General features: G+C 39.0%; 1 protein-coding gene across 5 annotated transcripts; it reads left to right on the forward strand.

The window, feature by feature from the left end:
- Positions 1–10,428: 10,428 nt before the first annotated feature.
- On the forward strand, positions 10,429–100,370 carry col18a1a (collagen type XVIII alpha 1 chain a). 5 transcript variants are annotated; one of them, XM_042002512.1, is made up of 43 exons: positions 10,429–10,655; positions 10,741–10,814; positions 62,687–63,228; positions 66,667–66,750; positions 71,073–71,144; positions 75,083–75,170; positions 79,566–79,595; positions 80,063–80,178; positions 82,183–82,209; positions 82,374–82,571; positions 82,685–82,711; positions 83,133–83,195; positions 83,313–83,381; positions 83,467–83,517; positions 83,635–83,766; positions 83,914–83,976; positions 85,287–85,331; positions 86,008–86,139; positions 87,212–87,283; positions 88,224–88,250; positions 88,534–88,632; positions 89,376–89,411; positions 89,487–89,576; positions 89,688–89,720; positions 90,625–90,660; positions 91,546–91,605; positions 91,701–91,778; positions 91,876–91,911; positions 91,994–92,047; positions 92,204–92,275; positions 93,070–93,144; positions 93,279–93,309; positions 93,484–93,537; positions 93,638–93,672; positions 93,751–93,882; positions 93,960–94,119; positions 96,430–96,494; positions 96,673–96,801; positions 96,959–96,991; positions 97,071–97,379; positions 98,529–98,726; positions 98,848–98,963; positions 99,050–100,370. In XM_042002512.1, exons 1-43 carry the CDS (start codon positions 10,651–10,653, stop codon positions 99,261–99,263), a joined length of 4,062 nt encoding a protein of 1,353 aa, XP_041858446.1. In that variant the 5' UTR covers positions 10,429–10,650; the 3' UTR covers positions 99,264–100,370. The 5 variants fall into 5 exon arrangements, with proteins under 5 accessions (XP_041858446.1, XP_041858447.1, XP_041858443.1 ...); XM_042002513.1 differs by having other exon boundaries at positions 62,690–63,228; XM_042002509.1 differs by lacking the exons at positions 10,429–10,655; positions 10,741–10,814 and adding an exon at positions 49,731–50,231.
- Positions 100,371–113,956: the final 13,586 nt, after the last annotated feature.

Consider the following 113,956-nt stretch of genomic DNA (forward strand, 5'->3'; position numbering starts at 1 on the left):
CTCTAAATCTTATTAATTTGATTGTTTATTGGATGTGAACATTTACAGCTGAGACGTGTTTGTATGATTACTGAAGTTGTGGTTGTAGCCTCCAGAGACCAGAGCTTTAGTTTGACTTACGTTGGAGATTTCTTCTATTAGAGCCAGCCAATAAATAGAATTTAATAATTTCTGATTATACGTATTTTATTATACATGATGTAGATATTAACCTCTTAAGGCCCAAGCAGTTTTTTACTTGCATTTTTTATTTCTCTTTGCTATTCGGGCTTGTTTTAACCAGATTAGAATAAAAACCAAGCGTCATATATTGATGTTATGTACTTTTAGAGGAAAAATTATGTCCATGTATGTGGACTAATGTTCTGAATTTCCATAAAGTGCTGTCCACGCATGTGGCCGCTAAGCCCTATAATTTTAAATTGAAAAACAAATTTTCTTATGACAACACCAAATGGCAGTGTAAGTATTAAACAGGTTCCAGTTACACAAAATTAGCACTATGGTGCAGACAACCAAATATGTGATATCCTTGTATGAGAACGCTGGGTCTCAGGAGTTTAAGTTTACTACAGTTAAGATTAAGGTCTGCATAATTGTGTGGTAGCTTAGTTACATCAAGTTAAATGGTTAAGAAAAGTAACTGAAAGTTAACTTTAACTTAAAATGGAGTCAAGAATCCTAAAATTTAATTTACACAGATCCAAAACTTACATGAGGTCTGACTACCAAGCAGATGTTTATGTTTCGTTCAAATAACGCATTGAAATCTACTTGAAGGGGAAGTGAGAACAAAACAAAAAGAACAAGAAACTCATCATTTTATCCTCCACTACCACCAAATTTCACTAACTATAGTACCTTCCTGGAGTTTGTAGAGGCTGTCAGAGGTATGTCCATGATACTAATGGCAGACACAATCATTTTAATTAAGATTTTAAAGTAGAAGCATCAAGTTTAGACCAAGACTTACATGAACACTGTTTTTTTAAGGACGAAAAGAGCGTGCCCCCTGATGCAGGAGGTGGATGGGCGTGTGGCTGGATGAATGGAAACAGTTATTCAAAGTCAGGAGCCAGCAAGGTGGAGGAGGGTTGCTGATGTGGGAGCTAGTTGCATCCTTTCAGGAGAAAGGACTAAAATCAGCTGCTGAATGTGAAGACTGAAATCTGCAGCCATACATCACATTAACCTCAGAGCTCAGTTGCTTGGCTGAAGGTAAATCCTGTTGTAAACATATTGACTCCTCTCAAATATGAGATTTATAGTTAGTGATAGCAACACAACAGCATTAGGGGGACTGTATGAGCAGATCAAGAGGCTTACAGACTTTCTGAATGATCGGTCACTGAGATTTTTAGGAATTAAAATTTTTTTATGGGCGTATATGTTACAGACTGAAAATTAGTGGTAGACAAGTGAGGTTTTAAAAAGTTTCTCTTTTTATTTATTTGTCTACACATCCTTATTCCCCTGAGAAGTTTAAAGTATGTCATTTGCTTGACAGTTGTACACACAAGGTATTTTCTGTTATGAAAGAATCTGTTTTTCTCATTTTAAATATTTACATTTAATGTGTTGCTCAAAAACTTGAGTTGACATTGCAAGGTATGTCATTACACAGTTTGGACATTGCACTTTAAGCATCTTCAATAGTCCCTCTGGAGGTTTGAAAAGAGGAGATTAACCCCTGTGTTTACTTGTCTGATTTAATTGGAATGACCCCTGCTCCTTGTGAAGCCATGCACCCCTCGCATGCCCTACCTCGCTTCAGTCGCCAGGAACGATCATCAACATACATTCCGCGCTTGCAATCGCAGTCCGAGTTAAGGAGCAATGCCACCCGTTTCCTGAAGGCTCAGCAGTGTCCCAAGTTGACTTCACATTCAAACACATGCTACCCTCAAAGCTCCAAAGATCCTCTCCAATCCATCCTCGCAGACTTTTTCTCCAGCAAGAAGGGATGGAAAACAACACCTAGACGTCCACACCAGCTTCCTGTTGAACAACCTCAGAGCGGTCCCCCAAACTCTGTGTTGTTCAGGCCTCAGACACCCCAAGTGTCATTGTTCATGGAATACTGTTAAATGCTTTTGCAGCTGCTGCTGTCCCCTAAAAATACTGTCTGCCTTGATGACAGCAGTGAGGATAAGTCAGGCACTTCCATTCACTTGCCAGCAGGGGCTAAAGATAGTTCAGGTGGCCAGTACAGAGCAGACCACTTAGCTTACTTGAAGCTTTGCAATAAAAATCTTAGAGGAGTCATCTTTTGGCCTCTACATATTTCATAGCTCATCTTTTTAAACTGCCTACATTTATTTGACTCTAATCTTTCACTTTAGACTGGCAGGCTGCTTATTTTAAGAGTCCAGATTATTAAAATCGGTCTTCTTTGCTATTATTGTTGCATTTACAGATACAGTTTTAGCAGTCATCTGTTTTTGTTAACATGCCTGGTTTTTTTCTCATTGTAATCAGCAGCTTCATTCATGCGTCACTGGCATCTTGGCTGCCATGTGACACGTTTTGTGTTGACACAGTCACCATGTTTGCTGCTGCTTACTCCAAACCTTCTCATATTCATGGTATTTAAAATTTCCTTTAACTTTCAGTGTTTGGCTTAGCTGGGGATAGAAAATTTGCCTCTCTTAGCAGAGGTTTAATTAGTTTCATGCTCCTGCTCACAGATAAGTACTGCTGTGCTGTGTGAAGTGGGAACTGTACAGAACTTTGTTTTTATTGTAAAGGCTGCTTTGTGATTGTGAGACACGTCCTCAACCCTGACTGCAGGGTCCCTTCAGCTGTTTAGTGGCCCCACACTCGACACTCCCACCTCCCACAGATTTCAGCTGTTGGAGGTAATGTGATACACCTCAGACCCCCTCTGGCTGGTTAGCAAACGTTTTGTGCCCAAGACCGAGTAATGGCTTAAAGAGTTGTTTTTTTTTTTTAATATAAGGTACATTACATAAAAATGCATTTGCAAAACTTTTGTATGTTCTGATACATTTTATTCTTTTGAAATAACTCTTGTATTTATGTTTTCTTTTAAAGCTGTTTGCAGTCCAAACATTTTATCATCAAGTAATTATCATGTAACCCTTTAAGTGCCTATTCTTTAGCCTTCTGCTCTAAAATTGCATACCCAAAAAAAAACTTGAGTTTGCTATAGTATATATAAGTTTTAGTTCAGACAGTTCAGGTAAAGTCTCAAAAATCGCCATTGTGCCATGGTTTGGCTATTTGTTCTCAAGGTCCCGCAGTTAGGGGACCTCAGGCTTTGCACGTTTTAAAAATTATAATCATGGAAAAAAATTTAATTATGATGAAAGATAAACTTGGTCAAATTGTGATCTGTCTGAAACGGAAGCTTAGAAATAGTTGAGAAGCTTATATTACAAATACAAATATTAAATTGTTTCCAAATCATTGTTTCTGTTAAATATGGCTCAACCTTTTATAGCTAATCCAAGATTCAGAAAGTGAGTGACTAAAACATATCTCTATTTATTACATATTTATAAGGAGCCCATCTGGTGACATTGATAGAAAAAAATAACCTTGTGACCACTTGTTACTAATGTGTGTAATTAGTGTTGTGTATGCTGTAACCATGCATTATTAAGTCATAGCCATGGATTACTATTGTGTGGGAACGAGATAATCAAGTCATGGCCACACAAGAGTAATCCATCAACAACTTACCCAATGTAAACATATACTTTTCGTTTCATACTTTTTGTGTTCAGCAAGTGTCCTGTTGTAAATTTATATTGTGATCTGTGATATCATGGTTACAAAACTTGTCTTAATGGTGAAATGAAAATAGAATGAAACTGTATAATGGCCTATTCATAGGCATGCACTTAATTAACAGTGGCCACAAATTAACTATCTTGTTTCCTTGTGATAATAATCTGTGACAATGACTCAATAATATCGTGGCCACAGAATAACATCTTGTGGTAACTCATTAGTAAGCCGTGGCCACGTGTTAACTTAGTCCTGTCTTCAAGCCTTCTCAAACTGAGGGTCCCGACCCCCATGGGGGTCCCAAGATAATTTCAGGGGATTGCCAGATCACTGTAAAAAATTTTACATTCATCAAATAAATTAGAGATTTCCACTAGGACTGTCAAATTTATCAAAAACATTAACGCATAAATAATAAAGTTATAACTTGTGCCAAATTTAAAATCTGAATTGGACATAACTTTGGCGAAACAAGCTGATTTATGGCACATAAGTGCTTTGTCACAGCAATGAACCGAATCCACCAAAACTCACGTTTTCCTGGATGACCCATTTGATACAGCACACAATTAACCACGCATATGGGACCGCATTGGCACAGGTGGAAGAGTCGTCCAGTGCCCTGAAGGTTGGCGGTTTGATTCCCACTCCCCCTGGGCAAGACACTTAACCCTCCTTGCCTCCAGTGTTGGCATCGCTAGTGTATGAATGTGGATGAATGTTTGGTGATGGTCGGAGAGGTTGTTGGTGCGGATCAGCTGCCACATTTCCGTCAGCTTGCCCCAGGGCAGCTGTGGCTACGTAAGTAGCTTACCATCACCAGGTATGAGGGAGGAGTGGATGAATAATAAATACACAAGGTAAAGCGCCTTGGGTGCCTTGAAAAGCATTATATACACTACCGTTCAAAAGTTTGGGGTCACTTCCCTATTGAATCCGATGGCAAAGTGACCCCAAACTTTTGAATGGTATAAATCTAATCCATTATTATTATTATTATTATTATTATTATTATTATTATTATTATTATTATTATTATTATTATTATTATTATTATTATTATTATTATTATTTGACATTCTGGTCCACACTTCTTACCGAAGGCAGTAATGCACCAAATCGATGTGTGCCAGCCAGCAAGAACATAAGAAGAAGAAAGAGTTGTTCTATCTAAATAACTGCTAATTGTGACCAGAGCAGGATGGAAGAATCTGAAATGAAAAACCTGTTGGCCCTTTAGACAGAAAATTTGAGAATGAAAGAACAAAGATGTAACAATCAATGAGAACGCCGTCATTTGCTGAAATAAGTTTTAGTTTAGTTTTTCTATCTATGTGACCAGAAAGCACTTTACATTTACAGGTGTAAAGCATGATGCTGTGTTCAGAAAGCATTGTATTTCCAGGGTTTTATTTTGAAAGGCGAGAGCAAACGTCTTGCAGAAGGTTATGGCTGCCCATGGACGAGGCTGGAGTGGAAAATAAAGACGGCATGTCGTGCCAGTTGAGCTGTACCACGTTGTGCCATTATTTTGTATATAAGTATAGGTGCACAAAACAAACACTCGGCTACACAAGTTTTAATCAAAGATGATGAAGTGAATGTGTCATGAGGATTTTTATTAGAATAGTTTGTCTCTGAGCCGTGTAGAGGATGGTCAGCAGAACTGTGGATAAAACATTCTCTTACTTTTAACACTTGTTCCAAGCATGATGCCTGTTTACTTGCTGACATCCTGCAAGACTGTGGACTGGGTAACATAACAAGGCATCTGTGTGTAAGCCAGTGGCTCCCGAACTGGGGGGCGGGCCACCCAAGGGGGGGAAAGAGTTATGACAGGGGCATGGGGGGACAGGCACAGCACGGCTAAATAAAACTCATAGTTTTTGCACTGCTAGCAAAACATGAACAAATCTGTGAAAACAACAATGGGAATGAATCAACATGATGAATCAATTTTAACTTGCAAAAAGAAAAAAAAAAAAAAACAAAAGACAAGAAAATATGATGAGGCATGTCTTGTCCTAGGCCTGACCAGGTAATGGTCAATGGTGGTAATGAAGACAGACCACAGTGTGTCTCAAAATGTCTCTAAATGTCCGCATCTAACAGTATGAAGCAAAGCAAGTTATACCGCTACTTGGGGACTTCTCATCCTGAATATAAAGAAAAGTTGACAAAGAGTTGTTTTACTAAAGCAGCATCCGTCTCGTTGAAAGCTCAATTCCTTCTGCCACTGACATTGTTTTAACTATAACTGAGGAAGAAGCCACTAATAAACTAAAGACTGCTTTGTGGCACATTTCTTCGTATGCTTCTTTGTAAGCATTGGGGTGCATATGGCAGCGGGATCGAGGTGGGGGTGGGGGGACTGCAGAAATAAAAAGGAGGCCCAAAAATGTTTGGAAATCACTGGTGTATGCCAAGATGAATTCTTGGAAAGATTGATGCATAACATCTTTCAGAATCTTGGAGTCCAGTTTCCAATAGGACTTTTTTTGACACATTGACACATTGGTGATCAGCTAACCTTCTAAATACCAAACCACCCTGAGTTCCAAGGATTATTTCACACTATCATTTACCTGCAAAACAACATACCTTGTTACCACATTTACATTTTAAAACAGATACTGAATCTGTTATGTTATGTCCATTTCCATAAATAATGTTTTAATTTAGCTTTTCATTCCCTGTGCTCATGCAGGAAGCCATCCATTGTTTCTACCAGCACTAAAAACAAAGCTACTGTAGCACAAGTGTGACGCATTGCTCCTGTGAAGTGATTAGTGAAGTTATGTTCTTGTTAGAGACGCCATGTGCACTATATGAGTCTTTGCTGAAAGAGGTGCTGCCTGCTCAGGGTAAGATTATACTGCAACGTTTAACAGACCGTTTGGTCTTTCTTTTCCCTGACGCTGGAATGTGAGGAGACGTCCACAGAGCTGCAGGCATGTTTAGACAGACCCTGGAGGCTAGGGAGGCTAATGCAGCAGACTCTAATTAACACAGGGAGACGACTGAACACTTTTACTTGTCATATTATTAATAACAATATGAAGAAGGCAAATAAAGTTACACAGATTCACGTTTTTTTTTTTTTATTATTATAAACCTGCAAAGTCACAACTGACAGAAATAACCCTGCATCTGTTAATGTTGGTGCTTCTGCATTAAAACACAAAACAATATGAGGTGTCTTTTGTGACAGTGAGTAACAATACACAGACATGTCTAAAGAGACTCATGAAAGCAGGGGGAAAAAAACGAATATCTAACATAGACATTATAAGCTGTGAATGAACCAGAGGGATCAAGTGTTCCTCTGCAGGTCTTTAAAAAGAAAACCAACTCTGTCCTCTGCTGGGCTTCTTGTGCAAGTGCAGTTTTTAACAACTGGTTACAGAAAAATTACAACACGTGTGCATGGTCAATATTGCTGAAACTTTACTTTACACTTAGCTAATAAAAGGCTCTTCATCCTTTGATAACGAAACATTTATCTAAGTTCATGCAGAGGGGATGTATCCACAATTACACCTGGGAGTCAGGAGATAAAGTGTGATGTAAAAATATGAATTGTCATCTAAATATTCAAAAGACTTTTTCATTTCCAGTACTGAAACTGCAAAAACTTTTTAACACAATCTCTAGAATATGACTTTAAGTGAAATTAAAATAAATAAAAAATACTTTATTAATTCCAGAGAGAAATTTCAGTGAATAAATTATCAAATAAATGATGTAACATCTAATGTTTTCACAAATTTTGCACATTTTAACATCACTTTCCATATAATTCAGGTTCTTAAAATTCAGCTTCAGGCATTTTTTAAGTGAAACAAAAGTAAAAAGTTAGTATCAGTATATATTTGAGGCCAACATTAGCCAATTTGGTTGATAAATACTAAAGTCTTATGATGCAAACATCAGGTTTTTAAACATTTCTTTTTCTGTAGAAATCAAATTGAACTTTGCCCCTAAAACTTTCATCTTTCTCCGAAAGGCCCCATTCTGTTCCAACTTCTAAGTTACATAAAATAAAATCAAGTCAAGTGAATTTAATCTGTAAAACACATTTTAAAAACAACCTCAGTTGACCAAAGTGCTATACAACAAAATAAATAAAATCCCCAAGTCAACAATAAAATAAAATAAATATATCCTTTAAAAGAAAATACAAGAGTAAAACAGCATTATAAAAAATATATATTACATTCAAATAATATAAGAACATAAACACATTAAAAGCCACATAAAAATGCTCAAGCTGGAGGAAAAGCAGGTTAGAAAAGGTATAATTACTAATGACTGAAAATGAGCAGTGCTCTGGACGGATCTGATCTTAAAACTTAAGTGAAGAGGCCTTCCTCAGAGCTGGATATGGGGTCATTACCATGTCAAGTCTGTTCTTGTGAGCCCACCATTGCTGAGGAGGCAGTGACTACATATTTTCCAGTAGAAATCTTAAGTTTACACAGCTCATGTTTTGGCTTATTTAGTGCAGCTCATGCCGTGACAGCCTTGGGGTCTACAGGTATGCTACTTCAGCTGTGTTTACACACTCAAGTGTGTTAATGCTCACTAAAAGTTACAAGATCCAAAACATCCAATTAATCCAAAAAAACTCTTTTTACATGTGAAAAATCACAACTCACTTTTAACTCTTTAAACAAATGATTGCACCAGAAAGAACTAGAGTTCTAGTAGGACTTTCTAACTAAAATAGGGCCAGAAAACATCAATGAACACTGTGATGTGTAAATGTGTTAGATTTTAGTCGTTGGCTAATTTCCATCTGTTGTCCCTCAGCAGGTGGATGTCAGCTACAACCAGTGCACTCAGTGGAGTGATGGGCATTATCTTGTCATTAAAAAAGAAAAGAAAAAAAAAAGTTAAGGAGATGGTGCTGCACCTTGCACAGTGGGGGACCAAACTGTCCATTCATAATGAAGTCATTTAAATCTTACAGGTACCTTTATATTTGCATTGATCACCTTTTCAGCTGGAATGACCACATGCTCATTTGTGTTCTTTTTTACGTAGTCTGTGTTTGGTGTGAATCAGAAAATGCTTCTGTTTTATCGGGCTGTGCTGTAGAGCATTTTGTCAGCATGGTTCAGCAATCGCTCAGCACAAGCAAAAGCTGAGCTGCTGCGTCCCATTGCACATCATCTTGAAATAGTTATTACCTTCTGGTAGAAGTTATTGAGTTCCATAAAGCAGACTGAAGCATTTAAAAAAATATTTGTCTCCATTTCTTTCCAAATTTGAAATAATTCTAAACATTGTATTTCATGGCCACGCAATCTCTCTTTTGGGGCTGTTGCAGTTGCGCAATAGCATCATGTTTTATTCTTTTTTATTTTTGACATCTTCCTGTTTTTTTTTCTTTCTATTTCATCCCTAATGAGTATAATATATTTGGGTGGTTGGGTGGTGATATGTAGATTACAGTGGCTTATCATCGGGTTGTGTGGTGTATTGTTATTGTCAAGGCAGCTATTGTAACAGCACTTTGAGTCTAATTGGGGACAATAAAGTGTTAATGCATGCTAAAGTGCAAGTGAATGCAGCATGTAATGTACTTCTTGTTCTGTATGATGTTCTGTATCAACACTAGCATGCACTGGATCGTAATGCAGCATTCATACAGCAAATGCCTACATGGGTTATAATCTTTGTCCAAGCTGTTTACATTTTAGAAAGTGGATGTAAAAGTCATAAAACCACCACGACTGTGCAAATTTAAACTTAAAGAAAAACAAGTAAAATTTGTGGTTTGCATAAAATTGACTTTTTCTTGTTATTAATTAATTATAAACTTGTGCAGCAGTAATTAAGCCCTATAAACAAAAATAAATGAAATATTATACCAAAAAGAAAAAGACAGGAATAAATAAAATCCAATTAAACATAAAAAATAAAAAACAATAAATAAATTAAAATATGTAATAAAAATAACAAATAGTATGAAAATAAATGCATAAACAATGTTAAATAAATTAATGAATAAATAAATATTAGATTACATCAGATTAGATTAATGTAAAAAGTCCAAAAGCAGCTTGTAGAAAATTAGCTGCAGTTAAAACAATTCAGGATAAAATAAGCTAATTTTTGTTGAGTAAAAAATTATAACTGGCTGTGTATCTTAATTTTGCTTTACTTTCATTAAATATCCACTTTTATTGTAAAAAAAGTTTTAATTTACCTGTGCCCCGCATTTCTTGGTGGGTGCACCTGCCTGACCCACCCCGCTCCCCCCTTATCAAAAACTTTGGAGATCCCCATCCAGGTATGACACCATGAACACACACTGAGTCTTAAAGAGAGAGCTATCCTGTTCATTGATAAGAATAAACTTATGCAAAAGACAAGACAAGAAAAACGAACCCCAATCCTCACCGACACAACTGTAAAAAATATCAAAAGGTTTGAACCACATCCTCAGACCTGATTGAGACATTTTTACTTTGTTTGGATGAAAAATCTGATTGAAAGTGGCTCAAGTAAACACAGCTGTTGTAACCAAATTCTTCTTCTTCTTCTAATTATTATTATTGTTGTTGTTGTTGTTGTTGTTGTTGTTTGGAGGAGGCATTTAAACCAGCTTACAGACTTTATAGTTCCCTTTCAGGACCTGGCGGAAGTCCTTGCTGTGAAGCCACACAGGTCACTTCTCCTCTCCTCCACTCTTCTTCTTTGCTTCCAGCAGAGCGCGCGTCCTCATCAGCTGTTCCGGCCGCGTGCAGCAGCAGCAGCAGCAGCAGCGGTGTAGGACCAAGAAATCTGGAATCACTACTCGCGCGCCCTTTCTCTCCTCTTCCCCCTCCACAAAATACAAAAAATCCCATGTAGCTTTCCCGCTCGATTGCACTGAAACAACAGAAGAAGATGAGGTAGCGCTTCACTGACAACTTTTTTGTAGTTTGTGTAGTTTTGCGTTTAGGCTGTGAATGTGATCGCGTGCTGTTACCTCCGCAGGTGTTCTTCATGGCTAGAGCGCCTTGTCTGCTGGATCTCCGTTCTTGCCATCCCAGTTGCGCTGCAATGGCCAGGTAAGAAAGATGCTGGGAAGTTGGTATGCAGGGCACTGATAGCATCCTTATATCTATCAAAAGAATGGATCTTGCAGCTTTCGTCATTCTGAAGAAATATAGTTATATATTTAAAATTTCCTTTTACGAAATGCCCTGAATATTATTTACCTACACTGACAAGTATACTCACTGTAAGTCCACTAACTGACGAAAACTTGCAGGAACAGTTGGATTTGTTGAGCAACCTTTTACAGAAAGGGATTTCGTTCTTAAGTGGATCCAGTTATGCAATAATTCACCAGTTATTAAGCAGCAGGATGGCCTCTGCACATCTGTGATGCTTCAGCATGTGGAGCATGTTTGCTTACTTTTGTCTGCTTTCCCTTGGTGGCATGCTGAGTGCTGTGTTAACAAGCCAACAAGCTACGTGTCTGACTACTCTGCTGCAAACCTGTGCTGACACATTGTTAAAATGGTGATAAAATGCAGATCTTTGTTCAAAGACTGCAACTTTTCCAAATGTCCATTGCCTGCTGCGCATTCTCAGCACACTTACATTCCTCCTGTGTTTGTCTTGCTCTGCATCTGAGCACAAACTCTTGCTGTAGCTCGAAGTGGCTAAAAACTTGTTTTAATTTAATGAAACTTGAAGAAATGGTGATGGAGACTCATACAGGTGGAAAGATCCGTCCTCTGCTCTCTGTGTCTGATTAATTTATCTGTGAAGCACACTGATGTACATTTAATTTAGTAAACGTTCAGTTGGAGTAAAGCTGTCAGATGAGATGGAGGCGAAACTGAGATGATGATGATTAATATTTTATTGACCATGATCACTAATGACTAGATACTTAGCATTTAGTGGTACTGAGAAGGGGGGAGGGGGGGAGGGGGGTTTAGCATGTGTTTTGAAAATAATGCAACTCCTCCAATTCATGAAGCAGACTTTAACAAACACTGTCTATATTAACACACGAGATCTGGGGCTGATGAATGAATCAGGTAAGATGGGTAAAATCTGAATGTAAAACAGGAATGCTGAGCTTTCTGTGTGCGGCTGCAGCCTGAAAAGAGCTGCCAGTCTGTCTCAAGAGCAAAGTTTGGGCCGCCTGCGACATGCTTGAATTAGGTCTGATTCATTCCCACTCCCTAGCTGGGTCAAGAATCCCTATTGTCATGTGATCTTTGACATGCACCCAGCGTGGTTTTGCCTCAGGGGAGCAGGACGCTGTCGGGGGAGGGGAACGGCTGTAAGGGAACCCCCCCTCCAGTCCCTCCCCACATTGCCCCCACTGTGCCATTTAATGGTTGAATTAGATCCAACATTAAAAACACAGCTGGCTTGCTGTTCTCAGCTCTCTAGTGTAAAGTGTTGATGGTCAGAGGGAAAAAGGTATTTTAAAAAAAATGCTAAATGAACAGAAAAGAAGACCCAGGTTTTCTGTGCGGAACATGGAGCCTTTCTGTGGTGAGTGGCTGCTTGGTAGTGGCCTTGGTTGGAATCATTGTAACCCTTAAATGAAATAAATGGGCCGTCTGTGCAAAGATTCTGTTGACTCACTGAACCTTGTGATGTCTAATCCTTGGATTTTCTAGTCAGCAAACCTGCTTACACATAATCAACATCCATGGAGGTGTCTCAAGTTCCATCTAGCATTTGACTTGCTATGTTGAGTCAGCCGCCACCATTTAGAAAGTTAATTAGACTTTTGCTAAGCAGACGGTTTATGTCTGGTTGTGGAGTTTGTTTGGGTTTGACTTGGTTTAAGCATCTCTTTGTGTGTGAGGTTGTTGGTGGGAGTCTCTGAGTGAAATGAGGATGTGGAAATCCTTTTGCTTCCTAAATTATTCTTAATTTTCAAACACTTTCAGTGGGGGATTTCAACTCTTAAGGGTGCAGTAAATGTTGGTGCGTGGGTCAGTAGACAGTCGGTAGAGGGGACCTTAATTCCAGGTTTAGTTTATATAAGTACTTTCCGAGGCAGGAGGGGGTGATGGTGGAGTGGCAGAATCTTGAGCATTTTTTTATTTAGTTACTTTTATGTTAAATTTTTCCAGTTTTTTGTGGATATATTTAGTTTTTTCTTGTTTGTTTGGTTGGATTTATATCAAACAAAATGCTTGCACCTATCTACGTATGCAAGCAAAATTATTATTCAAAATCACTGAGAATAATTCTTCAAATACCAGCCTCCCACCACCACCAACCCAACCCCCCTGCAGGTGTTTGGTGGTGGCTAACACCATAATGCTAGCATTGTCATGTACACCTGCTGTTACTTTTTCATTTAGTCCCCAGTGTTCAGTAGGCATGCAAAGCACTTTTGTGAGTTTTTTTTTAGCAGGCTGTCGCTCTGACATGACTTTTGTCTGCAGAACATCTCCCTACAATTTCCAGTTGAGTAAATGATGAGGTGACTGTTATATGACAGAGTTGTGAATTGTTGAGATCTCTGTCCATAAATCTGTGGTGAGACACAGCTGTTCAACACTCGCTCACAGCTCACATACAGCTTCATCAGTCTGATGGTTTTTCTTGATGGGATTGTAATCTCAGGCTCAACTAATTATATTAAACTTTAAAAACCTTCAACAAGTCTTTAGCTATCATTGTGATCCACCATGTGCTCTTCAGGTCTAAGAGCTCATAGTGCTCAAAATTAAATGTTCTTATTGACAGAGCCGTCTCTCCATTCATTTCAGTATATTTTTGGAGAGCTTGCTTGAGAGAATACAGTCTCCTCCTGCAGATTATTACACATCGCTGTAATTGTATGCAGGAATTTCCCTCATTATAACAGTTAAGTTTGCAAGAATCAAATATATGCGATTCCTGCACTTCTGCAGTGAATTTCAGGCCTTGTCAATATTGCCATTTTTTTCTGTGGTTTTGTCCTGGTGGTTTAACAGTTTGGTTTATTGATGCTACCGTGTGGTGGTAGTAACACATTACTAACACATGATAAAATAACACACTTGCATACACAGATGATAGTCACATAAACTATTCTGTTTCTTACAATTACATGAAATTAATTTTCTAAAATGCAAAGATCTTGACTCATATTAAGTTAAGACCAGTATTTTTAGTTATGGTGCATTCACACCAACCTTTCTGAATTGAATCTAGTTAATTTGCTTGGAAAGTCTGCTTTGTTTGGGGAGGTGTGAACGTGCAGCTGAATTCTGATGCCCATCCAAGGAGCAAACTCTGCTCCATCTAAGAATGCATGTTTCAGTTCAGGAAGTGGACTATAGCATATGTAGTGGAAACTAATATTTCCTTGCATTAAACATCAGAGGAGCAAGTTTTCTTGTTTGTTGTTCGTCTTGGCTTCTCCTGTAGTAATTATTGTTGCAGCGCCACCTCAGGCGAGGAGGGGGAATTTGTTATTCAAAAATTTTGGTTCGCTTGACTAAAGTGCATAGTGAAAGCGGCCTTTTACCAGCTGAGTGTGACCTTAATTACTCTTAACATACTGTACAAGTTCAACATTTGGACACGTCGGCTCTTTGAAATGAATGGGTAGATGGGTCAAAACTATTGACCAGTACTGTACAAAATTCCTGAAAAATTATGACAAGAGAACTACATTTTTCTTCTGCTTTGGCTGCTTGTAAAATTGAACCTTTTCACCAAATCGGTGGTATCATCAACACTGCCTGGGGCAGGACCCAACACCCTAAGAAGCAAATCAATGGAGGGGGAAAAGGTTCTCAATATGAGAAACAGATTTCCTACAGAAACAGAAAGGGAAGCCTCGATTTGGTTTACTTTAAAGTGGATGTGTTTTTGTTAGAGGACCACGGTGGTCATATCCTGCTCTGAGTGCTTAATTCAGCCCATCTGGATCCTGTAGTGAATCTGAAGAGGTGTATGTCTAAATTTACCATATACACAGAAAAAAAGTGGCCCAGTTAGAGAATGACTCCTGCATCACCGGGAGCACTATTTGCATTAGCATTTAAGTACACCTGGGAAACATGGAGCAAGCATGGCTGTTTTTGTTTCCATACTGTTTTGATACCATCCAAGTAAATATTTAGTATTTTCAACTTTTACGATGCATCATTGCATTTTCAGATGTTATTTTCTCGCAAACATTTTATAGCTTGACAATTCCTTGCTAGTTTTCACTGCACAAAAAGACAGCAAAAAGACTGTGATTAGAAGAAAATAATGCTATGTTTCAGTCTCTTCTCTCATGTTACAGTGGAGCTTGACCTCAGACAAAGCTTTAGCCAGCTGTGTGTTGTGTTTGAATGTGCTCACAAAGGAAGAGCCACACCCGTTCGGTCCCTTACATATTGACTTCGGGGGTTAGCAGCACAGTTATTTGGTATTTTAGTGTTAACCTATACATGTATGTCATGGCAATGTGATACAGCTATGTTTTTAAATTTTTTATCAATGATGCTATTTGTGTTTTGTTATGAAGGGACGCAGTGAAAAGATTTAGGTCTTTGTTTGTGTATGTGTGTGTGTGTCTTTCAGGCCTGAGCATCCTTTTGAATGCTGGTGACAGCTGTTATTTGTATTTTTATGTGCTCCCAACACTCAGTGTTTCAGGTGCACTCAGCTGTTCTCTCATGCTGTCCCTGATGTCAAAATGTTGGGTTGACAGCAGCAAAATACAGAGTGATGCCATAATTACTGCTTATGTTTCCAAGAGAAGAGGATTTGTAGGACCACTTGCGCCGTACACCCAACTATCTCCAGAACTAATGGTACACTGAGTGCTGTCTTACCTCTCAGCACCTCTTTCCTGTTTGAGGTGAAACCCTCACTTATTTGCTTGTCTTTCCCAGGTAATCTAAGTAGCAGTCAGTGCATGCTGTAAAGGCCTGCAAATGACAGGACTGCATGTGATATGCATGTTTTGTATTAAAGATCAGAACCTGGAGTAACCCCTGGAAATCCACTGGGGTTTGTGGTGTCTGGTCTGTGATACTGTTTTGTTTAGTCCTTTTCATGGCTTTAGACCACACTGGGAACATTTCAGAAGTGAATTCTGCACCTACTGGTTCTTTACAGTGCAAGTATAATTGATTTAAGTCATGCAAAATCATGTATTTCTATGGTAGATAATCCTTGGTTAACTCACCCTCCCTCTAGTTACTGTATTTTATATGCAATTGGTATGTTTGATTTAAAAATTGACCAGTTGATATTTGGTATTTCAGTTTTCTGCTCAGCAGTTTGTGATTGTTGTTGTTTGATTGTTCCCTACATGATGCACTACAAATTTTCCATAGGAGAAAAATCCAAGGCCTGTACTACGAATCTAGATTTTCTCTTATTGCTGTAACTTCAGGGTTTACCTTGGGTTTTCTGTCCTAGGACGCTGGTTCACTTCTTACTGGGGTAAATCACCATGGTAACTTAAGCTAAATTTCTAACCTCCTCTGGAGCAGGTTATGTTCTGATAAGAGATCTATGAGTATAAAGCACCACCTCCGGATCATTCAGTTCCCTTGGAAAATGGCGGCCCATTCTTTGGGATCGTGAGAGGAGGGTTTTTGTATTTGCTCTTTTTAGGTTAATTAGGTTAATAATAATGGTCACACTTGGCAGAACTACAGAACCATGAATTTATGGAACGTACAACTACTCGTGTTGTCACGGTGAGGAATTAATAATCCAAGACAAAACGTGCTGCTCTGAAGGATTTCTCTATGTATGCGATTGGTCAGATGCTGCAGACTCCACGTGAGCATGCACTGATTATGATGGGAAAACCCTGGCTTGAATTATCGAGTTGATTACCAACTTTGTGGTACTGCTTATCAAGATTGCAAATGTTTGGGTAAGTCAACCCAAGTAACAGTAAAAATGATTTGCCAAGGTACTCTTGGGTCCATGTTACTGTACAGATCATGGTGGCATGATGTCACGCAGTGCTGACTAAGGGCTTGAAGGTGATGTACATCCAACAGGCTTGGTCTTCACACACTAACATTTCCCCAGACTCATTCTTGCTGGGAAAGACTAAACCTTTGCTGGAGGCTTCTTTTATAAACAATCCTGACACCCATTCACTTGTAAACTCTTGTCTCCTTTTTTGCCTCTCCTAAACATTTGTTGGTGTCATCAAATTTAAAATCTACTTACAGTGTACAAATGAGTTTTTACTACTTTTTAGAAAACTTCCTGCATTTCTTGAATAGTTGTTGAAGATACCTTAGATTCTGATACATGAATTTTGGACCAAAAAAATCCCACTGTTCCTTCTTATTGCTGCTTATTGTGCTGCAAACCCTGGAAGTAAAAAAGAAAAAAACAAACAAAAAGATGTTAAAATAGTAGAACTCTGTAAATATTGTCTCTATTTGTCTACTGCTGCTCTAGTGTGTGTAATATTTTACTCAAGCTGGAGGTGGGGTGAAGTTATGGCTATGTGCGAACAGTTTGAAGATAGATGGATAATAAATGTTTAATAACAAGCTTTTGTCCATACCTTTCAATAGCTGAACATTTCTAAAATCCACTGCCAGGTCTAAAAGGTTGTTGCCAAACAGCTCTAAGAAGCAACACACATGTATTAGAGGCAAGAATGGAAAACAGTTTGAATAGTCCACCATTACCCAAAGCCCAAACCACCAGGCCAAGACCCATTTAGCCTCTTAAGAAATCTTTACAATCCAAGCAGGGCACACTTTTACTCTGGGTGGTCAGTTTGTCAGCCCTGCTGGCTGTAGTTTGGATGAAAACTGGTTTCCATGGCCACCAGGTGCAGATTTTCCCACTACAAAGCCGTATTTGGCCGTAGCAGAGGAAACCAGATCTTTGTACCTGGCACTTTGTCCCGGTCTCCAGCTTTAGGTAGTGTTCACTAGTCTTTACTGACAGCCCGCTGAACACAGAGAGACATGAAACTAGAGACCCCGCTCCCTCCACCCCACTTTTTCATTCTCTTGTCCTAAGAAATGTATACCTTCACTCTTCATGCTCTATGGCTGATTCGGACACTATGTGGACTGCATTATGTCTCTTCTTGCAATGAGATCTGTTTTCAATCTATTCTGATTTCAATCTGAAATAAGCATTTTAAAAGTCAGATGTGAACACTGTTGACCCAAGCATCAGCTACCACCCAATGTGTTTTTCTTTTTCTTTTTTTTTTTTTTAAATGAATGAATAGACCATTCAGCATTTCACGAGGCCCCTCTCGGGAATGCCATTGTGCGTTTGGAAACTCACTTTGCTGTTATATCCCTCTTTCTGCTCTCCACGTCTGCTTATCTTCTGATTGACTCTCATGATGTGCAGACCGCTTTTCAAGGCATCCTTGAATTCCACTCATTCACCCGTCCTTCAAGAGCCGCCATTTCTGTAGGCACTACTCTTTTACCCTCTCACAAATCTCACACCATGGGGGTGTGAACTGAGGAGAATCCTATGGGATGGGGAGATTACCATCAAAGCTAGAGCTCCTGTGACAAAAGAGGGATTTGCCGAGTCCTGTGCCTCCTGTCTTTTACTTTCGTATGGGTTTGCCAGAAATAGGACTTTGGAATTGGAAGTAGAATTATGGAATTTAATGACATTACCTGTACTCCCTGTATGTGTTGAAAAAGGAGAAGCGAGTTCTCCAGGTGCATTTGGTTTGGGATCATTGGATAAAAAGACTTGGAGAAGGAAACAACAGTTCCTGTTATCGTTTGTTAGTCTTATAAATGCATGTGTTTGCTTTAAGGTGTCTAGGTTACTGGAAAAAACCTTGATGATGACATGTCTTTATCCACTTTAATGGAAAGATGGAAGTCTTTGCCTCTTGTTTGATCATGTGCTGAGCCTGGATTTTCACAAAGTAAATTCTTCGGTTGCACATAACTTGGAAGCTGCTAATTGTTGCATGAATCATGAGCTTGTAGACAATAAAGGGCACTCTCTATTCACTCAGTGGTTGTTACAGGCCAGGTGGCACTGTGCCATCCATTGAGGAGCTTGGAGAGGAGGAACATAGGCCATCCATGGGGATGATAAATGTTTAGAGGTCCATTGAAAGATTTGCAGGGCTATTTGTCTGTCGAGACAGAAGTGTTATTGGTTGGAGGTGGCCTGGCAGGTTTGCAGTCAAATTCTCTGTCTCATTGGCCACTTGACTGGCTGGAACATCCCATGAAAGTCAAGTTAGAACCATGTTCAACAGGACCCCCTTGTTTCACAACTCCAGTTTATAAACGTATTATTTGAGCTAGGGAATAGTCTTTGCTGTGTAAAGGTTTTTGTAACCTGATGTTTCCTGTTTTAAATGGGTCCAGCCAAGTGAAAAAAAGGAATACCAGTTAGGAAAGCAAGTAGACATTCAGGCTGTTCATACTTTAACGCATTACTTTCTACTTTGGCAGTTCTAGGATCAGATGATTATCATAAACTTGAATCTAGAGTCTAAGGTTAAGCAATTAAATAGAGTCTGAAAGTGACACAATTTCTGCAGCCAAATCAAAAGAGACAAAAAACATGACACCCAATAAACGCAGCAGAGTTACAGCAGATTTTAACAAGAACTCTGTTAGCTGTTAAATCAGTGTTTTACTTGTGTATTATTGTGATGTGTCAGACAGTTTTAGCTCAAACTTTAGTTTCAGCCTCATTTGTGTGAGATTGGACTGCAACACAGATAAAAGATATGCATATAACTGCTCTCTCTACTTTTATAAACATTAAAGTCAAGTCATTACGGGGTTTTAGCTGCAGTACACAAAATATGATGGACATGATGACGGTTCTTTTCTTTTTTTTGTCATTTCCTTCATTTTTGCAAAGTAGTGTTTTTGCATTTATGTAAAAAAGATTCCAAATATCTCCACATTTGTAATCTTTGTGCTTGAAAGGGATGTTTTTTGTCTTTTCTTTTCTTGTCTTGTCTTTTCTCAGCAAATTTGTTTGTAGTCTCTCTGTGCGGACTGTTACACTTATTATAAAGCCACTTTTCCATAGCTCTGAAGTGGTTGCAGATATTAAGGCATTGATGGAAACATAATGTCTAAGTGCACATACTAATATATGCTGAAGGGGCCTTGCCCCCTCTCATTTTTAATGCACGTTTGCTGAATGCTGATCCTTACAAAGAAGGCTGTGAAATAGACTGAACCAATAAGCTGACAAAGAAATGTGTTTCAGTAGATTTCACCAGTTTGCACAGAAGCTGGCAGCTTACTGTTAATTCCTCCTTTTTTGTTTTCTTTTTCAGAAAAAAAAAAAAATATATATATATATATAAAAAAATATATATACAGTAATATTTATTAATATTTTTTATTAACATTTTTTCTAATTATCTCAAAAGTCATGCCTAGAAAAGCTGTACTCCCACACAACCTACAGCCTACAAACTAATTTTGGTAGAAAAAAGAGTACAAGGCTGCATGCATATGACAAGAGTTTTGAAGTATGGCAGTCAATACCCAGAATGCATTGCTGCATGAAGTAGTTGCAAATAGAGCAGACCATGTAGGAAGACAGTTGGAGACACAGGGGAGTGCTTGGTGCACTGAAACAAGATTTTATTTTATTTTTCTTACCATTACAATAGAATATAAACAAACAAACAAACAAATAAACAAACAAACAAACAAACAAATAAATAAATAGCTTTCAACAGAAGAAATACATATTTTTCAACTTTTAAAGTAATTATTTAGTCACGTTTGGTGAAGATTTAGTCTTCCACAAAATCCCCCCAGTTCTTTTAGTAAGACTAATGACTATATTTTCTATTTTCTTTCTGACATTTATTGCAGTAGGATAGAAAAATGTTTTTACATCTTTCATGAACACCTGATCATACTTCTGAAATTCTTACATTCAGTTTACAAGTCACATATCTCCGCTTTGGGGCGATAATAGTCTTCATCAGCCTTCCGGTTCACTGAGTTCACTTGTTTCAGATCAGGTTGGTGCACCAGCTCACCAAATCCCCATCACGTGGATTAGAACATGCCTCTGCTTAAGCTGAAACAGAGGAAGACCATGACCTGTGGGCTTTTTGTGCCAAAGTGGTCTGTTGGGGAACAATAAACGCTGGCACCCTGGACTCCGGTCTGGCCTGTACTAATTAAGTATCCTGATATTGTCTTGTTGATGAAAGCAGTCTTTGTCCCCCGTTTGCCTCTTCATCTACTGTATCCCCCCCGGGCCTCTGATAGAGCCACAGGCATAACGTCATTCCTTTCCAGCCATTGTCTCCATTCATTACGGGGGATTAAAGTGTCAGTTAAAGGTGAAGTATAATCTGGCCGGTAATATCTACAGAGGGGTGAAAGTGTTGCGACGTCTGAGATAAAAGTTTGTGCCCTTGTCAACACTCCTCTGAGAAGATAAGAAGCTTCTTCCAATGGACTGTTAGAGATCAGCTTAGTGAAATATGTCCTTCTTATAAATCTGTGAATTAGATATGAATAAGGAACAAGAATAAGGATTGAGGAATAACCCTGAGTTTTCATTAATTCTCTTTTAAATATAATCACAACTTTGAAAACCAGCTTAACTAGAGTATTATTTTCCATTAAAAGTGAAAGTTTGCTGCCCATAAAGTCGTGTTTTACCCTCTTATTTCTGTCAAAGTGTTGATCTACATTGACATGTTCTTAAAGTGCTGTGGAAAGCTCACAACGTGAGTAAGGCCTGACAGCTTAAAAGAACTGGAAAAAGATCCCAAAAGACTCCAAAGATTTGCACAATGATCTAACAATCTGCTCTTAGTAGTTGCAGAACAGCCATCTGAATGCGCTTTCTTCCCACGCGAAGCCCATGTCATCAGTGGAGGAGGTTATTTATGCCTGCATTCAGGAATGACAAGAGGAATGGAAAGAAATTCATCTTTGGCAATAATGCTGACTGTTGATAGGATGTGCATATGCATCTGCACTTTAGCCAACTTCCTTAGCTGCTCTGACCTGTTAAGGCAGGCAGGATCTCAGCATATGATGAGCTGTTAAAACAAATCTTAAAGAATTTATTAAAATCATACATAAAGATTAAATATTTAAAGCTGACATGAAAAGTTTCAGTCAGAGGGTTTGAACTTTTTGTGGATGAATCTAAATGCGGTTTTAAACATATTGGAAAAGAGACAGTAACACAGAAAAAGCTATAATCTGGGAAAATAACAGTAGTCTCAAAATGATAGCTTGTCACTTTAAACCTTAACAGCATTAAAACAGCCTCCAGCTGCCAGAATGCAGTTTAGTTCAGCCCATAAAGCATAAATAACTTCTTTTATCTGGCATGTTCAAGCATTTAAAGTAAACTTTATGTTTTGAAACCTTGATACTTTGGACAAATACTCTGTGGTGTTTCTGCATATTTTCTGCACGGCTATCACTCCATCAGTTCCACTGATGATTATTCATGATCTCTCTGGCAAAATACTTTTCATGACTTTGGCAAATCTTGACTAGAGATCAGACAAGATAAGCAGATACAGCATGAAAACCTTTCCCGTTTCTGAGATTCCAACATTTAGAAATTGAGCAATCATATCCCTGACACATGCCTTGACTTGGGTTTTATAGTTAATGATCCAGACTTCTCTCTGGGATGTTTGATCTTTGAAATTTGCTTGTCGGAGTGATGAAAACACTCCTCTTGCTGTTGAGCAGCTGTTCAGCTTGTAAAATATGGCTGCTGTTCTGTACTTACTGGTGTGGTTTTCATTGTTTAATGTAAAGAGAGAAATGTTTTGAAAATCAGTTATAAAGCATTGCATCAAGGCCGTTAGGTGGTCAGTCAAAGTGTCCTGTGTGACTGACATGGGAATCTTAAGAATGCTGATAGCCTGGGAGGTTTGTCAGTGGACACTCTGCAGTCCGCAGAGATGGGCCTCTGCTTTATTAGATATGAGCATGTCTTGGAATGTGACCATAATGCAGCTTTTGACTCACTGAGCCTCAAGTTCTTTGAGTACCTCACTGTTGTAAAATACTCCTTTATTTAACTTTTTAGATTGTGGATTTTTAGATGGGCTGTTCCTGCAAAGAGAAAAAGCTTTTAATGAATATTTAATTATGCAGGTTACATTTTGTTAAAGCACAGGTGCAGCAACTCATCAGTGAAGATTTTCTGTAACTGCCTCACACAAAAAAAAATAAAATTAAGTCAACAAAATTCTGTTTTACAATCTGAAGTCGGAGCATTTTGTAATCCAGTGTGAAGTGAGCTGTACAGTGTTACTGAGTATAAGTTACGCCTGAGGGCGAGCATTCAGACAGAACATCAGTGAGTCGGGTTGTGGCTTTTTTTAATTGATGTGAATCATATTTTATTGCTTTGTTGTCCCTGGGTTGCCTCCTTTCCAAATGATGGTCTGCAGACATTTGTCTTACAGTAATTTGGGAGAAAAATGCTCATTAAAAGAACTTAAGAAACATCAAACTGGTGTCAGACAGTAGTTGCTCAGAAATTCATTTCATATATTACCTGTGATCATGGAAAACTCTGGGCTTGCACGTTGCGATTTTGGGTAAATAAATACACTCTCATTTATAAAGAGCTGGGATGCTGTGTAAACTATAAATAAAATCAGAATGCAGTAATTTGCAAATCTCATAAATGCATATTTTATTCCAGATATGACATTTTACCATTTCATGGAAAATATGAACTCATTTTGAATTTGGTGGCAGCAACATGTTTCTAAAAAGCTAGAAAAGGAAAGAAAAACTGGAAAAGTCATTTTCACAAATCAAAAATAATTGGAAGAGCAATTAACAGCTAATTAGGTCAACTGGAACCAGGTCAGTAACATGACCGTAAAAGAGCATTTTAAAGAGGCTGAGTCTCTCAGATGGACAGAAGTTCACCAGTCTGAGACAAACTGTGTCTAAAAGTGGAGCATTTGTAGAAAAATGTTCCACAACAGAAATTATGAACACCTGAGGAACAATTTTCTGATATTACTCCACAGTTTTTATGCAACTTGTCACAGATTGGTTCAAATATGTCGAGACTTCTTCACACGCAGTATAGAACGAAGGAATATCGTTCATATCGAGATAGCTTGTTTTTAGTTAAAAGTATCTTTTTTTTCTTAGCTGTTTGCACAACATTATTTTTGTTATGGTCATTGAAAAGTATTTTTCATTCATTTTGTTTTAAGGGCATTTAATTTAATATACAGCTACTTTAATTTCAGTCAACTGTTAATGCACCTGTGCTGCTGAACCTAATAAAAGTGCATTTAGCCATCAAGGCTGTAAATTAGAACTTAGTAATTAGTCTTTGGTTACTTGACAAAAAAAAAAAAAAATTGAGATATATATTGTATATCATGATTCAGGCAAAAATATTGAGATATGAAATTAGGTTCCAACCCGGCCCCACGTTTATGTTTTACTAGGAATAAAATATGCATTTTTTAGACTTATATTCTGTTTTTATTTACGCTTTACAGAGCATCGAAACTTTTTAGGAATTGGGGTTGTACATTGGTTGTACGTGTTAACTTGCTCTTTGTAGCTCAAAATCTGATAACATATACTTTGTTGCTTTTACATAACGATCAAACAGAATCATTTCTTCACCATTTGCCTGTCATCGGGTTTTAATATTTTTCTGTTTGAGCAGAGCAGTTTATGAGGCTGCTGGGAAATTGGGTCAAATCCGTGGATTAGGAACAGGTAATGTGTGGATCTTGTTTTCGGTTGCTGTGTATGGTTTGATACTGCAGAAGCAGTTTGTACAAAGACAGTGCAAAATAAGTTTTCTGTCCTTTTCTGTTAGACTACAGCTATTTTCTGCACCACATTTTTAGGCTGGCCTCAGAGAAGCTGCCCTTAGTTCTTTGTTTCACCTCAAAAGAGTGTTGATTTAGACGGATGAAACCTTCCGTGCCCTTATGAGCTCACTCAGATGATCAAGACTGTCTAGAATGCTCTCAGAATAGAATCTGTTTAGGCTCACTTAAAACAGCCTGATCATTCTGACTGAACAATGCAAACTCTGTATTATTTTGCACTGCAAAAAAGTAAAAGTAAATAATTCTTGATAATTACATAAATTTATATAATAGCACACGTCTATCCTTTAGCTTTTTAGTTATTTGAAAAAAACATATTCAAATTTTAAATTAAATATTCCCATGTTGGTATTTAGATCTAACTCTCGAAGTTGGTGCTGCTCAGATCAAAGCGTCAAAGCCAACATCTAGCACTCCACCCTCAGCTTTGTTTTTACACAAAGAACAGAAATTAGTCATTTTAGTTTGAACTGGTAGACTTTTTAAATAAAAACGTCATGATAAGGTTGGAAGCAGAAAGAAAGATACTGCAAACCCTGTGAAGCCATTTTTATTTACCTTGTTACACAGGATGTATAACTAATAATGTTAAGTGCCACTCGCCACTCTGTGGATGTCAAATAGCACACAAAGCCAACAAAGAAAACATTTCACATTAGGGCTGGGCAATATATCGAGATTTTCAAATATATCAAGACTTTATCAGATGCAATATAGAAGGAAGGAATATCGTTTGTATATATATATATATATAGATAGATATATAGATAGCTTGTTTTGAGTTAAAAGCATCTTTTCTTTTGCATTTTGCACAGCTGTAATTGTGTTATGGTCATTGAAAAGTATTTTAAATTTATTTTGTTTTAGGAGCATTTCATTTAATATAAAGGTACTTTAATTTCATTGACCTGTTTCAATGCATATGTGCTGCTGATCCTTAATAAAAGTATATTTGGCATTAAAGGCTGTAAATTAGAACTGTCTCTTTGGTTACTTGACAAAAAAATATATGTATCGAGATATATATCGTATATTGTGATTCAGGTAAAACATATCGAGATATAAGATTTGGTTCATATCGCCCAGCCCTATTTCACATATATGGTGCCAGCAGATTATAAAGTAGTCTGGAAATCTTTGAATAAATGCAAGAGACCCAAAAACAGAAAAACCTCTCAGAAATCTAATGATTAAAAGACTTTTTTTTTTTTTTTTAATTCTTTCCTCTGAGTTAAAAGGACGTCGTGTAAGAACTACTTCCGTCTAATGTTGGAATCGTGTATCACCTTCTGACATATGGTGCATTCTAGCATCTCACTTTCTCAAACACATATTGCAACAATGGAAACCGCGATGTGTCAAAAAGCCTCGACAACACCAATGTGAGCATGTCATCCGATAGATCGTGTAGTGTTCGCTCAGGTAAAAAGGTTCATGATTTCATAAATATTGAAAACTGCATCGCATCAAACTGTCAGTTATGGTTCCTCTGTGTTTAAAAGGAAGAGTGGTTCTCACAGGGGGAATGGATCTTGACGAGGAAACTGGCCTCGACACAGCACCGGCTTCTTGTCACAGTAAAAGCCAGCTAATAAAGTCTTCCCACCGGGTTTTAGTCCGGCTTTACCGCAACTGAAAGTCGGTGTTTACCGTGACTATGACAGTGACTGACACCACGCATACATACACTTCTGTACCAATGAGACTGGTGTGTTTTAGCAGGCTCTACTGTTATGCTGCCCATTGTAACGAGCAACACTTACAAAACCAAATGAAAAAGTTTTAGCTTAGCTTTTGGCTAATTTAGGCAGTATCGTTGACTTACTTGTCGAGGAAAAAGCTGGCAAATTCAGCATCCCTTTTAAAATCTTTCTCCTTCTTCAGCTCCTTCTACGTGGGGAAGGCTAGCGCAATGTTGATCCTGCTTTTATTATTATCTGGTTTCTCTGCCTTGTAAGTCCTGTTTTACGCTTTCTTGGCGATGATGAAAATGGCTTCCGTGCTGCTGCTGCGTCTCAACCACTGCGCGCTGGCTCGCAGGGATTCCACATTGGTACTATTTGTCTCTTGCCAGCGGCTGTAGTTTCAAGATGGCAGACCATCATGGCGCTTCCCTACTGGCTTACCTGTCATATGTATAATCAAACCTAAAATCACTTACGAGAATGTGTCAGATCATTAGCAGACGTCATAATATACCAATGATAACATTTACATGCAGACTTTGATTTTTGCCAGTAAACAACAGAAAATGTTGCACAATTTCCCTTTAAAGTCACGCGACAAACTTGCTGCCACTTCTAACACTGTTTCTGGGCTTTGGCTTGGAAGCAAATGAGACATGAAATGTTAACAATCACAGAACTGGAAACGCCTGATTGAATTCACACAACTGGGATTGGATTGACTGACTTTGGACCTAGCATGAAGTATGGTAGGACCAGCTCCTTTTGCAGTCTCAGTTTGAAGGCATCCATTCCAGTTCAGTCATTTTACAGGCTTCAACTCGCTCACAAATGCCGCTCAAACACTGATGCACACTTAAGTACTTTGCTTTCTGAGATATGCAGTTTGCTTTGAAGCTGGAGTCTCCCTCCAGCTGGAAGAGCTGATTAACATTAAGTAGTATCTCCACATAGTAATATACATTACAGTCATTGTTTTGTGAAAGGAAAAAAGTTAAGCATCTCAGTGTTTGAAGCCGGTGTATCATCAGAAAATTTTAAAATTGAAGTATCAGTCAAACATTAATGTGCACTATTGACTGTAAAGTTACAGAAAGTGGTGCATTGTAACTCGGTTTATCACTAGATATGAACTGATGGATGTTTTCACCCCCCTACACCACACACTTAACCTAAGGGCAAGTCAAGTCAAACATCCCTAACCTCAAGAGAGGGTGTCTCAGGCTGGCTGCTCTCCAAGAGTTAGCATATCGCTGGAAATTCACAAAGGGGGTGAAAAGTACACAGGCAACAAATTACCACTTGATAAACTGAGTGGAGAGCTGAGCTAATGGCTGACAGACTGGAAAGGTGGAGCCTGCACTGGACAGGTTCAGTCTATTGAGAGTTGTGTTTGAACAGTGTCACAAGAAGAAAGAAAGAATCTCTTCGGATGTGTTGGCTCACATAAAGGCTGCATTTACCTCAACTTCCTACTTCTTACCTCGCTTCTGCCTTTTCTTTTTTTTCTTGGCTTACCTCAGATATTTGGACACATTCCGGCCGTGCATACCACCACTCACCCTACACGGCTGAGCAGTGTTATTAAGTTACTGCAGAGTTACCCAATAGGTCTGATCTGAGCTCAAAAAGTGGTATACCTGCAATATTGGCTGAGGAAGCAGGAAAGTCTGCACTTATAAGGATTTGCAGGTTATGGGCAGAAAAACAAAGCTCTCGTTTATTCTACCTATAAATGAAGGGATTATTCCTATTCTTCTTAGTACTTTCTTAAAGGTGCATGACTGCACACAGCCCTGAAACTGGTTGCTGGCTTATAAATGCTCATTACACACCATCAAGCCATGACAGTTTTCTGGGATTTAAATATGGAGGTGGTTGTTTTAGGTGCTTGCAGCTCATCTGCAGCTGTTGGAGTCATTTCTTTTGGCAAATAAATGTCCTCATTGTGTGTTTAGCACCAGGAGACGTGCACCTTAACGTGCAGCTTCGTGGAGCAGCGACCTCGCAGCTTGTTTGGGTTATCTTGCTTTATCTCTCCCGGCTTCATGAAATTCAACCTCTGGAAGTCCTCCCTGCAACAATTTGTAGCTGCTGCAGCATACTTTTGTCGTTTTTGTTGTACTTGAATGGTGCATTGTTTGACCGGGAGAAGAAAACGAGGCCACGCACATGCACATGTACACCTCCTCCTCCTCCCTACTGGGGTTCGGCTTTCTCCACTGCCAGAAATGCCACACCGTTAAGCTGCATGTGTGTACGCTTGTGAAATGGGTTAAGGATTTCTGTGTCACTCACAATGAAATGGTCCCATACCACTCTTACCCCTGCTCCCTCCCACCATCTGTGGATTCTGTCTGTGCTTCCCCTCAGTGAATCCAAAAAGCCATAAGCTCAGTGGCTGAAGTCAAAGTGAGGGTTAGCATGCCCTCTTTGACTGACAGAGACACACACAGCGAAGTCTCCCTGGTGAATAGTCACAACCTGAGGGGAATGCCTCGGTGTAGACAATAGCGATGTATCCTGACTTCACTTCTCCCACCGGCTGACTGAAACGCCACAGGACTCTGAAGTCTGCTGCGTTCCTCTCAGCTCAAAGCGTTCCAGTCTGACTTGGCTTCCACATGATCTGAATAAGTAGGGAGAAAATGCAGATTTTTATTGGAAATATAAAAAAGATTCGGGGAAATGCTGTGTCATACTATGAGAATAACAAGCCAATAACAAGTATAGAAAAAGTAAAGCTAAACTTACTTTAAATATATATGAGGTAAATACATGAATGACTGAATAATGAATTATGGACATTTTCATCTGATCCTAAAATACTAATTAATTGAATGTAAAAAGGGAAATTATTAAGTACAGACAACATTTCTTTTCTTCTGTATTATTTTAATTTATTTTCATATTACTTATTTCGTTTATTTAATATTGTTCAAAGTGTCCTGATGACTTGAAAGTCACTCTTTTATATTTTACTGTTTACCCTGCAACCAGTGTATGGAAGGCTGTGCCGCTGTCTGTCTAACTGTGCCCCTCATGCTATCCGTAGAATAAATGTGCAGATCCTGATCCTTGTGGTGACGCCATTATTTGTCAGCAACCTTTCAAGAGCCTCTGCACACGCTCGACCACTTGGTAGAGCAATTTTTTCAGTGAATTTAATTAAAATTTCTGGAAGTAAACTTGCCTGAGCCATCAGATTTGGATATGAAATACCAAAAATAAGTGTTTGTTTCCCATTATTGTTTGAGGTTTTGTCAATTTTACATTGTTACTATATTGTTAACTGATATTTCAGCTGTTTGTTAAAAAAATAAAAATACAAAAAAGAGATTTTTCAGTTCCTGCTTTATCATTGCAAACACATTGGTTAGTTTATTAGTATTGGGTGTTTATTGGCAATGGGTGTAATTATACACCAGTTTTTATCGATACATTGATTCAGTGATCCAACTGCATCAACCCAGTTTGTAAGTATCAATTAAACATCAACACAGAAATCATTAGTTTGACATGCTTAAAGATGCACTACTTAACGTTTGCCATTTCCCCAGTGACGCGCCCCCTATTCAGCATCCATCTTGCATCCTACCTGTACTGTGAGCTCTCTCCAGACTCTAAAAATCAGTCTTATGTTAACTCTTGTCTTATCTCTTGCTCTGTCTCTGGCTCTGCTTTGTTTCCTCTCTTCATCTGATGTCTTCTAACGTTTCTTTGCTGAATCAGCCATGCTGCATGTATGAAACGGCTGGTTTGTTTGTTTGCTTGGGTGTGATGCAAAGTGAAACTCTGAAATTATTGATTTATACTCCAACTATCAGATCAGATGTTTAACAGGTTGTGTTTTCCACCAGAGCTGAGGTTTATGGTGGTGTTATTAGTTTTGGAAGTTTTTATTCATAAATATGAATAAATTGGACTTCTAAATTGATGACCACGTTAGAAAAAAAGTAGCCAACATGAACACAAGGAATCCTGTAAGAGAAATTTTTCATCCATGACAGTCGTCTTTCCTATCTTTGTTGATATAATTCACTCAAAGCCATAAAAATGAACCTCGCTGTGGGACTGGAGGATGAGTCAAGGTATCATCACAGTAATTACAGTTCATTCTGTTAGCACCATCAGTATCTACATCCCAACTTTTAAAGCAATTCATTCAATACCTTTTAGGATTTTTACCAGGCTGAAGAGGAATCCAGAATGGTGTCATAAAAACACAAATATGAGATCCACAATAGATGATGTCAGCCGTAGTTTAAGCACACCAGGTCATTGTTAGCTCTATAAAGAGACAGTAAAAAGCAGGCTCTGTTCAAAGAGATGCCTCTTTCTCTTCCTGTAGCAGCAGAATGACATGCTAAAGTATGGAGGAGTGATACTTGTAGGCCCGGGTTCGCCCACTGAACTCTGTCAGATCTTTCATGTGAAGGGATGAAAGAACGCAACCTTCCAATCATTTGTCTGTAAGGACAGCCTGTGTGTGTAAGTGTCCTCCACACCCAGTGCATTTTCTCACTGGACAAGATCATAAAAGCCAGCTTGCAGAGGACAGAAGAGCGACAAGTAAACGGAGGAAGTGTTGCTGGACTTTTCTGCTCCACCCAGATGTTAAAAGTCAGCATTGCATCAAGCTGTTGGTGTTCTGTGGTGTCTTGTAAGTTTTTGATGGTGCTTTCTGTGCTTTGTTTAATTAAATGTGTATTTATTAAATTTGGAGAATGACTTCATTTTTATTTTCTTAGTTTTAATCTTTGAATCGAGGTGTAAAATAATCAAGTCTCTCACTCACCTGTTTCTGATTTTATCGACTTGACTGCTAATTCATCACTAATCTCAATTATCCTTCATTTGTTTGACCATTTTATTGTGAATTACTGAACATAGAAATGAGAAAAGCTGGTTAGATGCTAACTGAAGCAAACAATAGCTGAAAGGACAGCAGCCTGCAGTACGTCTGGTACTTAGTGTGGTTGGATTGAAGTAATCTGAAGAGTTGCTACTGTCAGAGCAATAAAAGCTATATAACAACCAGAGATGGACAGACACCAGTTAGGGAAAGAAAGTCAGAAGTTTGATTAAAATACGATATTATATTGGTTCAGTAGATGATGATTTGATGTTTGTTGATATGACAAATTCTGCCATGATAGAATTCTGATTTAGTTTGGTTCTGCAGACAGTGATAGATAAGGGACGGTAATATGGGCTGATTTAACATTTCTGTTTAGATTTTTAGATAAAAAGTGACTTAAATATCACAATGTAAGAGATTTAACTGTAAAACCATCTGTTCCTTTAATTAAACTAGACTTTTTCTAGTGCTGGTCAACACACCAGTTCATCCTGAAAACTGGTTGTCATGTTATAATATGAATTTGTCTAATACCACAACACTGCTTTAAACAGCTGAAACAGCATCAGGGAAGTTGGTGCAGCAGAAAACTGGATGGAGAAAGTCCAGAAAGAGAAGCTGTATCAGATGTTGAACATTGTGACTGTTGTGTGGAGATACTTTACTTTATTAGCCAAGTATGTGAACACATACACAGATTTTTCATCGGCAGATGTTACTCTAGTAGCTTGTTTGTAAAAAGTAATGAAATAAGTAGAAAGTAATGACTAAAAGGGCACAATTAAACTGGCGTTAAGTCTGCTTTAAACAAACATGGTCTCCTTCCAGTACGATTCATTTAGAGCTGTATGAATGCACATTTAACTTCCGGTGTGGACCAAAGAAACAGACTCGGATCTGCTGAAAAACTGGGGATCTCATTGCACTTGCAAATGAACCCTGGTGCAATTTGCTTGCAGTGTGAAAGCAGCCGGTAAGTCATAGAGAGGAAGTGATGTAGAGCAACATGGCGGATCACTCGCTGCCCACCCTGATGCTCATTCTACACAGATTCCTGTGAAAACTGTATTAGGTTTAAACACAAAAATAAAAAAGAAACCCCAAGACTCCATAAATTGATTGCTGCTCCATTGTTTACCTGTGGTGAACGAGTCATATTCGGTCTAAGTGAAACGTTCTTGTAACTACATGACATTGTCCTAAGTGGGACTACCTGTAAAAATATAAGTTAAATAAAAATAAAATAAAAAACTATTTTTAGGGATATTGCAGTGTAGAAAGTTTGGAAATCCCATTTGATGCAAGAAGACAGTAACATCCCTTCCTTATGTGCTTTCAGTGGAGAAAAGGATGCGGCAGCCATCTGCAACCATTCAGTGACACATCTAAGATGATGGAAGTCCCTGTATGACTGTTTTAAAGATTTTAAAGATTGAAGCCCACGATAACCCGGTGGGAAGATGACACATTCTGCCACAACCTCTCCTTTTCTCCTCCCATACTGCCACCTGCTTTATGAAACTGTTTCAGATGGGAAGGAAATCAGAACGCCTCCATCTTTTTTCCATCCCAGATCCCTTACAAATCATTTAGACAAACTTTAGCAGACACTCTCGCTTCATTTCTAAGCTACTCCCTTTGCTTTCGTAAGAAAATCTCTGGTTGTCTCATCTTATGACTCAGTGTTTATAATTGGTGTAAGTTTTGTGGGATGTGTTGAGCTAAACACAACTCCATTACTTGCACTTATCAAAGAAAGCAAAGTTTCTTTGTTTAAAGGCAAATTTCAGACAAGCCTGAGTCAGAGTGTTTTGTTTCCAGGATGCAGAGAGCCTCACCCTCTGTAACTGACCACACAAAATGCCAGCCTCGGGGCAACACTTCTGGTGCTCCAGCCTGTCGTTTCTCTTTCCCTTGCAGTATTTTGGTATCGCAAAGCCTGAACCAACATGATTGGAATGCCTTTTTTTCCCTCTTTTGTTTCCTTTTTCGTAAAGAGGCTCTTTTGTTCTAATGGGATAATTTAACTTGGAATGTTTTCACTTTGTGCTTTTGAGTGGGGGGGGGGGGGGGGGGGGGGGGGGGTCGTGGGCTGTTTGGGGATGTGGCCAGATACACTTTCTCAAGTGATAAAATAATAAAATCTTTTCTTTTTCTCACCATAGTCAACGTACTTTGCCTTCTTGATGTTGATCTTGACATTTTGAAATTAATAATAGAAAATGGAGGATGAAAACTGTGGAAATGTAATTTGGATTTTGGGAAGTTTTAGTCCCAATCCATGCTAATAGCATGCTAACAGGTATATTGCAAAACAAACATTTTATCCAGAAAAAAGAAAGATTTAACAAACATTTTCCAAAGTAACATTTGCTATGTTAGCAGATAGCAAACAGGACTTCTGGGAAAAAAATGACGTCTTAGTCTGCTTTGCATACCGAAAAAAAACAAGAATAATACCAGTTTCTTCACAACAAGATATCTGGCTTTAAATTGTGCTGGTTTTTGGGAATATTACATTTGAGGTGTCTGTTGACAAATTTCTGGATTTCTGGAATTATTGACATGGAATGGTTGATGATGTCCAAAAAGACAAGCTACCATGGACTTAGTTTTGAGGTACCAAATTATGCCCCAAATGTTCTTCTCTTATATCTTAATGTGTTGTTAATGGAGGTGCTGTTACTGGCTTGGCATGATCACTTCAGCACTGGTACTAACCATTTATACGTTTGCATCTAGATGGAGATTTTTTGGATAACTCAACTTGTATTGACTTATTTATTTATTTTTAGCAAATGTAAGGAAAAATAGCCACTTAAAAATATTCATAGCTGTATGGTCTGGGCTTTATTTCCTTTAATTTGAGCTTTATTTAAACAAAGTTTATTTGCTCTTTTCATTTAGACTAAGAAACGTTAAGCTCACAGTGGTGCCTTGTGGAGATTTTCTCTTTTAGTGATTGATAGCGGGAAGGGAAGAAAGTTCTAATGTAACGAAATGGTGGTTAGTGCTGAGCAGCGTACTGATTCACAGGAAAAAACTTTATTTTTTTGTTTTTGTTATCATATAAATTTGTCTTACAATATTGGGAATGTAGCAAAGTGGTAAACTGTGGGAGGGGACATTTTTCACTGCTGCACCACCTCTTTAATAGAACACTTCCGCTTCCTGGGAAAGTACAATTTATCATGAGTAGTGTGCTTTGCCTGTTTGAAACAAACCAAAGAAACTTTAGTCCGTTTGAAAACTGGGGTCTCGGTTAACTGACAAATGAATTCTGGTGCTGTTTGCTTGCAGTGTGAAAGCAAATGGATACATCAGGTGAACCAAAGACGGAGCAACATGTAGGACTGCTCGCTGCCTCTTCTTCTGCTTGTACTGCACCGTTCAACATGATGACACAGAACTTTTACCAAGAAAGGAGCTGTTGTTGGGCCCAGAACTACATGACAGATGAGAACTGCATGCATGCAGCTAAACATGTTGAATCTACCAATCACTGTTGGCTACCCTACCTATGATGTAATCTAAATTAAACCTGATAAGTACTGATAAGAAAGTACAAAATAGACCAATTATGATGTAGGAAACATTTTCTCTTTAAACAATGTACAATTCTCATGACAATGCATTGACTACTCTTTTTCTTCTGTCAACCAGCTGAGAATGTGGTTAACACCCAGTCATGCATGGAAATAAATTAAAAAACAAAACAAACAAAAACATAATATATCATGAAACCAGCATAATTTGAAAAATACCATCATATATATTTTGGTCGTACTGCCCAGCACTACTGCTGGTCATTATCTGTGATAGTGATGTGACGAGTAAATATCTCTGAATGACAGTTTAACAGCCTTTTTAAACCAGTTTGTAATTAAGTAGGTGTAAAAAAGGCCCAAAAGGTAAACACTGTTCAGAACTGTTCTCTGTGGATCCCTGTGGGGCACATCTAACTGTTGCCCTCATCCATTATCCTGAGTTTTGTGGCTTTGGATATTGTGCTGTATTTTGATCATGACTCAGCAGCACTCACAGTTTCATTATATCACCGCAGTCTTTGCGTGCTTGTATCATCTTGTCTTGCATGAAGCTCGATGGCTTTTATCCTGAAGTTTCCATGCTTACAGCAGATTATGGAGATGAAGTTCCAATAAGATTTAAACCCACAGAATTTCCCTTTTTTAATCCAACTTCTTCCTACACAACTTAGTCTTTAACAGAGTTAAAGGCTACAGAGTAAATGTGCTTATTGGTGAATGATTGATCTCAACCCTTGTTTTTAGACATGATTTTTGACTAAATATAATTGTGCTTTGAGGGTATTTTGACCTTTTAATCTTTTTGTAAGACTACTAGGGATTTTTATCATGGACAACAGCAGTATCTTACGATATGTCGTGAGATTGTGTTGCTCCAGACCTTTCTGACAGATGATTGTTGGTTTGATGTTTCAGGGCCTTTAGAAACATTAAGTTATTCCTTCATGAATCCACCATTTCTTTTTTAGCTTGCTTGTTTTAGCTGCTGCAAATAACCTTTGCAAACTTTAATTGTAGGTCTGGGCAGAAAGGTCAGAAAAATTATCACAATATTGACACATCTTGATGTGATGATGTTGTCAATGTTAAATTTATGCTAAAAATGAATTTATGCAATGTAAAACATCCATTTATTCATTTTCGGTACCAGGTTATTCCAGCACGTCTGCAGGGGGCTAGATTTTATCCCAGCGGCTACTAGGTGAGAGGACGGGTACACTCTGGACACATCGTCAATGCATCACAAAACAAATACAGTTAGAGTTTTAATCTCTTTGCTGTTCGTGTGGGGTGGAAGCCACAAATAATGAGACGATGCTTTTCTGTGTGACACCTGTGCTGCGAGATCTGGTGCGCGGTGCCACTGGCCCACATTTCCTGGGGTGATGCATTTTCAGGCAGTTTAACAAATGAGTTGTTTTTCATTTTGGTGTCCACTAACTAACTTTTATTAATCTGTTCTTTAACAGTTTTACTCAAACCAAACTACTTCCTTATTACTGATAGAGTGTGGACATAAAAGCCAAGTTCAGTATCTGTCTCATCTTCCTCATCCACAGTTTCCCTCCTCAGTCCACTGGCAGGTCTTTTTTTCCCCTTTAGGGTTTTCTTGGTGTTTTTACTAGTTTGAGGTGCTTTACTGCTAGCAGACAGGAGTGTGCTAAGTGATACACAGCTGGCTCTGTAGTTCAGGGTTACTCAATTCAGCCCTTCAATGGCCTCAATCCAGCAGGTTTTCCATGTATTCCTGCCCCAACACACCAGACGGAAATGAATGAGTCATTGTGATCTGTTAGATCTATTTAATTTGATTCAGGCGTGATGAAGCAGGAATACATTGTAAACCTGATGGATTTCGGCCCTCGCAGGACAGAACTGTAGATGGATCAGCTGAGAATGTCTCATTTGATGATTTTGAGATTGTTTATCTCCCAACCGTACTTAATATTATTCACATGGGTTTTGACAAAACTAAAAATCTGCAAAGTTCTTGATTAAAACCAGAGAAAAGAAAAAAAAAATCCTTTGTTAGTTTGCTTGCTGCATTTCATACAAGTACTGAGAGCAGGTCAGGTTTTAGGTTTAGTTGCCAACCTGCTAAGTTTTTAAAAATATAAAACATACACTACATAATCAAAATAATAATATAATGGTAATGTTAACAAGTATTAAAGGTGATGAGGTGTCAAAGGTCATTACACTTCAATTGACTAACACCATGCTACCAGGTGAATAAAATAACTTTTTAAGCTTGATAAATGGATGATCCTTTCTCTTTTTTTTTTTTTGCTCCTAACAGACCAATTGAGGGTGTTTAATGCTTGGTTGACTGAGTAAAGCTTCTGGAAATGACTTCCTTTCACTGGCATAGTCACAGAAGAGCTGCTTCATTCTCAGGACCTTTTTGATGTTTACACACATGCTTCCCTCGTTTTGGGATTAAGAGGCTGAGGGAAATGGTCCAGTTGACATAGTGTGAATCACCCAATGATTTGTGGAGCCTGAAACCTCATTTTTCGTTCTTTTAGCACCAACTTAATACTCTGGATTGTGTATTTAAAGGTGGATAGATGGACATACCAAAACACACCTCTGCACCATACAAGTAAAAGTGTTTCAACATTTCCGTCTGTGCTGTTAGATTCCCACTCGGATCGGTCTAATCTAAATGCTTCTGCTAATTTACACCCCATAAAGTGCATTAACATTCATGAGTGAGAGCATAAATTTCTGCTGCACTTTTCTGTGTTCTGATCTGTATCTGTAATATCTGATATAAGACGTCTGGATTTCCCCTCCATGTGCTTGCAAGTTGGAGATTGTTCCTTTACTGATTCTGACTCATGCTCCTAAACCAAACAGCAAAGTTTTTGCCCACTTTCGAATGAGTCACTGAGCGGAAATAAACCCAGTGTGAGACTGGCCGACTCAGATAGCATCTTTAATAAATGAAAAAGGCGTGTTGTTGTGGTTGTGCTGCAGTATCCGTGACACACGAATACACTTTTAATCCAAACCTGTTGCACTGTGGACATTAGAGGAAACAGTTTGACTCCACTGAGCTCCAGCTGTTAAAGTCAGTACAGGATGCTGGAGAGGTGGCATACATTCATGTCTCAGCAAATCACTGTCTGAATACGTTGGTGATGATCGGTTTGCACTGAAGCCTAGTTTACCTGTCTGCTGCGCCTGCTTTTATTATACAGCTGATACACAACAGGGTCAGCATTAAAAGAGTTCCCAGACTTTTCAGGAAATGCTTTGGTGGTGTGGATAGACAACAAACAGCCCACTTTAGAAAGAATTGTCAGCGTCATAGAAGTTAAAATCCCACAGAACAAGAACACGGCCACAATAATGAGATTCCTTTCTCTGATGAGTTGTGCAGCAAACAGCATGAAGCATTTTAATCAGCATTAAACCATACATGGAAACTGAGATCCATCCATTTTAACTCCATTTCTTGTTGCTGAACTGGAAGTTTTGTTTATTCTCTGTTTTTTAGCATTCCTGCTTGGAGATCAGAGTTGTGTGCGCAGCACTTACCAGAGTTTACACTATTTACTGAAATTCTCATAACCCACATTCCTGCTGCTTACTCTCATCTGGGAAAGACTTAACTAAGGACAACAATGACTCACACACAAACAAACAGACAAATATAAATCCTGATTTGGTGTATACGTGTATCGTATTAACACCAACATGTTGGAAAGGACACACACAGACTTTCTGGGAAAAAACAAACAGGTCAAAGGATTAATTCAATGATTGCACTTGTGTTTTTTTTTCCATTTCCTTGCAAACTCTACAGATGCCTTTCAAAGAAGCATCTGGATAATTTGTTCTTTTCTGCCCATCCGGATATGGATCCTAATCCGCAGAGTCAACACTACTAATTCTAGACTTCCGATATCCGCGTTGTTTCATCTTTCTGGGAAGTGAGAATGACAGTGTTGTCATCACCGGCTGGACAGCCCCTCCTGCAAACTGCAGCACTGCAGATGATCAGGTAGCAGGTGTGGGATGGAAAAGCCTGATGTTGCTTATGTTTAATGGGTTAGCCTGGTTTTCTATAAGCAGTGGCAGTAAATAAGCAGCTCCTTGTCATTTTCTCTTGGGGTGGTTGTGGTAGAAAAAAAAATGGATGGAATCTGACATTTTTTATGAGATGACAATATACGGCTTGGCTTTTGGTCCCAAATTGGACTCCTTGGCCTCCTTTATGCAAGTCTGTGGAAGGAGAAGTTCAGACTTGCTGTGGCCAGTCCTCTAAGGAAACAGCTGGCGTGCCATTCCTCTGCTAACCCTTTCACCCCCTGACTCACCTGAATGTTTAGCAGCAGGGAAAAATAAAATATGATCCTTTATGACCATTTGACAGCCCTCTGACGCAAAATTTTACATCCATGAGCCTTGAACATGGGTTGGTTTTACATGAAGAAGCAGCTGTCTGTGATCTGAAAGTCAGTGCAGAAAGAGTCATGAACTCCACTCAAGTCAAGTGGTCCACCTGTACTTACAACATACTTATGTTCAGCTGCCATTGAATAGGACACAGCTGCAATAGGATGTAAAGATATTTACTTATTTTACACAGAGCTTCCTGTTACCTGCTTAGCGCCACTGTAGTAAATGTGTAGCTAACCGGAGTGGGACATTTCAACTTCGTGACCCTGAAACCCTGCCCATATTAGACAAGCAAAGTCTGGATTCCAGGTGTGGGAGAGTCCCTCTCCATTCCTTTCAGGTCTAGAAAGCAGGTAAATTATTTGTCAGCGCAGGGTGACCCTTCCCTACAAGTTAACACAAGTTAAGCCATAATTTAGGAAAAAATCATCCTTGTGTGCCCAAATTTCTGACAAGTTTCAGTGAAAACTTAAAGGTTTTCTTAGTGGATCAAATGCGTTGCTTTTACTTCTTTTATGCTGCAAAGTGAAGGCAGTGATGAAATTTATAGGAAATAACACTAATTAGTTTTATGCCTTAACATGTTTATTTTTTGTAAAATAAAAATGCTTGTAAATTCCCAGTCTGGACATGTTTATTCACATTTACTTCACCTTGAAGTCAGTCAGCTGTTGGGAGCAAAAGAAGATAGCGAGTGACTGAGCTGAGTTATTTGCTGTGTTTGGAGAGATAATGAGGCTGAACGGAACAGCAAGTGATTAACAAAAGTGCGACTGAACATTTCAGGTGTGTTCCTGATGGCAGGTGACTTTAATCTCCCACTAACACCCCACAGTTGACCTCATTGTGATTATGTTTCCCTCTGCTGGCTAAATCAGGAAACAGCACAATTAAAACATCATTTTCCCTAACAGATTCTTCCTTCCACGTCATTTTCTCTTTGCTCAGCTGAAAAGCAGTTCTGATATTTCCATGTTGTCCCTTTGAAAGTCGTCTAATGTGCTGTTGAATGTCTAATTCCTGTTGTTCAGCAAGCATAATCACCATGAGCACGCTTGTGGTTTCGCTTTGTGCTTTCCCATCAACACCGCAGGTGTGTTGAGAGTTTTGCAGCAGCTTTATTGTAAGCGCTGAAAAACAAACACCTTGTAATGACTTTGTTATCGCCACGATCATCATTTTAAAACTGTGATAGAGCTACACGCCCTCATGAAGTTGCTGATTTTTTTCCAATATGATGTGTTATTATCGGGCTTTATCTAACCGCCTGCTGTGTGACAGCTCTTATGCTGCTTTATGTTGATTTTCCACACAGGTGTGTTTTTGTCAAGCGGAGGCTCCACCTGTTGAGTAAAGTTTGCTTTTTCTTGTTTGGTGTATCTGGATCAAAAAAGGGTTGGGATTGTTGCTAACTTGATGGTAAAAAATGATTAATTTTACAAAGAGAAAGTGGAAACCATTGTGACATTAATCTTTTAATCTATATGACCTGAAACACTTTTTTCCATTTTTTTGCATTTACTTTAAATTTATCAAGCAATTTTACTGATGGTGTGTCAGGCCTTATGATTTATGTGACCTGGTAAACATGGATGGAATTGTGGAATTAATTGTAAAATGTGGAATATTGGTGGGATTTGCTCATGTTGGGGTGTGATCTGTTACTCCCAACCAGTTTATGGTGCCATTGCCAATAAAAACAAGAGAAGCTGGATGAAAGTTTAATGAATTTTGACTGCTGCAGCCCCCCCCCCCCCCCCCATGTCACCTGAAGTCTCCCCCAGAAGTTCAGCAGTGGCTAAATATCCAAAAAATGTAGAAATTTGCTGTTCGAATCCTAGCCTAGAGCTATTTTAGGCCTTTCACACTGGTCAGGCTCCTGAACCTAATTTTGATCCGGCACATTCACAGAGAAAAAGTGGTTTGGAACTTGAAATCTTAACAGGCATCTTTTCTTAATTGCAAACCATGATGTAATCAGAGGAAAAAGGCTGGATTCACCTGAACGCCAGACTGCTGGTTTACGTATGTTTTAAAAAAAAAACCAAAAAAAAACCAGACCACTGTGTTGCTTATGTTTAAATACAGTTAGAAAAAAACAAAAAGACGAAGACTGAATGAACAGACCAGATAAGGACTGGGCTTCGAAAGTGAAGTGTGAGTGAGAAAGATGTGGGTAATTGCTGCTGGACAGCACCACAGCAGCTCCAACCGAGAACCCAACCGAGGACCCCCCGTTCCGCCTGGTTCTTCCACAGATGAAGTTGGTAGCTTTGAATACATAATGCTGAATATAAAGTTCTGATCGTCTGACTGAGGTTAATCAAACTCTGGAATCATTCATTAAGAATAAAACCTCAATGTTGCTGCATTGTTATGTTGCCTGGCAACCGAGTTCAATTTTGTTAGGTCATACATGTAAGCTGGTGTTGACATCCATCCATCCATCAGGATATATTGTTTTTTTGGTGGGGAAACTGTAGGATGTAATAGAGCCTCATAACCATCAACTTCAGGACAAAATTTCCAGGCTGTTAACTTTTACTTTTGTGTAGTAAAGTCCGCCCACTTTGGTTCTGGTTACGCTGGTTTGTGGGCCAGTTTGAAAGAAAGCACCAAGGTTCTGAGACTCGCGAACGAAGCTGCTGTCTAAACCAGAACTGTGTGAGAGCACTATTTACTGCATGTCATCCACTTTTTCTCTGACCCTTTCCTGCCAAGCCACTGTCCATTAAAGGCCTCTAGAGCCAAAAACAAACAAACAAAAAATAGATATAAAGATATTTTTCCAATTAAAATTTTGAAATCTTATACTCTCACCACATGATTAAATACACTGCCCTGCAGAAAATTAGGAAACATAATAAAAGGAAGAATTTAGAGGAAAAATAATGGAAAACAACCTGGACGAAATTAAATTGAATTAGTGTCCTGAACTGTATGTTATTGCATTGTGGTGTTGTTCACCTAGTGAACAGCAGAGGGAGCCATTTCTCCATTACTAAACTCCATCTCTGCGCTTTAGATTGACAATCAGATATATAAAGCAGCACAGACCTTACAGCTTTAAAACTGTGATAACACCTACAGAGCTTCCATAAATCAGCCACACAGCATCTAAACATTAACGTGAAGCTCCGGCGATCTGTGCTTTCATGCATTTCAAAGGTAAACAGCTTTTAGAGAGGCTGCTCAGCTCATTTCCCCCTCTCAGTCTAGCCAGCGAGTATTCATCTCAAGCACAAGAATCAATACTGCGTCTGTCACTCGTTGAGCTAACACCTCTGAGCCTATGCACACCGATTACAGCTGAGACGTTTCCGGATGCTCTGAACTGACAGTGTGCTAATTAGTGTAGTCATTACAGTTACAAGAACTCTCCAAGTACTCCCTTTAGGGTGTGAGGGATGATCACAGGTTTCAAATGTTGACACACAACAAGATCAGTTGGAAATTACTTTTTGCTTTATTGACACAAAATCAATGCAAAGGACTTGACTTGCTGGTGCATGAGTCATAGTTTCCAAAATACGCATGAATCATGGGCTTTGATTAAATCTCAAGCCTCAGAATCAACAGAAGAACACTTACAGGCCACCTGGGAATTTTGTGGCATTTCAGACATGTTCTCAGGGTACAGTATATGCATGCAAAAGCTATCAAGCCTTGATCTGCTGTGCATAAGTAATGGTGTTTACATTGAAAATTACACATCTGCAATGTAGTTAAAATGTGGTAAAACATCCTCGTCTGTCTTCTGTCTCATATACAGAACGAACCCCCTCCATCTTTTTCTGATACTGTAACTGTTGTTTAGGCACCACAGGCAATATTCCCCTGTTGTTATGGAATGTGTCTCATTGAGAGTGATGGCCAAGCTGTTTCTGCTTGCCTGAGCAGGACTGTGAGGAACCCTGCAGGGCTCAGTCTGCCTGTCTGCCTCTTTGTGCAGGACCCTGCGAGATGCAGCCGTGCAGTCTTTAAAGAAGCAACAAGTACATTTGCTGCCTTTCTTTTTTTTGCACATTTCAAACATTATACCCATTGTCCAGAGGAGTTTCTGCAGTATTGCATGGGGAAAAACCCTACTTACAAGCAAGAAAACTATGACAAAAGCTTGTGCAATAATTTGGGCTTTAAAGCTAATTAAGTCTACAGAGGCCTATGAAAGGTTGAGTTTATGTATAAGCCTTCTTCACTCATTTCTTTTATAAATTGTGTAGCTTATGTGGCTATTTGCAAGAAAACTTTAACAGTTTATGGCTTAATGTCTGAACAAAAGGCATTTACGCCACAGGCAAAGTGACCCCCTCAGAACCTGCTCATGCAGGCCACTCCAGCTCGGCGATAAGTCTCTATCTGTGGGAAACAAGACCCCTTTCCCTCCTAACTTGATAGCTGTGACCCTCTTGACCTCCATTCTGTTAGCCAACCCCCCCCTCTTTTCATTCTCTGGCTGTCTCACACACCCTGTGACACACATTCGCTGATCAGATATCTAGGAGATGCAAGAAGATATGTGATCAGAATTAGGGTCTTTCACTGTGATGAGCAAGCCAGCAGAGAGGCCATCTGCAGCTCAAACAAGGGTCAGGCACTGTGTGTGTGGTGCGTGCGTGAGGTGTGTTGTTGGTGTTGGTTTCAGCCATATGTCCACTATGGTTTGTATATGTTTATGTCTGTTTACTCTGCTGCTCAGCTGGGACATGCTGTGCGACTGCAACACAAGTGTGTTTGTGTGTGCGTCTGACATGCACGTCAGCCATGCGTGGGCTTGTCCGTGACCGGCTGTGTCTGTCCATGCCTTGGAGTTCAGCGCCTGTCCAACGAAGACTGCACCAAGACACCCAGCATGAGGTCAAAAACCCACACTTGCTGAAATAACATCAGTGTGTGCGTATGTGTGCCAAAAGGCCTTGTAGCTGCTTTAAGTGCTCTCCAGCTGCTCGAAGGGATCACCTTATGTTCTTCCATTTGTCTAATTTTATACTCTTATGTCTGTTTTAGAGTTACGTTTCACGTTAAAATCTTCCCTCCTTGCCGGTCGTGCAGCCCAGCTATAACCTTTGTATTCTTAAATTGTTCACAAAAGCTAAATTTAGCGCTGATGAAATGGGCTCTCTGCAGATGAAAGGTGATCTCTGAATGACGGCAGTGTGGAGCAGAATCCAACCGTGCGGTGACAGATAATTGGACGCCGTCGGCCCCTCCTGGATTATGTTGAGGAGGTATTGTTGGTGTTGTAATTAGTCGATCATTCACCTCCCATTGATGGTCTCAGTCTTCAGAATCATTCCTGGTTTCAGGTTACATGCTTTTGTCTGTGTATTGTGAGGACAGACACAGGGGAGGCCTGGAATTTCAGTTCATCTCCTTTTCAAACATTTCACAGCTACATACACGTTACAGAAATGCATGAAGAATGCTGCACTTTAGTTTCTATCCAGTCCTCCACTAAAGCTGCACTGTGCTGCTCTGCAGGAGGGATGCAGAGATAAAGTGAAAGGAGTCGGGCTTTTTAGGGGTTAAGCAACACATCAATGCAATGATCAACAAGCCAGTGGTAGTGCTGGTGTCTTTTAATGTCCACAGTGTTTTGATTGTTAGGTTAACTCCACAGTGCCTAGTGGAGCCATGTCTTTATCTCGACCCACCACATGGTCAGTACCCTCCAGCAAAAAGTGACATCTGACTCGAGTGTCCTGCAGCTTTTTCAGTTTTACCTGAGGATGTGGAGGGTAATGATCTCAGTTTCATACATTCTTGGTACCCAAAACCAGCTGAGGTGGTGCAGCAAATTGCCTCCGGTGGTAACTTTATATCAAAAGCATCTGCAGTAAATGGTAGTTGTCTGACGTTTTAAACCTGAAGTATCTCCACCCAACAGATGCGGCTCCGCCCATCACATCTCCAGTAACACAGCTGCTCTGCGGTATACATGTTACCTGGTGCAGCATTGAAAAAGCCCCCCCCACCAAATAGTTTCCCGTTGCACCATGTTTTATTGTTGTTTAGGCTTTTTAAACTGGTGTTTTAGAACCTGGCAGATTTACACCATAACAGAAATATACATCTGTTTCCAATATGAACTTGTAAACTGTCCAGCACTAGCCAATAGCATCGATCCAAAGTCAGAATATAAATAAAACATTGATCCAGTAATACTTTGTGATATCATCAACCGTTTAATTGTTTTCTGTTAAATCAATATTTCATCTCATGATCAAATTTGATATAAACTGCTAGTTAATGTTGGTCCATGTGTAGGTGTTAGACAGTTTTTATTGCTCTCACAGTAACACAACTGTTGTTGTGTTGTGGGGAGTATCAGCGATAGAAAAGGAGCACAGAGAACTGATCGCCTCATCTTTAACACAAACAAAACAAAAGAGATGATGGTTGACTTCAGGAGGAACAGGAGTAAACAAAACACTGTTTATATCGTGGAGGAAGAGGAGGAAGTGGTGGAGGAACACAAGTACCTCAGAGTTCAGCTGGACAACATCCTAGACTGGAAATGCAACACAGACGCAGCTAATAGAAGGGACAGAGCAGACTCCACCTCTTAAGGAAGCTGAGATCATTCAGCGTCTGCACCAAGATGTTTCCCATCTAGAAGTCGGATGTGGAAAGTGTGACCAGCTTTGCAGCATCTGCTTTAGCAGCAGCATCAGAACCAGAGGCGTCAGCTTGTTACATACTCCGGAAGAGCTTTGTTCTCGTACTCCAGACTGTAAAAACAAGAAAAAAGTTTGTTTTGTTTCTGTCAGTTCATACTCCACGAGAAGCTTCGTCCACAGCGGGGCAGAGATTACAGTCTGTGTGTATGTGTAATGAACAATTGACCCGGATATTTCATACTTCATCTGTGGCAGTGGGGTTGTACATGCAGCGGTGTCCAAGTCTTGATATACCACGTGTGTTGTATTAATTTTCGTATTTTCTCACCACCCTGATTTGCTTTTAATTAAAACTAAATAAATGAACCACAACCACCTCAAACGTCCAGCCAGTCACACCGTACTTCTCAGAGCCGCACAAGAAGAAAGTTCTGCTCAGCTTATGTAACAAGAACAAGCCGCAAGATGTCCCAAACCACGTCCGCGAGAACTAAATGACGCCATTTTGTTCTTGACAAACTGATTAAGAAAGCAGGTTCTGTGCTGGGGAAAACTCTGAAGCTGCTCGAACTGATGTCCAAAAAAGAATGAAGCACAAGCTGAAAATAGTGGAAACTGTGCTAGTTACTGAAAAAAGTTCCTAGATACACTTCCTAGTTACTTCTTTGAAAAAGTAATAGTTACTTTGTTGATTACTTACAGCAATGTTTTACTGTTAAAACGATATTTACAGGCGACTTCACAGAAAAACAAGCCCAACAAGCGGACGTTGCAACACTGCCCACATATGTCATGTTATTACTACACACATCTTAAATAAATAAAACTCCCATTATAACACTAACAGCGTTCTGGTGTATTCTGTGTTCAGACGGAAAAAGTTTAAAGTGTCACTAATTAAAAGCAGAGGAAATGTATTCCTTCCTTCAGTCTCCCTTTTGTCTTAAACATACAGCACAAACGTTTGAAGCCCTCCTGCTGTAATTACCTGTCCGACAGCCTTCTTTGAAACAGGAAATCTTGGAGCCATGTTGTCGTCATGGCTCGTAGTTTGCTCTCTATACGGGCAGCAGGAGACATGAAAGACTAGTTAAAAACAGGGACACAAATTTTTTCAAAGTTCAAGGTGTATTTGTTGTTTGATGTGTGGAGATAACACGTGCTGACAGCGATCAGTCCAGAAGTGTCAGTGTACTGTACAGTCGTGGACATGTAATGTGTACAGTTCTTTTAGTTTTTCTTTGTCTGGGTTTTCAACACTGTAGAAAAGTTAGCCATACCACCCTTCCTGACAAGGTGTAAGGGTGTATGCTCGGCCTGCCACGTCTGATTAGCAAAGGTCCCACATTTTTTAACTTCAAAGAAAAGCTTGAGATTTTTGGCTTTCACAAGTGCACACGTGGACTAATACACTGTCACTTTCAGGTAGTTTCTTTCATTTTTTAATTTGGAATAAAGAGGAAAGAAAAAAGCCTAGTTAGCAAAGAAAATCACATGATGGGCGTTTTTGGGTGGGAATGCACCACTTGATTTCAATGAAAAAGATCTCACAGAAGGCTTGTATTGGTTTGGTGAAATTAAACTGTTTTCACAGCAGCACATTCTCTGTTATCCCGAACTTAATAATGTTATGCTTGAGATTGGTTTCTAATGTTAAAGCTAATTAGGATCCATAAAAAGGACAGTTTATTCAACAAGTTATTGGCATAAAACAGTTTAAATGGTTTAGATATAAGCTAAAGACTTTTTCTAACCACAGACAAGTCGACTGATGGATGATATCCAGACTTACTTTGGCATCACATTCTGCCATTTTGTCATAACTTTATTATATAAACCAACTTTCTAAAAGATTTTCAGCATGTTATTTAAACATGTTGAAATGTGCCAGAGTGATATGACACAAAAGGTGATATTTTGTCCACCTTACAAAGTACAAGCCCTGTGCTGTGAATACGTAGAAGCGAACTCCAGTCCGCCTGTAAACCTAAGTCTTAGTCCACTTCCAGTGAACCAAATACAGAAAGTGGACTACAAAGCAAAGGGTAAAATGGATAAACACAAACAAAGCAAAGGTGCGTATGGGACGATAAGTAGCCCAGAGAAATGGTTTGCGGTTCTGATAGAAATATGGTCAAACAAAGACCTCTAAGATTTGATGCAGCTCCATGTTTTGCACTGATGTGGTGGAAACAGACATAGACGGTGTGTCTTGTCATCTCCTTCAGCAATTCTTTATGTAGTGCCACATCCGGCGAGGACGGAAGTACGTTATTTAAAAGGTCAGATTTGTCTGAGTAGTGCAGTCTCACGGCAAAGTCAAACCAGAAGAATGTTGCAACCCCTAATCGTACCGAGTCTGGTGGACTATTCTGGTGTGAATGCACCCGAAATAAGAAGGAAACAGAAATCAAAAATAAAAAAAAAACAACAAAAACAGCCAAACAACAAAAAAACCATCCCAAGTTGTTCTAAGCGTGACTTTCCTCCACTTCCCCTTCAGCCGCCTCATGCAGACGTTGTGTGTTCACGCTGTCACCAACATGACAGAAATGGCATCTTCTGAAGATGTTGACAACAAAAGTCAAAAAAATCTTTAAAGAGCACTTAGAACCTGAAGAGGAGAATTGTTCCATGTAAATAGCTGAATATGCGTCAGTTAGTTGTATTTCATGCCATGCAATTACACCCTGAAAAATACCAACATTAATTTGCTGCCTTCTCTTATTCCTGACTTTTTTGTGATGCCTTTTTTCAGTGAACTGCTGAAAGGTTTATTTAGAAAAGGTCACTACAAAAAAAAGCCTCTTTTTCCATAGCTATTATTAGATTTTCTATTTCTGGCAGTTTTACAATGAGGAACTGCCCAGAGGGTTACCCAGTGTAAATTTACAGAATTTGGTTCATTCAGCAGAAGGTTTCTCATACAAGAAAGTCTCTAATCATAAACTATTTCACTGACTCTTTCTTTCTTTGGTCAGTTAAAATTCAGAAGATGCCTGGCAGTTAGCTTGTTAGCTGACACAGTTAACTTGTTAACATACCTTTTTTTATGGGCCACACAAACATAATCTTGCAGACAAGGGTCAGCTGGCTCATTAGTGACCCCGAACCAAGAGAGTCAGTTAATGTTTCTAAGCTTGTTACAAGACATGTGCATCCCTGCATAAACATCTAGAAGGTTAATACAGATGATCCTTATTATGCCTTTGCTTCAAACCTCAGTACTACAGCTAAGATACACAAACTTCTATTTCCTTTTATCATTTAGTTGTTGAGTGTCTCTGTCAGTCGATCCCATAGGCAGCATAAGAAACCAGTCTGGGCAAGAAAATGAGGCCTAGTTCACTGTGAAACTGCAGGACTCTGAAACAGGCTTCAAAGTTAAAGTGGAAATTAAATGGCTCCATGTAGAGGGATTATTATGGAACACATTTGCATGAAAATCACTACCTCAGTCTATACAATACAAACACATTATAAATGTTTCCTCTGTCTAACTTGATTGAATTTCTACATTTTATGCAGAATAATTAATCGTATTCTAAGGATACTAACATTATCTCCCCATTATCCCTCATATGTATTATTCCATTACTGTAATAAAGTAGAGTTGTTGTAGTTTATTTAAGCATGCATACACAGAACAATAGAAACATTTGTTCAATAATTGGCTGCATTATTGCAGTCGAGTGGGACTTATTTAATTAAGGTCTTTGCTGTTTGTCTGGTAAACTGTCCTCACAGTATATGATGTAATTACTTTAGCTGAAAACTTTAATCATCATCAGTCTATATCTTTAGATTCCTAATTATCATAATTTAACCAAGACAGCTAGTCAAGGGGAACAACCCCCCCTCTCTGTAACACACTGAAAGCTCTGGTATTGTACACTGGAGAGTGGAGCTGCTGTAATTCTGAGGTATCAGTCAGCAGGAGAGATCGCTTTTCACCGCTGTCACAAAAGGAGAAGGAGGAGTTAGAAGAATGAATATTGCCAGGGCAGCCAATACGGAGCACACCTCCTCCTGCTCTCCTTTGAATGGGGCACTCCTCCTAGTTTCTCGGCTCTGCCTGCTGGAGTGTGTGTGGAGACAGAGCAGGAGGAAAGTGTGTGTGCAGTGGCTGTGTGGACATGTCATAGTTCACTCTGGGAGCCTGATCAAGCCGGTGGACGTGGTTACAACTTGACATTATGCCTATGATGAGGACCCAGCTTGGAGTTTTATTTTTGTTGGCCCAGTCGGTGGTCTACTCTGAAGCTTGGTTCTGGTCCTGGAGTGGTACTACAACGTTGCCCCCAACAGTGGAACATGAGGGGTCTGGCAGTCCAGTGGGTAGTGGAGAACCGCCGTTAGAGAGTAGTGCAATGGTTGGAGCAGAGATCATTCATGAAGGACACATGATCCAGCAAGAAGTCCAGACTTCGGATGAGACCACTGAGGCTCCTCAACTGGCCACCTTAATACCTCCTACAGTACCAGAGAATGAACATGCCTCAGAAAAGAGCACTGCAGGGAGCTCATCACTCATAAACACACCTGGTAATGGCACATCTTCATTAAAGGGTATGGGTTCTGGAGCATCTGATCATTTAAAGTTCACAGGGAATTTGTCAGTCATGTCTGAATTGTCCTCAGAAACGCGTTTGTCCAGCTCTTCATTGATGCCTGAATCAGCTTTTACACCAGGGACTGAAACAAGTTCAGAGTTTGAATTAGTTAAAGTAATGTCTACTGATCATAGGGAATTGGATATCAGTGTAAACCCCCCTCAAAATGGGCAAAATCTGACATCAGAGAGAAGTTGTACAACTTGTACCACAGCAAATGGGAGCCACAATACTGGCAGCACAAAATCAGAGCAAAGTCTTGATCCCCCTGAAACCCCCAACAACAATATAGAAAACTCAAACAGTACCTCTAGTTGGAATTACTTGAGTCTGACTTCATTTAAGAGCCCAAAAGATTTGCAGTCTTTAAGTTTAGGAAACCAATATAAACAGCTTTCTGCACAGTCTCAAGGCAACCAAGAAGCAGTTCACTCACCAGCTGGTAAGTTTACTGCTAATTATGTATTACAATCTAGTCAAGCTCCATTTGCTAGCCAGACACTCTCAACAGCAAAAACATTAAATAATAAATCCCCAAAAATGAGAGAAGACACAAGCTTTCCCACAGCTAGCCAAACACAAGCAGTAGTGAGAAGCCAGAAAGCATTTACTGGTGAAACTGGTCACATTTTAGATGCTACTCAACCACCAGGCAGTGAGCAAGAGCTAAACCCAACAAGCTCAGTCAGTCAGACAGCTGCAAGTGGCCAGGCAACTGAAAACCACACAGAAGAAGCTAAATCAGCATCAGACATTCAATCCCCCCAGTGCTTGTTGGTAGATACTCCTCTTCCTTTCTGCTCCTCCATGGTTGGGAAAAAGTTTGCTGTGCCTAATTACTTCAACCAGAGCAGTGAGGAGGAAGTCCGAGCGCTCCTGAATGAATGGGCATGGCTGCTGCAGGCACGCTGCCACCATAGCTTGGAGTGGTTTTTCTGCCTTCTCTTGCTACCGAAGTGTGGCCCAGAGGTCCCGCTACCCGTGTTACCTTGCCAGAGTTTCTGCCAGGTGTTGCAGGACAGTTGCTGGACACTCCTGGATGAGGGACGCCTCCCTGTGGAGTGCCACACTCTGCCAGATGAGGATGATGGGTATCAGTGCTTGTCAGTTAGTAACCAGAAAGGTAATTACTGGTTCAAAATGAATCTTATATAGGGATTCATTTTAAACCAGTTTTAAAAATCTACTTACCCATTACCCCGTCCCCACCCAACGAACTGACATTTATATCCACCAGCACAAAGTAAGAGATTAACCATCAATCAGTTACTTTTACGTTTATTTTTGCTTTTATTCGTGTCATTGGCCTAACAAGCATGTTGCCAGCAAGTTATTGTGTTTACCTGTTGCATGTATGTTCCCCTTGACCTTAAGATTGCATGATTCCCTTTATTTTTTGGTAGGTCATAATACACATAAACACACAATCAACTTCCATTGTTTTCTTTGCTTTGGTAAAATTTGTTCATGTTTTATGTTTTTTTGCAGAGACATGACTGTAAATGTAAACCGTGATGACTTCAGGGGGAAAAAAAAAACATATCTAATTGAGACCTCTGTCAAATGGCCTTAATCTAAAAAAAGCTTATGCATGATCTGCAGATCAGGAAGTGGTTTGAAAGTTGTGTTCGGACATAGCGACATTAGCTTGCCAAGCATGGGAAGACCTCATGTTTGTGACTGTGGGTTTCATTGCCATGCCATTTTGCATAAATGCATTGGTTCAATTAATATAGCCTCACATATTTCATAACCTTAATTATATATTCCAGAAGCAACAGAGCCAGTGTGCAAACTGATATCTGCATCTGTTGCACTACTAGTGATTGCTGATTCATGTGAGATCATCCTGTTTTCTTAGTGGGGCATCAAACTATCTCATGTGAGCTTTCTCTGCTTCAAAGCCTGTTTCTATTTGCTGACTGTTTGTTGGTCCTGCCACCACTTTCAGTTCATGTCACCAGGAGTTGAAGATTGTCTGTTATATTTCAGACACTTAGTTTTATTGACAGATGTGAGTGGACATCATGTTTCTGGTTCCAGGGCTGAGACTTATATCAGCTCCATGACATATTTTGTATTTATTGGAAATGCTTTAAATGTGTGTTTGTTGTCAAGGAAAGTCATGGATGAGGATAAACTAGGGTTAGGGTTTGGATTAGAGGAAACGTAGATGAAAGTTTTGGACTATATAGGATCATATTGCAAATCCAGGTTTTAGAGAGAAGAATGTTTATACAATATGTCTGATAGAGAAACCGCTAAAAAGTTAGAGGACCAAATAAATGTTGGGGTTCCTGGATGCAGAGGTTGTGAGACTGCACATTAACCTTATGCATATTAAAAGGAGCAACCTTGTTCACATCTTTAAACCCCGAGGGCAATTTTTATTGGTACTCCAGAAGTCAGTTCACCACCAAGGCATGTATGTTGCTTGTAAAAGTAGCCCCAAGGTATAATTGCATTGCTTTCAGCCCCTCTAAATCAGACATAAAAGCTCTGCAGCCAAGACCATCTGGTATCACTCATTTAACTCATTTGGACCTGATAACTAACACAAGTTTACCCATGTCAGTGTTTGAAGGCTGGCTCAGGCCTACAAGCTACTTCTGCCCACTGGTTAAAGTACTGAATGTCCTTATTTAATCTAATTCTTGCTGTTTAACTTTCATTCTGATTCTAAGTTCTATTAGCCTCCCAAATCCTGAGGTTAACTGATGCATTTATTCAGTTGAACTGTAGATTATGAACTACATATGGTCTGTGCTAACACCCTTAACTAGTGCCAGCGTCTGCAACAAACTAAGACATTTTTGAAAGGGAAAGCAGATTGGTGCACTCTGGCTTTAAGGTAAATAAGGTCACACATGAGTAGTCAAGATAATGTGTTACAAAACTCTGTAAATGTGTGGCTTAAAACTGAGAGGGAGAAACAAAGGACAAAGGAACAGAAAAGTTATTTCTGTTTATTAGTCTGGTAACTTCAGGACCGTGTCCACCCACTTACAAGCCCTTTGACCCTGGATCAGAACCATTATTATATAAAGTGTCTGGAAAGCTTGAGACGCTTTTCATTACCTACAGCTCTGCTAGCCTGGCGTGTGGGAGGAGGGCACTCATTTTCTCCTTTTTACTGTGGGTCGTAACAGCACCCCACCTCTACATCATTTAGCTCTGACATGTCATGGAAGAATGTTTCATGATGAACTGTGTTTTTTTTTTTGTGAGTTGATATATTTCAGATTAATTTAAGGAAAGCTGAGTGCCACCATTGGGTAAAAAAGCAAAAGAATATCTTTGATTTAAGCCTGTAGATGTGTGAGAGATTACTGGGGGAAGACAGTGCAATCAGTGTAAGATCTGTAGGACGTGATCCTTTCACTGTGGGATGAAAGTTGGGGTGGGAGGGGGGGTCAGGATTGTTAGGGCTCAATAGCTCTTTTAATGATGTTTTCCATGGTTACCAGTCTCTTCTTGAAAGATGAGCAGTCATTCAAAACAGGGTCTAAAGATCAACTGCAGTTCATTTTGGGGAGTTCTGGATAACAAAATCCTGTAAGAAAGTCTTATTCTCACCCTAACTGACAGCTTTAGGCTGTTTATTACAAAATAAGCTAAATCCTCCCAGTGGTCACATCTGTACATCTATAAAAAAAGGAAGGATGCATATATTTGTTGGATGGTTCCAGAAAGTCTGTGCATTTTGCTCTGTTATGTGGATCATGCTCATTTTAATGGTCTGACCCTGATTTGTAGCAACAGGGTTCCACTGAGCTGAGACTGATATTGTATCTCATGACAGGAAGACCTGAAGTTGGCTCCCGGCCTTCATGGTGGCGCTTGCCAGGGAATCATTTTGACTTGGCCTGCAGGAGGGTTCCAATTATGGGCACAGCGCTGTCCGACTGCTTTTCTGCCAGAAACCTGTTACCCCCTGTGGTTTGTGTTGTTCTTGTACAAAATGAGAAGTGACAAGGCTATGTTTGCAAAACACGGTTCAGAAGCACCGGGATGCTCGGAGCTGGATAAGGGCCCAACGTATGGCTTAGTAGGGACAGAGGTTGTTGCTAAGTGGTTTGAATGTCTTAAACTCATTTTGAAGCACTTTCATTTTACTTGAGTGGATATTGGAGGTTTAGGTCTGTGCAGAGGTGGAGAACATGAACCATTACCCAGAGTAAATTGCACAGGTTGTGGTGAAGTCATTGTATGTGTCTTAGGAAAAGAAACAAGCTATGTTTACTTCTTACGTTGAATCAATATTTCCTCATGTACTTCCAGTCTTTTGTTGCCCTTTTCCAACTTTTCTGAGATGCTTTGCTGCCATCACATTCACAATAAGCTCATGACCTTCCGTGAAATGGTAAAATGTCTCAGTTTCAGTTGTTATTGCTCTGCTGGGGATAAAATATGGGTCTATGAGATTTACAAATCATTCTGTCTTTATTTACATTTCACACAACATGTCAACTTCTTTAAAATCTGGGTTGTTCATACTGATTTGTATCAGCATTGATACCAACAGCACAGCCAGACACACACACCTCCTCCCCTCACTAGTATTAAAGTAAGTCAACATTATTTTATTTAATGGTTTCACATGAAAGTTTAAAGTTTGGGAGCCTTTCTGAACAGATGCAACAGTGTTTTACAGATAAATGCACCAGAGCAACTTAGAAGTATGCCCTGAATTCTTTCCTTTTTATAGCTGTTATCATGTGTTTTATGAAATACCAAGAAGCAGTGACAATCTGTGTGTGTGTCTTAAGTGTGTGTGTGTGTGTGTGTGTGTTTAGTGTAAGTGAAAGAAAAGCAGAGAGCATGTCTTTCAGACTTCATAACATCTCAGGGTGGGTTGGGTATGTTGTCATCTTCCTGTGTCCCCTCAGTTATGACTTTAACGTCCTCTTACTTCTTTTGGCTCTTTTTATTTTCTTTTTAAGGAACAAGCATTCAGACCTGTGACACAATCGTCCGTAATTAATGATGTAAAGCAGGGATGCCCAGGTGTACATTATATCCTGCTTTATTGTCTACAAATTTAAATTAATTCTATTAGTTTTTTTATCTTCAATGATGTGAATGTGAGTCAGTCTGTTGTTGTTCAAAGAACAAGTGATTTTTCATTTAACTGATTGAGCTAAGGAAGAAAATTAGAGTTTGACTGTGTATGAATGGAGGTAAGTGAGTTCCTATTGTGGCAGATTTTATCATATCCACATTTGTTATCCACTGAATCGATTTAATATCATTTTGTGATCAAACTTGGGATTTACACTCCTAATAACTTTCAATGAAGTTAAAAGCAGCAGGTCGGTCTGCAGTAAACAGGAATAAACAATCTGCAAAAGAGACTAAAATAATTAAAGGATTGAAACCATACAAACACTGTAAAGGCAACGCTAACCAAAACATTAATAAAGTTTAAGTGGATCCAACTCAAAAGAGTCTAAACAACACGCCTTCAGCTCAACATTTAGTCATCATGCAACACAAAATTGATATTTACTTTATTTAAACAGCAACAACATTTAAGACGAATCATTTGATAATAAACATAGTTTAACCCACAGAAATACAAATAAAACTGCTTTAGTTTAAATAATGACATTTATATTAATGGATTTTTTCCCCCAAAAAATAAGGTGTTGCATACAAGCTTAGCTAGCTTAAATTTTAACCTCTGTCCTGAAAATGTTTAGTTTGACATTTTTCCTCTTTGGTATCAGAATCACATTGATTATCCAATATTTTCTTGGTTGCATCATTGTAGTGTTGTGAAACGCTGCTGCAGGATATAATGATTTGCTGGATCTTCATCTTTGTTTATGTTCCTAATTCAAACTTATGTCATGAACAGCTAAGTTAATGTCCAACCACAGGAGCAAATGTAGATTAAAGGAACTCAACCATCTCTTATAAGCACTGCAACCACTAATTAAGCTGGAAATGCATCCGAGCCGCGACCTTTCTCTTCAACAATCCTGGGATTGTAATTTTCATGTTTTCTGAGGTGAACTCTGACTCTGCAGACACAAGGTCAGACAACTGAGCTGCTTCTTGCAGAGTGAAAGGAGAGATGGTGGTCCCTGCCAGCAGGCCTCAAGCGATGTTTGAAGTAGTGGTGCAGTGTAGTCGGCTGAAACCGCAAACGTCTCCGACTGCCCAGATGTTCAGATGTTTTCCCATGGATTATGCAGGATCATGTGTTGCCCAAAGCTGTGTACACAGTCTCTCACTGTATTTACAGCTTTATCAACAGGGAGTCTCTAAGCACGCTGCTCCGTCCTGGAATGCTACTAAAAGACAAAGAGCTGCTTTCCTGGTTAGTAAGCGGTCGGCTTGACAAGACAAACTAGTCCCATAAACCCAGCACCACTCCATTCATCACCAGCTCTTTTTTTGTGCTCAACTGACCTCAAAGCTGTCAGTGCTTAACAATGGCCGTTTGGAGAACCTGAATTGAAATTGCACGTAAAATGCTAATGACGTCTTTGCATCGCTAGCAATTTCTGATCTCTGAGGCTTGTTTGGGAGTTTGCAGACAGAGCAGCAGCTTGGGTAAAAACGTTCCCTGGAAAAGTTTTATCACCATTAGATCCGGTAATGAAATGATCTAATCATGGTGTCCAAGTGGCATCTGGCACAATAACAGAGATGCTTTTGTAATAAAAGGTGCATGATCATCTGGTTCATATAAAAGTTTCTTGTTTTTGGCATTTTCTGAACATATCTAAAAGGAGTGCACATCTGTTTGGTGTGAGGGATTACTAAAAGGTGAGATGGTTCTGTAATGACAGGGTTGGAAAGCTGTGTGCATGCACATCCCAAAAAGGAAGTGAAGGGCATTTAAACATTATAATTTGACAAAAACATGAAGAAATCACTTGTTTGAACTGTAGAAGAAGGAGATACTGCGGAGAGAGGTCAGAGAGGACGAATGGAGGAAGTTATTACATAGAACGTAGCTGTATTATCTCTAGCCACCAAATTTGGATTTAGTTTTGCCAGAGTCTTACAGATAAATGCTAATTAGGTCGTTATTTAGTCGTCTGAATTATTTAAGCTTGAGTCAACTAAATAAAATCATATTATACACTAAATCTTTAGTGGATTAAGTCGACTATAATATAAAGTATGAGGGTAATGTAATTAATTGAAACATTTTCCATGAATTTCTGAGGTAATTATTTCCGCCTAGATCAGTGGTCTGTTACATTTACTAAAAAAGAGCCATTTTCCCACCTTTTCCACCAAATAAGATTAGTTTAGAGTAACAAAACCTATTTAACTCTTACACAAAACTATAAATATTTAATTGCTTTTTCTGTGTCATAATAGTAGAAAAAGCCAAACCTGTGCACCAGGTGAACTGTGAACACCTTACTTTCTCCTGAGTTGCCCCAAAACCTGCAGCAGTACTCGACTATTGGGACTTGATCCACTACTTTAAAGTATGTTTGCTGTTGAGCTTTCCACAACAATTTTGAAATCACTCTTTTATTATTATTATTAATTGTATTATTTTTACTTATTTGCTCTTTTTCTATGTGTTTGTTCTTGAAATGTCTTTAAAAAGAAAAACATTTCAATGTTTTTTTGTTGTTTGATGATGGATTTTTGGTGAGGAATTAGCAAACGTGTAAGCCAGCTTTGTTTGTAACAAACATAAATGAATCTGCCAACACTTTATTTTCCTCTAAAGCCAGTGTAGAAGGGCTAAAGGACTAAATATAGCTCAAGGACTGAAGTTGGCAAAGCCCTAAGCTAGATAAAATAGCGGTTATGGACTGTGCTAACCCACATAGTAGTCCACTGGTGTTATCTTATGTTTTCTGTAACGGTGATGTGAATTAGGGAAAGGAAAAAACATAAATGTTTAGTTGATTATTTACTTATCTGATCAGTAATGTTAACAGGAAAGCTGTGGCACTTTAAGTTTGCAGCCTTACAGAAATCACCCATAACCCATGATGTTAGCTTTAGGGTGGTTAGCATGTATTTCAAGATGGCTGGCTTGCAAATATTGCTTTAAATTGGCTGTGTTGTTAGCAGAGATAGTTTCCCCTACACATGTTATAAAGGGTTTTGTTTTGCTTTATCTCAAATGTTAACATGTGCATATAGCTTGTTACGTAATCTGCGAGAAGCTAGAAGTTTGTTCTTGTTCTCGAGGCCGCAAGAATAAGAAAAAAGTTTGTATTGGTCCAATCAATTCAAATGAGAAGCTTCGTCTGCAGTGGGGTGGGGATTACTGCAGAGGGGGGTGTCTGTATTTGTATGTGCAACGAACAGCTGACCGGGTTATTTCATGTTTAAGAAACTTCATCCGTGGCAGGCTGGGGTTGTGCACGCAGTGGTGTCCGTGTCTTTAAATTCCACATATGTTGTTTACATTTACGCTCTTTATCACCACCTCGATCAGCTGTTCATTAAAACTATCCGTTTAACCCATAGGCTGTATATAAAAGATGGGCAGAGCCTCTGTGACGTCACATGTAGGTGTCTGAAGAGCTGATTTGAAGCTCATTGGGCGGTTCCCACCGTCACCATCTTGGCAGTATCACGCCTGTTATTCCCGGAAAATCTAAAAATGGGCAAAGAGGTGGAGCTGAGAGGGGGACTGTGAAGTAGGGAGTGGATGATTGACACCTATCAAGCTCCGAACTGCCTGTAGCTACGAGCTACATAGGCAGGGTGGCTCAGTGGGTAGAATGGTCATCCTGCAGCCCAAGGGTTGCCAGTTCGATCCCCGTGTTGAGGTGTCCCTGAGCAAGACACCAAACCCCTTATTGCTCCTGATGGGTCGTGGTTGAGCGCCTTGCATGGCAGCGTCCACCATCAGTGTGTGATTGTGTGTGTGAATGAATAATGGATACACAATGTGAAACGCTTTGGGTGTCTTAATAAACACTATATAAATCTAATCCGTTATTATTATAACCAAGCTAACCCAGAGCTAATGGTAGCTAACCAGCTAACCGAGGTAGGCGTGCTGTTAGCCGGCTAAAAACCGTGGTTGTGCTGCACTTTCCCTTCTTGCCGCGGATATTAGATACCTGTCAATTAAAAGGACACTCTCATAATTATGCGAAATTTCAAGATGAAATAATATCTAATCGGATGAGTTATAAAAAAATTCACCCCCCTCACAGTTGTCATGAAGGTAAACTTGACTTATTAATCCTAAAATGGATTTTTGTACCAGGCGTTAAACATGTTTATTTCTGCTGTGTAATTGGCCTTTTTAACATGGGAGTCTATGGGGACTGACTCTGTTTTGGAGCCAGCCCCTAGTGGATGAAGGGTGAACTGCAATTTTTTTGCACTTCGGCATAGGCTTCACATTTTACCGCTCATCAGGGTAATACGGAAGCCACAACTTTCCACTTCATTCTTTTTCGCATTAACCACGCCCTCCTCAAATGTCCGACCAACCACACAAAACTTCTCAGAGCCCCACAAGAAGAAAGTTCTGCTTGGCCGACGTATCGAGAACCGTCCCCATTCACGTCCGTGAGAGCAGAATTGCGTCATTTTGTTCTCGTGGCCTCAAGAAGAAGAAAAAAGCTTTGTCTGTCCTCTTCCCAGAGCTCCATTCTGCACATCTCCTCCCTATTTATCCAATTTTTCCTCTCAGTTAAATTTAGTCTGGTTGGATCTTGTCTCTGCCAAATATTTCCATCTTGTTTTTATCTGATGACTAAAGCGTCAATAGATTTCATCATAGTTTATGTCTTTGCACATTAGTTTTAATCAGGCTATCATCTCGTTTTTGTCAAAAAACAAACAAACAAAAAAAGTTATCACCAGAAATTATGAGAAAAACTAAGAAAATGAAAAAAAGCAAACAGTGGTTTACAAATGGGGTTTTGTTGAAAATAAATAGCAAACTGCAGCCCTATTGCTGTGCAGTTGTCTCTCAGACCAAAGCCAGTCTCTGTATGTTCCTATTAGCTATTGTAAGAAAACTTAAAAATGTCAGTGCTGTCCTTTCCCACATCTGTGGATTTCACAACTACATTACTACAGGGTTTTGTCATTTTCAGCCGTCCTTAAGAGGGAGTCGGGTTCAAACATGTGAGCACAAGCCCTCTGAAGAGACCCTCAAGGTCTCCCTACCTGATTTTATCAGAGTAAACATCTGGTCGGCTTGGTATTGTTAACCTCCATTCACGCAGCAGTCGAGGTGTACCTGAAGGGTTATGAATATAAGTCTTACTGTGTCGTTTCTTTGATAAACACCAATATTTTGTGAGACAGATTCACTTTTCATTTGGTCTTTAACTTATTGTTACTTCCGCAGTATCTAGTAAGATGTTTCATATTAATCACTTTAACGATTTCCATACTAGGTTTCTGATTTTGGTTTACAGATTACTGTTTAACTGAGTGGTGGCATATACTTAACCAGATGATCTGACACAGTTCAATCCACTCACTGAGGAAATGTTTCACCCCAGAAATATTAGCCTGATTTGTGCAGATAGGATGGGCATATTGGAATGTAATTTTATTGCCGTCCTGTTGCAGCTTGACTGTGAGTTTTAGATTTAAATGAAAGCATCTTTAGTCCTCCCAGAGCACGCAGATGATCCGGGATGGTGTTTGTGGTCATATCTCAGCTTCGGCTAAACGTTGCATGCGTTAAAGCTTTCAGGAAAGCTGAGTGTCGACCCCGCTTGATCTCCTGCACTCATGGCAGTGGGGAGGCTTTGAACCGTGTAGTAGACCTTACACATTAGTCACCAGGTGGTAAAACAAAGCAACTCTTCAAAGCACCAAAAACACTTATTTCTGGGATTTTTCTTTCAGCAGAAGAAAGCTTCATTTTTGATCAAAGCGTGAAGGTTTTATTTAGAGATTTACACTTGTACAACAAAATCAACACAAGTGACTTCATACAGATGCTCCTTATGTCCCTTTGTTTCCTAAACACTTGCAGTGATTATGAACTGAGCTATCCAGAGTCACCCAGGGTGATGGAAGAGTGTGCAAAGATATGCTGGAGGCCCAGCTGCTGGGTCTGCATGCCCTCCAACAGTCACATTTAGCAGTTGGAGATGTTTTACTTTTTTTTTTTTTTTATTCTTTTTTTTTTATAGCATTCTCAGGAATGTGATACACAGACACCCAAGTGTTTGGACTACAAAGCAACATCAGAATTAAAGTTCTTAAAATGAAACAACTGAAATCCAAATAACGCAATGAGGAGCTGGGATAAAATTAGTTAAATCAATCAGCCATAATGTCACAGTCCAGCATCTGTAAGACTATTTCTTCACATTTTGTCCCAGGGAGTGGCAGTTTGGTGCTCATATTTAGTCTTAAGGGGCTCTTGTTTTTTTTGTTTTTTTTTGGCAGATTTTTGGGAGGATTTTTAAAAGTAGTAAAATGCTGTGTTTGTTTGAGGTCCACTGAGCAGAGCTGCTGTCTCAGTGCTGCTTTACTAAAAAGATGGAAAATAGCTTGTTGGAAGCAGTTCCAAACAGTAACTTTCTATTTCCATTTTTTAAAAGCTGTTAGTGTTCTTCACAGCACTGAACTCTGTTCAATTACTCATTGTTGTCATCTGATGTCTGTAACTGTGATGTGAAAAACAACACAAAGAAAGAAGGTTCTAGCAACACTGTTTATCTTTCTTAAATAAAGTCGAATAATTTCTCCGTATAATTGGACATTTACTTCTCTAATTAAGAGCATTAAAAAGACAGAGTGGCATCTTTAAAGATACAGTACGTAACTTTCTTAACCTTAAAGCTTTACGTTCCTGATGGCACAGTAACATGTATTATGCACATTTCTGGAGCAATTATGGCTGATTTAGCAAGAGATCAAGAGAAAGCAGCATATGATTATTATTAGACTAATCCTTTGAGCCCTGTGCCTTTTTTAAACCTCCGCTTGAAAATTGCATATCCATAACAAAATATCTCTGCAACTTAAATATCTCTTTAAATAAAAAAATATATAAATAAATTAATTAAAAGAAGTAGAAAAAATTTAGGTGAGATGGCAGGTTTGACACAATTAAACCATCTTTTCTCTGGGAGACCTCAGGTTTTAAAAGGTTTAGACTACATTAAATTAAATTAAAATTATCCATGTTACATGCGTGCTGTAGCCATGAAGACTCTAATCTGTTACCTTTGGCTACAGGCATTATCTCTTTCCAAACATAACTTGGCCACCACTTAGTAACTCATGGCTAATGACTGATATATTTCCTATCAAAATCAACAGACAGGCTCCATAAGTAGCAAGCAGATGGAACATTATGTATTATTTCATCCACAAACATCCTTCCCACCCCTGGTCTAACAGCACACAATGCCATGCTGCCCACCCCCCCTCTAACCTTCTCAACGCTCTGTCCATTTCCTGCCCTGACATCTTGCCTCTTTTCTCTAGAAGACAGCGGAGTCTCGCTGCTGCAGCTGATTGGGGATCCTCCTTCCAGTGAGATCACCCAAGTCTACGGACCGGACAACACCCCCGGTTACGTCTTCGGCCCAGATGCCAACACCGGCCAACTGGCACGCGCCCACTTCCCCAGCCCGTTCTACCGAGACTTTGCTCTCATTTTCAACCTGAAGCCCACCTTGGACCGAGGCGGCATCATCTTCTCCATCACAGATGCCTTACAGCAGATCATGTATGTGGGTGTTAAACTGTCGACCGTGCGGGCCGCCAAGCAGGACGTCATCTTGTACTACACGGAGCCCGGCTCGCAGCAGTCCTACGAGGCTGCAAGGTTCCCTGTGCACTCCATGAGGGACACCTGGACCCGTTTTGCTATCGCTGTGAGGGACGACAAGGTGATGTTCTACCTGAACTGTGACACAGACCCTCAGGTGATGCGCATTGAGAGATCCCCGGATGAGATGGAGCTGGAGAGCGGTGCTGGGGTCTTTGTTGGGCAGGCGGGTGGGGCCGACCCTGAGAAGTTTGTGGTATGTACAAAGCCTTTCTTTTCAGATATTGTGTGTTGCTCACAGCTCTACTGTCTTTATCTTAACATATTCGTAATGGATAATTACTTCCAGAACTACATCTGACGAGACAGAAGTCCTGCTGTGTGAAAATTTGGCAAAATACACTTCAGTGTTTTGATTTTCCTTCACTATAATCATCATGTGAAACATTTTAGCTAAATGGCTCTCATGTGATCTATTTATTCAGCTTGGTGGAATCCAAATGATAACATGCACATCGGAATCACCTCACCGTCCGCGTTGGAGTCTGCAAACTGAAAGACCTCACAGCAGCAGTATCATTAACTCCAGTCAGCTGACGGGAATGAATCCGAACAGTTGCTGTTTGGGTTAAATTAGTTCAACCATGGCTAACACACAGAAAAAATAATTGTGACTTTGGCTGTTTTTTTCTCTTGTAAAGAGAAATGTTAAAGCAAAAAGACAAATTTTGTATTCTGTGTGAATCTAAAGAAAATAAATCTCATGAACTTTAAAATGGTTTTAGGTCGGAGCAAAAGTCTCAAGCCACTCTTCATTTCAACGTGTTTTACTTCCAAGCAGCCAGATTTTTTTTTTCTTTTAAATTGCTCTTTCGAAGTTTATCTTTAGAAATTGGCTGCTTTTTCATTAATTTTCAGCCCAGTCCATGTACAAGACCATGTTCAGAGGAATGTGTTATCTTTAGGTACTTTGGTACTTTGATTCTGTATCAAAGACACACCATTTGTTCCCATTTCTTTAGTTGCATCTGTAAAAATGTCCAACGATAACACAGTTTTTCTGCCATAACAAAGTGCTTTCCAAAGAGCTAAAGCTAAAAACTTGGCTTATCTCAACATGGTGTTCAAGACTAGGGCTGCAACTAGTGACTCATATTATTAAATGGCTCTTATTTAATTTTCAGCTTTTAAATCGTGCATGAGGTTGTTATGTAAGTCCGACTTGTCTCCTCTTTAAATGTTCGAGCATTCCAGATGTGCTTCTGTGGTTCGCAAGGTATTTACAAATCTCACATGTATTTAATTTATTTTGTAAGTGTAATGTGAAGTAGTCGCAGACTTTTGGTGTCCTCTGCCGCCGTTTCGTTCTGTGGTCCGCCGCCATAGTTTTCCTCAGGTGGCGTTTATTGCGCATGTGCAACTCTCAGCAGAGATAGGGAAAAAGATGTCTTTAAATTCGTTGTCAACTACTTCTATTGTCGACAACGTTGACTAATCGTTGCAGCCCTATTCAGGACAAAGAAGAAGTGTCACACCTAAAAACAAAACAAAGAAAGAAACAAAACTAAGTACAGCTGATGGACAGTATCTAAGAGTTTCCTTAAGTAATAGGAAACATCCAGACCTGAAATAAGATCTGAGAGATGCATCTGGACCTTCAGTTGATCCCTCTACTGTTTGCTGAAACCTCAGACAAAGTTTCCTTGAAAGGGTGGCTGTCAAGATGCCATTAAAGAAGATGGGAAACAGGGGGAAAGGCTGAGGTACTGGCTGACACTAGAACCAGTGACAACAGGTCTGATGGAGTCCCCAGAGCCCAGACCTCAACATTATTGAAGCATCTTGACAGAGAACAGAAGAAAAGGCAGAAGCAGTTACAGAAGAGCTTTGGGTTGTATCTTAAGAAGCTTGAAAAACTATTCCTGAAGACTACGTAAAGAAATTACACTACAGCTTGTCTAAGAGGGTTTGGGATTTATTGGACCCAATATTAAACTTTCAAGCACATCAGAACTGCACCGTCTCTGTTTTGCCTTGTATACTGCTTTTCTGTGTACAGTGTTTGTACAGACTTCCTGTTTTTAGGGACATTTAAAGAAAAGAGGAGTGGCTCAGGATCTTTTCCACAGTAATAGTATTTTCATTACTTTCATTACAGATATAAAAAAATCACAGCTCCTTCTGGAGAAAGACAAATATCGTTTTAGTCAGTCCCTGCCTAAAAAGAATCGATTTTGTCTGAAATCCAGTAATTATAAATGATTAATATAATATAATATATATGAAATATATAAGAATTAAAGCCACTGAGAAAAAATAATGCAGTGGAAGTACAACTCCAAGCAAGCTTTTTGTAATTATTCTTACTAAGCATAGATTTTCTTCTTTTTGGTTTATTAAATAATGGATCTTACTGAGACAAAGCATACAGCAGCACGATGTAAAGCCTGTACAGTCAGTAACTGGTCAGACGTTGCAGAGCTCTGCTTGGCTCTTTATCAGACCATTATTAACAGCATAAATCCTTAAAACACACATTTGCACTTCATTTACAAAAAGGCAGGCTTTTCTTTTGCTGTTATTTATGGAACACAGATAATGTATGGAGAGATTTTAGACCCCAAATGTTTACTCATTTTTAAAGTACTGCTCAGCTGGCTTCAAGCACTGGAAATATTATCTTTCATCTTTAGTTTTTCATCAAGTTGATGGATCATCCTCTTCCTGCTCTGACACTTATTACTGTGCTTGAGGACATCTGTTTATTTTATTCAAAACTATTTTTCATCCCTTTTTCTTTTTAGATCTCTCATTCCCTCAGCATTATTACTTGTGGTCAGATAGTTTAGAAGACAGATGTTTCATAAACTGCTTATTTACTTAAAGAAGAAGTCTTAACCTGCTGTTTGTTCACCATAGGAAGTCTGTAAACTCCCACGGTCTTGTGAATTTAATTTTCCTCTATTAAATCATAGCCTGGTTAAGTGTGTATTCAGAAAACGAACCTTTCATTCTGCATCATAGATGTGCGGCAGTGTTCCCTCTCTTGAAGAGAGTTTTAAGATTTATCGTGAAGATCAGAAGCACTTAGATAAAAGTAAGACCACAGTCAGCCAAATACTGGACAGAGCAGTTACAGAAAAGGCCTTCCACTTAAATTCAGCCATTAAAAGTCTGCAAAGAGACAGGGTTAAAATGTCAAAGAGCTATTTGTCTTCAAAGACCTCTTAAAAAATCCATTTGACTTTTTACTCAGGACATAAATGTGTCCCAAAGACCCGACTTCAAATAGCACAGCAGCAGCAGAGGGACCACCTCCACATTCACAGCTAATGACCCTTTGATAGGCAGGAAGATAGCAGCGGTGCTATCAGTGTGAAGATCCTGTGTGGAAGCATGTAACAGATTGTGTGTTTGACGCAGAGATAGCAGCACTTCACACGGGCTAAAACCAGAGACATCAATGGTCCCACTGATTAAGTGGAGAGGGGAATTCCCTGGGAAATATCAGCAAAACCCAAACCAGCAAGTTCAGAGACAAGCATCCATATTTATATGCTGGGAGTAACGTATGTGCATGTGTGTGTGTGTGTGTGTGTGTGTGTGTGTGTGTGAGAGAGAAGAAGTCCTCTTAAAACATGATTATATGTATTATAAAACATCAAAACACTATAAGCCTTGTGTTTTCCAACAGGGCGTGATTGGTGAGCTGAGGGTGGTGGGAGACCCCCGTGCAGCTGAGAGGCAATGTGAGGAGGATGAAGATGACTCAGACGTGGTGAGTGATGTCTAATGTTATTTTGGAGTTTACTGACTACATGTGCTTAAGTTCCTGTGATAGATATAGTCTTTATCGGGATGATTATATTGTGGGTAAAAAAAAACAACAACAAAAAAAAAACAGTCCAGTTGATTGTAAACTTTCTAATCACAACTAAAACAGAAATCAGTGAGAAAAAGTCAAGTCTTTGCACAGCGACTGTCCTGTGTCTGTCCAGCCTGGCTTGATGCTACAATTTACAGCAAGAATCTTGATCTTCTTCCAGAACAGCACAGTGTCTAGCTAACTACGTTACATTAGTATTTTTTACAACAGCTTAAATTACATCAAAATCCTTGTTTCATTTCATCAATGAAAATGTGTTACGTAGAAACAATAGCTTTCTGGTTTGTGTCAACAACGTATAGCCTTCTGCACATGAGCATGTTTTATCCCCACTGACCCGTTCTGACCAAACTACATATTTTAGGCCTGACTTTCACAGCACAGATAAATGGTCTTGAATGTGAAGCAATTTTAAGTTTGATCTGTGGTCATCAGTGACTCAGTGTGAACACTTCAAAGGCAGGGCTTATGAGGCTCATCACCAAACACATATCTGGCATGTTTGATACTCTGGAGCAGTCAGCAAGGTGGGAGTTGTGAGTGCAGAGACACAACTATTGAGAGCGCAAGAGACGAGGTCAGGGGGGACGAGGTCAAGGCGAACACTGATTAAGAGATTAAAAATAAAACAAACCTAAAGGAGAACAAGGCATAAGCACTGTTATCTGCTAAGGAAATTCACTTTTTTAAGATTAGCTTTCATTTTCAATTAGAACAATCCTGTTTTTAGGTGTGTTATTCTTATTTTGTCTGTTTTATGCACTTCTGAAAGGCTCTTAATACCCTGCAGCAATGTACCACTTTTCAGTTTTTCTTTGTTGTTTTAATTATTTTATGTTTTTATGCATTCCTTTTTTACATACTTTTTTAGAACTGTTGTAAAGCACTTTGAGTACATTTGGTTATTGTAAAGGGCTATACAAATAAAATTTGATTGGTTGATTGATGACAAGTTATTTGGAGCAACTTGTATTGGAGCGATGCAATGCAAAATCAGTTAGATGAGTTGGGGTTTGGTCAGAGGAAAGTTATTCATTGTTTGGACCCCTCCCACAGATCTCTGGTATAATGTGAACCCACTAGGAGTTCAAAACTCCAGAAAAAACAACTTCCAATCACTATGCTGAAGCTTTTGAGAAAAATGTACTAAGAATACAGTCTGATCACAGTGTTTGCATTGTCACTCATCTAGTTCCAGCTAATTTAAAGACACAATAGAGACTGGGTGTTTTGTTTAGCTCAACAGTGTAAATTTTTCCATCTGTACCTGAAACATTAGCTGGTATAGCCAGACTATTCACATACTGATACAGCACAGTGAAGAAGTATAAGTTTGATTAAACTTTGTGGTGAAGCTACAGCAATGAAACTCATGCAATTGAGCAATGAATCAAACTTCAAATATATCTCCCCTCAAGATTCAGACAACAAGGCATCACCCAAAAATTAAAAATAGTTATTTGGACATTATACACTTGTGCTTTTGTGTTAGCAAAGTAGCTAAGCACTGTGGCTACTTAGCTAACGTTTTAAAAAGAAGAGGGTTAATGCACAGTCATCTTAATGCTGTCTTTTCTACAAGGTTTATCAATGCTGGAGATGCTTCTTACATGAAAGCTAGCTTCCGTATTTCACCTGTATGTTGTCAAGTATGCTGTTATAAACCAATAAACATCTTTCAAAACATTGATTGTCTCAGTTGGAAACTTTAAGATTTTCAGGAGGCATTTGGTGCAAGCGTTAGCATAGCCTGCTAGTCATCTTGCCACAGATAATAAACTCATCTTACATTGTCTAATGCTTCCTGAAATTATGTACTTATTATGTACTTATGTATGTGTTATAAATATTTGAAATTTGGAATTTCATGACGAATTAGACAATGTATGTGGACGCAGAATGAAATATGCTGAAGCCTAGCTGTTGGAGTTATGCTAGCATAACTAAGCAAAAACCACAACACATAAATAAAAAAAGGGAGCAGTTAGGTAAGATTGTTTGTGTTCTGTCATCATTTCTAGCTACGTTTTTATGCAGCGCTGGTGATTAGTAGTTGTTTGTCCTTTAGTCATGTTCAGTCTCACAACAATGATTGACAGGAAACAAAAACATTGATAACCACAAAAGAAGAGAAGGGTACACATTGATTTAGCAGACTTCTGTCATGCTTAAGTTAGACTACTTGTATTAAAAGCAAAATGATCAAATTATTGTGGATTATTGAGCAAATATCCTATAGAGGACAGAATGATGGCTCACCCCATCAATTCTATCTTAAACTACACAACTGATGAGATTCTGCTGAGTGCTTGAGTTCACCTCACCAATAGTAAATCTGTAACTGAAAAAAGTCTGCGAGCAGCTTCTTACTGCTGACCCCGACCACCCACACGTAAACACAGGTGCCTCGCTGCAGCCCACCAGCAGCCTTAACTGTTATTTAGTGAAACATTCAACAGCTGCTCTGCTCGCTCAGACCTCAAAAACCACATACTGAATGGCAGAATGAAGTTTAAGACTTTGCATCTTGACGTCAAATCTTTAGATGTTCTCAGGATTAGATGGGAAGATCACAGGCTACTCCTTTCAGGATGGGCCTTTTATCTCAAATGATAATCTAACAGTTGTTTTCTAGTTTACATAGCTTATTAAAATACTGTACAGATGCACTGAGGAAACCTGAAATGAATAGTTTGGTGTTTGTGACCTGCACGAAACACATGTACAACTGCAATTCCTCAAAAAGGTGGGCTGCTGTGTAAAATGTAAATGAAAAGAGAACGTAATGATTAGCAGATCTCCATATTTTATTCCCAACAGAACATAAACAACATATCAGATACTGAAACAGACATTTTACCATTTCATGGGAAATATAAACTAATTTGGCAGCAACTCGTCTGTAAAATTGGTGAAAGGTCTGGACTGCAGGCAGGCCAGTTCAGCAGCCGGACTCTTTTCCTGTGAAGCCATGCTGCTGTGATGGATGCAGGATGTGGTTCAGCATCGTCTTGCTGAAATCTGAAAGGCCTTCCATGAAAGAGACGTTGTCTGGATGGGAGCAGATGTTGCTCTAAAACCTCCATGTACTTTTCAGCATTGATGGAGCTTCACAGATGTGGAAACTGCTCACGCCATTGGCACAAATGCAGCCCCATCCCATCAGAGATGCAGCTTTTCACCTGTCCACTGATAACAAGCTGGATGCTCCCTCTCCTCTTTAGTCTGAAGGACACACCGTCCATGCTTTCCAGAAAGAATTTCAGTGGTAGGAAGTGTTCCTGAGCTCATGCAGTGATTTCCAGTAGAGAATTGTGTCTGTTTTTAATGCATTGCTGCCTGAGGACCTGAAGATCATGAGACCACCCATAACCTCATCCATCTTTATCTGTCTGACCTCCTTCAGCCTGCTCCCCCAGATCCTCCTCTTCAGTCCACCTCACTGTGCCAACTGCCCACGTTAGCACTGGAGCAGAATGACTGAAAGCTTTGGATTTCGTCACACATCTGAAACACTGATACCAACCATGTTTACAAATCCAGTCTCGAAACCCACCTGTTTGTGGCTCCTACTCAGTGTAATCATTATACATTAAATACACCCCCAGAAATGTTTTTTTATTCTACACTGATTTTACTCTTTTACTTGATAGTTGTTACTGTAAGGTGTCCTTGACGGTACTGAAAGGTGCTAATAATTGAATTTATTATAATTATTTGTCGCATGTGCACAGAGATTCCCTCCTGATTAGAGTCTTTTGATGATATTATACACTTTAGCTGGTGGGATCTTCACAGTTTTTCTAAAATTGTTCCACGCATTTTTACATCTGAGAGCTTCTCTGAAGTTCTCCTTTTATATTCAGTCATACTACTGACCTAAAATATCTGAGTTTCAACATCTGATATGTTGTTCAGATAATTTGATTGGGCAAAAATGCAGAAAAACGAGTCCTGATAATTAAATATATATATAATTTTGAAATTAGATCTCAATTTAACAAGATTAAAAGCTCATTAGGTAAAAAATATCTATTTTATGAGGGATTGAATCTGGAAGGTGGCAAATAAAACCAGATTTACCACAGTAAAGACAATCCTGCAGCATAAGCTCTCACACAGATCACAAACGACGATGGCAAAATCAATAAAACCAAGAGATGTGTCTTGTGTGCTGTAAAATGAAATGTTAAATGTGTGATTGGTCTCTTCAGGCTTCAGGGGATGGAAGTGGCTATGGAGAAACCAGACCAGCCAAACCCAACGTGGAGAAACACAGATTTACGGTATGGAACAACTTGGTCTGTTACTGTGCTCTTTTACTTCCCCCTCAGGTTTTTCTTTCACATGTAAGCTCGATCAAGTGATGCTAGTGGCCGTCCTTGCAGCTATGCTAACGTTCTCTGCTTTCCATGTTGTTTTGTTAATAAAAAAAATCAACATTCACTCATTGAATTTAACAAAAATTCAGGACCAAAGGCACAAACAGATCCAAGAGAAATGAATGAAAACACTTAGATTCAAACAGCTCAAACCAGACGAGGATCACTAACAGCCTGCTGCACTGTGAGATACGCTGCTGATGTCTCACGTTTCTCTGGATAAGTGAGCGAACCCTCAACTCTCAAGACAGATTAAAAACTGCTGAGCTGAGGTCTGGAAGTCGAGCTGCATCTGTCTTATACATTTAAGGCTTTTTAGGTAAAGAATCTCCTGACAGGCTGGAAAGGAAACGACCTCTGTGAGTTAAAACATGGCTGTCATAAAAGCAGGGAAATTATTTCAATCTTTCAAATGTTTTTCAGGCTATAGCATATCCATGTTTAAATCAACTCTTGGTTAACTTCAGTGTACATATATGAAGTCCATGCTTTGGTTATATCTGTTACCTGGATGTAGGCGGAACCAATAGGAAGAGCAAGCATTCCCACAGCTTTTTCTCTTAGTCATTTACAGGTACATTTCTACACATTTCCACTGCTCCTTCACTCACGCTCTGAGAATAATCCCCACTATTTTTAGCATTCCCTCATACAAAGTCTTCGAGACATTTCCTATCTTTTATCTCTCACTTTGTCACTCTCTCTATCTCCACCCCGTCTGTCTTCCTTTCTCTGCTTTCTGTCCCGCTCACTGTCATGCACAGATTTCACAGACACCCACTCACACCTTCCCACCCCGAGAGAGATGCTCACACGGGGCGACCTGCGCCCTCTCACAATTACAGTGGAAGGCTACAAAAACCAGATGTCAATTTGGATTCAATCTGATCCAAGTCGGAGGCCCCCCTTCTCCTCCAGGCTTTCTTATCCCGACTGGTTTCTTCATCAACTGTGCATTCAGGAACTGACAGAGGTGGAAAATGAAGTTGTGGGATTAGGAAAGGAGGGCAAGGTCAAGTAGTTCACGTCGGAAGTCTCTTCATCATCACTGACTTACTTACAGCACAGCTTTTATAAGGGGGCTTTTTTCCAACAGTGCAGTAGGCATTTATTAACAACTTATAATATGCAGTGTATGTTAAAGGCAACAGCTGGTGTTTAATGTCCACCTGCCCTTGTTTTTCCATCTGATGATGATCCTCACACACGGCGAAGCTTCTGCTCTGCACAATCGTCCGAGGAGTGCAATTAAGACAAGCCCGGGCAAAGACGAGCCAGAGAGGGAGAGTAGAAGTGAGACTTTCCATTTTGTCATCCTGGAATTTGTGCTGATAGATGGCAGAGCGAGTCAGTCAGCCTTATTGGTGTCACTGCTGGAATCAAAGTGTCCCCTGAAGCATGTAGCCCCCGAAATGTTTTCAGACCCTTATTATTACTAACAAATGATTGTTTCAGGAATGTGGCGACTTAGTGGCTGCGAGGAACTGACCGCGGTTTTCCTCTTATTCACGAATTACTTTAAAATGTTTAATCAAATTCCTGGCTGTATTTTGCTTTAAATGATCTCAGATTAGATGAAAGAGTATGTATACATATATATATATTTATATATATACATATTATATGTATAAAACCTCCTGTATTCACTTGGTTGAAAATATTGAGGGGAAAACAAAGTGAGAATGTTCAAAGTGATAAATTAAATTAAGCTGATAAATTTCCATCTCCCATGACCCTGTATTGGATTACATAGAAGTAGAAATGTGAAATGGCCCTTTACTCCTCTGTACTTGTTTTCAGTCTCTTATCTCAACTTTTACTATCTATAGAAACAGACTCTTGTGAACATTTCCTTCAATTCTGGGGTGGATTTGGCTTTAAATGATTTCAGATTAGTTTAAATTAGTGATGCACAATACTAAAGTTTTTCCTGTCAATACAGTCCCATTACTTTATGCTACTTTTTCATCAGTTTTGATTTTGATACTTTCCAACCTCAAAGGAAAGTCATATAATTGTAAAAAGTCATTAATACTATTAATTGCAAGGCCATATCTAAAATATGAATAAATCTTATTAACATAATATGTATCATAAAATATATTAAAAAGCAAATTAAATAAAAATAGGACGGGAAAGTAATTGTTTTTAAAAGATAAAATATCGACACTATAAACTGATAAGAATGTATGTAAATTTAATAAATACAATAAATCATATATATATATATATATATATATAGTCTGTAATTTGGAGAAATATCTCCTGTAATCCTGCTCCTTGCTGTTTTTGGTCTCTTTAAACTTTTATTTATTTATTTTTGTTTGCACTTAGCTGTTAATGACATGTAGCGGTGTTCTGCTGACTAATTTTGTTTAAATGGAGTCTGATTCCTCTCTGTTACACAACAGGCCAGAGAGGGCCAACACTTGGTTTATAAACAGATCGACTGTGTTTCCTTCTTTTTCAGGCCAACCACAAAAATGTGGAAATTTGTCAAAGTTTCCCCTGTGATACTTGAGAGGGCATGCACTGAAAAAAGTCCTGCTCCGCTGATGTGGAGGTGGAATATGTTCATAGCCGAAGGAGCTGCATACCTGCTATTAGATTGGGGGGGGAGGAACAAATCCATCAACACTGTGTTCTGAGGATGTAAGCCTCCCACCCATCATTCCCAGCCAAGAAGGAGTGATAGATGGGCAACAGGAGTGAAGGAGCAGGGCATTTTTTATCACATTAATTCATAAATCACCAGTCACTAATTGTCTGGCTGCATTCTTAGCGTAGTTAGCGCCGTGCAACACAGTGGGGGGAACGTCTTCCCACAGAGGAAAGTGGTTAATAATCAACATTGCCATCATGATGGCCTCTTGACATACATCTTCCCCATCCTGAATTCTACAAGTGACCATTTAAGGTGTGTTACTCGTGATGAACGAGCCATGGACGGCTCGGGGTGCTGTGGATTTCTTTCTTTACTTTTTACACAAATAAACACTTTTGGGAACAAAGTGAAGCGAACTCGCCTTCCTGGTCCTTCTAACAGTTCCTGTTGCTGAGTTTTCAGGGAGAGTTGATTATTGGCAGACTGGAGATTGAACCATGTTTGCTTTGTTAACAAAACTTAACCATAGCGTGATCGAAAAGCGTAAACTGAAACGTAATCAGTCAAATTATCCATGCTTTTGAGTAATTTACACTGTTTATAGGAATGCAATCAAACCAAAGCTACTAAAGATGTGACATGACAGGAGGAGATTTGGAATTAGGAAGTGTGGAAGCTATTCCTAAGATAAAACACTTCACACACATGCATATAGACGTAAACTTTAATGCACGGTGGTTAAGGCTGCTTGTATTTCAGTGAAATTACAATCTACAGCTGCAGGCCACATCAGTGTGTTCCTAACAAGGTTGATGTAAGGAGAAGTTGTGTAACGAGGTGCGGGCATGAGATGTCTAACGGTGATTAACACATAAACGGTAAAGACTTGACAGCAAATGAAAGAAAGCAGGCAAAGTGTTACCAGCTCTCCGGCTTGTCGTGCACACATTGATTCAATTGTCAGTGTTTTAATAAAAGCCTTGGCGTGGAGCTGGGAGAGGCCTTTGGTTGTACAATTGCTAAACATTTAAGCAGTGCTGAAATATGAGTCATTTTACTTTCTGAATAATGTTTACAGGGAGAAACATTTTCCCATGCAGCTGTATTGTTTATACAACTTGTCGATGTGGGAGGTAGAAATGGAAGAATAGAATAAAGCGCGAGCTTCCTGCAGCTTGCAGCTCAGGCCATCTTCTTCTGCTGTTTTAAATCTCTGTGTGTGGTTGTTTTCCTGCAGACGACTTCTCCACCATCTCGGCCCATCCAGCAGCCACCGCTGACCAGGAAAGAGGAAAGAGGCAAACAGGCCGGTGCAAGAGAAACTGGTGAGATTATAACACGCACGCTTGACTTTATTTTGATTTTATTTATTTGTGTATTGATTCCTTTTCTGGACATGCACAGGTTTAGTGGTAAAAATGAGTGTCTTGCTCATCTCTGTAAATCTGTCCTCTGCTGTTCAGTAAAAAAGTTATTTTTTAAGGATGGAAAATGGATTTTTTATTTACTTCTACATGTTCATACATGATGTAAAGTGAAAAGTATCCTGGTGTTGCAGGTCCATAGCTGAGCCACCAGAGGGCCTTTTTAAGTGATTTACTGATAAATGTCTCCATCTAGTGGACAAACTGCATAATACAGCATTAATGCTGGAAGTTCTCTGAATTTTTATGCTTTTTATTTTGTTCGTGTTGTAATTGAATTTAATTATAATATACATTTTGATTCCATTTTGATATCATAAATGATTATAAAAATTTTACATTTTTTGGTCTTTGTGCAGAAGATACATTTTTAAGATGTAGGAAATTACAAAAGAAAACAACAACAAAAAACACATGTGGGGGACTTGGATTATTTGTTTAGTAACTTAATTAATAATGAAAATATGAGAATGATAAGCTGATTTATTTCCTATTTAAGTAGCAACATATCAGTTGAAGAGTAAAGCTGCGGTGTCTCATATGGACTTCAACACTAGTCAATCTCAGACATGATAAAAGAAATGAATAAGTGAATTATAATTATTTATTTATTTAATTTTTTGACAGGGACATTGTATTTGTACATAGTCACAAAAGTTTGTAGCTGATGCCGTGCAAACAGAATTCTCAACTCCTGTCCCTGGTTGGGCCTTTCTACACCACATTAAAACTCAGTGGAGGCTTCCAGTTCTGGCAGGTGGAACCTCTGGTGACTTTACTGCTGTTCTGTCTCTGAACAAATTAACTAAGTGGCTCTGCTGCTAAATTACTGATACATTTGAATATTAATTTGAGAAAACAAAAGTCACTAAAACCTTCAAAGCTTAGCAATTTATACTTCTAAAGAATTTTGCAGTAGTGGTAGTTGATCGGCTTTTTCTCCATAAGTTTTCTTGCTTGATTGTACAATGACCCAATGCACTTTGTAGCTGAGGGAGGAGCCTGGCCCCATGCTGTCATGCGGTATGATATATGTGAGAATATCATACTGGAAGACTGGTCTGGGATAAAGTGCCTGATTAGGTAAAAACAATTTATATATATTGTTTTTGAGATTTTCAAATTTCTATCAAATTTCAGTCGGGGGTCAAGGACCAATTCAAGGTAAGTAAATTCAGATTCAGCAGCAGCTGATTTTGAATGAGCCACTCGCCCACCTCGCCCACCTCCGCTGCCTGCTCCGTGGACATGGCGGGTGCATAGAAAACTGCATCATCTGCATAAAGTTGGCAGCTGAATTGACAAATGAATTATGTGTAAAGAAAATAAATGTATTACGATTACAAACTACATAACAGAGAGGGGAAAAAAACCTGTAAAGACCCAGCAAATATAAAAATGAAAAATAATTCACTAAAGGGGAATTCTAAAGTTTAAACCTGATAATTCAGCATTTTTAGTCTCATTTTGTATCTGAACAAAAACATGAAAATCATTGAAATGATTAAAACTATTATTCTACAGTTTGACTCCTCTGTTAGAAGTTTGTTTTCAAGATGTATAAGATGTTGGCAGTCACAGCTCTTTCATTTCTCTATAGAAATATCAGTAAACCTAAGGATTATAAACAATAAATGTCATGATGCTTTCTGGTAAGTCAGTTCTGAAAAATATGAACTTGTGTTGATGACTCGAGGTGGAATCGCAAACTAACAAACAGCTGATTTTATGACAAAATCATTAAGCAACAACAACAATTTTTTCGATGAACTTACAACAAAAAGTAAGGATGTTAGCATTTGTTGGGTTACTTCTATATTCTAACTATTCTTTTTGGCGATATATCTGAAACTGGTAGAAAACTTGTTTATTTTCATTTTAAACGCCCCGTTTGTGAGAAAAAGTCATTTGTGGGATGAGCAGCAGAGCTGATTATGTGGGTTTTATGTCCATGAAAAACTTACCCAATCTTCTAAGCAAACCACTAATTCTACTGTTGACTCTTGTTTGGCACCATTTATTGGATTGGATGATTTAGATTGCAAGAAACAAGACATTTTATCATTTTCAGTTTATTTATTTAAAGGTCCCATATTATACACTTTATTCCCAATCTGAGACCATTCATTAATATCTAAATGAAATATTTCCGCCATGGTATGGACAAATCGACCCTCAGTTTGAGTGCAGCGGCTTCTCTTCACCTCCCTCTTTTTAGCAGCTTCAGAAATGTGCCGTTTATGGTGGGCGGAACCCTGGTGGAGCAGCTCAGCTGTTGGCTCCGCCCATCGCATCGCCCGTCATGAGGTGATTGACAGGTTAATATATTTTCAAGCTATCAGACTAATAAGGCCGAAACGATAAAATAACTGCCAGCTCTTACCTCTCCAGCTGTGTCACGGACAGTTGGTATTGAACCTGGCTTCAGCTTCAAACGGTTGGCGAAGCCTGCTTTCCATGCCCCCATGTTGTGGAAACAGTCCTCTTTGAAATGCTGGCCACAGACATGCAAAACCTTTGGAAGTTTTCCGGGTACATTTCCTCCAAAAATAAAATTAATCCACTCAGTCCTCGTGGGTTCAGTGGATGGAAGTAAAAAAAACGTTTTCGTGTTCATTTATGCAGCCACAAACAGAACAGTGCTTCTGTCGCTTAGCCATGTCCGCTAACGAGGGTTGCCGAAGAGGGAAAAACACTGGGCGCTAGGTGATTTTTAGAGGGCGGGCTTTGAGAGCCGGTAGACGGGTGCATCGCTCTGTGGGGAGTGGTTATTGTCCCTTATGACGTCATAACGTACACGCTTTCAAACAAGCTCATTTCAGCGCTTACTTCCCTAAAGGTGGAGCAGGGGGGAGAGAGAGCGCCTGAAAGAGTTTCACACTTACGGGTCTCCTACACATGCGGGGGGACCAGTATGACTGTTCCAAAACCATTAAAAAGTGAATTTTGCATAATATGGGACCTTTAACAAAGAGGGACTTCAGTGTCATGTGGAAGAACCATACACAGCAACAACAACCTCATACTGGTCACCAGCCTGGTATCGCCCCCTCATACTGGTCACTAGCCTGGTATCGTCCCCTCATACTGGTCACTGGCCTGGTATCGCCCCCTCAAACTGGTCACTAGCCTGGTATCGCCTCCTCATACTGGTCACCAGCCTGGAACCTCCCTCTCATACTGGTCACCAGCCTGGTATCGCCCCCTCATACTGGCCACCAGCCTTGTATCGGCCCCTCATACTGGCCACCAGCCTTGTATCGCCCCCTCATACTGGTCACTAGCCTGGTATCGCCCTCTCATACTGGTCACCAGCCTGGTATCGCCCCCTCATACTGGCCACCAGCCTGGTATCGCCCCCTCATACTGGTCACTAGCCTGGTATCGCCCCCTCATACTGGCCACCAGCCTTGTATCGCCCCCTCATACTGGTCACTAGCCTGGTATCGCCCCCTCATACTGGTCACCAGCCTGGTATTGCCCCCTCATACTGGTCACTAGCCTGATATCGCCTTCTCATACTGGTCACCAGTCTGGTACCTCCCTCTCATACTGGTCAGTTTTGTCATCTTGGAGGATAGAGTTCGGTCTCAGACTGGGCACCAGACTGGCTGCAGAATCTCCTCTCTACATCTCTGCATTGAGATTTCTACCAATGATGACAAGCTTTTTTTCCAGTAAGGGAGATGCCCCCCCCCCCCCCCCCCCCCCCCCCCACACACACACACACACACTGCCAGTGCAGCAATTAGCACGGCGTTCACCGTGTCTTCACCACATTGCGTGTCCGTCTCACACAGGACAGCTGTGACTACACAAGAAACTGAAAACCACCTGGAGTACCCAAAGCTCAAAACATAGAGTCAGTAGCAGAATCAGCTGCTTGGCATTGCACAACCCACACACTCAACTCTGTTGCTCCGCCCTTAGATCATCTTCCTTACAAATGTGACTGCATTTAAAAGAAAATAAACAGTCTCTTCAACAGTATGAGATTTATTGCCAAGAATAATCATTACAACAAAGAAATAATCAATGAAACACAAATTTCCTTACCTTTAGTACTTTAATGTCTTTGCAAAAAAACCTGATCCTTATGGTAAATAAATGTAACCTGTATAATTATAAGATTCCTGGAATACAGTTTCTTTAGACTAAATCTATAAAAGTAGGTTAAAACCTTTGTGTTGCTGCAGTCTTATTTTAAAAAAGAAAAAGAAGAAAAAAATCAGCTAATGTTTTTCTTTTGTGTGCATGCTCAGTCGGTGACTTAAAGCATTTCTTTTTTTTCTGTAGACTCCGGGGTTAGACTTCTTGGGTCAGCAGGTATGAAGCATTCAGATCAAACCTTCCATCTTATTTTCATACGGACTGAAAAAGTATTTGAACATTAGCTGCGGCTGTTAATGCTATGAGATGTGGCATTAATGCATTTCCCCTCCTAAAACACTAACTGGAAATATTGAAGATGTTCTTGCAGACAGCATCTTCTGCATGTCAGCTTCCACTCATACGAAGCAGCATATTAAAGTGACTCAGTGGGAAAAGGAAGCATGGTGGGTGAAATGGGGTCACATCAGTGTGGTGGTGCTTCCTGCAGGTGTGGGAAGGTGAATTCCTCATATGGCGTCTGAATAACAGCATCAGGATTCGTGCTCCGTCAAGCAGGAAGTTGTTTGGCTTTTATTTCAGTCTCTTCTTTTGAGAGCAGGAATTGTCCTGTTTGTTGTTCGGGATGCAGCCATTAATCATTTCATGTGTATATTAACGACCGCGTCCTTCAATGTTTCTAGGAGTAACTGGGCCGAAAGGAGAGAAGGGTGACAGAGGAGAGAAAGGAGATCGAGGCACAGTTGGGCCAAAGGGAGAATCTGGCACTGGCTCACGGGGTGGAGCCCACGGAGAAAAGGTTCGCTTGAATAATTGGAAATCACACGCTCTGTTTGGAATTTTTTTTTTTTTTTGAGGCTGTGGAAAGTAGTTCAGTCTTAATGAAATACAATCAAATGACCACTAGAGGGAGCTGGAACACTGATCACAAACTCTACTCCTCTACAGCTGCTGATCTACAGGTTTTCAGTGTTTCCCTGGTTCTGTGCGGGTATATTCCTCTTTAATCGATGGCAAAATTATTTGATTTGAGAGAAAAAATCCTTTTTTTTATTTAACTTGACATTATGACACAGATAAGTTTTTTTGTTGTGTGTACTGCCACCAAAGTTTGCTTATTATAAACATTTTATATTTTTCCTCTTTACTTTTAAAAGTAGACACTTATTTTTCAGTAATATTGTGACTCATTGGGTCTCTGGTAAATCAGCTGCTGTCTCAACTAAGATGACTTCATAATAGTGTAGATAATATAGATCTACGTCAGGATGGCTGACTACATGTTGGATTTTGATTAACAATCTCTCCACGATGTGACGTTGAAGCTGATCCTGTGGGAGTAATGGGGTTGAAATTTTGGAGATACTGGTTAGTTTCATGTTATATATTTTGTGAGAAACAAACACTAATTGAAATGTTTTATTTAGTTGACAAAGTCTAACAAGGCTGACATCATAATGCATCCCATTTACTCAACACTTAGTACACTGTGACAGTTCTGCTACATATTTAACAAACCTGGAGGAATGATGATCAGCTCCTGTTACATGCTAATTTATCGTAGGTTAATTCTATAGAACCATAAAAGCAGAATATCTGAGTGTCAGTTTATGATTTCCTTAGCTTTAGACATGGCTTACATTACGTTTTTATAGGTCCAGATAGGTTTTAAATGAGTACTTATAGTAATAGTTAGCAAGTTACTGTGTTTTACTTTCATAAAAAAACACAAGCATGTATAAAAAAAAAAGCATAATAAAAACATAATTCTTAATAGAGACTGCTGGGTTGGGTTATCCATACGTGTTTACTGACGATCCCAGTTAAGTACAGATTTGCTGAGTGCAATGTGTCGAATAAAACAAGCGCACCCCAAAGAAGGCGGTGACAATTTGCTCGGTCAGCATTTATCTAGTATTCTATTGGCTGGAGGATGTTTGACAGACAGTTCATTTAGCAACCCAAGAGAGAGGAAAAATATCCGAGAGCAGAAGCTGAGAGAGCAGAGAATGAGTCTGAGTGTGAGGGAACGAGACCAAGCTGGAGTGCAGGAGATCTGAACCTGCAACGCTAAGCGTGAGAAGAGGAGCAGAGTTTAGAAAGGAAGACAGCATATTTGAGAGCAAGAAGGGACTTTCTGAGTGTGAGAGCAAAGTTTTCAGAGAGAGCAATATGATATCTGAGCGTGAAAACAAGGAATCTTGTTCTCAAATCAAACAATTACATTCTTGTTTAAAGAGGGAAATACCCCAACATGATTCAGCATACCTAAATCAAATAAATGGGTCATCAAGGGGCTATTGTAGTATTTAACAATAAACAGATCCATTTCTTCTGAATCAGGTGTGTGAAAGCTGGGAAACATCTCATCAGGACCAAAGTTTTACCTATTCCTACAAAAACACTTTATTTTTAATGTGAATCATGAGGTGAATTGTTGTGGCTTTAATTAGAGTATAGTTGAATTACAGTGAACTAGAGTGAGTTGATGCCATACAAGTAAAGGTGAAGTCAGTTAAATTAAGTTGAAATAAATTAGTGTTCCATATAATATTTTATGTATGAAATCATTTACATACTATTTTCACGTGCAGCTGTTTGTGTTGATGCATTCATGTCTAATACATGTTGAACTGGATGACTTCAAGTTATACTTAAAATTTCAGATTTTTTTTTAACTCTTTAACAAGTTTAAGTGTGTAAATCATGATTTTATCACCTATTAAGATATAATGGACATTATAGTCTTTGGGGTATTTTTCGTACTGCTGCCACTTAGTCTGCTGCTTTGCTTCATTTTCAGGGAGAACCTGGTGAAAAGGGAGCAAAGGTAAATAATGGTTATTGTTTTTTTCTGATTTTGGATTCTTGGTTAGAGTTTGAGGCACAGATATTCAGATATATCCTTGATACTAAATTCATGAAAGTATCTTAGCCTCAGGTTTGCAGATATTGTGAAGCTCACTTTTCTGCTTCTTGCCTCTTCCACATCAGGGCAGTGCAGGGTTTGGATATCCAGGAACAAAAGGTGACCCTGGACCTCCTGGACCCCCTGGGCCCCCTGGCCCTCCAGGTCGTGCAACTGAGTACTCAATTAAAGGGGACGGTTCGGTTGTTTCAAGAATCCCCGGACCACGAGGACCACCTGGATCGCCAGGCCCCCAAGGGCCTCCAGGAGATGATGGAGAGCCAGTAAGTAAAAGTTTGAATTGTTTTTTTTTTTCTTAAAACTCTGAATATAAAGTAAAACTATTTGGCTTTATTGAAATTTGTAAAAAGGACCTTTTTAATTTTTACTCCCACAGGGTGATCCTGGTGAGGATGGAAAAACTGTAAGTCCTTTTCATTTTTTCTTTGTCTCACAAGAAATAATGATTAATAGCTTCAAATAATTTTTCTCATTAAACGTCATGGCAGCAAGATACTGTTTTTAAAAGAAAAGAACCCATTAATTTTTAAATGTTTTTATTTAATTCCAGTTTTATTATCTATTTTTTTATTTTATTTATAATTTATCTTTTGGGATTAACAAAGTTTGTTTTATATGTTATTTTATTTAATTTTAATTTATTTAATTTATTGCTTCTTTTTTGGGATTTATTTTATTTTCCTTTTGGATTAATACAGTGCTTTTCATTTTATTTGATTTTATTTCATTTTTATAAGTTAAGTTAATTAGAAGTGTGTCATGCTTTGTATTAATGGAAGCCACATGTCATTCTCCTGTCCCTGACATTATGACTTTCTGCACAGGGTCCCCAGGGACCCCCAGGCTTCCCAGGAACACCAGGTGACTCGGGATCCAAAGGAGAGAAGGTTAGACAGTTTAAAAATAGAGAAATGAGAACACTTGAAATGGTAGTAGTAATGAAGTTTAGGTAGATATCTCTGCTGTAGAGACCTACCCTGTCTTGATGAGGCTTGTACACACAGGGAGACCGTGGAGAGGGTCAGCCTGGCCCTAGGGGACCGCCAGGACCACCAGGACCAGGATTCAGATCTGTGAGTTGAAAGTCCAGATATAACTTGTTACAGCAGCAGACTGCCGACTGTGTGAATCCAACCCTTCTTTGATGATATGATTTAGACCTTTGTGGACATGGAGGCATCTGGATTTCCTGATCTGGATTCTGTCCGGGTGAGACCAGTTAAAATTTGTCCTACTTTTATCTCAGGCATATTTAGCAGCCAAAAACACCATATTTGTTTTTCTGAAAATCCAATCTGATGCAGCTGAATTATGTTGTCTATGCAGGGACTGCCTGGGCTACCAGGTCCCCCTGGCCCGCCTGGTCCTCCTGGTCTTCCTGGTTCTTCCACAGGAGGCACAGCACATAGTTCAGGAGCATTTGGACCATCAGGCAAAGATGGGGCACCTGGTCAACCTGTAAGAGCCAGTCCTCCCATCTCTTAACACATTTAGATACTTCGCTAAACTCCCAAGCTAATAAAACACTGGCACTAACTGACGCCAACTTACTAGCGCAGCGTCTAACCAAATCAAGTATCAACAAGCAAATCTTTTGTTCTGCAGGGCTTGCCTGGTTTACCGGGTGCAGATGGCCTGCCAGGAGCTCCTGGACCCAAAGGGGAAAAGGTAATGATTTTGCAAAAATTATTTCTTTTCCATAAACTAACAAAATGAAATCTTTAGTACACCTAATGACTTAAACTACAAAGTTTTGAAAGAGTGATCAGATCGAGCTGTTTGAAAGCAAGCTCCAAACTGATGTTCTAGATAAAAGACGAAGGAAGGCAAGACCATTCAGAGTGCTTTACATAAAACATTAAACGCATTACAGTAGGGTGCAGAAGAAGTATTAAAAAGTAGAAACCAGCTTAAAAAAAATAAAAGAAATGAAAGACAGAAAAGCTAAAATAGAATAAGATAAAATGTAAGAAATGAAAATCTCAGTGTGAGGAATTAACAGCTGTTTTGATAAAAGGCAGCAAATAGAAAAGTGTTTAACCCTTATTTAAAACTTCTGAGTTTCAGCAGACCTGCAGTTTTCTGGGAGTTTGTTCCACATGTGAGGAGCAGAAAAGCTGAACGTTGCCTCCATGATTAGTTCTGACTCTGGGAAAAGAAAGTAGATTTGACCCTGATGACCTGAGGGATCCGGTTGCTTCATAACGAACCAGAAGATCCTGAATGTATTTTGGCCCTAAACCATTCAGGTCTTTGTAAACTAACAGCAGAATTTTGAAGTCAATTCTTTGAAAGATAAGAAGCCAGTGTAAAGATCTGAGGACTGGAGTTATATGATCTACTTTCTTGTCTTAGTGAGGACTCGAGTAGCAGCGTTCTGGACTAACTGCAGCGGTCTGATGGACTTTCTTGGGAAACCTTTAAGGACAGTGTTATAGTAGTTTAGTTTACTGAGCATAGACAAGTTTTTCTAAATTCTTAAATATGTCCTTTAAGTGATGACTCCACAACTGTCTTAATGTGATACTGAAATTCAGGTCTGAGGTACTCCCAAGTTTCTGGCTGTATTGTTTGTTTTTCACTGTTTGAAGCTGAGTACTGACTTTAATCTTTCTTCTTTGGCTCCAAAAACTATTATTTCAGTTTTGTCTTCGCTTAACTGAAGGACATTTGGCACATCCAATCTAATTTGATCAATGCATCTGATCAGTGTTTGCATTGGACTATAGTGTCCTGGTGAGATGGTTATGTAGAGTTGTGTGTCATCAGCATAATAGATATTTGTTGGTTTTCATAGTAAGAATTGAACCAGCTTTGCAATACCAGAAATTCCAAAATGAATCTTATAATCCTGCTTCATAGTCCGGGATCTGGACCTTCAGTCGCTGCAGTGCTGGATTCATATATGCCTCCACATAAGGAACAAAAGTCATGTTTTAGTTGTGATTGTCACTCTTGTCATTTCCTCTCTTCTTTAGGGTGATTCAGGCGAGCTGGGTCTCCCAGGAGCAATTGGAGAAAAGGTGTGAATTCATGTCTTCTTTTGGTTTACCCCACTTTAAGTTAAAGTTGCTTCCAGTTTATAATGAAATCCACTCACCAAACCAGAACTGAATGAAAACTGGTCTGTAAGAAACTTTATCCGAACACATCCTAGGATTACAGTGAGTCTGTGTTCATGTTTTAACAAGAACAAGAGATGATGTTACTGGGATAATTATAAGAAAAACATGGCTAAAGCTTTCCCTGTCCCTCTTATTTCTCCAGTTAGGTTTCTACTTTTCTTTTCTCACCAATCTCCTACCTCGCTATATATCCTCCTCCTCCTCCTCCTCTCCTAAGCCTTCCCGTCTGCAGGTAACCGGGCTCCAGTTTGTCAGCCTTCAAAGAGGATTTATGCCTTCCAACTAAATGCAAATGTTTCTCAAACATTATCAGCTACAGACTTACAGTCTAATCTGAGTGCTGCCCATGATTTTTTTATTTTGTTCTTCAGCAGTTCTGATGTCTGAATCTGCTCCCAAAATAATGTGCATTTGTGTTTGTGAGGGGTGTCTGATTTTATTAAAAACCACATTTACCAAACTAGTAACAGGATGCTGTGAAATATTAATCCTTTGCAGAAAAGTTAATGTTTTTTAGTCTTTTTCTTTTATTTAAACAAAAAAGAAAAATCCATATATTCATTCTTTTCCACAGGGAGCTCAAGGAAAGCTTGGTTTACCAGGACCTCCAGGAGACCCTGGACTGGCTGGTCTGCCAGGACCCATGGGACCAGTTGGGCCTCCTGGGCCCCCAGGACCTCCAGGACCAACTTTTCGTGCTGGATTTGTGAGTTCTTGTTTGGATGTTTGTGATGCTCTTTGACAGCGTTGACAAAATGTTGTTGGTAAAGATAAAAGTCAGGGAATAGTGAAGTAGAATATGTTGTACATTTCATTTCCTTGTCTACATACATGTAAATCATAAAAAAGGGAATTTTTACTGGTTTCGATGTGTCTCAGTATATTACATCTTCAAATCTCTAAAACCATATTTTCAGATGAATCTGTTCATATTTGTTTATTTTTACTAGGGATGTCTTTCATGAACAAACCAGTTCTAAGAGCTGATTCTTTTAGTGAAGACAACAGAGCTGACTACCATCGGGTACAACTGAATTTTTAGAGGTGGAACTTTAGTTGGTATACTATGAAGCAATCACATAAAAGAAAAGAGTAGGCTCGTACCATTATGTGAAAGAGGGAAGGGGGGGCAAACTCTAGGAAGACAGTCTAGTGGTACAGACACGGGAAGCTGGATTGAAATACAAGTGCATCAGGAAATAGTGGAGACACTGGCGAATTCAGACTTTGCCTTTATTTAACTGATTTGCTTGTTGTGGTTCTGTTCAAGTAGTTTATTCAAAGATTTGAAAAAAAAATGTTTAAAAGTAACAGTCACGTCTTTCCTCACAAAAAAATATTTATTGTGATGCAGATTTTCTGCGCCATGTGGGTCTAAATGTTTTTCTTTCTTGTACGTTCATAAAATTCAGTGTGCATCATCACTGATCTCAGTCCTCCAACATTTTACCTAAAACATCACTGTGTTGTTAGCATAATGATTCAGTTCAAGACAGCAACTAAATTAAATCCCTTTAATTGGAGGTGAATATAACTTAGTAATGTAGTTGTGGAATTTAATTGCTCCCTAAGAAAATAGACAACAAAGAATTTGTCTCTGTAAACATGTTTAGGCTTTTAACTCTTGATCATGTTCTATATCTGCCTGGATGCAGTCAGAATGAAGACACTTCAGACATGCAGTCTTGTTTGTAGTTTACAAATGAGATCATTGTCTTGAAATACATGCAGAAAAGATGTTTTGACAGTTTGTGATGAAACGTTTGGCGTTTTCTCAGGATGACATGGAGGGCTCCAGTGGGGGATTCACTAATGCACTTCCAGGTGTCAGAGGACCAGAAGGATTACAGGTATGCACATTCATGCTGAGCAGAATATGAAATATACCATTTAAAAGCACAGATAAATTCATACACAAAATATAGATGTGTGTCTAGTATTATAAACAGAAGCGTACATCTGAGACCAAACATCTGCTTTGGTTCATCTCAGCATGAAAGTCGTTGATGTCCCTTTGTATTTTCTGCAGTTTCCTAATGAGCATGTAATATGTGAATTTGTTCTGAAAAATTTTCATAATTGAACCATTTCTGAAATTGAAAAGCTGTGGTGAAGTTACGTACTGATGGATCTTGCTGGAGAAAACGTCTAGTGTAACTTCTAGGTCAAACAGTGATTCAGGGAGGCATGAATTGTTTTTGCTTTACATTTTGTTGGACGAGTACAGACTTTAATCCCATAATACCTAATGTATCATATGTTATACATACAGTTTCTGAGACCTATTGCATCATTTTATGGTAAAATTTTGCTTAAAACCTGTTGTATACAATCTTATACTTGTCTTCTGCCCCTAGTGGATATGTCTTGCACTACAATAATTCTGATGTCACACAGTAATAAACATGAATTATGCAAAATACTTTTGTTTATTTTTTTCTACATTTTGTGGGATGGGTCAAATAATAATGAAATGTGTGAATTATTTATCAAGTCAGGCATTACAGGGTTAAACATTGAACAATCACCTTTATTAAATTGTAGGAAGCCAAAATCATGATTGAGATGCAAATTTAATCAATTGTGTAGCTTTACCAAATCTGTTGTGCTAAAAAAAAAAAAATCATCCAAAAGACATCCAAAGATTTTACAATAGGCTTGTTGTTAAATTATTCTGATCATTTAGGTAAAGTTTTATCAAACAGGTTGGAAAGTTTTTTTCTGTGTGTGTGTGTGTGAATATTTTATTGGAAGAGCTCCCACCTAACCAGGATAAATGTGTGTTTTCAGGGTCCTCCTGGCTTACCTGGACACCCAGTAAGTAGATGTACATTTCCCAGGAAGTGCTCCTTCTGCAAAACCTTCCTAAACTTACGCAACATTTGTTGTTATTGTGACTGATGGTTCACTTTCGGTTTGATCCGCATCCAAACGTCATAAATGGATCAACATGAACAGACAGTTGCTGCATGAAGCTGCAGCAACTGATTTTTACTGAATCTGAAGCAGATTGCTTACAGCTGGAATTTGACGTTATATTAACTTTTTGTATGCGTGTGTGAGTGTGTTTTATTTGTCTAAGTTGACTTTACCTCTTTAGGGTAAACCCGGATTACCCGGCATACCAGGTCCAAAGGGAAACCAAGGTTCTCCAGGAAGAGATGGACAGCCAGGACTGGACGGCTTCCCTGGACCTCCGGTAGTTTAAACAGACAGAACGACAGAATTCTTTATTAACCCCAGTAGGGGAAATTATTTAGCTACTATATCAGACCATACAACCCACAAACAGCACAAACACAAAACAACAGTAAATAAGTCATTCTTCCAAAGAAGACAGTGGAACACATTAATTCATTTTCTATACCACTGGGTCACAGGAATAGAAGACAATAAAGAAAAAATAAAATAAACGTGGTTAAAAACATAAATAAAATTAAAAAGACTTGATTAAAACCAATTAAACATAATTTGAATTTGAATATCTCCCAGCTGCAGGAGTAAGTTACTCAGTAGAGCAGTGAGCATCACTTCTGAGGCTTTTACAAACCTCGTGCATGGGGTGGCCTGCAAAACACCGTACTCGTCTCAGTTCTGATCCCAGTCTTTTTCCACTGTGACCTCAAGCAAGTCTATTATAAATCCAATAAATGAACCAACCCTCTTAATTAAGTTGTTGGTCCGATTCTCATCCTGGACAGAGATGCTACCAGACCGGCAAAGTACAGTATAAAAAAGTCCAAATGTTTCAATAAAAGACCTTAAAAATTGAGAGCTGACATAGAGGGATCTGAGCCTAGACTAGATGACAGGATGCTGCTGTGAGACTGTTTAAGGATTAAGTGTTGTGTAATGTTTGTGTTTGATATATTTAGTTAAATGTGTCATAATGTTTAAGCTACGAGCTTGTCTTGTCTTTAAAGTTTCCATTTCTTGTCACAGGGACAAAAGGGTGACAGAGGCGACAGTGGACAGAGGGTAAAATTTTATTTTTATAGTTTTGGATGACATTTTTGATGGGACCTTCATTTATTAATTAATTTATGATGTTAGGGTGAACCAGGTCGAGATGGAACAGGACTCCCGGGTCCACCGGGTCCACCTGGACCACCAGGACAAATCCTCTATCAGCCGTCTGACAACGTGAGTAGAGGAACTCACACAAAGCGCGACATTGTTTGAATTTTTTCTCCTTGACTGAAATGAAAAGCTGAGTTCCGTCTCCGTGGTAACATCTCATTCCCCTCTCTACAGTTTGATGCCGTCCTTGGCAGAGTCGGCCCTCAGGTGTGTGTTCCTTTAACTCAGCAGCACTGACAAAGAAACACAATACGACATCTAGTTAAACAGGAAGGTTGCCCTTTGGAGACGACTGTCAGTCAAACATTGTGATGTGTGTGATGAAACCAGGAAAAAGAGGAAATGTAGCAACATTTGCTGATGGACAAAACAAAAATGGGAAACAGTTTTTGTTGGGCGGTGACGTGTGAAGGAAGGGTACAGGATGAGACCTCTAAGTGATACAAACTTCTCCTCTTCTGGTATCAGGAAGAGGTAAAGATGGGAAAACAGAATGACAAAACACAGCAGAATGAAAAAGTAAGACCGATGGAAAAAGATCCTCCTTACTGAACTTTAGTTTCCCCCAGCTACTTCAGTCTTTGTTGAGAAATTAAAAAGTAAAAATCTCTGACACCCAAGAATTTAATGTGTTTACATCAATAAGCCAGCGAGCTCTGATTCATCCGAGGCAGGTTAGCTTGAGTGTACATCACTATTTTTTAAAGTCAGGAAAACACAGTACAGGACAGCAGAGGAAGGACCCAAACACAGGACTCAGGTAGACAGAAGAACAAAGAGCCCATTTGAATAATAATCAGAAGGGGCTGTAACGGCAGGATGAACCAGAAACAAAAACTAAACTACAGACACATGAATGATGAACTACAGCAAAACAAATAAGGACCTGGCTCGGAGCACAAAACAAACAGGGAGTGTTTAAACTGATGAAGGTGATGACTGGATGAAGAACAGAAACAGAAACCTGGTTCGGTCAGCAGATGAAACCAGAGTGAACACTGGAAGCAACAACAACGAGTAAACTCAAAGAGACGTTGAGGACATATTGTAGAACCCCCAGACCATGAAATACTGTAAATATATAACCATTTATTTTTCTTTTCCTGTGCAGGGGGGGCCTGGTTTACCTGGAAGAGCAGGATTTCCTGTGAGTCTCTGTGCAACATGATTACTTGTTTATACTTGTGTAAATAATTCATTTTGAAGCACATAAATGCCAAAGAAGTGATCAGAAACATTCTCAGACATATTTTCCTGTTGTGTGTTGAAACTGTTAATAATATTAATAATATTTAAATTGATGTGATTTCGTAATTACATGGAGAACATAGCTCCCTTCATCACCAGTACCACCCAGCCTCTTTAAAACCAGAGATGAAACCTAGAGATGAACGAACACTGGGAGTTGTTCGAACAACACTGGCTCAGCTCATAGTTGTAAAGATGACAGAATCACAGTGGTACTAATGTAAAAAAAATCTGAATCAGATTTATGTAATTATATAAACATATAATGAAATTAGAAAAAAATTGTCTGGTGCAGACGAGATAACAGATTAAAACTGATAAACATTCAGGTTAAAAATGCAATATAACAAAGTGCAATATTTGCATACAGACTGTTTTTATCTGATTGATAAATTGATAATAAATTGAGAAAAGAAAAAAAATAGATGTAAGGATGAAAGGTCTCCATCACAGTGAATAAAGTTTAAACCACAAACTGCACAAATCTGAAAGTCAGACTTGTCACATTCGTAGACATGTCTAATCATGATTCTTTTTGTTATTTATATTAAAAAAACTGCTGCTTTTCTAATCAGAAGTTACATCATATTGCATTTGATTTATTGAAAAAAAAAAAGAAAAAACATCTCATTTCTACCCTCAGCTCTATCCAGGCAGAGATGAATGGGTTGGATTATTATAATGGCTCAAATTGATCTATGAATAAAAAGAATTTCCTGCTGTGGAGTGACCTTTCTGTTTGCTTCTGTTAGGTGATAAACAGATGTTATTATTTATCTGACAGGGTCCTATTGGACCAAAGGGAGACAGAGGTGACCCTGGCCCACAGGGCTATGGAGTGAAGGTAAACTTTAGTTGTTTTGTTCAGCTGTTAATGAAGCTGTTCATCATAATGCCGTCTTTGACTCTGTTGTGTCACCGCTGCTGTCGTGTGTTCAGGGGGAAAAAGGAGAGCCGGGCTTAATAATCGGACCTGATGGAAATCCTCTGCATCTGGGAGGCCTCACTGGTCCGAAGGTGAGTCTGCGTTTATATCCAGACCAGTCAGCTCCTTCTTGTTGGTTAGGGTCCTACATGAGTAGCTCAAACTATCATCTCTGCTGTGATGTTGCAGGGAGACAGAGGAGGTACAGGACCAGCTGGACCCGCAGTAAGTGTTTCAGAGATTTTCCTTTTTATTCCTAAGTCAATAATATGCTTAAGTCTTTTATTTTTATAATGTCTTGCTGCAGGGCCCGTATGGACCTCCTGGATTAAAGGGTGAAATTGGAATGCCTGGAAGACCTGTAAGTGTCTCTGTTTGCTTGTTAGTATATTCTGACATTAATACTCCTTTTATGTCTCTAAAAATCCTGCTCAGCTACTACTTTGGTACATTTCCCCTTTATTTCAGTTTTTTTGTAAATGCAGTGATAAAAATTATCACCAACTTTCTCCATCAGGGTCGCCCTGGTGTAAATGGATACAAGGGTGAGAAAGGGGAGCCGGGAGGAGGTGCTGGTTACGGCTATCCTGTAAGTATTGCAGACTTCAACTACTTTCACATCATTTTCCTCACTTTACAAGCTTGAGTCGTCTCAGACTTTGGCCTGTCCTTTAATCAAATAAAGTTTATTTGTGGGCCAAACTGCCGCAGGAGACCATTGTCATGACCACCAGCTCAGTGGAAAAGAAAAACAATAAAATGGGCTACTAAAAGTAGACAAATTTGGTTATTTGTTTGAGGGGAATATAGGCTCTAAAACAGGGGTATCCAAAGTCGGTCTTCAAGGGGCCGCTGTCCTGCAGGTTTTCAGTGTTTCCTGCTTCAACACATCTGACTCAAATTAAATAGATCCAACAGCCTATTAAGTTTTGCACAATGACTCAGTAATTTGAGTCAGGTGGATTTGGAGCAGGGACACATCGAAAACCTGCAGGATTGTGGCCCTCGAGGACCGGAGCTGGACACCCCTGCTCTAAAATGACATAATGACACATTTGCAGTTTGAAGTGACTGGCATAAAATATAATTTACTTCATTTTGATCATCTTTAACATCTTTTAGATGCCTGTCTTATTTTTAAGATATTAATGAGCTTGCACCTCCCCTACTCATTTCCAAACCAGCTGGGATGTATCAGGGAGCATTGTGCAAGGAAGTGTATGCACAGGTTCATACATTTGAAACTTCTGGGAGTACATACTTTCCCAGTTTTGGGTTGAACGCCATTTTTTAGTATGAAAGCTACACAATCCTTCGTACGTTGTCACTGAGTCAGTGTGAACCATAACAAAAAAGAAAAACCTAAATAACTGTTTTCATTAGGGAGTCCCTGGTCCACCGGGACCACCAGGGCTACCTGGACCCCCTGGGCCAGCCTTTCCATTAGACCGCTTCAATGTAAGTGCACATGATCACAAAACTCTCCTTCTGAATTTCATCTTTAACATGATGTGCATTATTTCAAGTTCTTCTCTCTCATCTGTCCCAGACTAAATCTGTTCCTCTGTTTCATGTTGTCTTTCTGTTCATAGCGCTATGATGAAACCTCAAGGAGTTACCCAGGTACGATATCCCAACATGCATTGGTTGTTTTAGCACCAAAACTAAATTCAGAGTGAAAGCAGACATTTGAAAAATGAAAAGATAAAATCACTAAAGTAATCAGTCATAAAACACGGTGCTTCCAGTCACACTGTTTCTGAGTGTTACTTTGTAAAATACTCTCTCATATTGTAGTTGTCAAAGGGGAAAAAGGAGAACGTGGTGAAACAGGACTTCCAGGGATCCCAGGTAATTCCTGAGGTTTATATAAATAAAAAAAAAATGCTTTGTATACTCCACACAGCAGGAGTGTTTTATTCACTAAAGCATGTCTTTTTTTCTTTTTTAGGAACGGCTTCTAATTTCGACATTTACGCATTCAAGGTAAGTTAGCTCATCACTACACTACTACATTACTAGTGTAAGAGAAAAAACACCATAACAGTAAATATTTTCTAACAGAACGAAATGAAAGGAGAGCGTGGAGAGACTGGTGTGAAGGGAGAGAAAGGAGAGCCTGGTGGTGGATATTATGACCCACGTTTTGGAGCACTACAAGGACCACAAGGACCACCTGGAAGTCCTGGTTTACCAGTGAGTCATTTGGTTTTACTTGTATTGCAAGAACATGTGATATTCTTGTCATTTTCATTTTATTTCTTTCATGTTAGGGTCCAAAGGGAGAGTCTATAGTGGGCCCTCCTGGACCCCAAGGACCTCCAGGGACGCCAGGGATTGGTTATGATGGCCGTCAAGGTCCTCCAGGACCACCTGGACCTCCAGGACCCCCAGGTTCTACATCATATCCTGGACCTTATAGGCCCAATTATCGTAAGTTTTTTTTTCTGTGAATCAAAGTTTATAATTATCCTCAAATTAATTTAAAGCATTGAAACAGAACCTGTTTTAAAGGCGATTTATACATTAAATTAACTGTTAAGCAGTAAAAAAAAAAAAGTCTTTGCTCTCCTCTTATTGCCGTAGCTTTGTAGAAACCCACTTTAAAGATATACTCAGATGACTTGATAACTCTTATGTAAAATAGTTTAGCATATTAGCTAAAATACTAAACTACTGTTTAGCCAAGTTTGACCAGATTTTTTAAATGAAAATATCATGCATTTCTTACATTTCATACATCACTTGACAATAAGGTGAATAAAGTTCATATTATTACAATAACACCTTTGTTGAGATGGGTTTTATGATGTAGTTAGTGTAGATTTTAAAATCCTTCTGCTTGTTTACAAATCCCAGAATGGTTTAGGCCCAGAATACATCTGTGATATGTTCAGAGAATATAAACCTAGCAGAGCTCTTAGATCCAAAGACTCTGGTCAACTAGTCCAGACCAGAGTCCTGACTAAACATGGAGAAGCAGCATTTAGCTGTTATGCTGCAAACAAGTGGAACAAACTGTCAGTGGAGATTAAACTTTCACCAAATATAGACATTTTTAAATCCAGGTTAAAAACATTTCTTTTCTCATGCGCCTATGCATGAAATCTGCATGGAAACTTTTTAACTTATCTTGCTTTTAATCATTTTAATGTAATGTATTATTTTTTTTGTGATTATGTGTTGATGACTAGAACCAAATTCTAGTGGCAGCCTATAGTTTCCTATTCAAGAGCAGAGCCAACATTGTCCACTTATGGCCGTCATGCTTATGTAAATATGAGTGGCCAACAAATTTAACTATAGACTGGTTTCCCTGCAACATGATCACAGATAAATCAGCACTCAACCTGATTTTTTGGCAGATTCGAGCTTCAAACCTGATATTTTACTATTCATCTAAAAGATAGGGAATCACAGCTTGTCGCCAAGACCAGAAGAAGAAGAATGTGAAACCAGGCCAATTAAAGAGCAGATTGGGGTCCTGTAAGACCCAAAGCAAAGTTTCTACAGTGCACACTTTGTGTCTTAAAATGTCAAATTCTGATCTCATGCCATAGGATTCGTCTCTTAAAAAAGTTCTTGTATAGCTAGCTCTAAGCTAGCTAGGAGCTAGCCAGTTTTAATTGATTAGTCTCAGTTTTAGCTACTGTATATAGCTGTCCAGGCTGAGCTAGTTACAATGCTAGCTATAAATCAAATTCAGTGAATTTGATCACTCAGTGGGTGAATTTGATCGCGTTGCTAGCTTGTAGCTTGGCACTTGTATCATTAAATCCTTTATCAAGGAGAAAAAAAGGAGAGCTATAGATCCTGAACCATTCGTGACAATGTGCGGTTTCAGGTGTTGTGTTATGTAAAATGTGAAAGGTTGCAAATCTTGTTAAAAGTTATGACCACTAAAAATGTTTGCTCACACACATCTAATAAAGAAACCTATACCCAACACTTACATGCCACGCAAAAAAACAATAAAGAAGCATCAGTTTATGCACCACTCTGATGAAAGTAATGGTCTAAGCCACAGGTTTGAAAATTTTCTGTCTCTGCCACTGAAGTAGTGGTAAAATCAGATTTCATTGTTACAGCCTGTTTCAGTGTTATCATATTTTATTTAACCTTCATTTAACTTGTTAAAATAGAGGCTTAGTTAGCTGTGGTTATGCAGCATTTACAAAAACATGGGAATCAAACATCTAATATTCTAACATTCATTAGAGATAATATTTACTCAATCTGGTGAAAAGAAGGGCATTAATGGAAGTAAAAAAAGAAAAAAAAAACTATCAGGATCATAGCTGCTACAGCCAGATGTGCATATCACCAGGTTAAAAAGTCTCTTGAATTAATTTAAGCAGCTCATATAGTAAACTTCAAAGTAAAAATGTTTTGACCTTATCTTGCTGTTAAAATGTTCCGATGCGATGAGACAAAAGGCATCGCATCCTCCCTCTGCTCATCTTCCTGTCCACCTACTGTCAGTTAAAGGCCACTGAAGCCCAAAAAATATCTAAATGGGAAAAAAAAAAAAAAAAAAAATGTCCTGGCTGTTATGATAGAGGTCAGTCTGCTCTGTCAAATAATTTAGCTGCAAACTCTAACTGTGTGGAAAATCACCACTAGTTTTACTAGTTTTAGTATTTTGCAGCCTCATAATTATCTCGAAAACAACAGTTTGTATTACAGTAATGAGACAAACTCATTGGATTTAAAAATCAAATAAGGTCTTGTTTTAATTCAAAGCTGTCAGCAACCCAGGCCCTCCCGGTCCCCCTGGCCCACCTGGAAGTCCTGGTCTCTCCTCTGGGGTAAGTACTGATGCTGATTCATTTATGAATGTGTTATAGATAAAACAGCCCCTGAGTCCAAGACAAATTTCCATATGAGACAATAAAAAGTATTGCATCGCATCGTATCGTATCGTATCATATCATATCGTATTATTAAAATAAAAAAGCTAAACACATTTTTTCTTTGTTTCTATAGATTACAGTTCTGAGGTCGTACGACACAATGATCGCCACTGCCAGACGCCAGGATGAGGGCAGCCTTGTCTACATCATAGACAGGGCAGAGCTTTACTTGAGAGTGCACCATGGATTGCGACAAGTCATGGTACAGCCACGTACATCATGAAAATATACACATGAGAGCTGGTTTTTTTTAAACCAAATTTTATTCTTACAAGAACTGGCATGTTTCTGGTTTATAGGATTATTAAATAGTGAAGAGTTTATGTCAAAATCACTGAACAGCTGTTTTTCCTCCTCAGCTTGGGGACTACCGTCCTTTCTTCAGAGATCTGGTAAGTTCTACACAACAGTAAAACGTAATGTTCACTGACCACTTCATAACCTTGGGATCTCTTTGTTTTTCACATAAAGGAGAACGAGGTGGCAGAAGTCCAGCCTCCACCTGTGATTCTGTACCCTCAGTCCCAAGACCAGTCCCAAAACAATGGAGCGGGCCATTACTCCCGGGGTGATACTGTCATACAGCCTATTGAACCTCCACCTGCAGACCCCAGATACCCCCCTCAGTATGATCCCAGATTCCCTGACCAGAGATACCCGGGTCAGACAGATGGAATATCAGCCAGCCAGCACACTGAGAGACATCCTGTCACTCCACAGCGCCAACCCAACCCACCTGTACTGGGGCCAATTGGTGGTGTTGACACATCGAGACCAGGGGTGAGATAAATGTCTGTTTTTTCTTTTTTGAACAAAAAAGGCCACCAGACAACCCAGGTGGCCATCTTTCTTTAAAGCCCTCTTTGAGCCTAACAAATGACTGAGCAACGTCACCCCCAATCACAAAAACAAGTTTAAAGAACATATTCAGTTAATAATAATTCAGTTAAAAAGATGCAGAAACCCACAGAGACCAGACTGTGTAACTGTTTTGTTTTTCTTAAATAAATGCAAGAAAAAGTCACCTAAAAACTTTTGCTATAATGTGAAATCTTTTTTTTGGAAAATTTAACTTGTAGTAAGAGTGAAAATCTTGTTTGATCACACTATGGTATTACTTTGATTCAGTGGATAACGATTCATTGTTTGCAGGTATCATAAATTCTGGCACAATATAAATTTTGGTTAAATTTCTGAATAAATTCGACTTATAGTCCAGTGGGACTTATACTACAGAGCAACTTATAGTCCGGAAAATACAGAAGATTTGATTCAGGATCAGTATAACACGGTATCACATGCTGATTTAAAACAACTAATCTATCAAAATACAACTGCATTTGCGAGCTCAATCAAACATTACAATTTGTTATTCCAACACCTCTAAACTTTGCCACATTATACATAATTTAAATCATTAAAGCAAAACTGAACTGTAGATTTTCTCACTCTGGCGCCCCCTAACAAAACCTGATTCATCATCAGTAGCCTTATTGTTACATCCTGTCTCTTCTCTGAGTTCTCTCCAGCCATTAAATGTCAGTCTAATGTTGACTCTTTTCTTTTCTTTTGCTCTGTTTCTCTTCCTCTCTTCCTCAGATAAAGTCCTCTTTCGTTTCTCTGCTGAATCAACCATGGTGTGCGTTCAAAATGGCAAATGTGCTGATATATAGTTGCTGGTGTGTGACATGGTGCTGTAAAGCAAAACATAGCTTAAAGCACAGCTGTAGCATGATGCTCCGGGACATTTGTGTAGTATTGCTTTAAGCCAGGATATAGTGTAAACTTTACTTCTATTTAACATCATTACACCTACATTAGGCTTTATATAATTAGAATGTTTTACTGGAACCTTATTTCACATCATTACAGGATTATTTAAAAATATCTTAATGTGCCTTTATTAATGTGTGTCCTTCTCTTCATCAGCTCCATCTTATTGCCTTGAATGCCCCTCAAAGTGGGAACATGCGGGGAATTCGGGGTGCAGACTTCCTGTGCTTCCAGCAGGCTCGGGCTGTGGGCCTGAAGGGAACCTTCCGAGCCTTCCTGTCCTCCAAGCTCCAAGACCTCTACACCATCGTCCGCAGGTCGGACAGGGACAGCTTCTCCATCCTGAACCTCAAGGTGAGACACTGCTGCTCGAGAAGTGGCATAAGTATGACATAAGTTTGAATGAAGGCAATGTTCATTTGGTTTGTCTTTAAATTAGCAGAAAGTGAAAATAAGTTATTGCTTTTCTTTTCAGAATCAAGTGTTGTTCAGCAGCTGGGAGTCTATCTTCGCAGATAACCTCAGTAAAATGAGGGAGAATGTACCCATATACTCCTTTGATGGAAGAGACATCCTCAGGGACAGTGCATGGTGGGTTTAAGTTCCATTTACAAAAGAAAGATGAGTAGTGGTTTTTTTTACACTGACTATCATTTTGTGTTTGTGTTCTCCTCCAGGCCTGAGAAGATGGTGTGGCATGGATCGAGCAGCAAAGGCCACCGGCAGATGGACCACTACTGTGAAACATGGCGGGCGGGCGATCACGCCGTGACCGGCCTGGCGTCGTCGCTGCAGAGCGGCCACCTCCTGCAGCAAACGCCCAGCAGCTGCTCCAACTCCTACATCGTCCTCTGCATCGAGAACGCCTTCACGTCGCCCTCCAAAAAATAAACCCAGTTCATCCTCCGTCTTTGTTCGTGTGTGTGTGTTCTGGGTCTTAGTTAAACACACTTTTTATATCCAAGATCTTTTTTTTTTTTTTCCACCATGAAACAGCTTGTAAAGATGTGGCGTCCATTGAACTGACCGTCCTGCACGTTGCCTGGCAGGGACGCCTCCCATTGTCTGCTCCTCCCTTCCATAAACGCCAAAGAGATGGGTCAAACAGAACCGGGTTGGTCTTTTTTCTTGGGGGGGCCTTGGCACATATTTTCTCCACGGGGCAGATCAACAGCAGAGGGGATAACAATCGTATCCCTTTTGTTTTTTTTTTTTGTTTTTTTTAATTCTGTATATTATAAGTTTGTCATTTGTGGGTTTTTTTTTTTTTTTTTCAATGTTATCAATGTTTTACCTTTTGAACTGTTTTTAAAGATTCTTCATCCATCCTTTTTTTTTTGTTTTCTAGGTATTGACATGTTCACATTTTTTCCAACTTCAGTGTAGAATTTAGGTTCATGATGGGGTGCAGCAAACTTTTAAGGACTATTTTAAATTTTAAAAAGAGATAGATATTTATTTTTAAATGAAGTTATGTAAGGACAGAAACAAACAAAAAGTTTTTAAAAGATCCTCATGTTTTTTTTCTACACAGCACAGAATTTCCATTTCTCCTCTAAGTGCTTTTGATCAGAAACTGTGCCTTATAACACACCCAGCATTGCTCCACACACTAAGCTCATAGTGAACCACTTCATGATTATTCTGCAGATCTAAACATGCTATTTGGAGATTGATGCTGTTATAAGAATAATCCCACATTAAGAGCACAGGATTCCTTTGGAAATTTGAGTGTTTTTGATATTAAATGATTATTTGGCCTTTTGCCACCTTATTAAACCTGTTAGTTTGTACGCTGGAAACAATTAGCCTGAGGCTCATTTTAAAGTGGTTGCTGTGTTGGGTGTTGGGGGCAGGAAAGTGTTTGCAGCAGCCTTCAATTCAGTTTCAGACACTAACTTTTGGCCTTGTACCTGTGGATATGATTTTTCTTTTTTATAACAAATTGTGCTGTACTGTTTCACCCAGGCACTGAATTAAAGAGTTTTTTCAACCAGTCATATGATGTGCCGTACAGCGGTCTGCGCTGTGTGTTTGATTCTTCTGCTTGTCAACGAGACAGAATCATCCCTCCTATGTGACCGTGACTTTAGCTGTTTCGCTGCCTTGTCCAGCTGATTTATTTTTGCTTTTAAAGCATGTTCCTGATGGCATTGACTCGGACACAAATCAGTTGGCAATGACAGACATTCAAGATGCCTCAGTTGTGCAGTCACAGTCTCCTGAAAAGATAAACAAGTTCAACATGACGAGGAAAGATTTTATCTGTTTGTACTAAACAGTCAGTCAGTTTTTTTTTTTTTTTTGCATATGACAAAGGTTAATAGTTGATCTTATGTTATCATACAACCAAAAACATGTCAGAGAAATAACTGAAAAAGCAGGTGGAGATGATCTGAGCTTTGTGACATGGAGCATTATCCTGCTGGAAGTAGCATCAGAAGATGCTACACGTGGTCATAAAGGGATGGACATGGCCAGCAACAACACTCAGGTAGGCTGTGTTGGTAAAAGTTCACTGGTAACAAAATAAGATCAGTGACAGAAAATGTAGTATATAATTAAAAACTGTTGCTATTGGCGTGTAATCACTACTATAATAAATGTTATGTTTTACTCTCTCAGAAAAAGCCATTTATATCTACTTGCCGTGGATCCACATACATGGCAGCTGCTATATTTGTGCCAGAATTTTTATCACGGTGTCTCTGAATGGACAAACAACTCTGTGTGAAGTGAGAACCCTCTGAGCTTTAAAACTGCAGCATAGTTTGATTGGTGTTAAAGCACCTTTTGGGTTAAGTAACACCATTAAAGGACTGAAGGAAGTAGTTACCTGTATTTCAGTCACTGCTGCACCTGAGGCCACTGGATCCACCCACAGATTAAATGTTTATGTCTGGAAGAATTTGGCCACTAATGGCCCACCAACTCTCAACTGTGCTTGGCATTAGAAGTCACATCTATACCAATATTTACCACTAGATGTCAGTAATTCTTACACACTGTACATTTGAACCATGTCATGTTGGTACTAAGGGGCCCGAAGTGGGCCATGAAAATATCCCCCGCACCATTACACCAAAAACCTGAAGCATTGATCCAAGGCAGGATGGATCCATGTTTTCATGATGTTTCCACCAAACTGGTCCTACTATCTGAATGTGGAGCTGAAAACAGAGACTCCTCAGACTAGCAATGTTTCTCCATCTTTTTTTTTCCAGTGTTGGTGAGTGTGTGTGAATTGTAGCCTCAGTTTCCTGTTCTTAGCTGACAGGAGGCACCTGGTGTGGTCTTCTGCTGCTGTAGCCCATCTGCTTCAAGGTTGGACGTGTTGTGTGTTCAGAGATGCTATTCTGCATATCTTGGTTGAAACCAGTGATAATTTGACTTCCAGTTGTCTTTCTATCGTCTCCTACCAGTCAGCCCATTCTCCTCTGACCTCTGACATCAACCAGACATTCTGGTCCAGACAACTGCTGCTCAGTGGATGTTTTCTCTTCTTCAGACCATTCTCTCTAAACTCTAGAGATGGTTGTGTGAAAATCCCGGTAGATCAGCAGTTTATGTACTACTCACACTAACCCATCTGTTACCAAAAACCATAGTTATCTAGCAACTCTATTTATAATTTTTTTTGTTTTTAGATTAAACAGTGGTGCCTGGCAGTAATGATGAAAATTAAACATCAGTAGAGCTGAGAAACTACAGGTACCTACAGCTAAAGTAAGGATAATAATTATACAGTAGATATTTTTGGTCCAGCTCTCCAGAAAGTTTATCAAGTTATTGAAAAAGGATTACATGGTGCCATCATTTAAGAAAGCTTTTTATGACTTAAATTTCTCAGAAGAATAAAGAGATTATAGAAACTAAATATAGCAACCTTAGCCTATTCAATCTGGATTATAAAATATTACCAAAAAAAGGAAACTTTACATCTGTATCAACTCTTTAATATTATACTCTTTAATCACATAGGCTTTAGGAAGAGCAGACTCCATCCATTTATTTTCTATACCTACTTTATTCTTTTCGGGGTCCCAGTATCCAGTAGACCTTCTGAGTGAGGAAGCTGACAACAGACAGAGAGGTTGGAGAGAAATGGGGGTGGGAGGGTGTCCAACTTCAGTCTCTTTAAATTGGCAGCACCAAGAAAACGGTTATATTTCCGTTGTTATCTGAAACTGATCAGCTGGTCCAATTGTTGGATGTCTTAAAGTTGCACTACATAATCCTCTGGTCCCCAAACTCTGTGCTTCTGACTTGTTTTGATGGCAGAGGGACATTTGTTGTGTATTTTCCTGAAACTTTTGATGCCCTGCAGACTTCCAATGGTGAGAAACTACACAACTTCTTTTTTCCTCCATCCTACTGTATTACTTTACAGCAACATTTTGCTTTACGACACCATGTCACAGCAACTGGATTTCAAAACATTAGTTTTTTGTTTTTATGCACACCATGACTGATTCAGCAAAGAAACCCCAAGACATGAGTCAACATAGGACTGACCTGTACTGGCTGGAGAGAGCTCAGAGAAGAGACAGGTTGCAAGATGGCTGCCACATTAGCCATTGTTAGGAAAAAAAAAATAAATCTGAGCAAATCTGCCACAGCTCAGAAGTGGGGCTTTAAAGACATAAAAAAACTGACAGATTAATTTTTTTCCCCATATAAATTCAGATTAAGGTTGTTGTGTTTGGACCTGATTGTCTCAGGAAGACACTATTTAGATATACTGCTATTTTACAATGACATCCATCACAAGAACAAGAACTTTGGAGTTATTTTGGACTAGGATCTGTTCTTTGACTCATATAAAACCAGTTTCTAGGACCGCCTTGTTTAAATTTCTCTTTGCTATTTCAAGAAAAATTCTTCTTCTCACAATCAAAGCTCTTCATGACCAAGCTCCACTGCATATTAAAGATCTCATAGCTTCATATTTTCCAAACAGAGCACTTCACTGTCAGGCTGCAGCTTTACATGTCGTTCCTGGTGTTTATAAAAGAAGTTAGAACGCTCATTTTACAGGACCCTTTCTTTTGTAACCAGCATTAGCTCTTATCATGGTTTGTTTCCTTTGGGTTCAGGGTTTATTTGGGTTTTGCCTTGTTTTTATGTTATGTGTTCTCAGATTCTTTAGAGCATCAGCTGGTCCTGTGTTCAGTTTATTCTGTGTCCCTGCTTTGGCAGTCCCTTTTGTTATGACCCACCTCAGCAAGGGAAATGGAGGTAACAGAATAAAAGATGATATTTGGGCTATAAGGGAATCTATTGTGTGTAGTGGTGGTCAGAACTCAAAGACAAAATAGAAACAAGTGGGCATCATGGGCAGGTGGTGCTATTCAATCTGATCCATGGAGCACCACGCTTTACTTCTCTTTCTCTTTTCTTTACTCTCCATATATGAAAATATGGCTTCATGTTTGCCACTAACTTGCATTTAAATAAAAAAAAAACAAACAAAAAAAAACTTTATTAGTCCCTCAGTAGGGAAATTGCTTTGTTACAACAGAACAGGTGCAGTATGCAGAAGCATGCAGGTGATATAAAAAAAGAACGCACACACACACAAATGTACAGTATATGGTTTGACAGAGTGAGTATGTACAGTATATAATTATGTACATATACATGTATATAAATATGTAAACAGTTTCCATGTGTTCATTGTGAAGTCTGACAGCAGCAGGAGGAAAGACCTGCGGTATCTGTCCTTCACACAGGCTGCTCTCCAGAGAAGACAGGAGGTCCTGCAGGGGGTGGGACTCATGGTCCAGCATGGATGTCAGTTTTGCCAGGACCCTTTTGTCACCTACCTCCTGCAGTGAGTCCAGAGAACAGCCCAGGATAAGAGCTGGACTTCCTGATGACTTAGTCCAGCTTCTTCCTCTCCCTCTCTGTAATGCTGCTGCTTCAGCAGGCCACACCGTACAGGATGGCTGATGCCACTACAGAGTCATTTCTCTTTTTCTTTCTGAGCAGGTATCTCTGGTTTAGAGTTATAGCATGCTAGCCCCTCTTTCCTGTCCTCTCCACCCCCGACTGCTCGAGGCAGATGGCCGTCCTTCCTGAGTCTGGTTCTGCTGGAGGTTTCTTCCTGTTGTAAACAGAGTGTTTCCTTTTCATTGTCACCTGCTGGCATATACTCAGGATGGGTATCAAAGAGAGAATTTGGTGTTATATTGGTCTCCTAAGCTAGGCAACTCTTAATAAACTGGACAAATCTTGAATATAATTAATGTGATTTTAATTGGATTACAGTGGAATAATCTTAGTAATTGGTATTATACAAATAAATCTGAATTCACGGCTATTGAGCCAATAATTTCAATCTGAGCTGCTGAAAAGGCTTTTCACCAAAGGGAAAAGGATTTTTTTTTTTTTCTTTGCCACGTCAGAGTTTAGATCTGGCCCATAAACAGTGGGTTCAGATATTATATACAGAAAGGAACTTGGAGCACGTTGGTGACATTTCAGTCATCCAGGTGATGGTAATCCTAAGAGATTGAATAAATGCAACTGGACTTGTCTTGGTTTTTGACATTTCACATCTGATCTGAATCAAGAATAAGAAAAAAAAATATCTAGGATCTTGGGAACTAAAAATGATGCCAAAAGAGCCAAACACCAGCTACTGCTCAACGCTCATTACATCCACTGCACGGTCAGACAGATGGATCTGACCTGGATTGATCCATCCATTTAAAAATCTATAATTTTCTATTGCATATTATATTTTTTTGGGTGGTATATTATTTATATTTAATACGAGTGAGAAGAAGTGTAAAGAATACTCTCAAAACAAAGTTTGGTCAAATGTCTGATCCTCATTCTTATTCTTATTCTTATTCTTATTCTTATTCCTTTTCTTATTCTTATTCTTATTCTTATTCTTATTCTTATTCTTATTCTTATTCTCATTCCTTTTCTTATTCTTATTCTTATTCTTATTCTCATTCCTTTTCTTATTCTTATTCTTATTCTTATTCTTATTCCTTTTCTTATTCTTATTCTTATTCCTGTTCTTATTCTTATTCATAATTCTCATTCCTTTTCTTATTCTTATTCGTATTCTTATTCTCATTCCTTTTCTTATTCTTATTCTTATTTTTATTCTTATTCCTTTTCTTATTCTTATTCTTATTCTCATTCCTTTTCTTATTCTTATTCTTATTCTCATTCCTTTTCTTATTCTTATTCTTATTGCCTATTTATCACTCTAAAGCACCAAACCATTTGGTCTGAATTAGGTCAGTTACTAAGTTCTCTTTTTCTTCTGTGATGCTCCCTAATAAATAACCAGAGGAGACTGGTTCCAGAAAGACAAAATAACTGCAATTTCTACTCCTGTGAAAAGACAGAACAGTAAGAACAGTACCACACCCCCACACTACCACCACACGCTACCCCCTAGGTTAGCTTTCTTGATGTGCAATTGGGATGTGAGCTTCTAGAAGTATGAAAGCACTTTTTCCCCACACATTTTGTCTGCATTTTGACTTAGATGAAGAAAAACAATAACATGGTTACTACACCATAACCCATCACTAGTTGTTAACCTGTTATAGGGACCTAGTAAGTAACAAGGTAACTACCCATCTCTTGATGTTCAAAATCTTCATTTTTTTTTTCTTTTGTCATCGTCTTTTCTTTCTCCTTATGTTTAACATCAAACAGCCTTTCTGAAGCTTTCTGAAAAGTTTTACTAAGTTTTCCAGGTCTTGACTTGTGACAAGACCTTATAAGCGTCTTTCTGCTTCCATGCTCACTCGTGCTCCTTTGTTGGCGTCACTCCCTTAGACCATTGTTTCTGAGACTATTAAATTAAGTCACCAGTCATTTGTCATGGCCTATAAAATCAACTTAAATCTCCCCCTTAGATTTAGGAGGCGTTCATGATTATATAAAATTAAGAAGATTAATTCAAATGACTCAGAGGAGACCTAAAATGGTACTTAAAAAATATCCCATAATTTCCAGTTATCCTTCAGATGGTTATATAGCTGAAAGTATCTTTAATAGAGGCAAGTTGTAGGAATGTTTCACTGTTAAACGATAACCGAATAATGAGATCAGTGCAGCATTCAACAGAATGAGACGCTTTCAGTACAGAGAACAACTTCAAAATTCAGGATTTTAGGAACTCAACTGTAATAGTGAAACACAAATTCCAATAAGGTGTATATTTAAAGACATTTGGATTGAATTGAATACATGGAACATATATACAGTATATACACAGTATATATATAAAACTCCCAACACTGAGTACAAATAACATTAAAGTTATTAAAAAGGTCTTGTTCGTTTGTTTAATTTTTGAACAAACATTCTCGTTCATGCAACAAGAAATGGAAACAAGAACGTCAGATGAGTTTATATGTAAGTCATGTTTTATGTGAAGATGCAAATGAACGAGGTGACCACGGTGAAACTGGTTGGATATTCAACAAATTCAACCTCCACCGTGGATCCCCATGGTGATGGCAGTTTTCAGTGTTAATGACAAGTTAGACATGTATTTTTTTTGTGGTCTCAGTGAACAAAAGTCTTACAATAGAAATGTTTCCTCACAGTAATTGTTAGTAAATATATTACGGGACATTCCTAATTTTTACATCATGTTAACGTTGTCTGCGTTTGCTGGTTTCTTACTCAGCTTTGATATGAAGAGGAAATACTTTGTTTGAGGCTCTCTCCACAGCTGAAGGTCTGATACTCATCCTGCCATGAAATATTTAGAAGCCTCTAATCTGACTCTGTTAAGCGTGACTGTCCACTGACTAGGTAGTTGTAAATGTCAAGGTAAGGTAAATTGGGTAACAATATCTCCGTCAGTTGGATGTTTTGTAATTTTTTTTAAATCAGGAATTTGGAAAAATCATACAGATTTTTTGCACCAACAAGTGCACTTTTTTTTTTTTTTTTTTAAATATCCCTGTCTGACACATTAGAGCTGAACTGGTTTGGAAAGTGTGTAGTCCACTAGCGCCATCCCTCATAAGAGACAGTTAATAATCATTATAGCGGGTCCCAGCTAGCTTTTTGCCACCCAACATGTCGGTGTAACATCAGTGAGAATGGTCCATATATGTAAACATTTATTTATTAATTTTCCTTCCTTATTTTAAATGTGGTGTGATATATACATAAATATTTTTAATTTCATTCAGACTAAAAATGTAATTAAGACCCATCTTTGGCCTGCCTTTTTAAAACCATCTCCCAGGTCACTTCAGATCTTAAGAAAGACTAAATTTCATCTGGTTGATCATAGAAAAGCTAATGTATAGCTAAGGGCTCTTAATTACCCCAGCTATATCTTTGTACAAGTTTTTGTAAAATCTTACCTTCTGTTGAGTAAATGTCCACAGTTTTTTTTATATAAATGTAATTTTTTAAAGAATTAATTCTACAACCATAGAACATTCATTGTTTACAAGCATTTTAAGCCAAAAACCTGCTAAATAAATAAAGAAGCATGCTACAGATTAAAAAACACAAGCTCAAAGCTGGTGATAAAAGCATCTACTATGAGTCACAAACAACTCAGGGGTTAGTTTTTTGCAGGTTTAAGTTGTTTCCTGCTACATCACACTTGACTCAAATGAAATCCTTCATGTTGTCAGGTTCTGTAAAAGAGAAAGGAAAGCAAGGAAACATCTTAAACCTGTAAGTTAGCAGCCCTCGAGTATTGGGGTTGGTGAACCGTGTGGTTCGCAGTATGTTAGCTATAGCATGCTCTATGCTGCTGGCTCCACATGGCTACACTTCATCATGGTCTGTTTAAACCAATGTTGTGGATAGTTCGCAGCATTGGTTGAAATAGACCAATACAGAACTATTGGTGTACCACATGGAGAGTTTGTTTTGTATATTCAATTAAATATTATAAACAGCACTGCAAAATTATTTACTCTATACATGATGGACCACATAGTGAACAAGGACACAATTTGGACACAGCCACAGTTATGGAAACAGTAAACTGCTCAGAGGCCCCAGATTATTTTTCTTGCCCTGAATAATTATCTGTGTTGATGTATGAGTACTTAGTATAGTTTAGAAAACTTCAGGAATTAAGTAAGATGAAATCAACTCAAAGGGTTTAAAGATTCAGAACCTCAGGCATAATCTTTAGTGGCATGTCACTTTTAAATCAACGCCCAGCTTTATCCACTTGCCCACTGCGTAATAAAAAGCAAGATAACTAAAAATAATCAGTAAATACAGACATTTCCCACTCAATTTTATCAAATCCGTTTCATAAGCATCACAGCCTTATGTGAGCTATAAGGCTTATATTAATTGACTGTGTGGCTCAGTTTTGCTGCAGCATCCCAGTTTGACAGAAAAATAAAATAGCATCATAACTTCTGTCCAATTCCTCAGTGTCCTTGGTTGAGTAAATCTTAAAGAGAAAAAAAACATAACTCACTGAGTGGCATGTTATTTATTAAAGCCTCCTTGACTGACTGAGGTTAGAGTGGGTGGGGGGGTGATTGGGATGCAATAGCCCACAGCTGCAAAGTGGGATCAAGCTAGCTGCCTGAGGACAGCTATATTTAGTGGGTGCTAAGTAATAACTAAGTACAGTTAAATGATCCAGTGGCGGTAATGATACAACAAGGTGACAACCAGATATTGAGCGACTTAATTACGTTCGGGGCGGAAGCGAAACGCTGCTGTTGTCAGATCTCCAGGCTGTATTTATTCATTGGTGGGTGACTCACTGTCACATCACCCCAAATTTAACAACATATTAGCAGTGTTGTTATCCAGCTACTTTGTTCTGTGACCTTCATTTTCTTTGTTTTTCCAATACATGACAAGACTTGTAGCACAAAACCCTCAACTTATATCTTCAAAAAAAAAAAAAAAAAGATTGTTAACCATAAATTATTATCAAATGTTTCCAAATAAATGATTAATTTAGGTTTTTTCATTTTAATGCACTCTGACCCTTCTGGATGAATGTATTTCTAATTAAAGGGTGAAAGGAGTCTTAAAGCAACATGCTTTAAGTATCTGAAGTACTTAAGTCCTCATGTGTGGCTTTCATATTTCACTGATATTTCCACAGATAATTAGTAACACTCTGTCTTTAAATCCCCATGTGAATCTTCTGGCATTTAAGTGTGTTTTTTTCTCTCCTCCTTTCTTTAAATATTTGATGAAGAGGAAGATATTCCTGGCATTATGAAGGCTTTGACCACTTTACCGATCTTTCTCTTTTACACTGAACCACCTATGTTTTCTTTTTAATTCGGAAATCACTGGAAAGCATGATTAATGGCAGAAGTAAAGTCTGTGACAAAGAGTTCGGAGGCAGGATTTTTTTCCTGCAGAAGCTAAAAGACTTACAGCCCAATCAGTTCTGACTTTCTAGTTACTAATTGCATTCTCCAAGTCGATGCAGTGTAATTAATGCCCCCTTTGCACATGCATGTGGTTGCGTAAGACTTTACTGTCAAGGAAATTTAAATTTGCTTGAATTGTCTGATATTTTATAAACATCTACAAGAAAGTACAAAAAAGTGATCTAATATAAATTCATCATACCTCAACTTTTGCATCTACTTCGACAAGCTTTTCATGATAGCTTCATTTAGAATTCACCCAGGTCAGGTCTGCAGCTTTATGTTCGAAGCTACCCCACCAACCTTACACAGCTCACTTCCTCTGGTCATCAGTGCAGCCAGCTACATATTCGATGTGACATCTCCTTCCATCTTGTAATGAATTTTTTATGTCTCTTCCTCTCCCACTCACACATAGACGCCGTCATATCGGCCCTGTTCTGTAAACTATGACTCTGTAAATGGCAGCGTTGCCTTTTGAATCTGTGGCTCTTCTGCTCTGTTATTACAGATTGTATTGCCGATGGTTTTGATTGAATTTGTCCTTAATCCACATATATTTTTATTTCTTTGTAATTAATGTTGAATAGATGCAAACATTACTGTAGAAGAAATTATGTAGAAAATTTAAATAAAAAGAAATTAATGTAAATTAAACACAACACTTTCTCTCTGGACATGAAACCAAGTCAAAATGCAGTCAGTCATCAACAGTACTATTGATTTCCACACAATGGGGGTGGGGTGTGTGTGTGTGGGGGGGGGGGGGGGGGGGGGGGTGTTATGTGCAGACCTGCAGGCTCTGGATATGTAACAGTCCCATCTTTATTGTGATGTTCACACTATCTGATGTTTTCTCTAAGCTCCTCATGACAATTTGAAAAAAGTGTTTATCAAACCTCTTTTTTCCAAACATAATTACATTTAAATGGAAGCTGCAAATGGCAATTCCTGCATTTGTTGGAAATGCAACACAGATACATCAACAGGAGGAGACAGAACAGACTATTAGGAGCTTCTTAGGAAGCTCAGATCATTTAATGTCTGCACCAAGACGTTGCACATCTTCTATACGTCTTTTGAGGATAGTGCAATCAGATTTGGACCCATCTGTTGGAGCAGCAGCATCACAGCCAGAGATTTAAAGAGACTTAAAAACTGATCAAGAAGGCTGGTTCTGTGTTGCGGATAAGTCAGATTCAAATTTAATTATAGAGCACATTTAAAAGAACTGCCGCTGGCCAGAGTGCTCTACAACAATAGCAGCCACACAAAAAGAATAAAAGTAACGTTAGTAAAACCAATACCAAACTCTGCAGCTGATTTACCAGAAAAGAATCCTGCACAAGCTGCTAAACATAATGGACGATTCTTCACATCCTCTAGACCAGTGGTTTCCCAAATTGGGATTCCTGGATCTTCAAGGTGGTCCCCCAAAGAGCACTGGGGGTCCCTGTACTTTGACTGTTCAGAGCCAGTGTGATTTAATCTAAATTACGTCCACACAGAGACGAGTGGAGGTGTATTTGCTTTTTTTTTTTTTTTTTTTAAATCATATGGGTCGTTCATTCACATGGAACCAGTGAGCCTGAAAACACTAATATGGCACCATTTCAATAATGAGAAATGTCTGAAAAATACCACAGTGTATAGTCAGTCAGAATGCATTATTTATGGTGAGAAGCAGCTAATGAAAGCAAGAAACCAAGCATGGTTTCAACACGAGGTGGGAGGGGGGCCTACAGCTTCTTGGCAGTTGCATGGAGGGGGTCCTCAAGGAAAATAGGTTGGGAACCACTGCTCTACAAACACAGTAAAGAACCAACCATGTGTTCAGTGGGAGGCTTCCTCAAGTCCAATACAACACAAAACACATCCGGAGATCATTCCTGCCAGCAGCCATCACCCTTCAGAGCAAGTTGCTACAATCCTTTATAGTGCACACACACCATTATTATTTAGTTTAAAAAACAAACAAAAAACCCTGCTACAACATTATAATTTCCCTCTGGAATTACTAAAGCATTTTTAATTTAATTCTGTTTAAATTATTTATTTTTAATGTTAACTCAAGACCATCAAGCTCACTTTCACATGATGACAAATTAATTTTCCTCATTATCCAAATAAATTGGCTTTTGTCAAGATAACCATACACTGTAACTTGTTATGGGAAGATAATAAAGCTAAATATCTTTCTTTTCTTAAGAGCGCATAATTATTAAGGTGACACCAAAATACATGGTTAGCACCTAATTTAATAGAATTTAATGAATTGTTGCATCTGGTCAGAGTTTAAAACAGTACGTTAAAACATGAATGTGATATACTACACACTGTTCTTGAGCTCTAACAAAGAAAAGACCCCTTTGTTTTATCATTGTTTATAACAGCGGCGGCTTGTTAGAACGTGGATTAGTACATTAGTACAATAACACTGATTACTATCTGGTAGATCAGCATTTATTGAGAAGTGGTTGCATTTGGTTCATAACATCCTGTATAAACATGTGACTTTTATCAGTGAGGGCCAAAGGTGTACATGTGAGACCTTAAACTTCTGGTTTGCTCTCTCATTGCTTAGTAAAGCTCCTCTCCTGGCAGCAATGTTTTAGGTTCTTTATTAATCTGATGGAACTGATTCTTCACCTGTCAATCAAAATCCCACAACGGTGTCCAAATGTGCAAGCACGAATGTCACAGCGCTATACCGATGACAAATGACAAACCGATGGGAGCAGAGGAAAGCTTTGTCGGTAATTAAAGAAAATTTGGTAATTTCTATAAGAAAAATCCTTTCACTTAGAGAAAAAAGGAAGATAAATGAGCTTGGCCCACACCAACCTAATTTAAAAAGTCTAACAGCAGGCAAGTTACGGAGGGTAGACCTGAGGTTTAATAATAAGAATGAGAATCATAATAGTTGTTATTGGTGCATGGCACCATAATTCCACACAGATACTGTGTAAAAAAATGTGTAATACAGAAATAAAAAAAATCTTAATGATAGCGGCTTTAATTATTTTTAAACATCTTTTTAAAAACATTTTTGCAAAGCTTTTGAGGGGCTGTAAATAATTAATTATATGTTTATGATTTTCATGGAAAGGAGTTTAAAATTCTGCATATTTATCTGTTCATTTTAAATCAGTAGGGTTATCTCATTTTTACTGGTGCTTCACAGCCTTTATGCAAGAATTTAGGTGTTTAAAGGTGTGTAAGATTTACTGAGAGCTAGTGGTGAAAATGGACATAGAAATTTCTTCAAATGCCAGAAATGCTTGTGAACGGATGGTTCTTCCAGAGTTTTATTCCTTTGGAGTGACTCATATGTGAGTGGCCTACAGGTAAAAATGTGTGCCTGTGTACTGTCTTCTTCTGTGTTCTAAGGCATTGCTCCAGCACCTATCAAACAAAGCCTGTACCGCTGTTTTAAAGACCCAGGCATAAGGTCCAGTTGGTGGGACACTTTGAGAATGAGGTATACTTTGGTGAAAAAATGCAAGAATCCTCATATGTAAACATTGCTGTGTGGACATGCTTGTTTTCATTTTGTTTTTTGAGAATGAGGAAAGGAAATACTCTATGTGAAAAACATTGGTACAGTGTTTTAGTGCATGATTCTTTATGTGTGTGAATGTGTTTTCTTTGCTTTTCTCAGCAGCACTTCATCCAGCCTACTGTTATTTCTATTGACTGTCAGAATCTAAACAGTTTTGAGAATAATTCATGTTATGGCCCATTTTTAATATTAAAAAAGTTAAATGATAGTATTTTGAACATGACATCAAAATGAGTATTTGTAATGTGGAAATGTACCCGAGAAAGAAATCCCTGTGTGTGTTGTTAATTTAGCTTCTCTATTTGATATTGAGGCAGCTGGTCAGGATGTACACGTTAATGCTTGGGAGTTCCTGCAGTGCTTTGTGTAGCAACATGTTCATTAGCTAAAAAGCCACCTGCAAAAGAGCAGAGTCAACAATATCCTGGTTCTCCTTAGACACAAAGTCCTATGAGGTGGTAAAGAGATCTAATGGTTCTATTTAGGATCTTTTACTTGGTGTTTTCTTAGACGTTGTGTTGCGCCTTTAAGACTTCACATTTCCTACACAAAAGAAAAATGGCTGTAAAACAAGGTCATAAGTAAAAATAGAGTTCTTACCTAATCCAACGGCTCAACTCCTGCTACTTTGTCCTCATCGTAGAGCTCACAGT

Source organism: Melanotaenia boesemani, chromosome 12 (assembly GCF_017639745.1).
Source record: "Melanotaenia boesemani isolate fMelBoe1 chromosome 12, fMelBoe1.pri, whole genome shotgun sequence".
NCBI classification, from domain to species: Eukaryota; Metazoa; Chordata; class Actinopteri; order Atheriniformes; family Melanotaeniidae; genus Melanotaenia; species Melanotaenia boesemani.

Coding starts and splice junctions, on each gene's coding strand:
- col18a1a (XM_042002509.1), top strand. CDS start 49,859: ATGCCTATGATGAGGACCCAGCTTGGAGTTTTATTTTTGTTGGCCCAG. Junction 82,572..82,684: donor CAGGAGATGATGGAGAGCCA/GTAAGTAAAAGT, acceptor TTACTCCCACAG/GGTGATCCTGGTGAGGATGG. Junction 93,538..93,637: donor AGGACTTCCAGGGATCCCAG/GTAATTCCTGAG, acceptor TTTCTTTTTTAG/GAACGGCTTCTAATTTCGAC.